The sequence below is a fragment of the Brienomyrus brachyistius genome, chromosome 1 (genome assembly GCF_023856365.1).
Source record: "Brienomyrus brachyistius isolate T26 chromosome 1, BBRACH_0.4, whole genome shotgun sequence".
NCBI lineage: Eukaryota > Metazoa > Chordata > Actinopteri > Osteoglossiformes > Mormyridae > Brienomyrus > Brienomyrus brachyistius.
The window spans coordinates 16877108-17021286 of record NC_064533.1 but is presented as its reverse complement, the minus strand read 5'-3'; the positions used below and the strand labels follow the sequence as shown (position 1 = coordinate 17021286).

At 47.1% G+C, this 144179-nt stretch overlaps 2 protein-coding genes across 3 annotated transcripts; both read right to left on the bottom strand.

Moving 5' to 3' along the window:
* Positions 1-87386: 87386 nt before the first annotated feature.
* Positions 87387-117776, bottom strand: plod2 (procollagen-lysine, 2-oxoglutarate 5-dioxygenase 2). Of its 2 annotated transcripts, XM_049025662.1 has the most exons (20): positions 117310-117776; positions 102328-102419; positions 102113-102249; positions 100613-100776; positions 98204-98316; positions 98037-98100; positions 97823-97920; positions 96002-96103; positions 94768-94893; positions 94570-94691; positions 93109-93213; positions 92190-92315; positions 91803-91944; positions 91139-91201; positions 89970-90083; positions 89813-89878; positions 89325-89429; positions 89009-89155; positions 88556-88681; positions 87387-88065 (listed from the first exon to the last, which is right to left on the bottom strand). In XM_049025662.1, the coding sequence occupies exons 1-20, from the start codon at positions 117404-117406 to the stop codon at positions 87910-87912; spliced, it is 2265 nt and encodes a 754-aa protein (XP_048881619.1). In that variant the 5' UTR covers positions 117407-117776; the 3' UTR covers positions 87387-87909. The 2 variants fall into 2 exon arrangements, with proteins under 2 accessions (XP_048881619.1, XP_048881626.1); XM_049025669.1 differs by lacking the exon at positions 91139-91201.
* Positions 117777-124769: 6993 nt separating this feature from the next.
* Positions 124770-130422, bottom strand: si:ch73-206p6.1 (phospholipid scramblase 2). The gene is made up of 7 exons (XM_049027684.1): positions 130310-130422; positions 128262-128332; positions 127941-127983; positions 127485-127705; positions 126968-127129; positions 125815-125976; positions 124770-125586 (listed from the first exon to the last, which is right to left on the bottom strand). The coding sequence occupies exons 2-7, from the start codon at positions 128328-128330 to the stop codon at positions 125557-125559; spliced, it is 687 nt and encodes a 228-aa protein (XP_048883641.1). The 5' UTR covers positions 128331-128332; positions 130310-130422; the 3' UTR covers positions 124770-125556.
* Positions 130423-144179: the final 13757 nt, after the last annotated feature.

Sequence of the window (144179 nt, the reverse complement as noted above, 5' to 3'; positions counted from 1 at the left end):
CTTAAGGTATGTTTTTTGAATTTTTGTCTATTTGAATGTCTTGTTAGGTTTTGTTTGGTAGTTATTCTGCAACTCTCACTCCAGTACTGCTTGCATTCATCAGGACTGCTTGACAGCCGTATGTTTGTAATGTGCTGTTCGCTTCACTTGTGTGTCGGTTTGATCTGCTAGATGAATGACGGTGGATTCTGACTTGGACATATGTGGTAACTGTGCACACACAGAGCTCAGGGCATCGAGGCCACCGGCCCATCACATGGTGGAGGTGCCTCCCAGCACCTGACTGCTCTGGTTGTAGAGAGAGGTAAGGAGCACACACTGTTACAGCACATCGCCATACCCACCTCCTCAGGGACGAGAACTCAAGTGCAGCCATGGAGCGAGCAATACCTCAGCACCACACTAGTCTGAATGAAATGGAACAAAGGAGGACCTGCTTGCATGGCTGAATGCAGATGAACATCATATCCAGGACAAAGTAATGCAGATTAAGGGTCTTGTTCAATGGCCCCATGGAGTAAAAACACTGCAAATATTCAGAGGATTTGAACCAGCAACCTTCTGATTGCCAGCCCACATCCCTCGGCTCAGAACCATCATTCCACCTACTAGTTGATTAACAATCTGGTTAATGAGTGTGTAAATGCTCCTGAATGTGCCACATGGGCAGGTTGCATGCATTACTGTGATCTGCACGGGCCTCTTGGGCAGGTTGCCTGCATTACGGTGATCTACATCTGGTGCAAAGGGAGGTTGCATGCATTACTGCAATCTTCACATGCTGCAGGACAGGCCATATGCATTACTGAGATCTGCACGTGCCGTATGGGCAGGTCACATGCATTACTGCAATCTGCATGGGTAGGTTGCATGCATTAATGTGATTTGCATGTGCTGCATGGGTTACATCATGTTTTCATTACTGTGTGTGCAGGGTGTGGAGGCAACCTGGGGGGGTGGCGGTCCTGTATTTCTTAACGGCAGACTGTAGGAGAGCTTAAACATGCCCATTTTCCATGGAAGACTAGTCCAGTGTCGACTAGGGCCTTTAAATGGGCCAATTTGCAGCCACAGCAATGTTTATGTGGCTCACAGAGAGAAGGTGGACCTCCTGAGGTGGGTTAGTGTGGGAGAAGGTTCCGGGATTGTGGATAATTAGAGATTGTTACTGTATCTGAACCTGCTGAGACAAAAACATCTAGAAAGATTCAGACAGGTACAGTACATTCTGGGAAATAGTTGTGCAGAATGATGATTCTTGACCATTGCTGGAGACTATATCCACTGATATAGTCTTCTCCAGGAAATTCCACCAGGACCACCAGTAATCTCCAGTATGATAAACTAATCCAAGACAGAAAGGCCAGGGGGAGGGGGCAGGATAGCAGGGGGGGGGGGTAATCTGCTTAATGACCCCCTTTTTGTGGAGCAGTGTCTGTAGGTTTTGGGTTGTGAACCATGCCTCATTCATACGGCATATGAACAGCAGTACAAACACTGGGATACTCTCCCAAAAGATGGCTAACACATCCATAAGGCCTGCTTACACATAGCATTATTCTCCTTGATTGATTCTGTTATCTGAACTAATTGGTTTCTTCTAAGATCTGACACAAGCTTGTGGCTCTAATCGCTTTAGATCCAGCTCCTTTGAGTGACATGCCTGAGTTTACATATTGTGTTGTGAAAAGGCATGTTCAACCGCTTCACTTCTATTTTTGCTTATTAATATTACAGTTCTTCATATGAACATGTCAGATGAGAACATAAAGAAACAGAAAACACTCTAGGAATAAGGTCTTTATTCATGAGAGCTGACCTTATCTTAGGTGAGCAAGGTCTGCAGGTCATTAGATGATAATCTGGGTTCTTTCACGACTTCCTGGAAGAGTTGTTGACGTGCTCTTGGAGGAGTTGTGGTCCTGGAAAGATCCACCTCTGTGTCCAGTTTTCTCCATTTGCAGACAATGGCTCTCATTGCGGTCCACCGTAGTCCAGAAGCTCTTCTGATCACTCCATAGAGGGCTGCTTTTCGTGACCTTTTGGCTGCCTTCGCATCGCTGAAAAGGTCCTATTTAAGTGATATTTAAACATGGTGGAAGAGTGGCTCTGAGGCTAGGGATCTATGCTAGTCATTGGAGAATCCTGTGAGTGCCAGGAATGATCCTACTGCATTGGTCCCCTTGAGCAAAGCCCTGAACCTATCCTGAGTTTGATGTTAATCTATATCATGCCCAGCAAACCAGTCCTCCAGCTTACATGGGAAGTCTGGGGGTTGGTGGCAGGACTGGCACTCCAGCCACCAGGAGAAAAAACACACTGTTCTATTTGGGCTGTTGTGGTGCTGAGGTATCACCTGCTGCACTCAGGTTTTCAGCCCTGAGGTGGTTTTCATGTGGTGGGTTCAGCAACATGCTGTAATCAGCATGTGATCCTTATCTATAGGTTCAGTGGGGATGGCAGTAGTCAACCAAATTGACAATTGATTGCTAGAGTGATCACTTTTTCCACACAGGACCATTTGGTGTTGGATCATTTTTTTTCCTTTGATAAATAAGATTTTGTGTTATTCATTTTGTGTTATTCAGGTTGTGTTTGTCTTTATACATTTTTGTTTGAAGATCTGAAACAATTAACTGTGACAAATATGCAAAAAATAGCAACAAATCAAATACTTTTCACAACATTGCATCTCCCTCCCAAGTATCCTTCAAACCTGCATAAGAATCAGGATCAATTATCAAACACTTCCATCAACACCTGCCCTAGATTTTGTTGTTACCATTTTGCTGCTTGATTGACAGTTTTAGCCAAAAGTGACATAATTGTCTACTTTTATATAGATTTTGCTTCTGCGTCTCGATTGAAGGCATCACTAGGATATGAGCAGACAAACGTGAGGTTAGGAGTGAGTGACGTTAACTGCCACGCCACCTGCTGTTCCATAGCTAGAGTCGACTCCCCCCTCAGGCACAAAAACTCACCTGCACCCCTCAGAGCTCCATGGTGAAAGTATAAATGCATAAAATGTGTGTCAACACAAACAGAACCATCACAATGCACATTTGATCCATCTGTCTTACTCTCCTGCTGTCTACAAGAAGCATCTCTGATCCTGGGGAAGTCAGAAAACCCAACGATACGCTTATGAATACAAAACGTCGGTCTGATTATCCTGATATCAAACAGTGCGACAGGTTTTCTCAGGATAATACGAGTCCTTTGATCTTCACAGACGGCTGTAAAAATCCTACCACCATTTAATACTTGGGCATTTTTAAACGTAGTGGTTTTTTTTTGCCTCAAATGAATATATTCGAGCTGTGACAATAGACTACTCACTCTCCCACGCCCTAATGCCCCCAAAAGAAACACTGTGTATAGATTACACAGGACACATGAGGTACACATCTAATTTTTGGCTCAAATTAGGATGATGTCAGAAATCAATTTTTTTTCGCAGCACCTGACCTTGCTGTCCTCATGTAGAGGCTTCATGATCGTCATCTTTCCATATCAATGTTCTGCTGGTGTGATTCCCACAGCTGGGTCACAGCTGCATACCAGTCAACCTTGGCAATGAGTCCCAGTCTAATTTTCCTCATCATTACTGTGTATTACGCTGCTAATTGTTTGTAACCTTGCTCATTTGGACCAAATTGAAATGAGTGTGTTGAGAGGATGTCCATTTGTAAGTGTCACGTACGTAATAAGGCGGAAACGGTTTGTATTCCTTATCACACACTGTCTCTTACCGCGGTGAAGGACCACCGGCTGAAATACTGCAAGGTCGGTCACAGGGAGTCTCGTTTTGGTTTGTTTATGCTGCCGAGATCCTTGGGGCCGTGTCGAGCATGTAGAGTGGGCTGTTCTCCGGCCGGGTTTCATTATGTGATGGTCCGCTTGTGCTGGAGGAGTAGCATCAATGATTAAAGACCCTTTGAATAATAAGAGGAAACTCACAGTGGTCTGTATGACAAGTCACTTATATCTACTGGGCTTAACTGGCCAAACTTATGTCCATAGAAGTGGTGGGTAGCTATGAACTGAACTCATCATAGAGGCAACTACAGAGTACAATGGCAAAATCCATGTTCGGATCCAGTACGTAAAGCTCACTGTTTACATAAAAATTAGTCATGAAGTAGGCTGTAAAGCGGTTAACTGCTGTAAGTGTTCAATTTCTCCCTTTTACTCATAGCTGCAGACATGCACAGCCATAAACAATGTTAAGGTTAATTAGAGGTGTTAGCTAAACTGATCACATAACCAAGTTGTCTTTTCTGAAAAAATGGGTCTGGTTCCGGCTTTGTCAACGAGTGGGGGAGAAAAATGGGGAATCTGATTTCAGATAAAACTTTCCTGATGTGAGTCAGAAAGCTCTAGTCTTGGGCTGAGTGTTGTTGTAACTTTCATTGCTGAAAATTAATTGCATTGACAAAGAGCTGCAGGGGACGGTGATCGGAGGCAGATTCATTTATGTCAGCAGATAAAAAAGAATCTGCAGGACAATTGCTTCTACTGATTTTTAGCACTTTTAAAAGCTGCTTATTCATCAACGATGAGGTTTGCGTCGATGCTGAAACGTGCTGTTTGTGAGATCAGAGCTGGGACCCGCCTTACCACACAGCACCAGAAGTGTCGAAGGCTTTCATTTTTAATTTGAATTTACATTTTATTAATTTGAGCAGATGCTTTGATCCAAAGCAACATTTTTTGTCTGAGAAAGCAGAGTCAGCCGGTCTCGGGAGCAGTTGGAGGCCTTGCTTACGGGCCTTGGTCAAGGGCCCCACGGTGAACTCTGCCAACCCTGGGATCTGAACTGGTGACCTTCCACTCACCGGCACTGACACGCTCAGCCACATTCTGACCCCTAGTGAGGCTCCCTTTGCTATGGATATGGCTGACCTGCCTGGGCAATATGCAGTGTCCTCCAATCAGCAGCTAAAGAAAGCTCTTTTTTCCCAGAATCCCCAGGGAGACCCTGGAGGGCTTCACCGTGTGTGTCACGCCCAGCTGTTTGCACTCTGGAGGTCAGTAATCGATGAAGCGTCTGTGATGTTGCTCCTCCGCGGGTTGTATCACTCAGGCTCAAATCAGCAAAGTGCAAATGGAGAGAGGAACACTTTCGATGTTTTACTTTGTTCTGTGAAATCTGTGACCCCCAAGGTGCATCTGGGTTCCCTGAGATGTCGATGGGCATCTTCTCATTGCCTGGAAATGCTTTTAACGCCATAAATTTGACTGAATTCTGGCATCGAACCTCAGCAGGGAGATTAGCATGAGGTCACCATTAGCACGGTGATAGCCCCGTCTCTTCACAACGAGGGCAGGAATCCAAATGTGGTACGAATGAAAGAACACGTTTCTTGCCATCGATGGCTGGGATTCTTCAGGCCTGAATTCTCCCCAGATCCTTTGCAGGTCCTGACACTGCAGGTGGGGTTAGCTGGCTAAGCGCCGGTGACTCATGGCTTCTCAGAAAAGCCACAGGAGAGAGCTAAAAGCACACACTACCCTGGGGCCTCTCTCCCTCTTGCTCACTCTCCCTCCCACTCCACCTCATTTCAGCAGCCTGGGAATGCACGGAGACCCAGAAACTCAGGAACATTCTCAGAATGGTCCTATAAGCCCAGAAAAGAGACTTCTAGCTGGATTTCAAATGTAAGAGGGCTGGTTTGGCCTGAAGGTAGAGCCCTACACAGCATGTGAAGAAATATTGACCTTTGGGGCTATTTATTATTTATTTGTAATTACTTAATTTAATTAGGATTTGTTTAGAGATTTGTTAATGTCCTTGGGCCCATGCGGCCCACATGAGGGAGCCACTGATTTATCGGCGCGTGAGATTAATGTGGTGTAACTTTCCAGGTCACATGACACAGTGGCTGCCTTTACTAGTCATGTTAACCAAAACAATAACAATCCATGCCCCGACCCTTCTGTCTTCCAGCTGGTTAGCGTGGCAGGGAATAAATATAATAAGCTAATCAATTCAATATAAATGTAACAGAACTTATATATTTTCGTCCTGATTAATCAATCCTTTAAGTAACAGTTTAATACATTATTAATTGAAAAATGTATTAATAATGTACACTGTATTATTCATAGAACATATTTTCTTTCACCATTATACTTATCTCTGGCAGTAATTTAGATTAACATCGCTGGCAAGTTAAAGCGAGTTAAAGCTTTTAATGAAAATGTCTCTGCGTTAAACGTGAGTGGATTCATTGCGTCTGAAGTGAGTCTTCAGGCTGAAAGCAGGATGTGCATGGGATCATGTGGCTGGGGTATGGGCAACTTTAAACTTTTAACCCAGAAGCCCTATTTAACCTTTTACACTCTGTGTGTATGTATATGGGTACTGTGACTACGCAGCCAAGAAGGTGAAGGGCTGGATTTCACCTCATCACAGCACCTTGATTAGGGTGCTGCGATCTGCGATCTGTGAAACGATCTGCAGAGATGTAACAATACAGAAGTCGGCAGCTTAACAAGCTGAGTGTCTCCAGCTCGGGGGTTTGGAGTCAGACTCGGTTGTGAGTCTCAGAGGCCGTCGGAGGGTCATGCCGCTGGAAAGGTGTCTCCAGCTTGGGGGTCTGGAGTCAGACTCGGTCGTGAGTCTCAGAGGCCGTCGGAGGGTCATGCCGCAGCAATGGTGTGATATTTTTCCCGGCGTGTTCTCTGGGCTGGCAGCTGTTCCTCGGGGAAGAGGTGCTGCTGCTCAACGGCATGTTTGGAGATCACGAGTGTGGGCTGCAGATTCTGCCACCACTGCTTCTACTGCCACCGCTGCTGTGAACTTATTTTCAGCTTTTCACTTAGACCTATATAAAGCAAATCCCCTTCAGATGGAGAGGGCTTTGAAACACCCGCGAGTCGGAAACGTAGCGGGCCAGGTTATGGCTTCCTGTTCACACTCCACGTACACGAGATATTTCACGTCGTTATGTAAGTGAATGGGGCTGATAGTGCACCCATCTTGGTAGCACTGCTCAGAAGCCGGGTGACACTGAGATTCTTCTGTCTGTGGCAGAGGTGATATTTGAATCAGTACCTGACACGCTACCTTTGATTAAGTCTGGAATGTTCTCCTGGTGTATTTTAGCTGTCTGGCAGGTACACACACACATCATGTATTCACAAGGACCATGTAGTGAGAAGGCAGAGGAAAAATGACTATTAATTCTTTTTTGGTAGCATCATGTGGGTTTTTTTTTAACACTTTTTGTGCCTGCAGGCTCTCCGTCCGTTGACACCCATCGACGTTACCATCTTTGTTTGTGATGGTTTCGTACGCACGCGCTTCCAAATCCCACTGCTTTTGCGGTACACTGTGGTTCCAGTGTCCAGCTCCACGGAGAAAAACGTGCACCAGAACAGAAAGGGGTTGCATCCCTGAATACGCACAAATAACCCCAGAAGTGGCTGTCACGCATTGAGCTAATCAAACGCTTTCAAGGGCTACAAACTTTACAGAATACTAAGGCATGCCCTCCTGCCCACCCCCCCCCCCCCCACACACACACACACATGGGACTTTACACAATTGCACAGCTGTAAACATAGTTACATACAGCTTTATTTTGGAGCTCTGGGGTGCTTAATTAAACAGCATTGGAAACAATGTTCTATGTTTCTCTAAACCCCCCCCCCCCCCCCACAGATGGCCCGTGGGGTTGTGTTCCCATTATTCCAAGTACACAATTATAATGGTCAAGTCACATTGTTTAATATGCAATTAAAAGATATTCTACCAACAGATTTTATGCTGAATAACAATAAGGAAGTAATTACAAAATGTTCACAGAGTCCTGGCCTCTGCTGCTCCAATCACTCAGTTAGATATTATTATGTGCAATAATTTTGTGAAGTGAATGGATTAGGTGGCTGTAATTAGGGTGGCATGCTGATGCCCTTTCATGACTGACTGCTGACTCGTGGAAATAAAAAATAAAGCATTGTGTGGCATCACAAAAGCCGAAGCGTTGGCCCTTTATCGTATGTATGTCTTCCCCATTCAAAAGGACAGCTGAAAGGATAAATATTGATAACAAAGCCTGTTTAATTAGCCTGTAGTCCTTTCCTTGATTCCCTTTCCAATATTCATGATGTGTTATGCTTGCAGTATTTATTTTGCTGCACCAAGGGTGCAGGTTTGGTTTCAACATCGATAGGGACCAAATCAACCCCAAGCCCCCCCCATGTGTGATCAGTAACACAAAAGAGTGGGTATTATGCCATATCAGGTGGTTGATTCAGTATTTATTTCTGTGTTTAGATGGATCTTTAGTGTGTAAAAAAGTTAAATGATACTTTAAAGCAGTGATCGTCAACCAGAAGATTTCAATTGACAGGGCGATCTTTAAAACATTGCCAGTCAATCGCGACATCCCCAACCCCTGAGATTACGCAGTCATCAAATCTTATGATGATTGCATCATTTCTGGGGGGGGGGGGGGGGGGGGGGGGGCTCTGCTCCCATGTAGCTGCGGTGACTTTGAGTACCGCCTGCAATTATGAAGTCATCACTGGGTAAGAAATAAGGGTTGACTGAAGACCACAGCCCTAAATGATAATCAGGACCTTCGTCTATGTGCTTCAGGCACGATTTCATTGCATCTCGTATTTAAAAGAATTTCACCCTGGGATCAATAAAGTACATTATATCTTAGCTTTTATCTTATCGAATCGCTGATTGCAGAACATCGCCCCGATTTGGTCAGTCAGCGATCGATAACCAAAATAAATGTGAATGATTATAAACTGTCTGCCTGCAGGTATATTATAATACCTATTCCGCATTCTTTTAATGCATTATCACAATTAATAAATAATACCCTTGATTAATACCATGATCCATATGGCAGTAATCAGTCCAAATGAAACTGGTATCTGAACTAGTTAAGCTGCAGGCAGCGATTTGGTGAAAAAAACTCATTACAAATTTTAAGTTCATAGTAATTATAGATGATCACATAACGGAAGAATGGAAATTGTATCTTATCCAGGGCGTCCCCAGCTTTGTGCCCCATGCTGTCTGGGATACGGGGTGAGCTCCAGTCCCCAACCCACCCCAAAGTCGGTGAAAGATGGATGGATGGAATTCGGATAGCATAGTGAAAAGCTCAACCACTTTAATCTGTGAAAAAAACTGTAGTTACTGCAACTTTCAACCGCTTTTGTCCTGTGTGATTTTAATTAACTATGGTTTAATGTTTCTTTAATGAAAAAGTAACAGCTTGACTGCTTCTCGAAGCCTTTCATGTATGTTAATTCAGTTTCCACTGAGTAGCGATTCATTATCCACAATCCTGCCTTTACAGTATTATGTATCAGTTCAGATTTCAATTTTTAAAGTATGCAAAATCTCACCTGTAAAATCTGATATCTCACAAATGTATCAAAGAAGTAGCCCATGTGATTGAATATGAGTATAAAGTGCACATGTTGAGTGTTGGCTGCTGAAAGGAGGTGACAGAGGTGCCGATATGTTTCTGTGGATGTTCGATAGGCTGTGCTGCTGTGGATTTGAGCGTGGTTCACATTACAGTGACCACCCCCCCCTCCCCCCCCGCAATTATCGCGGAAGTTACGTTCCAAACCCGTCAGCGATAGGTGAAAATCCGCGATATAGAAAGACCGTATAAATAAATATTTTTATAGTTTAAGCCTTAAATCGTAGGGCTTAAAACAAAATGAAAAGTTCACAAAAAGTTTACTCACAACAATCGGAGCACAAGCAAGGTACACGATAGGCGGAGAACTGTGCGAAAAATCCACCATACAGCGTGGGCGCGATAGCTGAACGCAATGTTTATGGCTGATTCCCCTGATATTCGGACAGACTCTTCGGCCTCTCTGGATCTCTTACTTGCCTTGCATTTCTGTAAAATCTCACATGTTGCATGCTAATTGTCACCCCTCTTCGACTGCTAACACACTTACTGGTAATTGGCATTCACCCTGATATGACTCAGCTCTCTGACTGTGCATGTAAGTGTGACCAAATCACTTCAAAGTCCTTTCTCCTGTGGTTCTGTTATTTTGGCCACCCCCTGCAGGAATTTACACATAATAAGGTATAGCAGTTATAGTTATTTTGGCTTGCGATGCTCTGTAAGTCCCTGCACGCAGACGTCTATGGACATAGACACTCCATCCATTCATTCATCTTCTTAATGCTTATCCTGCTTAGGGTCTCATACGTCCATCCATCCATGCACCCAGGGTGTCATAGACATTCCATTCATCCATCTATTCATCCACCCAGGGTCCCACAGATACTCCATCCATCCATTCTTCCATCCATACATACACACATCCATTCATCCAGGGTCACATAGACACTCTCCCTCCTCCACTAGACACTCTCCCTCCTCCACTAGACACTCTCCCACCTCCTCTTGCTTTGTTCCCACTGCACACCCTGATGTTGGATGATGGACCCTCCCTCAGAACATCACGCAGGGTGAGTTTCCCCCAAAATAATGTTATGTGTACATTTAGCAGGAATGCTGAGCAGCCCTCTGATTGCTCCTCTCTGAAGACGATGGGGGGGGGGGGGTTATATGGGTATTTGTATATTTCATTTCTCAGCACTGAGTTTTATGCAGGCTTTGTGACCTGGGTTGATCAGTCAGTCAGATGGAGATTTTATATGTCTGTCTCTCCAGCATCATGGAAATATCATCAGTCCATGGCAAGCCAGGACCCTGCTTCTCCATACAGAGTCACTTTATTCTTACCATTTTCTTCCACTATAGGCTGTTTACTGCACATGCCAACAGAATTCATGGCCGGGCTGGAGGAGCAGCTCTTGGCTTGTGTGTGTAAATAAACTGCATCTGCCCGCTAATGTACCATAAAACAGGCGTTCACAGCGACCGTCTCTTTCCAGGCACTAAATAATTAATGTACCCGGCTGTGCTGTCTGCGAAACGGGGATTCGAGAGGCGATTCACAAGGAATCTGATGCTAGCGTATGAAAATGAACTGAGTGGGGACAGGGCAGCCGGCAGACATTATGCGGCTGCTGATTACTGGGCCGCTCTTAAAAAGCAGCACGGATGTAGATATAAGCACAAGTCAGAGGAATTTAATAAACCACTCATTTTAAACCTGGGCAGGGCCATAGAGAAACAATATAAATGTATGTCCATGTATGTTGTCCCATATTCTGCAGAAGACTGTCACCTTCTGTTCCTGCTTGTTGTATTAATTATTGACTGTGACCGTGAACTTGACCGTGTCCTGGGTAAACAATTATGAAAAATGGATGGATAGATGGATGGATGGATGGATGGATGGATTAATAATGGGTCACACTGGTCTAATAAACAAACAATTACACAAAAGGCAAGCAAGCATAACATCTTGAGCGATTTTGTGATTTTGTCCAGCCCATTGACTGACATTACACTGGTGTGAGCTCTGGGCTCCTGCTGGATCTGTGGTGCTCAGGGTTGCTACAGAAGGCTGTGTGTGAGAGGCAAGTCCAAAAAGTGTCCCAGAGCAGGGATGATCCATGCCCCCCCCCCCCCCGTCTCAGGGGAATCTCTGTAGATTCGGGAGATTTAATGCTAAACATTGAGGCAGCACATAGCAACAGGAGCAGATGCAGGACCAAGGCGCAGTGGGTGCAGGGGTCATTAGAAATGTGACTCAGAATGTGCTGATTGCACCTGCTGCCGCATCCCATGTGACGGGAACCGCGATAAGCCGAAATGGCAGCCTGGCTGTCGCGAGGCTCTGCTCCCATTTAACTGCGGTTTCTTTCAGTGCCGCCCGCAACAATGGCAGACGATGTGTACCAGCGATGTGACAAGGACACGGCACTGATAACGTCCCTCGCTGAATACTTAGGAGCCCGCAGATGCCCGCTGTCTGAAGAGAGCGTCAGCCCCTCCCTATCAGAGCGACCCGTCCGAGCAGCTACGTTCATGAAAGACTGATTATGGTCGACAGACAGTGAACAGGAGTGTAAACAAGAGAGCTCATTGACTTCCAGCAGGCTTTCAGATTCACACACACACATAGCTATCTACATATGCCTCAGCCAAGGTCATGATGCCAGCATGCAAACACCAGCAAACAATGATCATAAATATATTTTCTCTTCAGTAATATGCCAGAGTATTATTAAGATAAGCACATTCACTAAACCCCACTTTATCTGGCACAGTGCTAATTCGCTAGCTGCTGGCGCTGCCGGTCACAAGCCGTGCTGATAGCAAGTTGGGGGCAGATTCAGGGGGTTTTTAGGTGATGGGGGGGGTGGGGGAGGTGGGGCTGTAGGGAGGGGGTTCAGGGTCCCACCTCTGCGGCTCTGGGGCCAGAGCAGCTGTTTAAACACAGGCTGAGAAAAGGCAAACAGCAGGAAGTGATGAAAGGGAGTGACAGCCGTCTCCAAAGCTAATTACAACTGCTAGTGTAGTGACCTCCGACAGAATAGGGCTGCTGAAAACTGTGCCGTCTGCCTGTCGACATTCCAGCTGCAAGCCGTGCGCCCGGGTCTGGCTGACCCCAGTACGGCTGAACTACAGGCAGGGAAAACACTTTATCAAGGAGACACTGGGATGGCCTAGTATTGTATATTCTCCTAGTTTACTTAATTTCAGTATAAGAAACTCCTCAACAGAGCTACAGACAATACATCATACTTCAGATATTTCATACTGTTCACTTATTTAATGCTGTGCAAATATCAAATTTTGTCCCAAGACTGAGCAGAGAACTTAAAACAGTATAAATCTGGATTTTTGCCAATTCCGAAATCATCTTCTTTCCAGAAGGAGAAATTTTGTGGATGAACCCTTTGTGCTGTTTACTTTCAGCTACTCTCTGGTTGTCAATAAATGTGTAGCCATTGAGAAAAATGTACAATGTTAACACAGATCCCATGTGCTCTAGCCAAGAATATCCATCCATCCATTTTCCAAATCGCTTATCCTACTGGGTCACGGGGGGTCTCGGAAGCAATGGGCACAAGGCAGGGAACAGCCCAGGACGGGGGGCCAGCCCATCGCAGGGCACACTCACACACCATTCACTCACACGGGCAGTAACTCCAATTAGCCTCAGCATGTTTTTGGACTGTGGGGGGGAAACCGGAGTACCCGGAGGAAACCCCACGACGACATGGGGAGAACATGCAAACTCCACACACATGTGACCCAGGCGGAGACGCAAACCCGGGTCCCAGAGGTGTGAGGCAACAGTGCTAACCACTGCACCACCATGCCGCCCTAGCCAAGAATATGACAATATGAATATGAAAGGTTCAAGAAGCTGGAATTAAAATTGCTAGCCTGAAGCTTAAAATTCTGTGTTCTCTGTCCTCAAACAGAGTACATTTGCTTGTATATATGAACCTTAATGAAAAACACATACAAAATGAATTTGGCTGCTTAAGCAAGACACACTGCCAGAGCGTAAGAACAAAAGAGTGTAAAGTTTACGTTAATGAAAAAGAAATGAGCAGCTGATCGCGTTCAGGAATCGGACTCTGATGGGTGTGGAGAGGAATCACTTTTTGCACAAAATGAGGGAGTCAGGAGTCCTGTGGAGACGAGATACTGGAAGACATGGATTTTACCAACATCTGAGAAGGTCAGGTTTGTGTGGCATGTGACAGTGCCGACAGATGGTGCTCATTTATGGTTTATCGTTATTGTTTCATTACCGTCTTTACTCCTTCGGGATCACTAATGTCTGTCTGTCCGTCCATCCATCTGTCCATTATCCATCCATCCATCCATAATGGCGGAAGGTGCTGGAGCAAATAGGCAAATGAGCTTTAACTGGAAAGGGGATGTTAAGCAAGAAGAATATCTGAACTTCAAGGTCAACAGAGTTACATTTGTTACGTTAGCATTATAAAGTTCTGCCTTATGTGCGCCTGCCTGCCTTGTAAAATCATCTTTGATGTGATGAAAATGCCTTGATATGATAAAGGATACGATTGTCCATGAAAACAGCATTTTGTTCCACTGTGAGGTGAGCCACCCTCTGATGCTCTTTAATACAGCCGCCTGAAATGTGGGACTTACCACGAGATGAGAACTCAAAAAAGCACTTAATACTAGGCTAGAGTGCAGCAGGAAATCATTCTGAAATACTGAAGGAAGATTACAATTTAAAACCTCAGTAGACAGGAACAAAAGATACTGGTCTAAGAGCGTTGTTCTTCTAATACTGCCAGCAAGACACATTTGATAAAAAGTGAGGAGAAAATGATAACTGAGCATTTACCTGAAGTAATCTGATGAGTAACCCTCTAGTAGGGCCCTCATGGGAGCAGGACGGAGGAAAGCCTTTTAGATATGTAGGCGTTTTCTGAGAATCTCTGACATGGTGTCATAGGGGAGCACATGCCTAGGTTTGGTGAAATAGTGTGGACACACAGTTATTAACTAGCACGCAGGGTGGAGGGGGGTGCAGCACCCTGTTGTCTCCTCGGGGGGCGCTGGGGAAGCTGTTTGGGAACCTTTGGCTGGGGAATCGCAGGTCATTCCAGCTTCCAGGCTGTTTTTGATCCTCTGATAGATGCCTTGGTGATCAGCTCACTCATAATAGTTAATGAATACACCAGACATAAATCAATGGATTTTTATAATAGATATGGTGCCCCGTGCAAGGGGGGGGGGGGGGGGGGGTTTACGTGCTCCTGGGCAACAGCACACATGATGTTATATCACCAAGAAACAAATTCCAAGCTTATTGTTGGCTCATGAAGTTCAGAAATGTATCTAACAGGGAAAATGTTGCTTTACAGTGAATACCATATTAAATGGACAATATACAGTCAGATTAATATATTAGGCCCTTATGGATAATTCGGGTGGATGTGTGTGTGTGTGTGTGGGGGGGGGGCACTGCTCGCTTACATCTCTAGGAGCCGTGTGATGGTAAGGAGATATGTTGAGGGGCAGGAGAATGAATGACTAACATTGTTAACGAATCAAATTAAATTTGGTCCTGTGTAATTAGCACATCAATGGCTGGTGTTTATACTTAATGTTTATTGTACTGGGTGTATCTGGCCCATCTCTGCACTGCTGGCACCCGCAAATCCCCCCCCCCCCCCCCCCCCCCCCCCCACCACCCTTTCACTAATGTGTGAGATAAAAAAAGCTGCATCGTCAATCTGCTAAGGAAACTATTCACCTGACTCATATAAACCGTATCTGCCTGTAATTAAAAAGGAGGATTCGCCAGTGCAGTTTATTCAAGTCTGAAATTCATTTAACATTTACACAGATAAAAAGGAATATGCATACTGTACTGTCAGCCCTGCACCATTTTCTGTCATGGCGTTTAAAAAAGTCAAAATCTCACATCAAGAAAAAAATGATGCCCCCTTTCGGGCCCAGAGACTTAAGCGCAGATAAAATGCGTTTGATCATGGCGGAGGAGTGCTGCAAAATCAAAGGAGCCAGAGGCGCTTCCATACGCGGCGCTGAATGTTTTATACACACATGCGATGGAGAGATTATTATTTCATATTTCATGTGCTGATTGACAATCTTCCACCTGGGACTCTCACTAAATATGCCTGTCGCTAGCTAACAAACATAACACCTTTCTGGAAGCTTATCAAGCAGGTGGCAAAAGAGAAAGAAAAAGGCTGGTCGTCTGAAGCCATTCCTCTTATTCTGCAAATGTGTCAGACACACACTTCGACTTTCCACCTGAAGACAAGCAAACAAATGGACGAATTTCATTTTGCTGTCTTAGAGTAGCCATCTTCTGCACAGAATCCTCTAGATCGGGGCTCTTCAACTCCGGCCCTCCATTCCAAATCCAGGCCTTGTTTTCAGTTCTCCCAGCTCGTTAGTTTAATAAGTACTGATTCTGATTGGCTGGAGGCTTCACACCTGGTTCACAGGTAAAGGCAGGCTGGGAATTCAGCAGTGCTTAGACCTTGAGGACCGTGATTTGAGTAGCCCTGGTCTGAATAATAAAAATGATAGAGCAATGGTACTCAGACTTCACATGACAGAGGCCCCTTAGGGCTGATATATTTGTCCTAACCCCTCTCCACCCCCTCACACACACATAGACACACAAAACGGTGTTCCAGATATGCAGTGTCATATTTTGTTTCTACTCATTTCACATGTTGCTTTGCCATCACATGTAACTCCACTAACAGCTACAAATTTCTCCATTGTTCCTTCAAACTTCATAAGCATTAACTGAGCACCTCTCCCATTGCATCATTGTGTCACTATTGACAACAGTTCAATGTATTCAACATGTGGTGCCTGTCTATTTTACACATTTTAATTATTTTAATTTCTGTCCCCAGTTCAAACCACACCTCCGGTTATGTTTTTTCCCTCTCCTGTGCTCCACCTGAAATTCCTTCGTGCCCCCTAGTTTGCAGACTTCTGGCATAGAGCATCGTAGATTCCCCTCGACATCACACCAGGATACACATTATCTCGACAGGAGCTTTCATGTTAAAGTGCCACATCGGGGAAGAGAGGTTTTATCAGAAGTCTTAATAAACTGGCTACATTTACCTGACTGTCTAAAAGGACGATTAATTCAAAATAATGATGTTCCTGAGGCAGCATGTGCAGGCGGGGGTTCGGGCAGCCTGCGACGCGGACCGCCGGCCCTGAGGATGAGCGCAGCTGCCGATGACATCGCCGGTAATCGCTCACATCGCCCGCAGACTGACAGACGCGGAGCTGCCGCCTTCACTGTCACGTCTGAGATGAGTGGAGATCCCTGTGCTGTCTGGGATGAGCGTTCCCGGGACCAGGAGGTAGGCGGGAGCGAGGAAATAAGAAAACGACAGAGAACCGAGTGCATTTCCGGTGACTGGTTAAAAATGCCTTCTTCATCCTGCGAAAGAAGTTGAGAACATATAGGGCCAGGAACCAGCTTCGCTACCAGTCAAGTTAAGATTATTGACATGGCTGCGAACACCTATGTGCAGAAGATAACTGGAGTACAGGAAGGTGTAGGGGAGATAGTGTAAGATGGATTATGATGAGGACTTGCCATCAGTGTAGGTGTCACCTGATCTGAGGCGCAGTGTAACACACAGTCCTGTCACAAATGACATTAGGCACGGACGATGTGACAGCCTGCTACCTGTCGCCTCTTTTCACTGGTATAAATGAGTACATCTGTCAAACATCTGTCACCCTCCTCCTAATCCTCAGACTCACCTGACAGCAGCTGTGGGCCCCCGCAGGTTTGAGGGTGACGTCTGGACAGGTGCCACCCCGCGAGGACCATCACCTGTCAGTATGACGTCTCTGCAAAGGAGTGTCACTCGGATGGCCTGATTGGCTGCCTCGATGTTGATCTTCTGTATGTTTCAGTCATGGTGACCTGACCTGAGTCCCCCACTTAGCCCTGCAGAACTGTGTGGCCCAAACAAACATTCTGACCTCCAAAGAGCACACAAGAACACTTCTAACACTAAATAATTCCACAGCCTGTTGATGTGTTCCAGCGCTCAAAGCCCCACAGGCTATTATCCCACACACAGACACGTGTAATTATTGTCGAGTCGGTGAGTATAATTCAGAGCAGAGCACCTGAAAATGGGAATAATAGTTTTATTTACATGGCGGCACGCTGGGTCAGGAAGAACATTTCTGATGCAGCGGCAGCTTTTAAAAATCCATTATGCTCTGGCTCGGGGGTGCTGGGCGATGATGCCTACCCATAATGCACCGCAGAGGCCACGGCGCCCTGTGGGCAGCTACACCGCATTGCACGTTTCTGTTTCACTTTTATTTCTTTGCTTTTGCGGCTCTGAAATCTGCCCCGAGTCATGGATTAACCTGAATCCTCACCACGTTGGAGCAAATGGTTGGATTTCCTCTTAATTCCTGGGACAGCCATTCATTTTGGGCGGTGTCTGCCTAATATGGGATGATGGGAATTTCCTGCATCCATTCAACAATTTCACTTTTACTTCTGGCCTTTAAATCACTACTTTTGACTATCAGATATACTATGAGACCATGAGATATAAATGAACACCACAGTGCATTTGGCTCTCTTTTTATGAATGAGTGATATTATCGTTAATATAAAACTCATTAGATGCAGACGGGTCCAGTAGACCCTATAAACACCTGCATTCAAACAAACCACAGGATCTGGGGCCTTTTCTAGGGCTGCCTGATGCTCTTTGCTAAAGAAAATAAGCTATAAACTCACTTCTTGCCACTAAATCATAGTAAATCACACTCTACACCCAGTGAGTTCAGCCTTGATGCTGGGCATCATGCCCAGACTGTTTTTAACCACTCTGCTGTTTTCTAACCCATTTTATAGTCTTACAGACATGTAAGTATGCATTTTGCTGAAGTCTACAAAGCATAACTCACAGAAATGTCTAGGGCTTATAAATGTTTTAACAAACAGTTACAATATACACAGTATATCTTACATTTTTTTTTGTATTTAATAAACTGGCTTAAAGGCACACTTTGGCTGCGGTTTTCTTCCCTGTCCTGACCGGGGTGCCCCCTGTCTTGTGTCCCTTGCTGTATTGAGGTTCTAGCCGATGCCCCAGGCTTTGAGCAGAAATCCAGTGGCGTCGCTCGCCCTTGTCCCCAGTCCCTGTCACCCTTTGTTTCGGAATGAGATGCCGAGGTTTGTTTCGGAACCTTCCTCATTACAGTTCTTAATCGCCATCTCCGTCTGCGTGAAGCCCGTTCGTTTCCGAGGGTCCTGCGGTCTGTTCTGAGTCGTGTGGGAGGTGTTTCATTAGCCTCTGCCTGTTACTTCGGCTGCATACGGCTGCAGAATGAGCGCGAGGCTCAGAGTCTTTCCTTGAAGCTGTTTCCGCAGTCGGGAGGGGCTGAGGCCCAAAGAAGCGTCTCCTTTCGGACTCCTGAAACAGTAGCAAGCAATAGAATGGGAAGGTGCGGTATTTATACCACAGGAGAGCACAGAAACACACCAAGCACATGACCGGCCGGGCCCTGCTCATCTTCTCACTCAAGATTCTGTTGCTTAGTTTTTTGCAAGGCTGAACTTTATCCTGAAATCTTTATATCACATTACTCTAAGAGCTGGCGTCAGGGCAGACAGCTTGTTATTGCAGATGGATAGTGAAAATGTGTTTGTGTTTTCTGTTCCACAGTGATATATACATATTTTATCTCTGTTCCCCAGCAGTATAAATACACCAGGTTATTAAGGATAAATACACGATTTATGGATGCAGTTTTTTCAAAGATAAGGCCTCTTTTCTTGCTTGTAAAATACATTATGTATTCTTGGGTTACATCCTAACAAGATGCCTAATGTAATCTGTGAGTGCACATGTGAGGAACTCATTTGCAAAGCGGGGAAATAGCCGGTACATTTAGAGGGTCAAACAGGTGATGGGTTATTCTCACAACACAATCGAAAGGCAATGAGAAAATGATTTATGCATAATCACATGACCCTCACGATGATCAGTAATACTGGTCATAATCTCGCAGCTTCCTTTTCTTTAAGAGCTTTGCACTGAAGGGCGATGGTGAAGAAAAATTAAGGGAGGTTTGGTTAAGTTTACAGAACCGATTTATGGAAATGTTCGTTTAAATGAATCGAAGGGGAGGACTACATACTGCTGCACTTTCTTGAATTAGTTTTATTGAAACTGCATGTTTCTGACAATTTTTATATTTTATATATTTTAATATTTATTTTTATCGTGGTCATTTCCGAGTCTTGTAAATATCTATCGATCAGTTGCGGTCTAATTAAAATGAAAAACAGTCACATAAGCAGGCTTTAGCGTTTTAGATACAAACGATCAGTAAGCCTCAAAAACTTGATAAAATCTCGAGTACATTTTGCAAACATATAATCAAAAATGCTTTCATTGAGGGATTAAAAACCAACACCAATGTCACAACATACAGAATACAACAAACGCTGTTCGCAGAGGTTATTTGGATTGGCACATTTACTAAGCAGTTCTCTAAAAAGGTTTCCTTTTTCATTTTTTTTTTTAGAATCTAAGACTAAGACTCTAAGAGTATCTGTGTCACGCGTGGATCTACAAAGTTCGATTCTTTCACATTTAAATACGGGTTCAACAAATTAACTGAAAAGAACGTTAAAAAGAATGATTCCTTCACGAATCGGATATCACTAGTGAAGAATCGCGGTTTGGACCACGGCACTGTGTGTAACATTTGAAAACTAAGAGCGATGCAAAAATACAGCAAACTAGACGCTTCCATAGAGTTAACAAGAAAGAAGCAGACGGGTTGTTCACACTTAAGGTGTAAAATTTGTTTGTAATTGTCTCAGACCACTACAGGTACATAAACTCGCTTTGCAGGTGCAACCGTAATTGTTCATGTTATTCAGCCCGAAGATGATGCGCTGCTGTATCGGAATCAGGGAGCAATTATGAAACACTTCCTTTCTGAAATACCTCTCAGAAGATCGCCCAGGCGTTTAATTTTTAATTTACTTTGTTTGCATAAACACTGCATCCCAAGGTTTATATGTGTTGATGAATTTCAAAGAGATCTGGGCATCACGTCGTGACTTGATGAAGTGACAGCGCCGAGTCCGGCGGCAGAATTGCTGGAATGACACGCGTGCTGTCTGTACGCGACTGTTTCCCATTCGGTACATGACAACAAAGGCGTAAGATACTCTTTCATCTGAAATCGAGATAACTGCAGTGACCTTCTTTCTCCATGTACAAGTTACACCAAGGTGTGCATTTACGGTTCTATGGTGATTGTATGTGTATCGGCCTAAGTGTATCAGTATCACAGCTGCCCTCAGGGGCGTAGTCCGGTCACTCAAGGATATAGCCCCGAGGATTTTAAGCCTATAGCTCCGAGGATTTTAGCCCCGATTCAAATTATCCTCCTTCAAAAAAAAGTCAAGCCACAGGTAAACTTGACTTAGCCCCTGATCTTTTCAATAGCTAGAAACTCCCTGGTTGCCCTGCTTTAAGTCTGTGATAAGTGTTATTCTGGCCATTTTCTGTAAAACGTCCAAGGTCGTATTACTGTTAAATTGCACTGTGTTATTTGGCTTGTGAGATTCAGATCCATCAGTCAGGATGTAAATCAGCAATTCTCAGCCCATTTGGGTCGGCAAGTTGTGACAGGGTTGCGAGGCAGAGCTGGAAATGTAAGCATTATAAAATCAGCAAGCTCCTACGCTGATCCAGGATCATGTTTCCCAGCCCCAGTCCTAGAATTAACCTATATGCTATAAACGGGTCTGCAAAGACTAGTGAACACGTACTCAACCAATCCAAAAAGCCAAACCATAGATGCTTAATTTAAAATTCACCGACACATCCAATCTGGTCTGTGAGATTGGAATTGATAGACGTAAATTGCAGAGTGTGAACCCCGTCCGATCGTCGAATATCTGTAGCTTCGTATAAGTCTCCCACCGTGCGTGTACTTCACAGTTAGTCGTCTGACCTCCATGTGTTCCGTGTGGGCGAGCAATTAAGAGTCCTAGTTCCTCACCGTTTTCGCGATACTTCTGTTCGTCCGGCACTGCTGATTGTTCAGCATGTCCGTCAGTTCGCCTTTGTTAGGTAAAATTTTCCGCGCATGGTAGTTCATTTTATAACCAACATCTTGCATGGACGGATTCAATTGCCGGAAAGGTCTTAGCAGTGATTATTTTAATTTCATACAGTATGTCTTCACTGTGCCTAAATATACTATAAATGTAGAAGTCACGAAGGAAAACTACCTGAAAATGAAATTATAGTGCTGTTGGAAGCGGCTCCTGCACACTGTAATAGTTTTATAAGCAATGCATCGTGCCCTTAAAAGCAATATAAAGCGCATATAAATGCTAATGTCACTGCTGCTGTCTGCTCACTGTTTATTATATCTTAATAAGCACTATATCGCTCCTTTATGAATGTGTGGGCTTGTAGCTTATAAATCACGCACTGCTTCAGTGGGTATAGCCTACCTACCACTCAATAGCACTTTAAAAACCTCGTTACTGCCTGCATGGTGTGTGCGGCTGTTTTGTACTTTTTTAAAATAGCGTTTTCCTTCATATATTATCTCAGCTATCTCACTGTGAAATCGGTAAATGTCTATTGAACTTGTTTTTTTTTTGTCTAAACGTAACAGTATGAATAATACGGATAATTCTTATTTGGACAGATTATTGCCGTAAATTGTAATTAAAATAAGATCTGTATATTACAGACAAACAGTTTCCTAGTTTGATAATTTGTGAATTCTAGAGTTTTAACAAAAAGTGTGTGTCGGGGGGCTGACTTTACAAAGTTAACTTAAAGATCTCAGCGGGAGGTGGAGGAGAAATTTCCTCACCGGAAAATCAATAAACTGTTAAATAGCTGCCTGCTTCTTCGAGCTGCACCTTGACTTTAGTGTCTCAGGTTTACATCACTGTCGCTCTTATCTGGGGGGAAATGAATGGCGCCACTATAATCTCCCTGCAAACTGCGAAGTAATAATATTCAGGAGCAGAGCAGTCGCAAAAGCCCCCAGTCCGCTATGAGAATGACAGGCGGTTGCTGGCATTAATATTCATTAACACAAAGGGCACGGTAATCGCGGCAATATGCAACAAACACATGCGCCGCTAATCTGGAAATATTATAAGAGAAAAGCCGCTAATGTCTTTTTTAATGCCCTGCATTGCAGGAGGCAGTGGCTATGCCGCCTGTCCACGCGGGACGATCAAAATGAGATTTTCATTGATTTATTGCACCAGGCAGCTCGGCTAAATCTCCATAGCCACACGCTTCGCTCTTCCGCGACCTTTTCATGTATATATTTTTAAAAGACCTACGGTAGGCTGTCAATCTGTGCCTGGTGTACACGCAGGGAAAGGGGAAATGAGCAGCTTGTTCCCCTAAGCACAGTGTTTGTATCCCTACATATGGTTTGGTTGTGGTGGGAAACATTCAGAACATCACTGGAATACACCCCCTTCTCATGTAGCATGTCTTGTATCATGATATGTGCAGCTGCCGTATGAGAAAATATGAGATATATCAAAGTATAGATGGTGGAATTGTGGCACAATTGTTAACACTGCTGTCTCCCATCTCTGAGACCAGGTTTGTCGAGGTTGCATGTTCTTCCCATGCTGTTGTGGGCTTTACTCTGAGTACTCCAGTTTCCCTCCACAGTCCAAAAAACATTAGTTAACTGGAGTTACCAAATGTGTCTGTAGGTGCGCATGTGTGAGTGAGTGTGTACTGTGATGGGCTGTACATCTCATCTTGGGCTATTTCCTGTTTTGCACATATAGGCCCAATTTTTGCACCCAAGGTGACCCTGAATAGACAAGGAGTTATAGGCAAGGGAAGGATTAAATTATAAATATTTAACTCACTCAAAAAGTCAGTTTGGCAGTGGTTAGCACTGTTGCCTCACACCTCTGGGACCCGGGTTTGAGTCTCCGCCTGGGTCACATGTGTGTGGAGTTTGCATGTTCTCCCCATGTCGTCGTGGGGTTTTTCCCACAATCCAAAAACATGCTGAGGCTAACTGGACTTGCTAAATTGCCCGTAGGAGTTCATGTGTGAGTGAATGGTGTGTGAATGTGCCCTGCGATGGGCTGGCCCCCCATCCAGGGTTGTTCCCTGCCTCGTGCCCATTGCTTCCGGGATAGGCTCCGGACCCCCCATGACCCAGTAGGATAAGCGGTTTGGAAAATGGATGGATGGAAGGAAAAAGTCAGTTTGGCCCCTCAGTGTAATTTGTGGCCAACAGACCCCAAAGCTTGGGGGATCCATTCAAATGCATGATTTTCGTGGCGGTGAATATTGTCTCTGGTTATTGCGATAAGCAGACTGTTGAAATTTGTCACTCAAAAGCAGACCAACAGAGACAGTTAAGAGATGTGTGATTCAGGGTTTCCAGCTTTGGTCAGCTGGCTGGTGTGAGATTTTCAATTTGAGACAAGTCTGCAGACACATTTACAGGTATGTGACAATTTTATTACCTTGCAAATAGTTTATTGGATTTGCAAACTACCATAACGCTTTTGATGCAGCTAATTTGACGTCTATAGTGGAACAACGCAGATTTGCCATAAGATTTCTTGCGTGAGCGTGACAGTCAGAAAGTGTGAGCATCACCCCGGATGCGTGAGAACTGGCAGCCCTGTACATTAGTCATGCTGATGTGACTCGTTCTCGGAGGAACAAGTCCTACTACGGAGTACAGTTTTGGAAAGTATTTTGCTGTTTTTTCATGACTCGCGGGAGATGCTGAGAGCGAGCTGCAGACGTCTGTATTTGCTGTTTTCCTCCGGGGTTTTCCTGCTGGAGCCGCTCTCATGGTCCTGAAGCTGGGCTGCTAATGGTCAGTCTTCCAGCAGCGGCCCGTCCTGTTTTCTCCCCTAATTCAGTCACTTAGGGACAGTTTTTGCTATAATACCCGGACTGAGGTCATCGTTCCTCCAGTAGCAACAGAATTTGGGCCACAATTACACCTGCCCTCTCGTAATCATTATTCCTGCACGTAATTAAGCGTGCCGTCTGCAAAAGAAGCCAAGCTCGTTAAGCCACTAAACTCTTTAGAATTTCTTTTAATTAATGGCAAGGTGGCGGGCGGTGCGCTCTGCATGCAGAGCATAATCCCAGGCGCCTGGTGAAAAACATCCCCATAAATCACATGCTGGGCACATTTTAGGCATATTTCTAGAACACAAAATCCTAACTTTTTGGCCCAAGATGCATGAAACACTGAACGATGCTTTTTCCGTTAATGTAGAATTATAGCCATTATGCTAGGGCATTTGGATAATGATTAGATTGCTGTTAACGACCTGGTTAACGGCCAGCCGCTATCATTAGCTAGTCTGTGAGCTGCCCAGGCCACCGCAACTGCCCCCTCCCCGCCAAGCGGGGGGTGCTTTCCCATTAATTGTCCCAGTGGAACCGCCCCTAATCCCAAGCTATCAATTGCGATTTCCATTAACAGGCCAATCGGAACCCCCCGGCCTATTTAACGGTTGAGAGTAATTGGGAGGAGTGGAAGGGGTTGATAAATGTCCAGGTCCCTCCTCCTCCCGTTCACTTCTCTCTGTAAATTGGTTTTCAGAACTTTCCAGAAAACTCCTACTGGTGATTCAGTTGATGAAGGGGGGCGGAGCTGGGCCCTCTTGAGTGGTCCTGCTTATTGGACGCCTCGACCCAATCGTCCTGCTACTTTGAAGGACGGTGAATGCCTGCAGGTAACGCCGCCCAATTAGCAGGACCTCCACCTTCGAGGTGCTCTAAGCTCCTCGGGTGTCTCCGTCTCCGGAGAGATTAACTGGGAGACAGTCAGCTGAAATCCAGGGTAACTTCAGGGATGAAGATGCTACTAAATTATGTTTCCCTGCTAAAATTTCACCCAGCAGAATTGTGCCCTGGGGTTCAAAAGCTGCTGCGTAGCTCCTCTGTCCTGCTTGGAGGACTGCAAATGAAGGTCTGCACGGATGCCTGCGGTGAGGACCTGCACACCATGACATGCAAAAACTTTTGATTACATCTCTGCTAACAAGAATTTTCTCTTATTTACGAAACCCAAGTCCTCGTATTGGTTTAAGAATAAAAAAATAGCCTTTCCCTGTGATACACTGGGACATCTTCCCTTTAACAGAGGAGATAAGAGCGGCTGAAATGGAAACTTCAGGGACCGTGAGATGGCCGAGGTCTCCCCCGTTGATTCCCATGTTGACGTTAATGGCTGTCTTAATGCAGCGGTTTAATATCCACAGCTTGGGAGCAGGAGTCTCCCACTGACAGAATCACTTTTCCGGATCCAGTAACTTTGCCCACCAGCGTCATTAAAAATTCATCTTAAACGCCCCTCTGTCCGGTCAGCATTCTGGCAAAATCTCATAATCTCATAATGGCTCATCCGTCTGTGGCGGATGTGGCGCCCCCCCACTCCCCCCTCGTTTTTCACAGTGGCATGTAAGGAACAGTATTAATGGCTATAATTGTGCCTTGCACCGTGAAGGCGTGAAGCGGAGTCCTACGCTCTTTAGCTGGTTCTTCTGGGGATGGGAGAGAGACTCTGCTTTTGGTCCTGTTTTTAAAAATTTAGTGGCCTGTTATTTATTGTTATGTTAGCTCCCGGGACTCTAGCTGAGACGGGTCAGGAACATACTGCATTATCGAAATGTGTGGGGGGGGTGCCATAAACAATTCAGATACATCTAAATGATGAATGAAATTACTGTAATCATTATTTTACACTTAATTCACAGAACATCGGAGTTATTTGTGCTCTTCATGCACTGAAATACAAATGTTCATCAAATGAGTGAAGTGTCATTTTGCCTGACCCTTCTCTGAACACGTGCGCTAAATAAATACTTTATGTCATACAAAATGTAGCTGCGTCATACACCATCTTGAGGGTTTCCTAGCCTGGAGTTTTTCACTGGTGTAGATGCTCAGATGAGCCCCCCCCCCCCCCCTTTCCTGTGATGTGAGGGGGGTACAGATTCAGCGGAGACAGCAGAGCAACCTATTGAGGGTCACCAGTTCACCAGGTAACGAGTGATGTTCCTCTCTTGTTGACTTTGCCCACTTCTTTGCATTTTCACAGCGAATGCAGAATGAAATTTAATATGTAAGCTGTGCTGTTTTGGTGGCACTAAACCCAGGGAGCTCAGAACGGATGAGGTCATGCTTCATCTTCTGGGCTGGATCATCTTTGAACGTGCCAAAGTCCCCCGTAAGGGCTGGACTGAAAAGCACATTGAAGCTATCAAGAGGGACCTCGCCGGGTAGCTATTGCTGCTTTGTCTGCCAGGAGCTGGTGCCAGTCATCACTGGGGTGGCTATTTTCTGGGTTTTAAGTTCTTTTTTGGACGTACTTGAACAAACTTTCACTCAGAGGTGCGACTCATCCGGTCGATTAATTGAAAAGTTGAAACCAGTAGCGGCAAAGGGAACAGGGTGACAGGGTATCAACACACCTCAGCTCAGGACACTGCTGTGGGGAGTCAGGGCCACTAAAGCTGCCCCCCTCACCTATTTCTTGAGCTACAGAAGCACCTTAATACAGATCATTATCTTGCTCTCTGTCCAATATTTACTTCTAGTGCGATCACAACGCACGTATACTCACCCAGCTACAGACCCTGACATCCATCTATCCATTTTCCAAACGGCTTATCCTACTGGGTCGCAGGGGGTCCGGAGCCTATCCCGGAAGCAATGGGCACGAGGCAGGGAACAACCCAGGATGGGGGGCCAGCCCATCGCAGGGCACACTCACACACCATTCACTCACACATGCACACCTACGGGCAATTTAGACTCTGTTTCTTAGAATTCTGGGATATGGTTTGCTGTGTAATGAATGTGAGCAGTGTGAGTGTAACCCTACCTGTCATGGGGGGGGGGGGTGAACAGCCTTTGATTTTCCATGGAAGGAGGGAAGAAGTTTAGACACAGTGCTGTAACGAATGAAGATGAAGTGCCTTCTTAATCCACTCTTAAAATTAATCAATTAGCAAATGAACAAGCACGTCAATGAACTGTCAAAAGGTCTGGGGTGAGCAGCCCCCCCCCAGAAAGTTACAGATGAAAGTGCCCCCGTCTGGCAGCAGAAGCAGCCTCTTTTAATTTCCATGATTCATTCACTTCGACAGAGGCGTGAGACACACGCTCGATTACGCCCCCTGCTGCCACGTTTGTGATGTCACTTAGGGTTTTAGGTTCTTCGTTTAACATTTTAAATGTATTTATCTGGCAGATTTTGGTGCCTTTCAGGTCAGAGTGGATGATAAACAGTAGAGAAGCGACGTTGAAAGACATTATCATGTTGTTTGTGGGCCGTCGCTGCTTGTCAGCAAAACTAAAATAATTATCTATCATTTGGGAGTGGAAAACACAGTACGGAATACAGCCCGCAAGTCAAAACACAGGAAATCGATTATTTTACATACATTTACTAAATAATAACGGAAGATATTGCGGTATATAATTTTTTTGGCATAATGCGTTTAGTTTATAATTCAGCTTAACCTCAGACGGTTATGAGCGAAATGCGGTCCGCTAGCCTGCAGCTACGGGGCGTGTGGTCAGAATGGTAATCTTGGCTCCTGCAGGAACTCTGACAAATGGGACGTTTGTCCACCGGGTTTAATTGCATGAGATAAATGGAAAGCGGTGTTTTGGCTCCAAAGGCTCGAAGGCGGAAAGAAAATTACAACATTTATTATCTGTCGGTAAAAAAAAGTCCGGAGAGGGATGCCCAGAAGGGAAGGCGCACAGCGCGCAAGCGAGGGTTCGGAAAGAGCGGCATTTTCAGGGTGAAAGATTAAACCTTTTATCCTGTCAGTGCGTCTTTTTGTGCATAAACATCAGCAGGACACATTTCTGAGCCGGTGAAAGGCGTTTTTCCGAGCGCCGCCCGTGTTATCTGATCTCATTACGTGCCGGATAACGAGCGTGGAATGGCGATGAGCGCGAAAGCGGCCCGCTGCGTCTCCACGCTCCGGCCGTCACCGGTCATCATTACAAACTCACACAGCCGGGTTTAATTCATGTTTACTCGGCTTGTTTGCATCAGAAAAACTATTTCTAGCAGTACGAAGTACTACGGTTTTGGGAAGCAGTGTATCATGGGAATCTATATTACCATCTTTTGCATACTTCCTATCTGCGCTATTATTTTATTGTTTTATTTGAACTCCTTCGTTACTGCTGCTGTGGGGCTGTGCACACAAGTTTTTCACTCACCTGCACTTACAAAATGTGAAGTGATGTGATAAATAACGTGGTTTGGTTTGACCCCGCACGGGGAACGTGGCACTAATGAAGGCTCACAGTCTGTCCCAGCCCTTCCTGTTTAAGCCTTCAGTTTAATCTGGCCCCTTGTCCCTTCGTCCTTTCTCTCCCGTCTCCGTCTGCGGTCTGCAGGCGTCCTGCACACAGTGTCTAACAGAGCAGCCTCCTTGGGCCGCCAGCTTTTCACTCTTCCTGCTCCTTCTCCCTGTCGTGTTTGTTCATTTACTTCTTTTCTTTCCTTCTCGGTACATTTTGCTCCAGGTCTTGTGCTTAATCACAGAATGACTATGTTACGCCTGTGAGCACACAGCGCATTCCCGACATGAAATCATTACCTATTTCTCCCGTGGCTGTTTAACTGACATGATTTGAAATTTATGCATAAGCCATGTGGAATATGAGCGCCATGCAGGAGATTCTCTTTTTACAGGGATATGAACCCTGACGCAATTAAAATGGATTATATGATTCAGACTCATTTTGGCCATCGAACCGACACGAGTAAATAACATTGAGTTGCTGATGCGCAGCTTCATCAAGGGGACATTATTTGCATAAAGAATTTACGTCTCACAATTAAAATAGCAAGGACTTATTATGCGAGGTTGTGGAGTAGAGTAAATCATTTACATTTTGAAGCGATTTGTTGCAACCCTTAATTAGAGTTAGCATGCCGTAATGGCAGGTCGACGTGCGACGATTTCAGGACTCATTGGATTTGAAAACGATTAAACGAACATGCAGAGCGGAAAGTACTCAGCATTGCTTCCGAGATGAAGTGCGATAGAGCGCCGCTCGCACGGTAGGGCTAGGCGATAAATCAATTTTTATCTTATATTTGATAGATACAAAATGGTTTGATAATGTTATATGAATTTTATTAATTTATTGTAAATGTAGACAATATGGAAAGCCATAAATTGGCAGGACGAGTAGATCGGGCAGTGCCAGAAAAACGCAGCGTACGCACGGGCAATGCGCGCATGCTCCAAAACGCTGTGTATGTGCGAATATGTAAGATACAAATCAGGCAGGTGGTATGGATCAGTTAGTGTCAGACACCCTCACAAAACCCCACCCATATGCAAAATTCAAAACGAGGCCTGGTAATGAAAAGCAAAGAAAAATACAGCGCAAAAGGAAAGAAATATTACAAAGACACGTCAAAAAAGAAAAGAAAACTGTCTGAAAAGCAAAACAAAAATATTTACATTCAGATTTTTTGGCAAAGAAAAAACTCTCAATACATCAATTTTGTTTGCAGTATATACGTACTTTTGTTGACGTCACACAGATCGATTTGCAGGGCTATGTGGCTGCAATTTAACTCCATATATTAATTCTTTGAATAACCTGTAGTTATTAAATAATCTACATTTACATTTCAAGCACTTCGATATTTTGCATTTTTTTTCTAAGAATTAAGTGCTTTGGGATATTGTTATGTTCTTGTAAAACAGAAATGCACTTTTTATGTTTTCCAGATGGTAAACATTGATGTAAAAATAAAACTACAATTCCTTCTGACTTTCTGTCCTGACTTAAAAAAAGTATTTTGTAAAAATTTTAAAATAATTGACACAGTGACCTAAAATATCATAATATTGTTTTTCAGCCATATTGACCAGCCCAATCGCCCATTATGTAACATGTCTGCATTCCTGTTTGCTCTTTACTCTTTTTGAGGCCAGTGCACAGGATCAGAACTGCTCAAGTCACCATCGGACCCTTGTGCAACCCCCCTAACCTCCAACTGCTCCGGGGGCCGTCAGCAACGTGCTTTTTCTCAATATGCCTACTTGACCATACTTGTGTTCATGTTTCACAGCATCTTCCATTGCTGAAGACCAGGTAAATACTCAAGAAGAAGTATAGAGGACAGTAAAAATCCCCAGATGTCATTCTTGCCCGTCCACAAATATCAAGGATGCATCAGTTGCATCCTCCTGAACAAGACCAATCCCATGATTCACTGCACCCCAAGTGTGTTCTTGGGAGGCAAATTAGGAAGATCGGTCTTGCCAAGACCACAAGGACGATCTTTGCGTTCTTGGTAATGAAAAGCTCTCCCTGCTCTCAAAAAAAGTATGTTCTTTTGGATAGAATCATCTGCTCTACAGTACTAGTAAAATGTAAGTATGACTGATGCCTGTGCAAGTTTTTCACTCACTTGCACGTACAAAGTGTCAAGTGATGTGACAAACAGTGTAGTTTGGTTTGGTTTGGTTTAGTTTGGTTTGGTTTGGTTTGACCCCGCATGGCTTTACTGTTTCGTGACTGCTGTGGGCCGGTCCGGTTCTTTATCAGTCACAAACGGCTGTGGATTACAGAAGCACCCTGCTTACTAGCACAGTTTTGGGAATTCAGTTTTTCCAAATGCCCTTTCAAGATCTGCGAGCAGCACTCAGGGCAAACAGGGAAGAGGATGAAGGAGACGACAGACGGAGTCAAATACACGTTCAGGATTGCAGATACCCTGGGCTTCCTGTCCTGCCTGCTTGGAGTTAATGACTTTGTAAACACTAGGCTGCACATCAAGGGGCATTTTGGCTGTAAGCTGAAGCATGGCTGGCAATTTACACTTTTCAAATGAAATTAAAAAAATGCATGCACACACAAAACTCTATATGTCTGTATACGGTATATATATCACACAGTGAATGTAGAACTTTATGGTACAGGACCTTCAGCCACACGGCATCAGTTTTCCTAAAAACAAAGCTTATTATACCATCTTACTTTGTGCTAAAGTTCTTGGTAGAACAGTTGTTCTCAGCCGAGTGTATTTCAGCCTGGTCGGGAAATGGTTTTGATGCGATTTGCACCCTTGTCAGAGCGCAGGTGATATCACTGAACAAGCAAAAGAGTAAACAGACTTACCTTACTGGTCCATTGCAGAACTCGGGCAATTTGCATAATTCAGTTAATTAGCTTGTCATTGCACTAGTTTCTACTCCTAAATTTTTATACCTGAATGTTGTATTCTTAAATATTATCCTTCTACATTTAGTCACGTGACCGTTAATTGCATTTTTTATTTATTTAGCTGAAGCTTTTGCCAAAGTGATGTAGAAGTGACGACCAGAGAACAAGGTCAGACAGTCCTTCATGTGTCATGCTCAGGGGCCCAATGGTGGCATCACTCTGCCAGTAATGAGATTTGAAGCAGCGACTTTCTGAGTCGTAAGCTGCAAAGCCACACATCGTCCTATTTATAGGCCGAAAAAAAACACACAAATGCGGCTCTAATGTATAGATTTCTGGCCCTGGCTGCTGCTCCACTCCACTTTGTCCGCTTGTTGAAAAACACCATCGATTCTCTCCGCTGCCTCGGCTGCAGACTTGCTGACAACGTGCAGAGCACTTTGCAGCGCTTAATTCCTCCCTGCGCCAAACTATCTTGATGCAACCGTATGAAATCATCCCTTCCCGGAAGATAACAAGCTAATATATTCAAAGAGCTCTGCGCGTAGACAGATTCCTGCAGGAGAGGATAACAAATGGCTTTGCGATCAGCCTTTGCTATTCACTAAGGCTGCCTCGGGATGGCGGTGACTCTTGGGGGAGCTTGTAAAAATAAACGTCTGAGAACTAACATAAGTGCCAGGGAGGCAAACAACAATTGTCCTGCAAAGTCTTTCCAAAACGAAAGAGACGCACTGGCTTCAACGTCACAGACAGGTCCATGTTGTTCCATGTTCATGTTGAATAGATAAAGTGTGCAATTCTGGTGAACTTATTAGTGCAGAGTGCAGGATGATTGGAACCTCCTTATAATACTTAATATACTTAAATGCAATATTTCAGCGCGGCACATGCAGTGAAGGTCTGTGCCTGTTATCAGACAAACATTTCTGTTTTTCCACGTTATTGATGGCGATACCTGTGATGCTTGGATGGCGGTGACCATGTCATAATGCTGCATCGATGCTCTGAGTTTCATGCTATCGCCAATTAAAGGGGAGGACACAGTCCATTCCAGGCAAGATCGTCTGGCTAAACGCACTTTTCTGTGAGGGACCTTGCGCTAGTTGGCGTAACGTGACGAGGTCCACAGCCATCTGAATGCAAAACGTGAAGCCGGTGTCAGATCGGTGGCTAAAGATTATCCAGGATCGCTCAGCTTGTGTTTTGTCTCTTTGCCTTAAAGATAAATGTGCTCCCTTATATATAGATTTATTAAAACTAAATCCTTAATAGAAAAATGAGCACTCGCTATAAATCTGCTAGCACTATTGCGAGTCTGACTTGGGGAGATTGGAGGTTGTCTGACTTTGCACGGCTTTCAGGGTCAAACATATTTATTTGTGTTGACTGATTCAGCTCCAGGTTAAAAAAGGAGTCATCACCTTTATTACTTTTTCCAGGAAAACGGCTCCCTCTCCCCTGACTGGTGTGCGGTGGCCCTGCAGGTTGTGGCCGTCGCAGATAAAACCCAACGTGCTCAGGCCTGACCTGTTAGTGCCGAAAGAGGAAAAGGCCCCTGCTTGCTGTTGCTTTGGCCGTGCACCACATCACCTGCTTCGTTATAAACGCGTCAGCAGTAAAAACAGCCCTGATCTCAGAATTCCGTCTGCGCGAATGAGACCTTCACGGGCACGTTAACTGCTGCATTAGACTGATATCGACTGGGATTTACAGTGAAAAGCAAACGGCAGCATTTCTCATAATTGATCATTATTAAATGGGCACAATTGTGTTCAAGCATAATACAAAAATATTCCCCGTGTTTTGCTGGGCCAGAGTTATAGCAAGTCTGATCTATAAGAAAACTTTCCGAGTCGATTAGGAATGTGGACACTCCTGCAGTAATTTCTCCTCAGCGACTACGGATGGCGGCTGGCCCCCCCATTCTGGGTTGATCCCCGTCCAGTGTCCATTGCTTCCGGGATAGGCTCCGGACCCCCTGCGACCAAGAAGGATAAGCGGTTTGGAAAATGGATGGATGGACTTTGGATGGCAATGGAGTGAAGTTTTACATCCTGTAAACGATGTGTTCTGAGATGTTTGAGAGCACATCTTGTGGTGTTGTACTTGTCTGTGTGAAATCGATGCAGGGGGTACGGGGTGTTATCAAAGGGAGGTGCGTAAAGTCAAAGTGCGTCAGTCTGCACCGCCACTCTGTTCCCCTCTCGCGGTGATTCCTTTTTTCTTAACTTTACATCCCCTGACATCCGCCAAACAGACTACTGACATTTCAGCCAAGATTTCAGTAATGTTTCCAACAGTCTGCATTTCCTGTCTTATAAACATCAGACAGGTACTGGAACAGCTAAATATTTCTGAACTCATCCATCCATCTTCCAGCAACTAATCTCAGTCAGTGTCAGAGGGACCCTGGACCCTTACACACTCACAAACACACTCATACCCTACAGTCATTCATAGCCCCAAGTAGTCCTGTGTTTATTATTTTTGTCCATTCTAAGACACCTCATACCTGTCATACTGCATGCATACAGTATCAGCCAGAAATATCTATCCCCTTCCTGAGAGAACACTGCCATGTGTGTTTGTGGCTCATATTTAGCCAGTTAGCAGTTTATACCTGGCAATGCAGTTGCCCACTTCCCATATATGCAATCACGTTGAACTCGCTCTGAAACATTTGGACAGCTTGTCCTTCCGCTGCAGTGTTCATTCTGGCTGCTCTATAGGTGAGGCATGGACCTGAACGGGCACAGGAAATGTAACACATAAAAAGGCATCATCTCTCTATCTCTCTTGGCCTCTCTCTCCATCTCGATCTCTTCCTCTCTCACTCCCCCCTCTCTCTTTCTCTCCCCCTTTCCCTCTGTCTCTTTCTCGCTCTTTCTCTTCCTCTTCTCCCTCTGTTTCACTTTTGCTCTCTCCCCCTCCATCTCCCACTCCCCCCTCTCTCTTTCTTTCTCTCTCTCTTTCCCACTCTCTCTCTCCCTTTTCTTTCTTTCCCTCTCTCTCACCCTCTCTCTCTCCCTCTCTCACCCTCTATCTTTCTTTTCTTTCTTACACGATCTGGCGCTTCAGCATCTCTGAATGACATTGTAAGCCCTGTCTGCCATCTGCTCATTGACTTCTCCTGCCTGTCTGTCCATCTCTTCCATCCCTCCTCCCACCCTCCATTTATCCCTCCTTTTATACATAGCCGGTTTGATCCAGTGCCTAAATTCAGGCGAGCCTTGACATCCGCTACTGGGGACATCAGCAAAGTTGATGAAAGAGTCAGCTCAGCTTTTACTGAATAATGTGATTTAATATTTTAGTGTCTTCTGAAGTGTGAAGGAACTGTGAATGGACCAGAAAAGTGTGGATGGGGTTCCTCACAGCAGATGGAGGCGACCTCGGACCACTCACAGCGTAGCGCCGTGTGTGGGTGGGTGGGGGGTTGGTGGTTTTGCTACTCTAGTTTCATTTAAAGTTTGTCCCACTCCTATTCACCACAGCTAAAAGCAGCATGTTGTTATAAACTGTTATGAAATCTCACAGCTTGTACTTTTGTATATAAATTGAATTATGATAGAGCCCTTTATGTGTTTTCTTGTTAATCAAAGTGGAAACTGTCTTTGTCTTTAATGTTCAATCTTTTGAAGCTTTTTGGTCATAATTTCCACTTAAATCTGATGCAGAAATGGCTAAGGATTTTGTAGGAAACAGAGTAAAGGTTAGGCCTCTTTAATTGCAGTTTTGACATTATTACCTAATACCTAATCATTCCATGCTATTAGGTCATTAGAAGTATTCGAATAACTTGGTAAGAATGCTTATGAATATCAGTTTTGTGTTTTATCACTATAAAACCTGCAGTGTATATAAAAAGCATAACATGTACTTCATTACATTTGTGTAACATCTATGAACTGTTATAAGCAGACAGCGTCTTGTCCGTGCGTCTTGTTTTCTGCAGGGGGCTTTCCCACTTTCACACTGGAAAGCAGTGTCACTTTAGTCCAGTGTTTCCCAGTCTGGCTACCTGCCAGACGGTCCATGATTTTGCTCCCTCCCAGCTCCCAGCTCTGTAGGCCCCCCGAGGACCGGATTAGGAAACACTCCACTAACCCTAACGGCAACCCTAAACCTATGCTGTGGAAGACATTTGTGACCACCTGCTGCCAGAAGGTGTGCTTGATGTTGAGTGTGGGAGATGCGGAGCTTCTGGTTGGAGCGATGGGTACGATGAGATGGATCATATGACGAGAAGAAAATGTCACAAGAGCCACAGAGGTTTCCCATAGGCAAAGTTTTTAGTCAGACATGACGTGCATTCAGGGACAGTCACCCCCATGGCACGGTACTTACAAACTCATCAAACATTGCTGTAACCCTTCCCAGGAAAGGTGAAGACTTTGTCACGCTTCCCCAACGAGCACAAAGTCCCAGAAAAGAGGATTGGAAACCCTTTACTTAAGGCAGACGTTGAGCTCGTCTGCTTAACACACTCCTCATGATATAACATTCCAGAAAAAGAATCGTCTTGGGAGCTTTTTTTAAACCTCAGAAAAACATTAGATGCACGCGACTCTGCAGCCACAATGACATGGAGCCTGAAGGTGGCGCCGCAGAGCATCTATATGACTTGGTAACTGCGGCCTGCAGAGCACAACGCAGGACTGAGCCCCTTACGATGGCTCCATGCTGCCGTGCTGCTTCTCGTCCCCTCCTGGGTGTCTCCACCCTCATCCGGCAATGAAGGGCAGCCTACTAGCAGAAGTCTGGGAATTTTCTCCAGGAGAATTCGCCACTCGGAGGTGCTGGTTTGTTTAACTTGTCGGAAGACAAAGGCTCAGTCTGACAGGCATTACGCAGGGGTCTCTGAGAGTGAAAAGGAATGCTTGGAGACTCAGCGTACCGTGGTGCACAGCAGCTGTGGTGAGCTACAAGCACAGTGCCCGACTGGTAGAGCCGGAGTACGGTATGGCGTGTCCTCCTTCAGCTCAGAGGAACAGCGTGAGCGTGGCTGGGCCTGGTTGTCTGTTACCCAGCAGTCACCGATATGAGAGACTCGCAGAGGGAACCAGGGAACGCAGACATATCACGTTAACCATCCACATCTTGGTGCCAGTAACCAGCAAATACACACAGCTACGGCAGGGGAGATTCAGGGTGTACATACACTAGGTGATCCACGCTGTACCCAAGCATTGATTTAACAACTGTACACTGGATCCTGGGACTAAAATGGACCATGCCCCCCCCCCCCCCTTTCCAAATTCACAACGAGGGCCCGCTACACCCACTGCAACAGATGATGAAATTTAAGTAGCCTCAAAATATCATACCCATCATGCACTGCAGTGGTTAGCAAATTCCACAAACATGCTTTTTCATGTATTCGCCTCGACAACATAGTTCGACTACAAAACATTGCAAACTATTACATTTCAAAATTGTTTTCAGTATTGTACCAAATATTTTAAGTTTTGACTACCACCATAATTAGGTTGTATACATAAAAATGAAAGATATAAAAGTAGCATGTCACAGTGTATATATATATATATATATATATATAATATGCATGACATCAATGCCTTTATTCTCAGGAATGTTTTGCATATATGTGACACTTCCAGTTGGATAATGGCCAGGCCCCTACCAAACAGTCCACCCCTGTGCATAAGCATGTTTGACCCCGAAAGTCCAGTTTGTTTGACTAGTGTGATCGCTCCGTCTCACGCAGGCCAGGGCACGGTTCTGTTTGGCATTGGGCATGTCACACATAGTGTGATCACCATCTGTGCTTGAGCACAGAACACAGGCATGACATCAGGGATGTGACTGGCACGCACATGTGCACGAAACGTGACCTGGAAGGGATCGCTTTGGTCTATAGCAGAAATGCAATGTTTGCTGGAAATTTGGCCTGACAAGAGTATCCAGGAACAATTGGGTGCGACAAAAAATCAGGTAAAATTCGGGACTAGATATCTTCATATACTTGCAGCACAATTCAATTAAAGTCACTGCATTGCATACTTGATAAATCTATAAGCGGGTTGTGTGTCATCACGCCCAAAACGACTACAAATAAGCCATAAACGAAGGACATTAATCATGAGCTCTGTTGTGTTGTGTATTAGCGCTTTTCTTCCTATGTTCGCTTTAATGCAAAAAGTCACACAGCAATTATGAAAGCAGGTTCTGGCCCAGAACCTGTGAGTGCAGACCTGCGGGTGAGTGGGGAGGGGGGCAATTGTGCTCAGTACAAGACAACTGGGCCAAGTGTGAGTAGCCTTCAGTGTGGCCCTGGACATTTTGGGAAGGCCTCGATGGCAAACACAATCACATAGCAGGCAATCTACAGATTCGTTTCAGGCTTCGCGTTCTTGAGGACAAGATGACATGGGAGGATAACATGAAGTGATGTCACTCCGCTGAAGAGGACGAAATACCCAGAAGGCCTGAAAAGAAAACACTATGCTAGTGCACAAATATCATTAAGAATGGGGGGACAGGTGGTACTACTCTTTATAGATAGTACAGGCTACCTGAGTCCCCCCCCCCCCCACGGATGTAAAAACACGGCGTAAAAGTTGCCGCATTTAAGCAAAATGCTTCATCTTGTACAGAAATCATTGGCAGCTCCTTTTGTAAATGATCACATTAATGGCTGACTGCATATGACATCATTATACTGGAGATGAATTGTTCTTATTGATAATTAAGCTGATTTAATGGCTGCATCTCATTAATCTGAGGCGGTGTTAAACACAGGGGTTTGATATTAAACACTGGCCCGGTTTCATCCAAATCAAGTAAATGAACAGAGACTGTCATGATTAGCGTTTTTTTTTTTTGGAGGGAAGTGTTTATACTTTTCTCCAAAAATCTGAATGGGGACAGACCTGAGGCTTGTGGTCTTACAGTCATTATGTCTATGGTGTTGGTCTGTGTCCCATCAGCCATCTGAATATAGCCATGCTAATGAGCTAACTGCTCTTAGCACTCATTACAGGGTATCTGAATATGCATGTGCTAACTGCGCTTAGCACTTATTATTGAATATCTGAATATTCACATGCTAACTGGTCTTAGCACTCATTATAGGGTATCTGAATATGCACGTGCTAACTGCTCTTAGCACTCATTATAGGGTATCTGAATATGCATGTGCTAACTGGTCTTAAGTAGGGTTACCATATTTGTTGAGACCGAAAAGAGGACCTATCCAGGGATCAGAATATTAATGAGTTTTCACATTCACCAATCAATCAAGTAGCGCTTATCTCATGCATATTAATTAGTTCTTCCTAACCACCTTGTGAAATGAAAATTCGCTTCCGGGGAAACCCAAATGTATGGTAACCTTAATTAACTCTTGTATCATAATCCACACACAGTTTACACAATATACATACTGTATATACTAGTCCTTTTTAAAAAAAAGTGATGAAACACTAAGCTTAAACCCTGTTAAACTTCAAGCAAAGGACACAATTCACTATTCACACAAAAACAAAAATATAGTATCAAAGTGCCAGTGGTTTCTGGAAGTTGCTGTCACTCGTGAGCAGTGTGACAGGTAAGGATCTGCATGTTTTTCATTTCTAAAGTAAACGTGTGCACTAGCCTCGCACACACTGTGTGATGATTCTGAATGGATGCCATATATTGAAAATTGGTGCCTTTTCCTTCATTTAGTACTCTGTTGTAATGTTCAACACTGGGTCATACAGGTTGCAGCGTTAAATGCAGAAAAAAACGCCAATTTTTGAAAATCCGCCCGGACAGGTGCCCAAAAAGAGGACGTGTCTGGGGATACCCGGACGTAAAGTAATGTAGTGTTAGAGATTGTTCTAGAATATCTGAATATCCATATGCTAATGTGCTAAATGCCATTAGCATTTGTTAGAGGGTATCTGAATATAGGCATGTTAATGTGTTAACTATGTTTTGTTACATGAAGGACAAGATAAATAAGCACCTTTTCTCAGTGTTAACGAGCTCTAATTTTCTCCTCTTCCAATGGTTACATTGACTATTCATAGAGTGATTTTATACACACATATCACTCAGTCTTAATGATATTTCCGCATTACAGGTGTCTCTCAATTAAGATAACAACAAGCGCTGAAAACATGCATGTGGGCTGGTTTTGTGAATGAAGCAGTAAGTGCGCAGAGATAAGGTCCCCCGAGGCAAGGAGGACTGGGGAATTCCCAGTGGCAGATGCAATACTGAGGGTAAATTCATTTTAAATTCATTTGTAAATTCTATGCGAAACAAAGCTGTGGTGGTCATCCTTACTCTCTCTTCATTTTCAAAGATAATGTTAAATTTAATGCCTGTTGTAAGCGGAGCCTATTCATTACCACAGTGTGAATAATGTGTCTTTGTATTCCAATCTATGCCTCTTAATTTATGGAAATACATTCTTTGAGGACAAATTAAGTGAGGGTAATTATTTCAGTGGATGTTCATTACAGCTCCTGCACATAAGTGTCAGCTGAGTACATGGAGATCATGTGACCTTTTCCCACTTGTGGTGTCAGCTGACTACATGGAGATCATGTGACCTTGTCCCTCCTGTTGTGTTGGCCGAGTACATGGAGATCATGTGACCTCATCTCGCTCATTGTCTCAGCTGACTACATGGAGATCATGTGACCATGTCTCGCTCTTGGTGTTGGCTAAATACATGGGGATCTTGTGACCTCATCGCGCTTAGGCCTGCTCAGCTACACGGCATGCTCACCAGAGGTAACGTCAACCCTCTGTCTGGTGGGAACCTGCCATCCCCAAGCAGGTGGGGGAACCCTGGCCACCCCCACTAAGCCTTTTCTACATATTTTACTGAAAGACAGAAGAGAGTCTCTAAATGAGTCACTGAAATGTTTGGAACTCCCTGGTGAGACGTGCCACAGTGGCATCATGCTGCAAGGGGCACCAGTTCCTGCGGTGAGTGATTCTGTTCCTTCACACTCTGACGATGCCGCACGCGCTGATGAGGTTTATACATTTTTCTCATTTTGCTTTGAAATCAGTGTGGAAATCCCATCGGTGCTCCTTAGCGACAGGAATACCAACAAGTGCGGCAGCAGCATGCTCCCAGTCAGCGGCCTTCTGTGGGAAAAACTTTTCCTAACATCATAAGGAAGCGCACAGACGTGGTCCGTATAGCAATTTCTCAGAGAAAAACATTCTAATCTAAGAGAAGTCCTTGATATGATAACGACGATTCCACTTCAGCAAAGATATTGAAAACGACCTCAAATGGGGTCAGAAACCCGGAGTCACTCATCAGGATATTTATCCCGCACCTCTGGGCTTCGATCAATATTTGAAGGTTTGAAGGTGCCTCCTTAATCTGCCGTACCCCGCCTGCCCCCAGAAAGGGGCGTGCCCAGCATCCGTATCACCACGTGGGAGATCTGTCTCGGAGATGTGGTAATAATCCGCAAAGTTTTATCATGACTCGCAAAAAACACCTGTGCATGGGGATGGAGCACACCATTAATAACCAGCGGGGGGTGGAGTCGAGGGATGCGGTGTTTGATTCAGTCGTTTCTGGGGCTGCTCCACGGATCTTTGAGAGATGAGACCCCACCCCACATTCCAGTGGCTCATGCCCCAGTGACATCAATAAAGCTGGAGCTTGCCTGGGGGGGGATCAGATTCACAGTGGGATTTACCCTCCCCCCACCCCCATCGTCTCATAATGGGCACCTCCACTTTAAACAGCTCACAGATGACGGCGCAGTCGGGGGTTGTTTATTCAGCCACCATTGTCATTGTTTCTCAAAAGGTTACTCACACTGACCAGACTCACAGGGACCACAAAGGTCACATGATCCTGCCAGCTGGCAAAATGGGAGCAGGATGACAGCGGCCCCTTCAGGTTTAACTGTAATGGTTCTGATAATCAGATCTTCCCCCATTGCTACATCCACTGATAATTATTTCATGAGCATGCAGTAGTTTGCTTAGAGTTCAGAAGGGCTTCAATCCCAGGCGTACTGCAGGATTTCTTACTGTTACCAAAGAATTACATATTTTGAGGAGAAATATTGGCCAGTACGAGTATTTCTGTGTGCTCAGTCCTAGTTAATTCATCTCTGGGCGTGTAATTCAGTCGTATATAGATGTATCGACACATATTTTAATTATTGGAGTCGTTAAACTCTCATTGTTAACCTTCTCTGAATCTGCATGGTCAGACCTGGTGATTAATGGCATTGGTAGGTGGGTTAGAGATCCACTGAGCTGCTGTTTACCATCACATACATGCGTGGCTCAGTCTCACTTCCTGTGAGAAACAGACACTTCAATACATTCACTTAGTTTTGGAACAGCTAACAGCCTAACAAATATTACATTTATTTATTTCTAATTATTTACTATGGAATACTTTATTTGGCATTCTATGCAGTGTCATTGTTTTTGTTAATGTGTAAATGCCATTTGCACTGTGTAAAGCAGTAATTTCCTTTACGATTAGTAAAGTATCTCTATCTATCTATCTATCTATCTATCTATCTATCTATCTATCTATCTATCTATCTATCTATCTATCTATCTATCTATCTGTCTGTATGTCTATCTGTCTATCTATCTATCCAACCAAATCCAATCCGTTATGACTGTATGAAGCACTTCTTCAGGTCTTAGCACTTCCAGCTTGGAGCTGCAGTCCCCCATCCAGGTTCACCACGCTGATGTGTTTATCTCTGAAGGTGCTGTGCGATACCGTTCTGAGAGGAAAGGTTGAGTCTGCCTGGATCAGATGTGTGACTGATGGGAACAGAGACTGCAAATGGCCATAATGCTACCTGACAAATGCTTAAAGCACATCAGATTGACAAGTGACAGAACCCCCCCCCCTTCCAGGGGCCACATGTGAGGGGGAAGCAGGCAGATGTATTACAGATAAGAGGATTATGGCTGAGTTTCTTTTAACTTGCCGGCTGAGATTTCAAAGCCACCCTCTCCATCCTCCTGGGATGGATTGGTACCAGGGTGCTAATCTGGGACATTAAAGGTAAATAAAGTTCCTTGAAGCATCCTTGATCTGTGGCGACATCATTACCAGTACACAGATGGTCATATTTAGCAAAGAGACCTCAAAAGCAAGGGAATAATAGAAAAGGATTAGGGTTAGTGAAGCATTGCTTTCACTGTGCGACACAGCGCTTCATTTCCACTCAGTTATCGCTCTGTGCTGCTGGATTTCTGTCAGTTTTATGCGAATTCTTTCAAAATAATGGTCTGTAATGTTGAGACAAGCCCAGATGCCACACCATGCAGGTGCCGAGACGTGCCGTAAAAAGTGCCCAAAAGGGAAACCTGCCAACAGCAGGAAGTCAAGTTGCAAACTCTGAAATCACCTTCAGTGCAGCTTCACCTAGCAAAAAAAAAATCACCATTGATCGATTCATCCATCCATCCATCCATCTTCCAGCCACTAATCCTTATTTTGCTGTCTTCGAATGATATTGAACATCTGAATGATATTGCAGATAGACAAAGGGTCCATGGAGTACTGCAGGGTGAGTGTCGCCCCACCTATTCTGCCACTGGCGCTTGTCACATGCTGCATGACATCCATTAAAGCATCTCCCAAGACCAGGCCCTCCTGTCCCCCCCCCACCCAAGGATCCGATTCATGGTGATAAACATCCCTGAAAAGTGCTCGGCAAGGCCTCTGCCAAGAATAAGGGCGTTTTTTCACAAAGCGATAAATTCAGCCCTAGCTTTTAATCAATCGCCTCTCTCTAATTAATATGCAGGTTTAGCCATAGCCCAGATGCAGCGTCTATGGTTTATGCTATAGGCTTTCAGACCTAAGACATTCCTCAGCCCCTGACTCTGAAATATAATGGTCTCTCTGTAGTGTCAGTGTAATCTACATATGGTAATGTACCTACATTTATAAATACAGATATAGCGAGGCCGGTATCTCTCGCTGTGCTGTCTTGTTGACCCTGTCGTTTCATGATCACATGTGAAAGATCTCTCAGGTATAAAGAAGGTCCCGCTAATCAGACAACACCCAGTCGCAACTTGCCACTCATTTACCAGGTGCATTTATGAGCCTGTCATCATTAAACTAATGAGCATGATCATTTCTCAGCTAACAAAGGCCTTCCACACAAGATCCTGCTCCGCACCTCTTCATTCTTCGTTTATTTGTAACTGACCACTTTCCCATACGGTGCCACCCGGTGGTGGTTTCTCCAGTTCCTGGCCACATTAAGCTATTCATTGCTTTTTGTGCGTAGAACCCGCGTCGTCTCCCGTCTTTGTGGTGCAGTCTGCGTCGGTGGGTTTCTGTGTCCTGCCAGGCTGGCATAACTCCGGGCATCTTGGCTTGTCGCCTTGGCGACTGGTGATGCTGAGAGCCTGTAAATGGAGGAACTTGGACATATCTGTGAAGGTAATTGATGGCTAAGAGGTCGGGCGGCTTTTAAGCTCGGTGCCCATTGAGGAGGCCCCTTTCTTTAAAAAAAAAGAAACGAAATAAGCAGGCTTTTATTTCTTGGGTGAAGATAAACACACGTCCAGATGGGGGACGGCCTCCTCGGCAAGGAGCAGATAGGGCTCCTCTGAACCCTAAGGAGATGCAGGCCGACTCTCGTCTTTCGTCAACACTGATGCTGTGTGACGTCTGCGGGATGAAAGGCTCGCCCCAGAGGAGCAGCAGATTGGGGCAGGGAGGGGGGGGGCAGCTGGAGGCCCACACCTCCCTTAACCATGTGACATGCCCATCACTCTGTCAGAAAGACCTCCTCTTACTGGCGCAGCAGATAATAATCTGTTTAAATAATGCCTTACACTGTGCAGTGGATCTGGGGGGGGGGGGGATGGTGTCCGCGTGTCCTCTGTCAGACTCCTTATTTTCCTGGTGTTGCTCTGCAGAGTTGGCACTTCCGTCACTGAGGTCACCCAGCCTGCCGATGACGTGAACTGGGGCCTTTGTGTGACAAACTGCACTGAAAAGCAAGAGCACTTGGCATTCAGCCTTTTTGTGAGAATTTAACAAAACCAGCCAGTGCTCATTGTTCTGTACCGACGGGGTATAAAGAGACGCATATAAAGGAAAACAAACGCAGGAAAGGCAGCGTGCCTGAACACCGGTGTGCAGGCTGTCACATGACCTTCATTACGCTTACGCCCCATTACCGTGACTGTGGCACCTCGCACCTGCTGTGTAATGGAGTTTGAACTTTTTTTTTGTACTTAGTCTTTAGTTACCTCACTGAACCAGGTTCTTTATGTCTGACCAGGAGGTAGGAAGAAGGAACAGACACCACTGAGGCACTCATCTAAACCAGTGTTTCCCATCCCGGTCTTCGGGGAACCCCAGACAGTCCAGGTTTTTGCTTCCTACTGGTAGCTGGGAAGGAGCAAAAACGTGGACTATCTGGGAGTCCCTAAGGCCCGGGTTGAGAAACAGTGTTCAAAACTGAGAATCAGTCAGCAGCCCAGTACACCACCCAAAGGTGGGGAGATGTGGCAGCTTTCACTGCCTAGAGCAGAGCAGAATTCCTGTCTCCGCGCCGTACTGCCAGTGCTACACCCATCGCTGCCGGTGCATCTGATCCCCACAGCACTAACGCTTCTCAAGGTGGAGGAGACCCACCAGTTATGGGGTTCTGACCGTAAATCTGTGATCTGCACCTGATCGCGTGCTGAACACCACTGGTCCGTGATCGCAGAGAAGACCCCACTCCCACTCCCCACTAAGATCACTCTCCATGAGAAAAAAAAGCCACTTGTTTTGGGAATGTCGGTTTAATGGTGGTTGTGAGAGATGCTAAACAAAAACACAGGAAAAAAAACTCAGCCCATAGTCCCTGACACAAATTCGGATAATGTCTTTCATTGATTTGTGCTGCTAATGGTGTCATTTGTCTAAGTTCTCCTGAGAAAAATCCCCCATTTATGGGAACGGCGAGACGATGACCTAATGGTGGCAGGATCGCCATGCGCTGTTTTGATTTAGCTCTGTGTTTCTCCGCCATTACATTGAAGACCCAAAGATCACTGTTCTGGTAGCTTCTGTTGTGATGCTAATGACTCATCTGCTTCATGGCCAGCCATCAAATGCTATAATGATTATATGGCCCTTAATTAATGCAACGTAAACATCCATTAAGGCATTTAAATCTTGCGGCGGCAGAGCAGTGTGGCAGGATATGAGGGCGGGTGGGTCTTTGGTCCTGCTGATGACAATCGCAGGTCTGGAGTAAGGGAGGATCAGGATTAAAACTCTTTCCGCAATATAAAAGATATATCTACAATATTAAAGATTTGCCCACAATATTAAAGGTATATTCATACTATAGATAAGTATATCCGTAATATCTATGGTAGTGGCATCTTAAAGGTGGGAAGTACATTTTTAACAGTAACAGTCTTCTTTCATTGTTGTATGTGCACTTCAGGCAGCAGGGACAGCAGTGTTGACCTCTGACAGTGTTGACCTCTGACCTCTGACAGCCCCACCCCCTCCTCACCACCCCAGCAACCCGTCTGACTCCTTTGGCTAAAGGCACTACTTGTTCCTACATTCGCTGGTTGTTAGTTTTTCATGTTCTCCTGGTGGGGGGTGGGGGGGGGGGTATGGGCAGAGCTAGCAGTAGGGTTTGGGTTATGAACTGCATGGGCAGAGATGGCTGAGTCCGCACGTGATGTGGGAAGGGTTTCATCTGCGAGCATGTGGGGCTATCTGACATTTTTAAAGGGGGCTGCGGCTCTCGGATTGCAGAGACTGAAATAGTTTGGGGCCGGAATCGCTGCCCCCTTGCGGTCCCAGAGGGCCCACGCACCGGGAGACAGATGCTGATTGGCAGGTGATTGGAATGTTAATTCGATCAGCCTTTGAGACCCCCCCCCCCAGTTTCTCCACCATGCCAGAGCCGTACTCTTACCACAGACTCCTGTTCCATCTTTTCCTCTCTTTATCGACCTCGTTTTACAGATGGTTGCCCCCTTAGGCTGACTCAGCATGCCTGTTTGACTCCCGTTTGCTCACCGCTAATAAAGCTGCTTCTCAGGTATGGGGCTGGGGGGCCACCTCTGAAGGCTGAGCCGCAGGAACTCTTAACTGCTTTCTCCTACTTTAAATCAATGACTCCTTTCTGGGCCTTGGTCACGTGACCCCTTGTCATGGGCCAATGGCCAATGGCATCGCTGGGAACCGGCCACTTAGAAACTCTTTTGTTAAGCCTTGTGTGTTGGATCAATTGTTCCATATGAGACTGGGGAAAAATTTTATCTAGCTTAAAGTGAAAAAGCGATAAAATTCATTTGCTGAAGTTACATTTTTCCTTTTGTTCAAAGCACACAGGATCAGGGACGAATTCTTGTTAATTTCCTGTCGTTAATAGCCTCTTTGTTCAGGATGACTGCTCCGTACCGAATGGTACCTCTTAACTCTGAGTGCCAGTAGGGGTTGCTGCAGTGTGCAGAGCTGCTCTGGAATCCTTCTGCCCCACTGGAGAGATGAACAGGTCACAAGGCATAAACCCTAACCAGCCCCCCTATGGCTCCCGCCGCCAGTATGAAACAGCCATAAATATGCATAAATGTGGAAACCGTGAAAGTTATTAGAGGCAGTTGAATAATAAATAAGGGTTCATCGTGGAAGAGGAGTCTAGCAGGTATCATAAGTTACCAACAGAGGCCGTTCGCAGTCACAGAACCAACCAGTTTGTCATGTAAGTGGGGACCATCCACTGAGGAACCCAGATGTTTTTCATGGTGTAAAAACTGCCCATTCTCAGGAATGCCTGTGTTTTGGAAGACAAGCCACATCAAAACGGAAGCTGGCTGTTCATTCTGGAACAAATGGATATGAATGTTTCAATTTCCTTCCCTGCAGCACAAGGGTGAATATAGCCCAGCAAGCAAAGAGAGACCAGTATGGTGACCACAGCTCCCACTAACAGCACCCAGGGTGGGCTTTGCTCTCCTTGCCTGTCTTTGTTATGCCCCAAACTGTGTCAGAAATCCGCAGCAGGGCAGGGTGGGAAGAGTGGGGGGCGGCGGAGGCGGAGATAGCGTCTGGGGGAGACGGGGGCTGAATGGAGAATGAGAGGCGTAATGAGGTCGGCAACAGACAGTCAGCTACATAGGCGGCATCACAGAAAAGCAGGACGATCCGGTAGCCCAGAGGAGCTGCGATGAGGCACTGGTCAGGACGGCGATTAGGGAGACAAACTTGCTCTGTGAGAATCCGTCTGTTCTGCATGAAATTGGTTCTGTCAGAAAAGGTCGGGAACATCTTTGGGTTCTGTGTGGGCGGAAACTTGAAAAAAGGTGTGGGTTTAGCACCAGCTGGAGAAGCGGCTGCCCTTTTATCCGAGCCAAGAACAGAGCCGCTAATTAGTACATTATTAAACATATTTAATGAATGCTGCCACGCTGACTGTACCCAGATATATATACCTGGACGAACAGATAATGAGTAATTGCAAGCAGTCCCTGGGTTAACTTACAGACAAATCATCCTTACGAATGGACTGCCATAAAGCCTATTATATTCAAAATTTGGGTTAAGTACAATGGTCCATAATAAAGAATGCGTGCACTGCTTTGTAACGCGCATGAACACATTTGCGGCTTCAGGGGTTTGTCAGCTCAAGATATAGTACAGTACAGTATGTAGTTACTTTAGTTATTTCTGTATAATTATTATTATTATGTACTGTATTATAATTTTTCCAACTTACCTAAAAAATTCCACTTAAAGACAGATTCAGGGGACACATAGTGACGTCACGCTTTAGACGCAGCATTGACAGCCTTTATTAATCTGCGTCTTCAGAAATGACTTAAACGAGATTCTCTTGTGCCAAAGTGTATTTTTCTCAATGTTTAATTTAGCACAGGATTCATTTCCCACACATGTATAGTGGGAGCCAACTTTTTGGCCCAGAGACGGACTATCGCGACTGAGAAGCCCCATTCGCTGAGTGAAAAAGGGTCTCGAACCCGGAGCTCCAGGCTACATCTTGCAGGGTGAAGGACAAACTGACAGAAGGTCCCATGATCCTGGTGTTGATGTGATGCAATCTGAATTCTCAGGTCACGGCTTTGAAGAAGTTAACCGCCCCCCCCCCAAAGGCTGGTGTTTGGTCTGATGACATCATGTCCCCACGATCCCTGCTGACCCCTCCTTTGCATACGGCTCTCTGTGTGACACCCTCGCCGTTTAAACAGCAATGCTGATGCTGCTTTTCCCTGGGCTAGTGGAGGGGGGGGGGTTTATTGATTTCTTAACACTCCATCAGTTGCCACACACTGAAGGGTGTCACAAACACTGAGCAGCCGACTACAGAAAGCGTGCGTGATGTAAACACAACGCCGTAACATCTGTACCAACGCAGAGTGAGAGAGTCAAATTGAATTTCACCAGGGTATTGAGTGAAGGTTAATCTTGCGAACTCAATTTCATGCTTGGCTACGCTCAAAGGACGTTTTATGTAATGCACTATATATATATATATATATATATATATATATATATATATATACAGTACACTGATTTTATACACACACACACACTTCACCTCAGTAAGCAGAAATAATTACTCCACTGCACAATTATTGCTGCCTTTGGAATCGTGCTCTTTTGTAACCAATGTTTTCATATACTGCCTGTATCATGCAGGGTTAACTGGTTATATATGTAACCTGCGTGCTTTAACTCATTGTGGGGACCCCACAGTGACAGTGTTTATTGGTTACCTTTTACCTGCAGCAGCAATTCAAATTTTCATTTTTAAAAAGTCATTTAAACACTTCAATTTCATGACGTGACCTGTAATTAAAAGCATTTCCACAAAAGGCAACCCAAGCACTCATAAGAATACGTGTTTGCGGAGTGAGGGATGCTGGGAATCCCATCTCTTCTCTGCTTACTCTGGTGATTTTCTGACCATTGTCCACGCGGAGGACCCCCCACCAAATCTGGACTCTTCACTAACAGCACAGAGTGTCCATGCATGACGTATTCTGGTGATCTTCTTTGTGGGGTTTGCTGCTTACCCATGAGGTGCTGTTTCATACATCACTAATTACTGATGTCTAACAAACCCTAAATTTAGCTATAATTGCTAAACCAGTTTACGGTACATGTATACACAGCTAAAATATTCTGTTGTGACTTTTCACAGTCCAAGGTTGTCTGGTAGGTATGAATGTTTAATTCGAAGATGTGAATGGAATTGTAAACATGTATATGGCTTCCTTATAGCCAAAGGATATTTCAGGTGAAGGCTAGCTGCTAGAAATTAGCCACTGAAGCTAGCCTATAGCTATTGGCCACTAGCCACTGAGTGTTTTAGATGAAGGCTAGCCATTAGCTGTTAGTCACTAGCTGCTTAGTGTTTCAGATGAAGATTAGCCGTAAGCTGCTAGCCAGTACCAGCTAGCTACTGAGTGCTTCAGATAAAGGATAGCCCTAGCCATTAGCTGCCTAGTGTTAGCCAGTAGCCATTGCATGGAGGGCAGGGGCGTTGCTAGACATGAAGGCCTACTGGGACATAGCCCCCCCCCACCCCCCATTATCCATATGTTTTTTGAAAGCCGAACAGGAGATTTTCCTAGGGTACAGCACATAAATACTAGGGCATATATATGGCCCAATAGAAGGGGTCTAGCGATGCCCATGGTTGAGAGGCTGGACAATGGCTCCGCCTTCATTTTCTGGGGACCCTGTCAAATGCTGTGCTTACTCTTCCTGTCTCTCTCCTGCTTTCCCGCCCTAATTAGGCTGATCATCGTCCAGATTTCATCTTGACAGTCTGGTTTTTCAGCCCTCTGTCCGGCTTGCTGTTAGGTGTCCTCCTTTCAGCCCCCTTGTCCACAACTAGCGCCACTCTCCCCCACCCCTGATTGCATGAAAAACTTGCACAGATATACTGTGGAAGCTGAGAAGGGTCATGCTTGCAATAAGACGTCCTCCTTTTTGAGCCCCCGGTCCTCCCTTTTCGACACAGGTGTCCTCCTTGTTAGTGTCATGCCAGCGGGCACCATAACTGTAATGCATATTTCTGAGTGCATCTGCAGACTGAAGAACGCTACCGTGTGTGAGTAATAAGATGAAGAATCAGAGCTGTGACGACCATCTGATGTCAGCTGTGCCGTAAATGGCGTTTCATCTTCCCCCCGTGCCGGTCTCTGAGGAAGAGGATGATCACAGAGTCGTGTCAGCTGTGTAAAACTAGGTCAAGGCTTTGGTAATAGGCCGGCGGGAACAGCCTGTGCTCTCAGATTCACCGGGGATACCACATCTGTCCAGAATCATCCATCACCAAGCAGACCGTCTCTGAGCCCAGGGTGGCGCCAGTCATGTGACGCTCCAGAGAATCTCGAAATGCTGCATTACGCCTCCCAGTCACCAGAGCCATCACTGGAAATGACAAACATTTTCCCCCGGAAGCCCGTGATTATCCACTTATTTTACGTTTTTCATGTTAATGTTCTTTTACTGCCGGTCCTCAGCTGACGAGCAGAGTATACATCTCTTCGGTGCTGTTGTACAGTATTTAAGCTGTTGGCCGGGTTTACAGAACACTTAGGAAGCCAGAAAATTTTTAAGGGGCCTTGCACTAAAGACAGCTCCGGAGACAGCCTTACAGCACGGTTAGCCGAGTGTGAAATGGCCTTTGCTATGGGAGGAAGGTAACTATTAATATTGAAAAAAAAGCCAGGGGCTCTCAAGGAATGATCTGTTCAGTGAAAAAGAGCGAGTCATGTCACCTTCATAGAGGTGAGAGGAATGCACTCATGAGGAATGCCAGTGGGAGGCGCTCACGGGCCGTAGCTGCTGCCAAAGGCCGTCCACACTGGGGCTTCAGTCTGCCTCCCGTCTTCCAGACTGCCTCTGCTCTCTTTGGGCTTTTCGGAAGAACAGGGAGACTTTCCAAAACAAGTTCTGACCGGCAGGAGCCGCGGGACCCGGGCGCCACAGTCGGCACCCCCTGTAGGATTTTATCTGCATTGTCACATCTCAGCCGGGTGGCGCGGGGAGCTGTCGCTGTCAGCCGGCGGAAAGACTCAATCGGTCATGAAGCAGCTGCTGCTGTCGCCGGGGCGATATCGGAGTGACGGTGTGGAGGGGCGCCCGGAGGTCCCTGTCTGTCATTCCCCACCCCCCCGCCAGTAGTGCTGACTTTATCGCTGTTAGATTCGTGTGCCACTACACCATCCCTATCGCTCGCAGCCTGACCTATCAATCGTACCCTCTCCCCCCCCCGCCCCACCTGATCTTACAATGCTTTAGCTACCCAAGTAAACATGCCATAATCATCACTTACTTTAAATAATGTTAAATTAATGTAACTAATTAATTAATTTAAATGCTTTTTTATTTACTATAGAGTATAGATATACCAATCTGGTCCCTCATTGTTGTACGAGATGGCGCCCTCTTGAGGTGATCTGGCATGTGTAACTCCACTTCAGCCTGTGGGGTACATAGTGCATTAAGTACTCATGGTAAATTACTCTGGTTTGCACGTTTGCAGCAGAGTAATACCACGCTCTTTTACGCTGCATATTTACATCCGCCTTTGGGTAACTGGCTTACCCGTCTTGGCTGATAAAATGATTTTGCTAATTTAAAACAAAAGGACACATTAGTTTTATAGAGGCCTTAAATCAGCTTTTAGATGTTCCCAGGGGCTTCGAAAATCTTTGGCAAGTTAGCAGTTTATCCGCCGAGCCCGTCTCACTTGCCAGAAACAGCAGCAGTGAAAAAAGCACACAAATAAATTTTGAACATTTGGCACGCGATTTGCTCGCACACGCTGTCAGGCGTGCCGCTGGACGCCCGCTGTCTGTTGCCATAGATACTCAGTGTAGCGGTCCTTGAAACATTGGTTTATTCTATTTATACTCGGCCATGTTCGTGTCCATGTGGATGATGAGAGTGGAATCTTTTCGGAGTTTGCGATTCTTAGCTTGGAGCAGTTACTTGCTTGACCTCAGGCAACCTGAAAAGCAGAAATGCTGACGGAAATGCAGGACAGCGCCTCCAGTGGTATGTGTGATGTAACACTATCGCAATACTGCCCAGTCCTCATCGACATTATCACTGTTTTTATCAGAGGGCCATAATCCATCACCTCTGTCCATGGAAGGGGGCGGAGCATCACAAGGTGTCATGTGACATAAGCTGTATCAGATAACAGGCCGAACGTCTCACTTGCCATCTTTTAAATGTTTGCAAACTGCAGTTTATTAGGGAAAGAAAATAAGAAATGGCAGCTTGTTGGTGGTGTGACCGGGCCGTGTTTTGGGGTCGCACGATGCAAGTGGGAGAATATTCTGCTGCGACAGTGCAGCAGCGCAGGCGGATCAGGGCCTTCAGTGGCTCCAGTGATGAGCAGAATCGATTTGTATGTAGTCTTTCTCCTCCTTGACAAAGGCTGCTTGTCTAATGGGCCATAGAAAAATCAGCTACGGGAAGAAGAATTAAAAAAGAACCACAGGGGCCAGAAGTAGCAGATGGCTTGTTTGTCTGTCTTTCTGTAGGTCCATCTGTTTGCCTGTCTGTCTGCTTGCATGTCTGTCTGTCTGCTTGTATGTCTGTCTGTCTGCCTGCCTGTGTGTATGGTTATATCTGACTGTCAGTCTGTTTATCTGCCTGTTTGTTTGTTCGTTTGTCTCTCTGTCTGTCCCTCTATCTGTCTATATCTTATGGTCAGTCTGCCTGCTTGTGGTTCCGCCAACCTGTCTCTCTATCTCTATCTGTTTGCCTGTCTGTCTGTCTGTCTGTCTGTCTGTCTGTCTGTCTGTGTGTCAGTAGACTCAGAGACAGTGTGACAGCGGTAGGGGTGCGTTTTTTTGACTCCCTAGAGGTCCATACAAACCTGACCCTTGTTGATGCACTGCCCAGCCGACTGATCGCATTCCTCTTTTGTCCTGCAGCTGCCGCCCCTCCCTCTCTCCATCTCTCTTCCACAGATGTCCTCCATCACCGCACAGCTGTCTCTCTGATCCCTCTGTCCCAGATGCTGACCCCGCCCCACACCAAACTCCTGGCATCTCCATCAGAATGACCTCATCTGGCAACAGAGGGAGAGAAAACAAAAGAGAGAGGTCGCTGCTGCTGCCTGCGGTACGGTCTGGAAGCGCCGCACTTCCGGTTAGCATCCAGGAGCCGCATTCGCGCATCCCTCACCCTGTCCTCCCAGTCTGGGTTGCTGACGACAGAGTCCCCGGGATCCCCAGCCTTCACCATCACGCTCCCAGGACATGCTTGATGTTCAGATAGAGGACCCTTCCCGGAAACGTCCTTCAGCTTCTGGATGGCAGTCAAACGATGAGGTTAGCTTATCTGGGGGTCCCAGGCTGACATCAGCATGGACACTCAGGTGTCGCTGGTTTTTCCATTTTCTCCTGTTTTGGCACAGGACCCTGATTGGATCCTGGGTTTTAGCTTAGAACAGTCTATGCATGAATCCACCACTGCCAGTGGCTTAGGGTCGGCACTGTGACATTCGGGTGACACTGTGGCTTTATCATGGTGACTGCAGGGTCAGTTTTAGTATTAGCATTGTGGTATTGTATAGATCCTGTGACCTTGTCATGGTGAAAGCAGGATTAGCGTTAGCATTGTTATGACACTACAGCCTTGTCATGGTGAGAGCAGCCTCAAGCCACACAAGTAATCTGCTGCACTGGTGCCTTTTTGATGTAACTTGCCATATTCCGCCTCTTTCTGCTTCATTTTGGCCAATGGGGAGCCAGGGAAGGTGAGTCTGTGACAGTAGGTCACCGTGGATAGTTGGGGGGGGGGTTCGCTGTAATCACCATCACATTCCCCCAAAATCACTGGAACCCGGGCTAGACCCAGCGGGTGGCAGGGCGGGGGCATCCATTACCGCTTAATAGAGCTCTATCTGCCCCCCTCCTACCCATAATGCCCCGGGCCGGTCCGCTGTTCTCCCTTTCTCTTCGTTAACTGTAATGGCGCTCCTGGTGCGCTTGCAGGAAGCCTCATTACCAGCACTTTCCTCACCGTTGGCCGAGGCACCGCCTCCATCTGCAGACACACGCATCACAGAACATCTGCTCCGGCTGAGTCACGCTTAAGGTGCAGAACCGAGCCTGAAAATCCCCTGAAAATGCAGCAAATTAGAACAACTGCCTTTGCCGGTGCGTCTGAGGGATTTCCATAGAAACGCTGTTATTTACTGACAAGCGGCAGCAGACGGGCCTTGGTGATGGGCGTCGACGTGCAGGGGAAGGAAACGTCACCTTCACTGGTGTAGAAAACAAGCGAAACTGGCAGCTTTGCAAAGATAAAACTTCAGATAAACAATAAACATTATAAAACAATAAAAAAAAACTTTACAAATTCCAGGGACAGCTGGACAGCTGAATTAACACCCCCAGTCCCTGTGGGATTTCAGAGTTTTTTTGTGATTGTTGCGACCAAAAATACTTGATTTTGCAGTGGCTTTTTTCAAAGCTTCTGATGCTAGTGTGGAAGTGAAATTGGACATTGGTAGCCTGGGAGGGGAGGCATGTTGGGTCCGTTATGTCATAGGCCTTAGGCAAGAAGAGATTGTTTTAAATACTGTGTGACCTCACTTTGCGATAGCTGCCTGCAGTAAGCTCCGCATACCCTGAAGAAAACTCGGACCTTGGAGAGGTGGACAGCAAAGGGGGGGGAGAAACCACCTGCTGGAAGAGATTCGAAGCTGCCCCAACTGGTGCACAACGAGTTATAGCTTTATAGAATAGTTGTGGCAAACAATATATGGTATGTTACGCGATAATGAAAATGTATAAGTAATTATGTTAATCATATTAATCATATGTTAACCATGTATTTGCAGTGATTCAATGACAATACGTCAATGTGTTAATCATTAATCAATGGAACATCCAAACATTAACAGTGATTCAATGTCATATGATAAATATCTATATGCATATCTCAAGTACAGTTTAGAAGCCGAGACAGATTCTGGTAAATTGAACAAAATGGGTGGACTTTACCTACCAAGGTGAACCAATAGTGTCATGCCCGGCTCGTCCGCTCCTCCTGTGTGCCATGCCCCCTGATTACCCACGTGTTTTCTCCCGATTGTACCCAGCTGTATCCAGTTCATTTGCTCAGTCCTGTGTATTTCAGTCCGTGTCTTACCCGAGTCCTTTGTCCGTCATTGATGTTTCCTGATGTCTGTTGCCGTCCAGTGTTCCCTGCCCCGGATATCTTGATTAAAACCCCGTTTTCCCCGTATCCCGCTTGCCTGCCTGCTCCTTACCCGCACGATCGCCGCGCTCGCTTACCACGATCGTGACAGAATGACGGACCACAAAAAGAAGCGGAGAGGGAGGAAGAGGCTCCCAGAAGAGCCGATCTATCTCGGCGCCTGCTCGCTCTCCAGGCTTTGGCTCCCGACAGAGGACGAGAGGGAAGTACCCGCCCTACCTCCAGCCCGGAGGCTGACCACACGCGACCCCGATCCCGTGTGGAAGTACTGGTTCTCCAGTGAGGACGAGGACGAGGAGCCCTTCCTCTACCCTTACCTGGAGCCGGAGGCCTTTCTTCCGCCGTCCGTTTTTACGGACATCGCGCCGCCTCCCGCCACCGCTAGGCGCCAGCGAAGGAGACGAAGGAAACCGGCGATAGCCGGTACGGAGGACCTCCCTCCGTTGCTGCCGGCGGACCCCGCTCCCGTGCGGCCGCCGCTGCCGGCGGACCCCGCTCCCGTGCGGCCGCCGCTGCCGGCGCAGCCGCCTTCACTGCCCCCTTCGCCTACTGCAGCTCCCGGGCAGGCGCCCCCACTGCAGCTACCTGCAGCTCCCGGGCAGGCGCCCCCACTGCAGCTACCTGCAGCTCCCGGGCAGGCGCCCCCACTGCAGCTCCCGGGCAGGCGCCCCCACTGCAGCTCCCGGGCAGGCGCCCCCTCCGCCTGCAGCAGCTCCCGGGCAGGCGCCCCCTCCGCCTGCAGCAGCTCCCGGGCAGGCGTCCCCTCCGCCTGCAGCAGCTCCAGAGGCGCCCCCTCCGCCTGCAGCAGCTCCTGTCCCTTTAACCCTAGTCCCCGAGGTGGTCCCGGATGACTCCATCTTGGCTCCTCCCTCTTCGGAGGTGGAGGAGCTGGAATGGGACCCCTCGGGGACAGAACTAGTGACTCCTTGTTCTTCGCCCCGGCCACGTCGACCCCGACCTAGGGTCGGCCTGTCTGTGTCCCGCAGGGGAAGGGGACACAGACGCAGGGCTAGGGTCCCGCCCGCCCTGCCCCCTGGCTCGCCCTGCCTCGCCTGCGCTGGGGCTCGGTTGGCGCCTGCGGTTCCTGGCCCTCCGGGTCGGCTGTCGCCTGCGGGTCCCTCTCCGGTGCCTCGTTGCCCTGCCTCGCTCCCCCCTCCGGTGCCTGGTCGGTCGTCTGGGGGTTTCCCGACGGCGGCTCCTCGGTCGCCTGCGGGGCCCCCACCTTCGGCTCGTCGGAGGACGTCGCCGCCTGCAGCGGCTCCCCCCCTCGCCTTACCTTCGCCCTGGCCCCTTCCAGCTCCCTCGTCCCCTTCCCTGGTGCTCCCTCCTGCTCCCTCCCTGGCCCCTCCGCGGGTCCCTCGCCCTGTCTCCTCTGCCCCTCCGTGGTCCCCTCCGGCTCCGGCCTCCCGGCCGCCTGCGGCCCCTCCGGCTGCCTCCCGTCGCCCGCTGGGGCTCCCACGGGCTCCCCTTTGTTCCCCCGCCTTCTCTCCTGCCCTGGTCCCTCCTTCGTTTGCTTCCCCTTTCTTGGTCCCGCCTGTCTCTGCTCCCCCTCGCTTTGTTCCTCCCGTCTCTGCTCCTCGTCCTCCTCTGTTCCCTTCGTTCACTCCTGGTCCTTTTGTTCCTCCTGTTCCCGCTGTGTCTCCCTTCCTGATCTGTCTCTCTGCCTTCCCGTCCCTTTGTCAGCTCCTGTCTCATGTCCTGTCGCTTGCCCTGTTTTGTGCTTCGGTCCTGTTCCCTGTCCTGCGTTGATTCTGTCCTTGTTTTTCAGGTCCTGTTTTGCCTCGTCCCGTCCGTCGCGCCCGGAGAAGCGCGCCTTTGGGGGGGGGGGTTCTGTCATGCCCGGCTCGTCCGCTCCTCCTGTGTGCCACGCCCCCTGATTACACACGTGTTTTCTCCCGATTGTACCCAGCTGTATCCAGTTCATTTGCTCAGTCCTGTGTATTTCAGTCCGTGTCTTACCCGAGTCCTTTGTCCGTCATTGTTTCCTGATGTCTGTTGCCGTCCAGTGTTCCCTGCCCCGGATATCTTGATTAAAACCCCGTTTTCCCCGTATCCCGCTTGCCTGCCTGCTCCTTACCCGCACGATCGCCGCGCTCGCTTACCACGATCGTGACAAATAGAGCAGGAGAATTGTGTTTGTTATACGTCTGAGCTTGATTTGTTGGTGTTTAGTGACCAATCAGGACTTAGAAGTCCTTATTGGGAATTGGGGGTTCTGGTTTATCAACTGGTTGCTCTGTGTGCTGGGGGTGACTTAGCACCGAGTGCCAGAGTGTGATGAGAGCGCTTTGCTGGAATTGCTGGAATAAAAGATTTTCTTTACTCACCGAACTGAGAGGTCCAGACTTTTATTCTAAGTGACTCTCTGTGTTATCAGAGTCGTTAATTTATAATTTTTCTACCACACTAGTTCTATGTGTTTTTTCCCTTCAGAAAATGTTCATGAATTGGTAAAATTGTGAGTTGGGTAATTTTTATTTTTTTTTTACATTTCACTACCAGTGAATAAAGAGACATACCCTATATGGGCAAAAGAATTGGGACACCTGGCCATTACACCCACAGGAACTTTTATGGCATCCCATTCTAAATGCACAGGCATCAATATGGAGCTGCTCCATCCCCTTCTGCAGCTATAACAGCTGCCACTCTTCTGAGAAGGCTTTCCACAGGATGTTTGAGTGTGTCTGTGGGAATTTTTGCCCATTCATCCAGAAGAGCATTTGTGAGGTCAGGCACTGATGTTGGATAGGGAGGCCCCCATCCTAAATCATCTCAAAAATGTTTTATGGGATTGAGGTCAGGGCTTTGTGCGGGCCAGTCAAGTTATTCCACACCAAACTCAGCCACCCGTGTCTTTATGGACCTTGATTTATCCTCTGCTGTACAGTCATGCTGGAACAGAAAAGGGCCTTCCCCAAACTGTTCCTACAAAGTTGAAAGCATAGAATTGTCCAGAATATCTGAAGCATTAAGATTTCCCTTCACTGGAACTAAGGGGCCTAACCCAACCCCTGAAAAACAGCCCCATACCATTATCCCTCTTCCACCAAACTGTACAGTTGGCATAATACAGCAAGACAGGTAACTTTCTCTTGGTATCCACCACCCCAGACTCATCCATCAGACTGCCATACGGAGAATCGATTTGTCACTCCACAGAACACGTTTCTACTGCTCCCGAGTCCAGTGGAGCCGTGCTTTACATCACTCCATCTGATGCATGGCATCGTGCTTGGTGATGTGAGGCTTGCATGCAGCTGCTCGGCCATGGAAGCCCATTCCGTGAAGCTCCCGGTGCAGTTTTTGTGCTGGAGTTAATGACAGAGGAAGTTTGGAACGCTGCAGTTATTGAGTCAACAGAGTGTTGGTGACTTTTATGCACTATGTGCTAGAGGTGGAAAGTTCTGCTATCCGCCTCAGCACTTGGTGACTTTGCTCTGTTACTTTACATGGTCTGCAGCTCCATGGCTGAGTGTCTGTTTTTCCAAAACGCTTCCACTTTGCAATAATACCACTTACAGCTGAACGTGGAATTTCTATCAGGGAAGAAATTTCACGAACTCACTTATTGCAAAGGTGTCATCCTATGACAGCAGCAGAATTCACTGAGCTCTTCAGAAGGACCCATTCTTTCACAGATGTTTGCAACTCAGACTGTAGTGATGGGACATGTAATATTGAGAGTTCAGAGCTCACCTCGTCAAAGTGAAGCCCAGCAACAGGAGTTTGCACCTGAATGGGTCTGAATGAAACACCCAAGTTCAGTGATTAAGTGGCGTGTCCCAAAACTTTTGTCCATATAGTGTATGTGTCTTTCTGCACTGATAGCGAAATGCAAAAAACAAAATTACTGAACTTGCAATTTTGGCAATTTATGTAGAAAACGCACACAGCAGTCTGTGAATAGCGTCACAAACTTTGAAAAAAGCCACTGCGAGATCAAGCAATTTTGGATGCAACAATAACAAAAAAAACTCTGAAATCCCGTAGGGGCTGGGGGTGTTAATGAGGATTCAGCTGTCCTGCTTTACCAGGAATTTATATATTTTTTTATTGTTTTATAATGTTTGTCATCTTATCTGAAGTGTGATCCTTGCAGAGCTGGCAGTTCAGATGCTTTTCCACACAAATGAAGGTTTCTTTTTCTTTCTTTCTTTTTCTTTCTTTCTTTCTTTTTTTCTTTCTTTCTTTCTTTCATTTTGTTTCATTTCTTTGCTTATTTTTATTTCTTCTCTGAATTCAAGAACCACGGGCTCAGTCATACATACGAAAATGCTGTCTTTGGACTCCAGTTATTAAGCCTTTGTAAAATAAACTCTCAAGTCAACACATGCCGCAAATTAAATCATCACCAGTGATTTATTAGGTTGTTTACGGTACAGGTTCACACATTATGTTGTGCGCATCTTGGCACATCTGCTATTCTGTCGGCTCTCGCCCAGTCACTGTATTTTCCCCTGAGCCCCGGCTCTGTGTCTGTACTATTAAAGGCTGGGTAACATCCACAGCCGTGGGCCCTGAGTCATTACAACCTCTGGCGCAGTCAAATATATTGATAGAAAAATGTCTAGTTTCATTTCCAAAGTGTCGGCTATTCTCACCTGGACTCTACAGCATATGCCTCAACCACGTACAATGTCTCAACATGGTGGGTAAATTAGACATATTCGCTGTGCTCGTCTTCCCCACAGCACAGCCAAGCAAAAGACACACATGAATGCACACACTGCCACTGGACATGTCATGGTCTAAATGCAAGCGGTTTGCTGATGTGGGCATTTCTTGCGGAAAAGTAAGTAAATATGAAACGATTGCAAATACCACAGAGTTCACTTGATTTCGCATTAATTCCTGAAATTAGAGGGATTGTGGGCCCCCTCAGTTAACAGACCTGGCCCCAGCTTTGAACCACTACATTCATAGGTGGCCTGTGCCCCCCAGTCCGGTCAGTCTCTCATCAGGCCACCCTGAGCACTTGCTCTGCCAAGGCAGCCCTTTGTAGGACACTGCCCATCCCAATCTGATGCTTCCTGCTAGATTTACCCCGGCACCCTCAGGACCATCTCAGCCTTCCCTGCCCTGAGCGCCGTTACCTAGGCGACGGTTTGGTTATGCTAGACCTGAGAATCTGGTTTCTTCTCCTTTAACGCTGGATCGTCTCCCTGCTCCTGCCGCCACATTGTGGTTCCTGAGGCTCCCGCAAATTTGTGCTCGACTTTCCCGTGGCTTCTCACAGCTGCCCAGCATGGGAGGAGACGCACGTGTGTGCAGGGAGGTGTTTCATTCATTCTGTCTTGCTGACGTTGGAGAGTTTCGGCGGGCACCATGGTATCCGACACATGTTGAGGCAGACTCTGACTAATTTTTACGATCTTCTGGGGGGGGTAGAGAAGGGGGCTGACATCTGCGGTGACTCGGAGTCCAGCTGATTAGCTGCTGAGGTGTCCTACAGACACAGAGAGTGAGGCTGGTCTGGACATCATCCCTAAACTTGGGGGTGCCTGTCTATAAATTGGACCAATCTGGGGATGCGGTGGGGGGGAGCGGGGGTGCCCAAATCCATCAGCCCACCGGGAAAATGCCCAATGTAGCAGAAGGGCAATGGAGCCTTTACACAAACTTCATTGTAGCTGTGATTTCTTGGCGTTTCCCGATGAGATGCCTCATGATGTAAATATCATAAATTATCATCAAACGTTTTATTGCTTTTTTATTATTTTAAAGCTTTCAGTAGCTTTATGTGAGTTTCATTTTATTCGAAAACCAGGCCTGAGTCTTGTGGTGAAAGACTAACACCCTGGAAAATTGCTGCTGTAATATGTTCTGATATTAAGGTGGGTTAATACCTCAGCATGATCCTGTCAGGCTGAGCTTCCCCTGCGTGCTGCCCCCCACCCACCGCCCCCCCAGACCTGCAGTACCCCACTCCAAGGTCTCCCTGACACGACCAGTTTATTGTTAAATAAATCCCTTAATGTCGCCTCCATTGAGAGTTCTGGGAGTTTCCGTACATTACATGCCTTACAGTTATTATGACAGAGTCTTGCTCTGTGAATCTGGTGAAAAGAAACAGGATTTCTGCTCAAAGAGGTCAGTGCATGTATGAACCGCACCACTCCTCCGGGATGTTTTTGAAAGTCTTTCCTTGACTGAGGAATGTCCAATGAAACTATTTTAATTGGACTTCACAGAGAATATTTAACATAATGGTTGATTCACTGTGTCTATATACAAGAACTTTTATGTGCAGTGCCCATGAACTGAGAGTGAATCAGGAACATTCTTCCAGAACATTCCTGTAACGTCCATTCAGGGGCTGGAGAATTGAAATGCTTTCACTGAAAAGCGTGGGCGTGCGAAGCGGGAGCTGTAGGCTGACTGGGTGAGGAGGTCATCTAGGTTATTGGTCATATTAGCCCGCTGGTATGTTGGCCTTGTGTGTTTATAGCTTTTAAACAGCAAACAGAGCCCGGTGTTAGCCTGCTTTTGGCGTGTGGTTTTATATGCCCTTAGAAATCAGGCAACTGACCCAGATGGGATATGTGGATTGAGAAGTTCATGTGGCCATTGACAGGAAGTCTGGTTCTGTTTAATTTTATACAGTGACACTACCCCACCACCTAAGATGTAAAAGTAAGGGGGGAGTGAAGTGGAAGACAGCAGATGGAGGAAACAGTGCCTATTAGTGGCAGTAGTGGGGCAGGTCCAGTTACAACATCACCTAGGAGTGATGCTCTGAGCGTGAAGCTGTCTACAGGTCAGCTGCTGATGTTCTACCTGATGTTCTACCTGAGGGTGATATCTCTATTTTGTGCTTTGAGGATCATAACAGTAATGACTACTGAAATGAAAATCATAATAAAAGCATTTTGCCAACCAGAATTAACGAAACTAAAAGCGTGAGACATGAAAAAAAAACTCTTAAATTAAAACAGTCAAAACTTTAAAGCTAAGTGAAAAAAAAAACTTAAAATGAGTGCGGAAATTTGTGATATCTATTTTTAACTGAAAACTGAAACTGAAAGCTTGCTATCAGCCGCCAGATGTCCTTCCTCTAAATACCTGAAAGTGAGCATAGCTATAGCCAATGATAAGTGTCTCGCACACCTATTCTCAGCTTCCATATTAAATCACTTTTCAGGTGAAGAGATTAGATTAGATATTAGTTGAAACCACTGCAAGTGTCAATAATTTAGAAGTTTATGTCAGTTAAAAAGATTTTGGTGTTGGTCTGACACATCGATATTGGTAGTGATGGCCAAATGAAGCGTCATGAACCACTTGCTGTATTTTTTGAGCCCACTAGATGGTGCTCTTGGCTTGTTTTGGGGCATGCTGTGAACCCTATTTTGAACAGAGAGCAACATCTAATTGGGTCAGAAAATACAGCAAGTGGTTCATGAAGCTTCATTTGGTCATCACTAAATATGGGTCGATATTCAAATTCAACAGCACCAAAGCTAAAGACACAGGCCAAACTATTACAACAATGATTGCATGGAATGATCAGCAATCTTCCATAGTGGAGGATGAGGGATCAAATCGGTCTCACTTAGAAGAGGTCACATAGTACCAGCGACATTTTTATAATTCATATTAAATCTGGCTGGCAGATCAATCGTTTGTTTTCCACAGAATAACATCATACTATAACGTACATGTAATGTCATACCACTAATCTGCACCAGTGAGATTGCTGAGTTTCATTGCCTGCAACCATAAGAATTAATATGAACCTATATGTAAAGGGCAAATCACAAAATATGTATCTGTAAGCCCCCTCCCCCTGCAAAGATCTTACCCCCACCACCCTCCTTGAAATAAAAAAACTAAATTATGAAATGCAAACTGAAATGAAGATGGTCAAACTAATACAACTAAGCCGAAACAAAACTGAAAAAAAAAACTAAAATTAGCTTCTGTGCTACACATGACCATATATATTTATCTGACACTGAGCACTCTCTCCTAACTTATCTTCAGCATCTTTGTGGCTTACTAAGAGCCTGAGATTCTCCAGCAAAATGAAGATAAATCCCACAAACACATCTTTATGGGGAACATAAATTAAAACTGACACTGTTCACAAGGGGGCGCCGTAATGCACTGATTCATAACATGATTCACACCGTTAGCTGAGGGGAGCCGTGGAAGATTCTAGATAAATTCATTTTGTCACCCGTGTCGTTATGGAGAGGATTGCGGTCTTTGGACATCCCCCTGAACCAGGCAGACGCTGCCGGGTTCATTACTCATGGTGTTATTTGCAACAGCAATAAAAGTTCACCATAAAGCACGGAACGCACTGCTGAAATCAGCCTGAAGGGCGGAGCAGTAAATAATCGTGTGTAACTTCAGCAGTAAAAATAAACCCTGGTGAAAATGCTGATCCCTCCTTGTCCTGCGTCTGCAGGGAGATACATCTGTGGGCTGTGGCCGCTGCCTTGTCGGCGGCTGTTGAATGATAAAATAATGAAGTCCTTTTCCGGGACGGAGAATAACCAGCGGGCCTGCGCGTTAGGAAAATTGGCACCGGGGCAGGAATTATGTTGCCGGGATGGACAGAGTGAAAGTGCAGCTACTTTCCAGGCACATTTCATCTCTTCATTTGCTGACTGCGCTCTGACTCCTCTCTCTGCGAGTAAATGGTAGGTGGTCAATTCATTATTATGAATTATTTTAAGCAATATTTCAGTCCAAAGCCACGTCCCCATTCTCTCATTCATCCAGTCAGATATTCTGCTGGAGCTCTTCTATTTAATTAGCTGGTGTGTGACAGACCCCCCCTTCCCTCCCCCCAGTATGTTACACGGTGTGTTAATCCTAGCTCTGGGCAGAGCCGTGAGTGATTTCAGCATTAACGCTCTTCTCCCGGAGTATCGACACACCTTTAATTTGGCCGATAGCGACTCCTGGACATCTCCAGCCTCGTGTAAAATGAAACGTGGCTGTTTTCACACGCTGAGCCTCTGCCAGCCTCTCCAGGGAGACCGCAAAGGGGGAGCAGGAGAAATGAACCCGTGTCCTGGAAAAAAAAAAACGGTCGGCTGACCGAAGAAGGAATGCGGTCAGGAACAGCAACCGTACGATGCCGCCTGTCGTGCCAGGCCGGGCCTCCTCCTCCCGGGGCGTCTCAGCATTCCTCAGCACGTTGCTGGGACTGGAAAAGCTGTAATGGACAAAATCTCCATTTACATATATTTAAAACACATTTAAAGTGAATTATAGGAGAGCAAAATGACATTGTGGGCACGTTCTGTTCAGAGGTTGCCCTTCTCCCATCTGAGCTGACCGCCATCTCCCTACGTTTTCTTGATGTGGCGGCTGCTGTTTTGGGCTGTTCTCTTTTAAATGGAGAGGCTCACGAGAGCACCTCACGCTGGTAGCTCCATGTAACTGCAGCTGGCTGAGTCACAGTTAATTGAAAAGGTGGATTACAGCAGCATCAGCATCTTCACATGGACCATCCGCCTCCCACAAACGGCGCCGTTTCTCTCCCTGACAGCGCAGGAGCGGCAGATACATCATACTCCATCATGCTGTCGCCCACTGCTTCTGCCTCTGTGTCTGTGGGTGTATGTGTGTGGGTTTGTCTTTACCACATGATGGCGATCACATTTCCCCACAAGGTAGTAAATCCTATAACTTTTTAGCTTGTGGGGACATTTTCATGTCCCCACAATATACACCTTAATTTTCTGTCAGCCAGAAAAGTAAAACAGTCAAAAGTCTTGTGTAGTTTGTTTACTTATGGTTCAGCTTAGGGGTGGGTAGGAATTAAGGTTGTCATAGTTAGAAATACGGTTACGCCCATAAAAATCAATGGAAAGTCACCACAATGATCAGAATACATGAACTGTGTATGTGTGTGTCTGTGTGTGTGCGTGTGTGTGTGTGTGTGTGCGTGTGTGTGTGTCTGTGTGTGCGTGTGTCTGTGTGTGTATGTCTGTGTGTGTGTGCGTGTGTATGTGTGTGTCTGTCTGTGTGTGTGTGTTTGTCTGTGTGTCTGTCTGTGTGTATGTGTGTGTCTGTCTGTGTGTGTGTGTTTGTCTGTGTGTCTGTCTGTGTGTATGTGTGTGTCTGTGTGTCTGTCTGTGTGTGTGTGTTTGTCTGTGTGTCTGTCTGTGTGTATGTGTGTGTCTGTGTGTGTATGCATGTCTGTCTGTGTGTATGTGTGTGTCTGTCTGTGTGTGTTTGTCTGTGTGTGTGTGCGTGTGTGTGTGTCTGTGTGTGCGTGTGTCTGTGTGTGTATGTCTGTGTGTGTGTGCGTGTGTGTCTGTCTGTGTGTGTGTGTTTGTCTGTGTGTCTGTCTGTGTGTATGTGTGTGTCTGTCTGTGTGTGTTTGTCTGTGTGTCTGTCTGTGTGTATGTGTGTGTCTGTCTGTGTGTGTGTGTTTGTCTGTGTGTCTGTCTGTGTGTATGTGTGTGTCTGTGTGTGTATGCATGTCTGTCTGTGTGTATGTGTGTGTCTGTCTGTGTGTGTTTGTCTGTGTTTCTGTCTGTGTGTATGTGTGTGTCTGTCTGTGTGTATGTGTGTGTCTGTGTGTGTGTATGCATGTCTGTCTGTGTCTGTCTGTGTCTGTCTGTGTGTGTCTTTGCTTGTGTGTGTATGTGTGTGTGTATGTATGCATGTCTGTGTGTGTGTGTGTATGCATGCCTGTCTGTGTGTGTCTGTCTGTGTGTGTGTGTGCATGTCTGTGTGTGTGTGTATGCATGTCTGTCTGTGTGTGTGTGTGTATATGCATGTCTGTGTGTGTGTGTGTGTGTGTGTGTGTGTGTGTGTGTGTGTGTGTGTGTATGCATGTCTGTCTGTGTCTGTCTGTGTGTGTGGGTGTGTGTGCACATGGTCTAGTTTTCATGTGTATATTTACTTTTCAAACAAATGGAATGAATGGTATTTCCGTCAAGCTCCTTTTGAACCCAGGGGCAGAGGACCGTGTGAATCTGATGCAAATTCTGTCCACACCCCCCCGCCCCAATAATTGTGTCCTGCTTGTCCCCCAGCCCCGTCAAGTATGTCCTGTTCATATCCCTGTTCCATCAGAGGTTTCAAACATGCCCCTCCACCCTAATACGTGTCTCCCATCCGCCCCCTCTCACCCGGTCTAATGTCTCCCATCTGCCCCCTCTCGCCCGGTCAGGTGTCCCCCCTTTGCCCCCTCTCGCCCGGTCAGGTGTCCCCCCTTCGCCCCCTCTCGCCCGGTCAGGTTTCCCCCCTTTGCCCCCTCTCGCCCGGTCAGGTTTCCCCCCTTCGCCCCCTCTCGCCCGGTCAGGTGTCCCCCCTTCGCCCCCTCTCGCCCGGTCAGGTGTCTCCCCTTCGCCCCCTCTCGCCCGGTCAGGTGTCTCCCCTTCGCCCCCTCTCGCCCGGTCAGGTGTCCCCCCTTTGCCCCCTCTCGCCCGGTCAAGTGTCTCCCCTTCGCCCCCTCTCGCCCGGTCAGGTGTCCCCCCTTTGCCCCCTCTCGCCCGGTCAGGTTTCCCCCCTTCGCCCCCTCTCGCCCGGTCAGGTGTCTCCCCTTCGCCCCCTCTCGCCCGGTCAGGTGTCCCCCCTTCGCCCCCTCTCGCCCGGTCAGGTGTCTCCCCTTCGCCCCCTCTCGCCCGGTCAGGTGTCTCCCCTTCGCCCCCTCTCGCCCGGTCAGGTGTCCCCCCTTTGCCCCCTCTCGCCCGGTCAGGTTTCCCCCCTTCGCCCCCTCTCGCCCGGTCAGGTGTCTCCCCTTCGCCCCCTCTCGCCCGGTCAGGTGTCCCCCCTTTGCCCCCTCTCGCCCGGTCAGGTGTCTCCCCTTCGCCCCCTCTCGCCCGGTCAGGTGTCCCCCCTTTGCCCCCTCTCGCCCGGTCAGGTGTCCCCCCTTCGCCCCCTCTCGCCCGGTCAGGTGTCTCCCCTTCGCCCCCTCTCGCCCGGTCAGGTGTCCCCCCTTTGCTCCCTCTCGCCCGGTCAGGTGTCTCCCCTTCGCCCCCTCTCGCCCGGTCAGGTGTCCACCCTTTGCTCCCTCTCGCCCGGTCAGGTGTCCCCCCTTCGCCCCCTCTCGCCCGGTCAGGTGTCTCCCCTTCGCCCCCTCTCGCCCGGTCAGGTGTCTCCCCTTCGCCCCCTCTCGCCCGGTCAGGTGTCTCCCCTTCGCCCCCTCTCGCCCGGTCAGGTGTCCCCCCTTTGCTCCCTCTCGCCCGGTCAGGTTTCCCCCCTTCGCCCCCTCTCGCCCGGTCAGGTGTCTCCCCTTCGCCCCCTCTCGCCCGGTCAGGTGTCCCCCCTTTGCCCCCTCTCGCCCGGTCAGGTTTCCCCCCTTCGCCCCCTCTCGCCCGGTCAGGTGTCTCCCCTTCGCCCCCTCTCGCCCGGTCAGGTGTCCCCCCTTCGCCCCCTCTCGCCCGGTCAGGTGTCTCCCCTTCGCCCCCTCTCGCCCGGTCAGGTGTCTCCCCTTCGCCCCCTCTCGCCCGGTCAGGTGTCTCCCCTTCGCCCCCTCTCGCCCGGTCAGGTGTCCCCCCTTTGCTCCCTCTCGCCCGGTCAGGTTTCCCCCCTTCGCCCCCTCTCGCCCGGTCAGGTGTCCCCCCTTCGCCCCCTCTCGCCCGGTCAGGTTTCCCCCCTTCGCCCCCTCTCGCCCGGTCAGGTGTCCCCCCTTCGCCCCCTCTCGCCCGGTCAGGTTTCCCCCCTTCGCCCCCTCTCGCCCGGTCAGGTGTCCCCCCTTCGCCCCCTCTCGCCCGGTCAGGTTTCCCCCCTTCGCCCCCCTCTCGCCCGGTCAGGTGTCCCCCCTTCGCCCCCTCTCGCCTGGTCAGGTGTCTCCCCTTCGCCCCCTCTCGCCCGGTCAGGTGTCCCCCCTTTGCTCCCTCTCGCCCGGTCAGGTTTCCCCCCTTCGCCCCCTCTCGCCCGGTCAGGTGTCCCCCCTTCGCCCCCTCTCGCCCGGTCAGGTGTCCCCCCTTTGCCCCCTCTCGCCCGGTCAGGTGTCCCCCCTTCGCCCCCTCTCGCCCGGTCAGGTGTCTCCCCTTCGCCCCCTCTCGCCCGGTCAGGTGTCTCCCCTTCGCCCCCTCTCGCCCGGTCAGGTGTCTCCCCTTCGCCCCCTCTCGCCCGGTCAGGTGTCCCCCCTTTGCTCCCTCTCGCCCGGTCAGGTTTCCCCCCTTCGCCCTTTCTCGCCCGGTCAGGTGTCCCCCCTTCGCCCCCTCTCGCCTGGTCAGGTGTCTCCCCTTCGCCCCCTCTCGCCCGGTCAGGTGTCTCCCCTTTGCCCCCTCCTCGCCCGGTCAGGTGTCCCCCCTTTGCTCCCTCTCGCCCGGTCAGGTTTCCCCCCTTCGCCCCCTCTCGCCCGGTCAGGTGTCTCCCCTTCGCCCCCTCTCGCCCGGTCAGGTGTCCCCCCTTCGCCCCCTCTCGCCCGGTCAGGTTTCCCCCCTTCGCCCCCTCTCGCCCGGTCAGGTGTCTCCCCTTCGCCCCCTCTCGCCCGGTCAGGTGTCCCCCCTTCGCCCCCTCTCGCCCGGTCAGGTTTCCCCCCTTCGCCCCCTCTCGCCCGGTCAGGTGTCTCCCCTTCGCCCCCTCTCGCCCGGTCAGGTTTCCCCCCTTCGCCCCCTCTCGCCCGGTCAGGTGTCCCCCCTTCGCCCCCTCTCGCCCGGTCAGGTGTCCCCCCTTCGCCCCCTCTCGCCCGGTCAGGTTTCCCCCCTTCGCCCCCTCTCGCCCGGTCAGGTGTCTCCCCTTCGCCCCCTCTCGCCCGGTCAGGTGTCCCCCCTTCGCCCCCTCTCGCCCGGTCAGGTGTCTCCCCTTCGCCCCCTCTCGCCCGGTCAGGTGTCCCCCCCTTCGCCCCCTCTCGCCCGGTCAGGTGTCTCCCCTTCGCCCCCCTCTCGCCCGGTCAGGTGTGTCCCATCCACCCCCTGCCCTGTTAGATGCCCGCTTATCAGTCCTGCCCTCTATAGGCCATCTTTCCACAAAAGCTGAGTGGGCCTGCCTACTCTCTGGCTGGGTCATAAAGGCAAAGACGCGGCTGGCTTTCTGCAGTTTGAACGGCGAGTTTGAAAAGCCTCAGGCTCCCTGAGACAGAAACCTAACCTTATTTTAGCCTCAGAATGCCTTAGTATTTCCAAAGCTCTTTGTGTAACATACATAAACGCCATTTAAATCACACCCAGAGCCACATTTCTGCTAGAAGAATCTGGATCGAGGTCAAGACCCGTGCTCTGCAGTCTGAGCGGAAGGTGAATGTCTTTCATACATGACGCGGGGCCACCAACTGCTAGAGGTGAGGTCTCCATATGCCGCTGTGGTACGACTCGCACAAAGAGCGACGATAAAGTGGAAGCAGGTCGATTTTCCAAGGCAAACTGGCCATTCATCCTTTTCTGTAGGGAGTTTATCCCCTACTGATGAGCAGAGTGAGTTTTTACCGGCCCTATTAAACGTGTGGCATGTGAATTGCTAGGCGACATAACAGAGACCTTAAAGGCGGCGGAAAGCAGCAGCTGGGACAAAAAGGCCGTTGCTTATTTTTGCCTGGAATCCTGTTTGTTTTATCACCCTGTGGTTAAATCTCAGCTTCAGCATTACAGGACTGACACTGAGGCTAAGCGTTAATTAAAACGTTTACGGTTTACGTAAATTGAGTTTTTTGTTGATTAGTAACATTTGGCTACTTCATGGCCTGTCTGTGGATGATGAATATAATAAGACCAGCACTTAACATCTTCTGTCAGCATATAAACCAGTGTTTCCCATCCCAGCCCACGGGGACTCCCACAAGGTCCACATTTATGCTCCCTCCCAGTTCCCAGCCAATGAAGGACACTGAATACCTGATTCAGGTGTTCCTGGAGCTGGGAAAGAACAAAATATTTAGATTAGATTAGATTAGATTAGATTAGGATTAGATTAGATCCTTTTATTATCATTGCAAATTTGTACATCACGAAATTTAGTTTGAAGTAAACTGGTGAACTTAGCAGTTTAAATGACATAAATAATTGAAAAATTGGCCACGTAAGGTAAAAACAGACCTAATAAAATGCGAATTGCATCTAATTTTTAAAGCGCATCTCGGTGATTAAGAGGTCCACACCAGTGACACAAGAGTGTGGACTGTCTGGGGATCCCCAAGGACACCATTATAAACTGACTCCTCTGCAGTGTCAGCGTCCAAAAATAATTACCCTAATGCTAAAGAAGAATGATTAAGACATTGCACAAACACAAGTGACTTATGTTTTGTTTTCTGTGCTGTGCAGCTGCTCAATAATTTTCACTGTTGCAGACCACCCCCTACCCCCTGGTTCAGAAATATTACTATCAACACCTTGACAGCATCCTGTCCCTCCAATGTTCCCCACCCATAACCTACCCCAGAGGAAATCTAGATCGTTTTCCAAATTCCAGAGGTTTTGGAGAGTAACCTCCCAGTGGAGGAAGGGGCTTGTATCCCCGTGGGCTGTCTGGATCGCTCAGGGCCACATCACTGGGCACACGGGCTGTCCATTACTGGTTTTAAAGAAGTATCGCCCCCTGCTGGCCTGACCACCCGCCGCAGGCAGGAAGGATGGCATTGTGTGCCTTTCACCCAAAGAGGAATAAAGAGGGACTGACCGGCACACATCCGCCCCCTCTCCAGTGAAGCCCCCTATTACTGCACCTTCATGCATATTTCATGCTGACGGCCCCGGAAGCCGTTCCCCCCCCACCCCCTCCCCCCAGGCAGCTCGTCATGCTCCTGGAGGACGACTGTTTGAAGCCGGCCGGGACTCTCCACCAATTGCGAGCGGCGGCCGTACTGACTGACTGATGGGCTGATGCAGGATGTCGCCACAGGCTCCGTGTGCGTGGATAAAGTTCCTGTGGGGCTCCTGTTTATCTGCGGGATCAGCATTTATAGAAGGAACCCAGAACCACGGCCCCGCCTTGCGTAGAGTACCGATTAATGTATTATCCTCAGACCCGGTGACATTAGGCAAATTAAACCATATTCTCACTGCGTTTTTGCGATAAGACAGATGTTGTATCTGACAAATCTAATTGGCAGTTGAAATTCTAAATCTCATTACACCTACTCCTTGTATTATAATCTCCACACGGGATCGTCTGACCCCAGTTATTCAGAAAGGCTAGGTAATTAATTCGGTATTATTCGTTCCGCGTGTTTTCCTTCGCACATCACATGATATTTTTTCACGCAGGCGGTTTTTAAAGTAGTAATGACCAGTGCTTCATTAAAACTGAAGGTGATTATCAAGTTCGGTTTCTTAGCTAGTGGCACCATCTACTGGGCGCTCGGTGAGGACCGTTTTGTGGTATACTACTTTACCATTAAGTCGCCTTACAGCAAATGTTACTCGTCTTTAGTTGAATACTTAAATGCCATTTAAGAACAAATAAAAGTCTGTCAGGGATAGGTTTCAAAGCCCGTTTCTGTATTATTTTATGTCTAATATGGGTGAAAGCTGGCCCAGGTGTCAGTGAAGTTTACAGCACCCTGGCTCCTCTGAGGGTCCGTTACGTGGAATGTTCCCTGTGCTGGGTTTTTACCACTGGTTTGTTTCTTTTGTAGCGAGTGGAGAAAGGACCAGGAAACGGTTTCTTTTGTAACAGTATGTTTCTTTATTATAACACACAGGAAAACCAGTTCCGATTGTCACCAAGACAAATGTGACCTGCTTAAGCTCTTGCATAAAAAAATAATTCTTCTAAATAAAAGCACACCCGCCCTGAGAATGCCGACAAGCTAAGAACCCAATATACCTTCATAAATACTTTATTAAAAGGTTTTAAAAGGATCTAAACGATGCTACGTTTATTCAGTACAATATCAAGTTGCGACCATGTTCGGCAGTCGGATCTGTTGGTAGAGGGCGCTACACACCACAACGGATAGAGTTGTATACAGAAGTTTGGGGATCAATGGCCAAAACTACACATTTAGTCAATTATGTACATGAAAAGTAGCCATCAATTGCTGCAGGAAAAAGTGTTGACAACATATTTGCAAATGTTAATGCACAGTTTCAATTCCATGAACGTTAAAACAAAAAATTAAAATCGACCTGCTATCACTTTATCACGGCTCTTTGTGCAATAGTAATTGAAGCAAGTGCAACATTTGGACACCTCGGTAAATCAGTATTTAGTGATGCCCCTTTGGCAGATATCACAGCTCATAAATTCAGTTCTTGTTGTGGGGATTTTGGCCCACTCTACCCTGCAGATCACTTCTAATTCTGAGATTCACAGCACTATCCAAACATTTTTTTTTTTTTGGAGGGGGGGGGGGGGGGGGCACAAGGGCAGTTCCAAAACCTTCAGCTTGCTTTCCTTTCAGTAGCTCAGGGTGGATGAAGTATGTTTATGATTTTACCTTGTTGCATAGTCATCCTCTTTTCAACCACGTTACCCTGCAATGCAGAATTTGCTGCCACTTTGGTGGAATCCATTTTACTCCATTCATAGAATAAGATGTAACGGAGGCCTACTTTAGCATTTGCAAACATGGTTTTTAAACACACACTCTTGCAACAGTTGTTTACCAACTTTCATTCATATAATTGACTAAATATGTAATTTGGCCAAATTTCCACACACGCCTCCATGCTAAAAGAATAGTCTACTCCAATTTATCCATCCATCCACCCATCTTCCAAACTCAGGATTACAGGCCACTGGAGCTTATCCCAGGCTACTCAGGGTTCAATGCCCCGGCTCACCACACAACCACACACAGCAGGAAAGTCAGAGGTGTCCATCAGGGTAATGACGACACGGTGATAAACTTACCGCCACAAATAAGACACTGCGGTAATACACATTGCACCGCAGCCTTGGGACTGTTCGCAATGCAGAACCTTACCCCACCCTAATTTCCTCCAGCCATAGCCTATATTAAAAGTTATGGTTTCAAAACCACTAAATACTATAAACATCATATGGAAAAAGCACGCCGCCGCATGTAACGCAACAATGAACGGATTAAATTAACGGACAGACCCCCAGTGGGGTACGTTTAACGTCGCCGGTAATTTGGCCTAAATCCGCCCGGATTTAGCCACTCAGACTCCCGTGAGTGAGAGTGCGGTAGCGCCACTGCGGGACTGTCACACCTAGACCACTTAAAATCATATGAACCCCCCTTCAAATATCTATCGATGGCGGTCCCAACCGAACGCGAATGGCATTTCCCGCAGACTGACCCCCAGCATCCCGCACATAGATCCGCGCTGCTCCTTCAAATCCGTCGGCGGAGGTGCGCCCGATAAGCGCATGGAATAGCACAGCCGCTCCAGCGCGACGTGTTTGATGTGTGTTTAATATAACCCTCTCGTCTGTGGTCCGTTTATTTCCATCCGTTTGGGAATCACTGCTGTTAAATACGAGGCGGACTAATTATATATTATCAATGAAAATGTCAATCAAATCTGCGGAAAGTTTCTCTTTTACGTTTTAGCCAGCTGGGGGCGTAGTGTTGCTATCGCTTAACTTGTATTTATTCGGATTAATGGAGCAATGCGGTCGTTATTTTTCTTTAATAGAAAAATTCCTGCCATTTTCATTCTTTCTGTAAATTGTTCATTGTGATGATGATTATGCTAATATGAACCCTTGCTCTAGGTTCTCTTTATATTTGTAAATCGTTTTTAGGGGATTGTATTGCAGATTTCAAGCGCGGTCCTGGAAAGCTGTTAACTTCTTTTACCAATTCATAGCCGAAATGCCCATGCAGAAGGCCAGCAATGTGTCTTTTCTCATGGGGCATTTCATGCCGGGGTATTTATAGATGTGTACACTGACCTCCGTGCAGATTTCTACAGGCGGTAATAAGTGGCTTCTCTCCACCAGCAGCATTTAAATTATTTCCCATCTTTAATCACAGAAAAATGCAATCATTTCCAGCTGCGTTTCATAATCATTTCCCTAGAAAATATATCTGCTTAATACACATTTGTGGTCACAATTCTTTTCATGCTGACATGCTTTTGAGACTCAAGCGTTTCCTAGAAATGTCTAAGGTTCCTTGTTACTATTAGGACGTTTCCATGGCTGGTTACAGAAACATTTAAGAGTTGTCTGGGTGGATGGATGAAATAGTTAGACACCCTTTACAAGGTGTATGTGAAAAGAGACAATATAACCTATTCCTGATGCCCAGGCATTGGTAATGATAATTATGTATAGCCTATATTTTAATACACACAAAATGGACAAAGATGCATAATTTTTAAGAAGTTGTGTATTAGATCTACTTTAAAAGCTGATTACGATGCCATAAAATTCCAGTTACAAGGCTGACCCACTGCAGACGGAAACTGTCTGATTTTACCAACCATGGTGTCCTTTGAACAGTACTTTCTGGACATAAAAGTTGGGATAATTAATTTTGAGAAGGATATTAAAGTTTCTAAATGCCAGGAGTTTCATACTGAGGAAGATTCAAAGCTAAAGGGAACGGATGAATCATGTGACCCACAAAATGGCAACGCAGCGACAGATGTGGGAGGAAACTGACCAGATCTGCAAAACCGAACCATGAGGATCACAGCAAAGGGTCTACAGAAAGCTTCAGCTGACTGTGGAATTCAGCAGCGGATTTATCAAGCAGCCATGATGGATTTAGCTGTGTGGAAGACAAGGATTTTATCTTGGGGTGTCCCCCTCCCACCCCAGCCCACCTATTGTGGCAGGACTGTACTACAGTTTGTGACAGGAGGAGGAGTAACAAAAACAAAATAATAAAGAGCAGCCGGAGCTTATAGTTTATGAATAGCATTTCTTGCAGTTAGAAATGAGCTGTTTGTTAAAAAAACAGGAGTGTGCCCTTCTGTTCTGCATAGATGATGTGGCAATCTCCTTGCAGTGGCTTATAGTGGGGCATGTCGAAAGCAGGCACAGTCCATGGAGAAAAGGGGTTTATTAATAAAATTAACAGAAAGGACTAATCAGAAAATAGAGGAACCACGAGGGGTCTGAACAAAACTGATAAAACAGTAATCAAGGTAGGGAGCCACACCAGGAACACAATACTGAAGGTAGGGAGCCACACCAGGAACACAATACTGAAGGTAGGGAGCCACACCAGGAACACAATACTGAAGGCAGGGAGCCACACCAGGAACACAATACTGAAGGCAGGGAGCCACACCAGGAGCACAATACTGAAGGCAGGGAGCCACACCAGGAACACAATACTGAAGGCAGGGTGCCACACCAGGAACACAATACTGAAGGCAGGGAGCCACACCAGGAACACAATACTGAAGGCAGGGAGCCACACCAGGAACACAATACTGAAGGCAGGGAGCCACACCAGGAACACAATACTGAAGGCAGGGAGCCACACCAGGAACACAATACTGAAGGCAGGGAGCCACACCAGGAACACAATACTGAAGGTAGGGAGCCACACCAGGAACACAATACTGAAGGCAGGGAGCCACACCAGGAACACAATACTGAAGGCAGGGAGCCACACCAGGAACACAATACTGAAGGTAGAGAGCCACACCAGGAACACAATACTGAAGGTAGGGAGCCACACCAGGAACACAATACTGAAGGTAGGGAGCCACACCAGGAACACAATACTGAAGGCAAGGAGGTACTCAAGAAAACATAACAGGGAGTCTGAATAACATATAGACAGAACAACAACAGAGGGTAACAGCCAAAGCAACAAAGGGAATCAGCAAAAATGAATCAATAAGGAACGCAAAAAAAGCAGGTGCTAATATACACAACCAACGAAACATGACATCGGACGGGGAACCATAACCCTTTAGAACGAAGCACACTAAAGTGCTTTCTGAGCAAAATGAAACGATCTGTGCTCTCCGACATGCTTGCCGATGTGCCGGGAGAGACTTGAGAAAGGGCAAGCTACACATTTTTAAACATTTTACGTGAACGCCTATCGGAGTACCAGGGAGCTGTTAAGGCTGCAAAAATTGAATACATGTCTTCTCTCATTTTTAATGATGTTCATAAGCCTCAGGTTCTATTTAACCATTTTAACTCCCTGGTAAACCCATTTAATAACTCTCCTGTGGTGCCATCATCCACCCTTTGCGATTCATTGTAATTTTTTTTTGACAAAATCTCTTCTAACCAAAAACTACCATCGCTGGTTCCATTGATTTTACCCATTCTACTCATTATCTGAGCTCTGCTATCTTCACACGGTTTGAGACAGTATCCTTCTCGTCACTTTCAGGCTTAGTAAAACAGCTGCGGCCTTCATACTGTCCTTCTGATAATATTCCTTCTTGCCTCCTTAAAGATGTTTTTGATACTGTTGGGCCGATTGTACTTGCTTTGATAAATGCCAGTCTCAGCTCGGGGCTTCTTCCATCTGCCTTTAAACACGCTATAGTTCAACCTCTTCTCAAGAAGAGAAATTTGGATCCTTCAGTTTTGTCAAACTATAGACCAATTTCTAAGCTGCCCTTCCTATCAAAGGTCTTAGAGAAAGTGGTTTTTAATCAGTTACAAACATTCCTGACTGTAAACGAAATATATGAAAAGTTTCAGTCTGGTTTTAAATCACATCACAGAACTGAAACTGCTCTCCTGTGAGTTACCAACGATCTCATTCAGATATTTGATTCAGGTAGCTCTGCTGTTTTGGTCCTTCTTGGCCTTACTGTTGTCTTTGACACTGTGGACCATAGTATTTTGCTGTCACGTCTAGAGCACTGTGTCGGCATGCCCCACTCATGGTTTCAGTCTAATCTAACTGGTCAAAGCTTTTCCGTTCATTTGGGTGAATTCTTTTCACCTACTCTTACTTCTGGAGTCCCCCAAGTTTCGGTCCTGGGCCCTATACTCTTTTTACTGTATAATTTCATCTTCCACTGTTTTGCAGATGATGTACAAATTTATCTGCCTCTAAGTCTAAGCAGGAATGATTGTATTTAGTCATTGTTTGATTGATTAAATGAGGTTAAATTTTGGATGAGCAGTTTTTTTAAACCTGAATGATAGTAAGACCGAGATTATTCTATTTGGCCATAATCGTACTCATTGCTTTTCTGGTCTTTTGGTCCCTCTTTCTCCTTATCTTCGCTCATCTGTTAAGAACCTAGGTGTGACCATTGACAACGCTTTTAAATTTGATAATCAGGTGAGCTCTGTCATAAAAACAAGTTTTTATCAATTGAGACTTATAGCTAAGGCTAAAAGTTATCTCCCCCTTAAAGATCTTGAGAAGGTTATCCGTGCTTTTATAACCTGCCGGTTGGATTATTGGATTAGTTATCCCCAATCATGTAGATATGCTGACCAGTGTGAGAAATAATCCTTGTGATAAATAAGAAAATACACAAAATTGTCAATAGGAAGTGTCTAATAACTCAGTGTAGTGGACCACAGTGTGTTTACAGTGAGAGCTTTTTTAAAAAGGATGTATACATTGCAGGTCCCCCTCTACATTTTGGCAAATCAAATGAGGCAATGCAGACCAATGACAATCAGAAGGTGAAACGCGGAGTGAGGACCACGGCGAGGTGTTATGACTGACAGTTCCCTGAAATGACTGCCACTCTGTGGGCATGAGAGCTTCTCACACAGACATCTTCTGTTATTGATCAATCACAGATTCATCGTCTGCAGTTAGTGCAAAATGCAGTAGCTTGTCTTCTCACTGGTAAGCATAAGTACGACCACATTTCTCCGATATTGGCCTCGCTTCACTGGACGTCGTGTCAACAGCTTCAGATAAAAGTTCCGAAGACCAGGCTGAAGACCAGAGGCGACCGAGCCTTTGGGACGTCCTGCCCCTAGGCTTTGGAATAACCTACCTTGGCATGTTAGATCTGCCTCGACTCTGGAACCTTTTTAATCTTCTGTTAAGACACATCTTTTCTCAATGGCATTTAATTTAGGATGAGTTGGCATAACATGCTCAGTTGTTCTTCATTTGGTTTCCTATTTGATGTGTTTTATTGTTTTTAATGGTGAGAATCTGTGCAGCACTTTGCTCAACCTTGGTTGTTTAAAAGCCCTTTATAAATAAACTTTGACTTGAACTCAACCAGTCACAAGGACTTGAGGCAACAAGGAACAGGTGAGGCATATTAAAATGAACAAGCAATGAAGACTAGGAAATTTAAGCAAACACTGAGGGTTAATTACATTAGGAGCACAACAGGATATGATTAAACGGGGCACAGGTAGGGTAGACCAAAGCAAAGACATTGATGACGATACCAAATGCTAGGAAAATTAAACCAATAAAAAGATGGGGCTGGATTCGAACTCATGACAAAAGACACCAGACTCCAAGACACATGCGGAGCACGAAGAGCCACATGGCAGCCTGAGGAACGAGTTAAAATACACAACCCTGACATGTAACGATCATATGGTTAGTGGCGCTCCGATGTGGAAAAGCTAACGTCTCAGCTGCTCGCTGGCGCATATTAGCGGGATGTTACATTGTTTTTTATTTGCCACAAAATGAAAGATTAAATCTGCTGGCCAGATTTAATAATGAACTATAAACATGTTGCATGCCAGTACTTTGACACCTCTGATGAGTGATGAATAAGTTGACAAAAATCCATTGTCCTCCGCTACTGAATATGACTGTTCAAATCATCTCCATTATTTCGGTACTTGTGTCTTTAGCTCTGATGCTGCTAACTTTGATTACTGATACATTTTAAACATTGGCCAGCAATATCGGTATGAAAAGATATATCGTGCATCTCTGCGTACTGTTTTTTTCACCTTTACAAAGGCAAGGCAGCTAAGGAGGTTCAGGGTTTCGCCAACCATTCTTAGAACCTTCTACTCATTACGCATTAGAGAGCATCCTCACCAGGGGAATCACAGACAGGTTTGGTGACTGCTACTGTATGCCCTGGACCACAAAGCTCTGCAGCAGGTGGTACGTTTGGCTAAAGGTATCTGTTTCGTTTGAACATAACCATGTTTCAGTATAACTTTCAGTATAACTGTCACTCTATGGCAGAGATGACCCCCTTGCATTTCATTGCAGGTTATGGTCTGACTTTATACCTTGCAAGCACCATGTGAAAGCCTTCAATTCAATATTCAATTTCTGCATAAAACCCTTGAATCCTTAAAGCAAAATAATATCCCTAATAAAGAGAGAAATATATTACTCAAGAATTCCCATCCCAGCCTGGGTGGAAAAAAAATTGAGATTAATATTTTACCAAGAATCATGCAGCCCTACCTTTTACGTTTCTGTTGAAGACATAATGAGCACACGCACACACACACACACACACACATAGCATTAGTCAGATAATAAGTCTAATGCCAAGGGTACGCACAGTGCCTACAAGCTAACAACTGCCGGCGCCCATGTGGCGGAGGACAGGAATAATAACTTTAACAAGCTTGAAGCTTTTTAGCTGACAGACTGTAGACAGACTTTGAAGAAGAAATACATGTAAAATAGACCCCGGTTAGGGTGGTGGATTTATGCTGCTTTGGTGTTAAGGGACACCTAGAAGCACAGGAAGTATTACTGGGTGATAAGAAACCATAAACAAGATTGTTACAAAGTCCATCAACAAAGCAGCAGTCTAAAAAATACCTCTAAATGGACTGTGACATATTTACAGGAGAGAAGGATCAGGGGTTCGAAGTGGCCGGCTGAGCTAGAGCTCTTGGGGAAGACCTCAGACATGCAGAGCATGGAAGCAGATGTTGGAAAACGTGTGGTGGTTTGGATCAGAGCAGACTGAGGTATCAAGGTCTTCCCAGACTTTCCTGAGATCCCTTTAATCTAGCAGTTGTGCTCCAAAGCCAAGATTCTTAACTGGATGCTTCCTCAGCAAAGCCACGGCGGGTTTCGGTGAACCGAAATCAGGGTCTGCTCTGAGAGCTCGAAACTAGCCTGGAAACCAGAGAGGAAGGGCCACTTCAGTGGGGGTTCCCTCTGAGGAGGACTCGCGGCCGAGAAGGGCTCTTAAAGCTCTCTCCATCGTCGCCATAACCACCTGGGCTCACGTGACATTTGGCTTGTCTGTTCCTCACACCATATGATGTTTCGCACTCTTGATGAGCTGCCTGGAGTCTTCTCCTTCCGTGTCTTACATTCAACCTTGTCTCACTGCAAACTTACCCCTACTCTTACTGCTCTGGGATCTGTAACTGCAAAAGTGCCTCCTGTACATGTGGCTTATTTGTAGAATGAGGCAACAGTCTTCAAATTCGCTGTCAGCCCCCCCCGTAGCATTACAGAATCAGTGATGTCACTGACTGATTAACGGAGGCAATGATTTTATTTCTGAAAATTAAGAGCATATTTCCATCCTCACAGTCCATGACAATAAATGTCTGTGTCGTCTGACCAATGACAGGAGAGATGATGGTTCCATCAAAGTCTGTCTTGCATGATTAAGTATTTAATGTCCATTTGTTTGCAAAGTTTAGTCCACAGATGGCTTTAATGACTTTAATGGCCTTGACCCCCACTTTAATTTTCCATACCCCCACTCCCGAACGCCTGGATCCATCAGCCATGCCACCTACGTCTGGGCCACCGTCAGCTTAATGGCTCCATGTCAGACCTGTTGATGAGGAAGCGAGTTCTTCCGTCTGGTTCCCTGCTCCAGCTGTATCCCGCCGAAAGCCATTTGTCTCCACCCAGTGGAGCATCCAAACCAGCTTCAGCTTCAAACCAGCCTTTTATATGAAGTTTTACTGAAACCCCTTCACACGTTTAATGCACAGACTTCATATTGCCAGCAAAGCTGTTAAAGTCTTATAGTTTAACAAACACTCCATCACTTTAGGAATTAAATATAGGCACCAAATTATGATTTTTGTTCCCCCAGTAATTTACGCAGTGACCTGTGTTTCTGAGCCTCCTGTAACCTGGGTGGGACAGTTATGATGCTTATGGTTATTACTCATGAATGGGTCCCCTGTCATCCTTTGTAGGGACGCAGTTGGAGTCACGCTGTATTTACAGAGGGCAGTTATACATCCGCCCGCACTGCTCCGCGACGCTCTTGGCTTTTCACAGTTTATGCTGAGAAACCAGCCTACTGTATAAAAAGCCCTGTTAAAGATACTTGTAAAACAGCGAATCTGCTGCTTTTCATCTTGACGATATTTTACGGCTCCCAGCTGTGTGGTGTTATTAGTAAATCCCCACAAAGCCTCCCACGGGTGTGGGGGGGAGAGGGTGAATTGGGGGGGGGGGGGGGTGACCTACTGCTCAAGCACAATATGATGCAGGATCATCCGAGTGAGATGGCCCATGTGTCAGCATTTTCCACATGACGTCACATATTGATCTCTGTTAGCCGCATGGCATTATGGGTAAAGGAGGCCTAGGAATGACTATATTTGTAGCTGCCTGTCAAAGAGAGGGCCAAAAACTGCCCACAGGGAAAGACTTCCCATATGCGTGCCTCCGTGTACGTGTCTTCATTTGCGTGCCTCCGTTTGCGTGTGTGAACTCACGCGCCTCCCCGACCCCGTGACCCACACGCCGGTTCCCAGGAGGTGTGCCACCCCATTCCGCTGGGTCCTGCTTTGTCCTGCCCTGTAGTTTAGCGGCCTGTCATTTCGTTTGTTTATGTGTCTTTCCATGTGAATGTGCATCCCAACTAGCCTGGTGACCACCGTGTGACAGACTGCTCACGCAGGACAAAATACCGCTGCCCAGCAGCTAATTTTAGCCAGGCGGCGCTTGGGCACGGCCGCTGCTCGGCACCGCACACAGGACCCGGGCCCACGGCACCTGCCAGGAATAACAGCTGGAGCGCCGCATCTCGAATGGTTTCTCACGGGGAGCCGGGAATCACTGTGCAGGGTAAACATTTCCAGCCTTTTCTGTCACTGCTTTCATTTACGGAGATTATGGTTCGACTTGTTAGGATGGGGGGGCCCTGTTTGGGCAGGAAATTCCACAGCCGTCCCATCATGCCTGTGCGGGATGTGGAAGTTTTCTGTGATAAACCCCAAACGGGAGGGTGCTGGCCAGAGACTCCCCCCGATGAAGCCGCTCGGCGTGTGGGTGGCGTGGTAGGGGATGCGTGGACCTGGCGGGTGGCTTACCCACCCCTCCCCCTCCCCACCCGCATCTGGACTGACAGTTCCTGTGATCTGCCTCAGCCCCATTCCTTATTTAGTCTGTGGACGGATGTTTGAAAGCAGCACAGTGCATGTGGAATGTGGCATTTGCGTAGGCCATGTTTGCCGATCCCATGGCCCCATAATTCCGCCGCGGTGTTTGCCCCCCCCCCGCCCAGGACAAGCAAACATGGCAAAGTCCTGCCGTCCATCTCAAAAGCGCCACCCTTGTGCATGAAGCGGCAGAATCTATTTGTACTTTGGCCATATCCGAATTCTGCCAGGAGAGGCCAGGTCCGTCTGCATTTCACACACACGATGGAGAATCCAGAAGGTGCCCCCTCTTTGAAGGGGGCGAGGGCATGATGCCACAGGGCCACGCCCGGCTTTGTCCTTAGTGCCGGGTGGCGAGCTGGACACTGCCGCCACAGGGGCCCCTCCTGGCTTGGCAGGGGCAGCAGGTTCACAGGACGGCCTTGCACATATAGACGGGAACAGAGGAAGTGCTAAGCACAAATCCTGCTAGAGGCGTGTAATTATTTCGTCTCCAGGGTACAACGGACAGAGGGAACGCCCCCGCTTCTCTGGTCGGGGTGACTCCGGGAGAACGGAATATTCCGGAGTGTGGCCCACGGTGTCCTCAAAGTTCCCGCTCCATTGTGTGTTTTTTTATCCCTCTTTCCGACAGCAGTCTGCTCGGTTTGTTTACGCAGGAAAGTGGTCCGTCTCGCCTCCGCCACCCTGATACGGGGGTCCGTGCGGTTTTCTACGGAAACAGACAGACCCTCAGTTTGACTGTAGTGTCTCACACGACTGTCGGTGAACCAGCTGGCTCTCACTGGGGTTCAGTGGCTAAATGCCAATCAAGCATTTGCTTATTTTTCACTTTTTGAGACTCAAATGCCACGATGTGGCGACCTGTGGCGTTCAGCTCGAATGAAAAGGTGGAGGAAACCAAAACATAATCACATCCAAAGGGGTCAGTACCGGGTGTGACGTATCCCGGATGTCCCGGGTCTGTTGACCACAACAGGTGCTTCACACAGTGAGCCGCACACGGACCCATCCCCTCCCCCTGCTTGCAGACTGCCGTCCCCCCACCCCCGCCACCGCAGCAAGGTCGTCTGTGTTATAAGCCGTACCCAATTAGCAGAGCCGTACCCAAAGGCAGGGCTCGGGGTGGCAGTAAAGCATGATGTAGACACAGCACTACATTCCCCAGAGCTGGCGGCTTGCCGTCGCCCCCCCCCACCCCCACACACCTTGTAAATCAGCAGATGTCTGTGCAGACACCAGCAAGCCCGGCCCCCTGATGGCTTTAGCAGAGTGGCGCTATGCCATCTCGCTACACGCTGCAATCGCAGGGCCTCTGGCTCTTTCCGCAAGATTGCAATTAAACGTGATTACTGTTTGGGCTCCAAGGCTTATTACCTCCCTGAAAATCACCCCATCAGGCCTGGGGGGGACGGGCGAGCGGGAGGCTGCTCTCACTTTCTTTGAAGATGTGATATCTCCAGTTCACTAATAGCTGACTGCTAATGGTCTTAGTCGATGATAGTCATTATGTTTACAGTAAATCTCCATGGGAACTCTTCCTTAAGAGTATATATATATACACACACAGTACGTACCGGTCAGCTGAGTCGTGTGTTAGAAGCTTTAGCCTTGGGGGGGTATTTTGGGTTGATTGTTTAGAGCCTATGAAGTCGAGCCTGCAGTGTGTTTACAGTATCCCCATGCAGTGTGAGTGTTACAGTGAAAGTCAGCTGCGCTTCACTGCGACGCCTGGATCGTACTCCGATGGAGTTTGCTAAAAGATCTATCTTCCCACTGTGCTGGAATCCAAATAATCCAAAGTCTATTTTTCACACATTCCCGTTTGTCTTTAAGCTGCATTTTTCTGTCTAATGTCCATATCACAAAGATCGGGGAAGAAAAGCTTCCCACTTCCATCTTTTTTTTTGCTGCATAAATTAAGAGCTAGCATGGTAAAAAGCCCCCCCCCCCCCATGTGATATCATCACAAAGCTCAGCAACAGCATGTGTGCTATGACAGCTATAAGAAAAAAATACAATTTACTCTACTAAAGACAAAAATGAATTGCTGGACTTCAGGAGTATATGTCCTGTATAAATCTCTTACACATTTATACTAATTATTATTGTTTCTTTGTAGTATGACAAATGAGACTAAATTTCATCTCAATGTCTGGATCATTCAGCTCAAGGTGACAATAAAGATCCTGTGACTGTTATTACTGTGTTACTGTGATGCATGTGTGTTACTGTGAAATGCATGTGTGTTACTGTGATCATGTGTGTTACTGTGATCATGTGTGTTACTGTGATCATGTGTGTTACTGTGATGCATGTGTGTTACTGTGAAATGCATGTGTGTTACTGTGATGCATGTGTGTTACTGTGAAATGCATGTGTGTTACTGTGATCATGTGTGTTACTGTGATCATGTGTGTTACTGTGAAATGCATGTGTGTTACTGTGATCATGTGTGTAACTGTGATGCATGTGTGTTACTGTGAAATGCATGTGTGTTACTGTGATCATGTGTGTTACTGTGAAATGCATGTGTGTTACTGTGATCATGTGTGTTACTGTGATGCATGTGTGCACATGTGTTCACACCTATGATCATGCACTGCCACTCTGGCTGCCCTAACGAAGCTGTGTTTATACTTTAGGTCTCCATGTTCACAGCCGTGCGAGGTGCCCAGGACCACCGCGAGATAAAGCGGCTTCCCGCAGTAAACAGGGCGGCACCACTAGGGCGGCGCCCACACCCTGCCCCCAGGGGCCCGCACCAGCCTGTAAACACACTCACTGGTGCAATAATTGTGTGGTTTAAACTCAAATACATGCCACACTGTGGGTAATCGCTACCTGCCAGACTGTAGCCTGTACTTAACGGGCGACATATATCATGGGTAACCATAGTGTACCAGCAACGATTTAAGCTTAAACAGAGGCACAGCCTAGAGTGGCAGCAGTGGACGATGGTGTTTGGGTATGAAGTAGCTGTGGAGTAAACAAGTGAATGTATGGGATTCACCGTGTATAAATTTTTTAAATTGTATTTTTTTGCTTTAATCCAGAGCGAGATACATACTGTTACTTGCTTGGCGGCCGACATCACTCTGCTGACCCTGGGATTGGAACCAGTGACCTTCCGGTCACAGGTCCAGGGGTCCTAACCTGCTGAATCACAGCACCCCGTTTGTTGCAGGGGAATCTTGAAAAACGGGTGGACAGTGGACTGTACGGAAAGAGGCGCCCTTAAAGAGTGAATTGGGGTTCAGAACCTGAAACCTCCGTCACTCTCTAAGCGAGGTGTGGATGGTCCAGCCCAGGCCCACAATCCAGCTCGTTCCAGAACCTAATTACTTAGGTGAGGGTGTTAGGCTGCTGTGTGTGCAGGGACTGCATCAATGTCACCTTTCAGCGCTCTGCGGGCTGGGGGGGACTCCCTCCACAAAGAGAGCTTTGATCGTTGTGAGGCCGGCTGACCTAGATTCCCCTCGCCGACATTCCATGGGCCTGAGTGGGTGGGGCTTTGAGATGTCATACCTCGGGGGGGGGGGGGGGAGCACTTCAATCACTTTTCCCAGTAAAAGGCCCGATTCCGGGCATCTTTCTTACTGCTTTTACAAAATGTGTCCAAATGTGTGCTATGTGATTGTGAATTCCTCACTCACCCCATGTAAAGCCCATGTCACCTGCTTAAACCCCCCCCTCCAACAAGCCCCACCCACTCAGGCTTGGCCAATGCAGTTGGTATATCCCATAGCGTCACCTCACACTTTTTATGAAATAACCCATTCATGCACAGAAATAGACTAAACGATCCCCAATGTTTCCTGTAACTCACATACTTCTCTGTACCCCTTCACCCTGGAAGTGGGGGGTTGGGTGATTTTTTTATCACCCCACAGCGTTTGGGACCCTTTACCATCAGACCAGATTAGAAAATAACACTTGTGAACATTACTTGGGGGTTTTGGGGCGCAGCTGCTTTTACCAGAACCTCAAACCCACGCAGCTCCGACAAGCAGTGGAGCATCCCAGTGGAGCATCCCAGTGGAGCATCCCAAAAACATGTCTGCGTGGGAAAGACGCTCACGCTCTCAAGAGCCCAGCTGCCCCGGACGGAATCCCGAGCACAGCAGACAAGGAGAGGAGAATTCCTGCACGGAGCGCGGCTAGCCGCAGAGGGGGTGATATCATGTCTCCGTCGTGACGGGCTGTACGCAGTGTGGTGCAGTGAGCTGACGCACCGCTCAGAGTGCGTATGGGAAACACTAAGCAGCCGGTCGCCTAGCTGACTGTTAGCAGATTAATCCGCCCATGCTTGGATCCGGCGGACGGCCCACAGTAGGAAGTGCGGCATTCCTGAAGCTTCCCGTCAGCCGCCTCTTATCTTCCTTGCGGTATTTTATCAGCGGTAACACCTTCCATTGGACACGAAGCCAAAAGCCAGTTTTAAAACATTTATTTAATTATCAACTTCACAAAATAAGTTAAAATGTTTTCCTTGGCTGAGGTCTGAAAGTCCATAAAAAAAAACACTAAGATATCGATTCATAAAATTCAGCTTGTAAAGTTTCTCTTTTCATGGAAAAAAAATTAATTTCAAGTAGAGACTTGGGCTTTGGCCTCTGAACTTCACCGTGAAAATTACCGTGATCATCTGTGTGAAATGATAACATACAAGCAAAGCGTGTCTGACAAGTGACCAGAAAATAGGCTGAACTGCTGACCAAAAGAGAAACATCGAAATGGAAAGGAAATCAGAGCACGGAGGTTTGGAACCAGGGGTTTGATGCTTAAAGGTGTTAAACTGCAGCAGCATCAGTGAAGCCTCTCAGTCGTCACATGGGAGGTGGTGGGGTTTTTCGGCAAACCCTCGTTTTGGACAATGGGGTTAAGAAACAGGGAAATGGGAAAAACAAGAGCAGCTGAGAGTCCAGGAGGGGCGTCAATGGGGGGGGTGGGGGGCTCAGGGGTCGATGAAGGAGACGGCGATGTAGCGTGTGCCCCCGGTAGTGGGCAGGCCTTCGTGGAGGTGCGTCAGCCGGCCCGGGTGCATAAAGCTCCACCCCTTCCGCGGCGACTCGATGGTGCAGTTGTAGCGGTGGAAGCGGCAGCCGCCACCCTGAGTGAAGGATGAGTAGGAGAAACTGATCTGAACGGCTCAGGCAGACAGACGACGCGGGTTCGAGGCTTTGCATGCAGCATAGGTTGGGGGGACCGGCCTCTGGGGTGAGACCCCACCCTTCATCACGATCGGCAACTCAAACGGTGCCAGACAACTTCGATCCCCTGGAGTGCCATCAGGTGACAGCATGTGCGTCACACAGCAGGACATTGTGGACATGTGACGGCAATGGAACCTGGACGGGAGGTTGTGGTTTATAAGCATTTCTAAACATTACAGATCAAGGTGTGATGCTCTTCTGTGATGTTTACGTATGACGGTCTGGTGTGATGTTTTGCTATTGACGTTGTGCCGTAATGTTTGGGTACGAAGCTCTGCTGTGATACTCCGGTGTGATGTTCTGGCTGTTGACTGTGCACGTCACTTTGATATGAATGCAAGCCGTCCGTCTAACGGGGCTAAAGTTGTTTGTGGATGGGTGACTCACCTGGAAATCGATGCCTTTGTTGTTGAGCGCGATGTTGATGGTGAACGTGGACGTGTCGTGGTGCGGTCTGAGCGAGGCTTGTCTTTCGGGGCTGTACTTCACCACGAAGTTCAGCAAGGCGAAGCCCTGTGGCGACGAGAGGGGAAAAGAAGCAGTGACAAGGCATTTCTAACATCCTGATCTTCAGCGAAGAACATCTTTCCGTTATGCCAGCGAGTATGAACATGGCAGAAGGAAAGGTAAGAGTTAAGTGGCAAAGAGTGAGGCCAGCTGCTTCTGAAGGAGGCCGGCATTCTGATGGATGGTGGATTCCAGGTACTAAATGAAGCAGGGATAACAAGAACCAACAGGAACGGCGAAAAGCAACCGTGACCTGAACACGACCCCCATCAGGAGAGGCCGCTGTGGAAAGTGGCAGAAGGCCGGCTGGCCGGGGGCCGCCCTGCACGGTACCTTGGTGTAGTAACCGGAGAAGACTTTCAAGGTGACGGGGGAGATGAACTCGCGGATGAAGTGCAGCCACTCCTTCTCGAAGCCGATCTGGGACATGTGGATGTCGTCCGTAGGGACGGTTTCGTAGCCCCCAGTAATGCGTTTGTCCTGGGGGGACAAGAATCACATTTGTATCGGCAAAAGCCAGGCAGCAAACCCAGGAAAGGCTGAATTTGGGGGGTTTACATGCCTTCAACCCAAAAGCCAAAGGTGAGGGACAGGCCAAGAAGAGAATGAATTCTGTCTTACTGTCAGTCTCTGCACCATTCCAACCAACCTGATGCTTTCCTCCTGACCAAAGGCCGTAATTCTCCATCTCTTCGACGAGCTCATCACAAGCTTTTTCAGAAAACACCGGAAACCAGAAGACGTCCGGACAGGGCTGCAAGAGACGAACACCGAGGTAGTGATGGAGGCAGTGATGAAGGTCATTATTCACGGATGGCTTGTGCTGTTTAAATCACACCCCCTTTAGCGCATGCCCCGCCCAATCATGACTTTCATCTACAGCCTCTCACAAACACACGAACCAAAACAGATTTGTTCATCTTAGTCTGATCTGTTTATACAGCAGTGTAATAGTCACAGCCATCATTTATCCAGGCATGGAGAAATCAGGCCGTACTAATACGCTCTACCATAAAGGTCACCCTAATTAAGCAAAACTCCTGGATGATCGTACCTGCTGTATGCAGTATTCTTAATGCCACAAACCGTAAATAAAGCCTGCTAATCTTTTACACACAGTTTCACACCCTAGCATACCTGCTCAGTGAGGCTTTCTGTGAAGATCCGTGTGTAGTTCGGGTGTATGTATTTTTCCTTCCAGTCCTGTAACGAACCAGCGAGGTGAAGCACACAGTTCTGGAACTAAAAAACGTGACATTCGAGAAGTATTTACAGCGACTGATAATTTACATACCAGGGGATTTTCAAAGATCTGCCACAGGTCGTTGTTGTAATGGGATGTGTTGTAATTAACTGTAGAAATCAGCCTTCCGAACTCGTGGCGGTTTGTAATGTACATGAATACTCCCTACAGTACGCAGAGAGAGTTTGTGTCAATTTCAGATTGGTAACCAAAGCAGACACACCGGAGAAAAGAGACTGGAGATCGATTACTGGTAAATTCATGCACTGATTATGAGACACACAGGAATCACAGAGCTGACATTTCATGGCTGAACTTCTAAGAGCAAACAATGGTGTCTGGGTGAAATAACAGGTTGTACAATTTAACACAAGGCTGAAATCATCCAACAAGGATCATCGGCACCGAAGAAAATGTTCCAGGAGTAAGATTGTATTTTAAGTGAGGCGCTTTTGAAAGAGTAATGTGAGAGTAAAAAATAGCTAAAAAAGGGGGTCATCTTGGGAGGGCGGGGGGTAAGGATGGGGATGAGGGCAGGAACTGAGGCTGCTGTTGTGGCAAACACGCTGTTTTCAGCCCAGGCTTCGGTCACGTTCAGCATGCCGTGTTTACACACTCGTCGGCAGACATTTTGGATTCCTTGACGTCTGGCCGAAGGAGGGGAAGTGTCTCCATTTAAATGAGGTGGGAGGGGCTTAGGCTGAAAACGGGCGTGCCGCACCGACAAGCGTGTTACATGGAGTCACTTAACGAGCCACGAGCGCTGGGCATCTTCCTCGTCAGGATGGTGGGGGATACCATACACACTGACGGCAGTGCAGCACCAGACAGGAAGACCACAGACACGGGCGCGTTCTGTCTGTCTAATCGGTCACCAGGCCACCAGCACCACATTCCCAATGGGTCTGACTAAACACACCAACTGTGTGTGTGTCCAGATATATGTTTTATGAGGTCACTCATCAGCGCTATGCCAATAGATCTAGATGATGTACGATTTAATCCAGGTGAAGAGGGTCACGAACAATCCAAGAATTACGGTAATTAAATTGGAGAGTGGTCTTCAAGGAGCCAAACACAGCAGGTGGAGGTCTTCCATCAGCTCCTGGCAGACCATTCAGCGGGCCCCTTGGAAATGGGTGCAGGAGACGCTATTTGCTCCCTGTATGCAGCACATCAGCAGTAAAGATACAGGTAGAATAATGTAAAATGGGATAAACCTTGGGGGGCCTGAGCATAGGGAACGATTCCGGGGAAGGAGAGTCTTTCTCTCTCTGTACGGTCTAAAAAAATGAAGGAGAGGCACCGTGTCAGTCACCACTTTCTGGAGAGACGGGGAGACACGTTCCAGAGAGAGCAAAGCCGTGGATGAAGGTTAATTCATTGAGAGAGAGATAGAGAGAGAGAAAGAGGATCCCTCCTGAAATGTCGCATGCTGGGGGGCGGGAGGTGGAGAGCAGCCTGCATGGAGCAGGACCCTCCCCACAATCTTTGGGAGGACAGCCGGACGGGACAGAGACAAAGGCCATCAAGGCAGCCAAGGGCAGCCAGGGGGTAAACTGGGGCTGGGTAACAGAGGCGGGGCATGATAAGGGCAGTAAACCTCAGAGGGACACACAGCAGGATAGGGGGCGCTATGCAGCACCGGGGCACCGGGGTATACTTGCCAGTCCGTTTCTGGGTTTAGCTGAGCTGTGGGCGTTTTTTTTTTTAACATTAAGAAAGCAGCAGCATCGCCAACAGCAGATTTATATACTGACATCATTACCAGGGTGTGTAGAGTGTGTATTGGAATGTGAGGGACATTGGGGGTGTGCGAGGGTGCTTGAGGGAGTGTGGGGGGGGGTGTGAGGTGTGAGGAGGCGTGTGGGTTCGGCGCGGTACCATATCCCGGGCATTCCGGCACGCTGCCATATCCGGGTCCAGCTTCTCCAGAACAAAGAAGTTCCTGTTCCTCAGCTCGGTCCGCAGCGTCTCTCCTTTGATGAGGTAGATGTAGGCCATGTAGGGGATGTTCCACATGCCGCTGCAGGGCCGGGGGCGGAGCTTAACTGGCACTTCATTTATAAACGCGTACGATCCACACGGCCAGCGCGAGGTGAGACCGCGGCCTGCTTCATTATGGAATACTGTGCGTGTCTACTGAGAATTATGGGAATTGCAGGACGCAAGCAGTGTAAATCTCAGATTCCGTGTCTCTAAACAAACACCCTGGCTCCTCAACCCCCCCCACCCCCCCACCCCACCCCATGTTAGCTCCTGGTAACTTACACGCGCTTCCCCTGCACGATGTCCACATAGTCCTCAGATCGGGCATAATAGCCGTCCAGGCTGAGCGCCCCCCAGAAGTTAGACCACAGCTTGCCATGACGACTCACCAGAGGGCCAATTATTTTCCTGGGGGGGGGGGGGGGGGGGTAAAGTACAGACAGCCTGTGAACGATCTCAGAAATCACTTACAATTTATTCAGTCGAATGTGCCAAGAAGGCCGACAGAGCAGGCTGAGAGAGCAGGAGTAAGCCCTGTTCCACTTATTATATGGGCCAGGATTACAGCCTGCAGCCGACAGTAATGAGAGCCTTCACTCTGTACCACTCAAACATCTGAGCATGTCAAATATGAGCCCATCCAGCGAAACGCTGCCTCGTTTGACGCTGTCGGGGTACTTAATTGCTGTAGGGATTCCAGCGAGTTTCTCTCAACGAGTCTCTGACGTTACACTGGAGGGAGCTGTGCAGAAAAGGAGGTTAAGACCCGTGGCGGCCAGCTGAGCCTGTCTAACAGCTGGCCAGAGCTGTTAACGCACTGCACTGCACGGCACTGCGGACTGTTTACGTCTCACTCCGATGCAGAGAATCCAGAGGAATTTCATGTGTGCATCCAATAATATTCAGATTTTCAGGAACCTCTCACATTCCCTTGCCGGCCAATCCACGGCGGGAATACGGACCACTGCGCCTCCTCGAAGGCGAGGGCGTGAGTCCAGCGAGACGGGATGTCACCGCCGCCGTCCGGCTGCTGTGCACATCTGGTTTATACCACAGCCCCAAACAGCAAGTGGGCATGTTTGTTTTCCCAGAGAGCACAGCAAGGTTTCTGGATTGTTCTGATCCGCGGTCACCCCAGGTCTTCAATGGGTTCTGCCAAGGGGGGCCGGCAGGGAGGGGGGGAGTGGAACTGAGGTGTTACCTGTTCTGCTCGATGAGGAGCTTCAGGGTCTGTCTGTTGGTCAGTATGACGCTGGAGTCGATGCTGAAGTAGAAGTCGCACCCAGCATCCTTACGACACTCATCCCTGGGAAGGACGCAGTGACGCAGTGACACAGTGCTGAATCAGTCACGCCACGGAGGCCTGTCATTCTCAACAAACATCGACACTGATGTTACAACACCATGAAGACGACATTAATGTGTTTACATGTTTACGGTGAGTGGCTCAGGGGGTTAAGTCTGCCAGCTGTTATCAGAAGGTTGTGGGTTTGAATCCAGAGTCAGCAGAGAGACTGACCCTGCTTTCTCACAAATCTGTGCTGTGTTGGATAAAAGCTTCTGCTAAATACAATTTCAAAAAGCAAAATGGTTTGCTCCAGAGCCAGCCAGTGTTCCCAAACATCCCAAAACCAGAGTATGTTATATAGGCTGTAATTCTCATTGCATTTTTGACCAAGCAGATTGTGTAAGCAAACCAAAGGATGCACTGATGCAGAAATGGTGGTTTCTCTGAAGGTCCATGGAGGCTTTACACATCATGGAGGCAAGCCCAGGAAAGGCGAGAGCAAGCAGGAGGAACCATGTGACACACACACACACACACACAAACACAAAATAAAGCAATAGGTGTGGCACCATGACAACTGGTCTCCAGTGAACACCATTTCAGGCCCAGCTTGGAAAAACTGAGTGAGATGGTCCTTAGGGAGTTGGCAGGGTGTAAATTATGGGGGATAATTATCATACTTGCTCATGACATCATAATGCAGACGATTACACCATTGTAATGCCCCTGACAGAAGTGACCTATATGCCCATGTTCCTGGCCTCGCTCTGGCTCAGATGACATCATAATACAGACGTTTACGCCACTGTAACGCCCCTGACAGAAGTGACCTACATGCCCATGTTCCTGGCCTCGCTCTGGCTCAGATGACATCATAATACAGACGTTTACGCCACTGTAACGCCCCTGACAGAAGTGACCTATATGCCCATGTTCCTGGCCTCGCTCTGGCTCAGATGACATCATAATGCAGACGTTTACATCATTGTAACACTCTCAACAGGAGTGACCTACATGCTCATGTTCCTGGCCTCTCTCTGGCTCAGATGACATCATAATACAGACGTTTACGCCACTGTAACACCCCTGACAGAAGTGACCTTCATGCCCATGGTCCTGGCCTCACTCTGGCTCAGATGACATCATAATGCAGACGTTTACATCATTGTAACACTCTCAACAGGAGTGACCTACATGCCCATGTTCCTGGCCTCACTCTGGCTCAGATGACATCATAATACAGACGTTTACGCCACTGTAACGCCCCTGACAGAAGTCACTTACATGCCCATGTTCCTGGCCTCGCTTTGGCTCAGATGACATCATAATACAGACGTTTACGCCACTGTAACACCCCTGACAGAAGTCACTTACATGCCCATGTTCCTGGCCTCGCTCTGGCTCAGATCCTCCTCAGGACCCACTAGCTTCAAGCTCCTATAGACAAGCCGGTTCGTGTCCCAGAACTTCTGGATGTGGCTCTCGTGGTAAACTTCCTGCAAGGGCAAACACAGTCATTACAGCGTTAATAGACGTGGAGGGTCCCTGGAGGCTTTACACAGCAGCACTTACGCTGTTATGGATGAAAAGGCTGAGTTTCTCCTTCGGGTAATCGAGCAGCAGAAGCCTCTCGAAGAACTCTGGCAGGAATGGAGTGGGCTGCTCGATAAACACGGCCACCATCACCGAGGGATATTCCTGTTTGAAAGGAATCAGGGAGGGCTCACTTCATTCATCAAACCCTGTACAGCAGAGACGTAGAAATGGTGGGATGACCCGCACACCTGCTGGCCCTCCCCAGTTCACTGTTCTGGCATATTCCATAAGGTGATGCAAGGAAGTCCCCCAACACAGCCAATCACAATGATGTGACCAGGGGGGTGGGGAGTGATTCCAGGATGGGGTACTCAATGTCAGTGTATAAATCTCCTATTGGGCAATCTACCCTCTTTAAAAACTCAGTGGGATGGGGGGCACTCTCCCCATCTGGCAAAACAGGAGCACTCAGTGACCATCACTCCTCCTGTGCCCCCCCCCCCCCTGACCCACCTGTAAGCTATACCATCCTGTACAGCACTGTATGACATCACTCACAGAGATGTGCATGTGAAAATTCCTCTCCCCTAGGTGAGAAAATGTAGCACCCCTGACATACATATTTAAGTTTTCAGCACACGTTGTAAAGGTTTTACGCGCCCTGCCCAGACTGCTATTTGCCACTCTGACACATGACCGCTGCGGTTTCAGTGGGGGGAGCAGAGTAGGGTGGAGCAGGAGCAGGGGTTAGTGTGGGAGAGAGGCCCCAAGCCTTGGCTGAACCGCCTCAGGCGACCGCTGAGACTGCCCGAACAAAAATGACCACCGAAAAGCGACAGCCCTTAAGTGAGATGCTGGGAAAGCCAAAGCCGTTGCTGAGCCCGCCGCCTCGCCCGGCCGGTTCCCAGGCCTTGTATGCCAGTTTAATGAAGGTCTCCGTCTGCCTCCGGATCTCGCTTGTTGTTCTTGGATGCGAGATGTGCTGGGCCAGAGGGTCGTGTCCCAAACCTCGACGAGATCAAGGCAGGGGCTGTGGATTTGGCTCAGTGGGTAAGCATACCGCGTCTGTGATTGGAAGGTTACTGGTTCAACTCCCAGGTCTGGCAGAGTGATGCCGCCATGAAGCCCCTGAACAAGCCCCTTAACTCTCAATTATTCCAGAGACTGACTGACCCTGCTTTCTCAAAAAAGCATAAAAACTGCTAAATAAACGTAAATACGCAAAAATAAACAGCGACCTCGGGGATCGTGGCCAGTGCCCCGAACTCACCTCGACTTTGGATAGGTCCACAGTGTCCCGATCACAGACGGCACAGCCATGCTCGTAGCTCCAGGCATTGGGGACATAGTTACCCAAGTAGTTCAGGTAAATCTGCAGAGCAGATGGGGGAAGTGGAGACAGCAGTGAGCTTTCATCACATTTTAAAAGTTCTATCCTGCAGAGCTTCCTGTGCGGGATCACAGGAAGCCGCCACTGCCGCACTACCACGGATACTCGCGACCGCAGGAAGCCTGGTGTGTTGGGTGTGCCGGCTCTCCGAGGGCCCAGCCAGCATGGGGACCCACATCGCGGACTAACGCGCAGCAAGGGATCCGGCATGGAAAGCCGGCTGGCTGCCGTGGTGACGGACACCTGCTTTTCATTAGAGGGAGCCGGAGACGTCAGAGGGAATCCCTCCATGCAAGCGGCGTGGAAACAGTTTCCAGATGTTGCACTGACAATGAGACCCCACTTCCCTGGCCGACACGCGTCCCAGGGTGACCTGCAGTAGCTACACCGCTAATGCTGTCCTGACCGTCATGAGTCCCAAGGCAGTTATGCCACTAACGAGGCTCCACCAGGCCTGGGAGAGATGATGTATGACATCAGAGATGAGGAAGTGGGTACCTGTTACAGCCTGATCTAACCTTGCTCCAGTACGTAAGCAGGATTCCCTTCAGACAGACACATCTGCTAATGGGACCTAATGGGAACGGAAATATTCCAGACTGTCACACACCTTCTAGAAACTGGCGGAAAAAACAAACCCCGCCCCCCCCCCCATTACCACCTGGCATTAATACTGAAAAATGAACAATTCAATACTCGCCGGCATGTCCATCACCCCCCATAGAGAACTCATTATCGCACACAGTGGGTCACAGGGCTGTGACGTGCCGTGCTGCTGTGTGACAGTGAAAGTGACCATGTTTAGAAATCTAGTTCCTAGTTCCTGGGCTGTCTGGACCGGGAACTTTTGTAGCTCCGGGCTACTTTCATACCACACAACAAGAACTGGGACCTTTATGCTAAATAAGCATGACAGATGCAATAAGCTTGTAGCATAATTTCATACAAAACTATACCTCCACCCCAAAAATGGAGGAACAAATCATTTTGTTAGTTAGTTATTTGTTAGTTATTGGGAGGATCAATCAGCCTTATATTTATACAACCAACAACATGTTTATAATAATTTTTTTAATCTGACCAGCAGAATGATCTTTCATTTTCCATAGAATAAAAAACAATTTAATGTTATCTTGCTAATAGGCGCTGGCAAGTTTCACAACCGGCACCGGTGATATTACTCAAAAGTATATTAGTTATGGATCAAATTTTCTGACACAGAAATATGGAGATGCAAGCAAAAAGGTATTCATGGATACATTAAATGCAACTGAGGTGCAAAATTCCATGCGCTTAATATTTGCTCTGCAAATATTTTTCTGCACTTCCATGTAACTTTCAAGTTAGCAGCAGTGCTTGTGGTCAACCAATCATCAAGCTGTAAGTGCCTCCCCAGGAGTTTGTGTATGGATGAAAAGTACCTAGTCTGGATTAGGGACTAAAAAAGGGTTCCAGAACTGCCTCCCAGGAACTACAATTGTACTAAATTCCTGCAGTGTAAACGCGACAAAAATTCCTGGTCCGGGAAAAAGGTTCTGATCCCTGTGGTGTGAAAGCATCCAGTAACTTGTCCCTGCTGAGTAGCCCTCCTCTGCTGACTGACCAGCAGAATTCAGTCACAGTCAGTCATTCTCAGTCCCTCTTTGATTCCCTTTGTTTTTATCTAACATCCAGTAACTTGTCCCCCCCCCAGCCTTTCACCTTGCTGTTGCCATTGCCATGGACGACCACGGGCAGCGTATCGTAGGCCGTGTTCCTCACTCGCACCCGTTCGGTGGCGAACTTCAGTAGAACCTCGTCTGAAAGGGGAGGAAGGTAGGGAGAAGGTGGGGGGTGTGATTCTGGCCAGCATGGTCTTTACGGGTCACTTGACCCCAGTACCATTTTGGGGAGGGAGGGGGCTCATTTTGCTCACCAATAGCACCATTCAGATTCTGGAAAATCTGGCACTTGTGATCCAGTGTGATATTCAGACGTTCCTAAACACATAAAAGCTTTAGTGTGAAACATCTCCAGGTCAGCTGGACCCTCCACCCTCGGCACGAGCGAAGGGGGGGGGGGGGTCATGGCTATCACACTCACCCTTTGCAGCGGGTCCAGGTATATTTTGGTATAAAACAGCTGATCATCGTCATTGTCATTTAGGTCCCATTGCTGCAGTATTTTGTGGACATTGGGGGCATAACCAATGATTCCTGTGAAGGCAACCAGATAAAAGCAGGCTTTAGAGGTGCAGGAACAGGACCAGCAGAGCCAGAAAGGTGCTTGTAGCCCAGATGAGCGCACTGCTAGTTTCATCTAGAATATTCACCCATTTGGGGTGATGCTCTGATATAACATTATTCTTACACCCAAGTAGTTCAATACCCATCCAAACTGGGAATTGTGGCGAGTAACTAAGATAAACAAGTAGAGTCCAAATGGGAAATACTCTCTAACCAAGAAACCACCGCTAAGAGGCATATGATAGAGGGTGGTGAGCTGTCACTCCAGGAAAGCCTAAATCTTTTGGGCTGGCTTGGGTCGCCATGGCGGCCACTGTTTTCCCCGTTCTCCCTCTTCAGGAAGCCAACCGCAGGAGAAGATTGTAGGATTGCACTCGCTGGCTGGTCTCGGCTACGTTTCGGGTAGCCTTATTAAGCAGACCTCAGACATCTTTATGCCAGAGGCTGAAGATGGATATTGCTTAAGTGAAATGGAATGTCGGAAGAAGGATTGAAAAAAATCCAAATTACCATGGACGATATTGCAGGTTTTAAAGGGTTATCATTAGACACAGACAAACTGAGGAAGGCAGCTCTTTGAAGCAGAGGTGGAGACCCCAAAAGCGAATGCTAAAGGAGGCCTCACAGATGCTAAAAAGGTTTAGGCTCACTAAAACGCTAGGTTAGCCTCTCATTAACATACCGGTCCCTGGGTAGCGTAACGACGCACACTTTGCCGTTAAATATGGTGAGAGGCAAAGGGGGTTCCCCCTGGCTGTTAGTCCTCCATCGTTTAATTTGTAAGTGGATGACTGGTTGTTTCATAAAAATGATGCTAAAAATGCTATTGGTGCAACGCAAAAGAGAAGTGAAAAGCCTGTCAAATTTGATGGGATATTTCAATTTAACAGGGCGTGAAAATACTTCAAAGCCAATGGGGAGAGCATATTGCGTAAGTGTTGTTTAAATGACACGTCTGGGCACAGTCTGCCCATCAGCCAGATGCTAAAAGGCAAGGGCAGCGCATAGCCATCATGCTAATTATCCTTTAGCATAAGCATGAAGAAATCTTCAAGCTGAATGTCATCCCTTTGCCAGCATTTGCCCTCCCAAAATACAAACGCTTCACCCCAGTAAGTCCTACAGGTGTACGGTTGAAAGGATTGCCCTGTTCTGTTCTGTATATGTGAATTAATACATGGATAATTTACTCATAAAAAGTATGAAATCAGAATTTTGATACAGCTCCAATTTTTTATAAGAACTACAAGCCCTCTCTGAAAGGATGAGAAGTGATTTTATTTTTAATAAACAGTTTTTCTGTGCCAAAATCAAGATATGAAGAATTCAGCCATATGGTTCTAATCTTGTGGTTGTTGTTGGTTTTAAATAAATCCAGCTGCCCCCCCAGGACAGTGCTGTTGTCTTAGCGTGTGCCAGTGTGTCCAAGTAACCCGCTATCCCCCAGCCAAATGAAACAGCTAACAGCTCTCACGGTGGCACTGATGGGATTCAGTCACACCCGGGCCTACAGGATGCTCTCCCGGCGCATTAGTGACGCCTGTGTCCCTGGCGCTGAGGGGATTCAGTCACACCCGGGCCTACAGGCCATTCTCACAGTGCATTATCTGTGCCAATGTTCCTGGGGCTGATGAGACATGAACCCGGTCATACTTGGGTCAGAGGGCTGCTCTCGTGGTCAAAGCAGTAATTCAGCAGTAAAAATGACAATCAGGACCATAAGTGCATGATTTGGGAGGCAGCGGTTGCGCTTGGAGGAACATGGGGGCTGGTCGGAAATAACCGCCCTGAGGGGATTTATTAAGACGGGGGGGGAGGGGAAGCTGGGCCCCAGAAAGACATCCGTGAATGCAGCATTCAGCTCTTCTCAGGGATGAATGGGCCTCTATCCAGCCTGGGCCGCAGGAAATGCTGCTGTTTGAACAGCCGGCTGCTTACGTATACACCGAGCTAGACACGCATGCAGGGAATCACGTCCTCCTTCTAGAAGGTTCTTGTAACCTTAGGCTCCTTTAATCACACTTAGGGGGAGCAGATTAATGGTAGGGCTGGGAATTCCACCACTGCAACCTCTAGCTGAACTGGGACCTCATCTGGGGTGGGGGTCTCAGGAAGCACCCTGTGGGGTGGGCAGATCATACACACAGAAAGGGCAGGGCATGCCTCTTGTACCCGAGAGATGGAGTCAGATGGTTGCATCAGAGTAAATGAGCTGTGTCTAGGTGGGATTGGGGGGGATGGGCCAGACAGGGACAGTGACACTCACCCCCTGAGTTGAGGAAGCGCTTGCCAGTGCGTACTGACGGGTACTTCTCCGCGAGCCTTCGATCCGGCCAAATGAGGCCATCAGCAGCAAACATCACCTTGTGGTTGCTTTGTCTGAACTTCCTCAGCAGCTCCTCTGGTCCACCAGCGAAGATCACGTCATAGCTGGGGGGGGGGGGCACACCCTGAGCTTAGATTCCACACCAAATCCTGGACCTGAGTTAGACACTGACCCCCCCCCCCCCTTCCCCACCATGGACAGCCACGGTCACAGGCCAAAGTCCATGAAAGCACATCAACATGTTTACAACGGACATGTAGCCTGCAGTTGTCAAACACACGCAGGGTTCGCCAATAACGTGCTACCCTATTTCCGGGACTCTCATGGGGTCAGAGAGCGCCCCCCCAGCCTGAGAGTTGGGGGCGAGTACACATCTGGCATGTTGTTACACACACATCTGTCCTCTATAACGACCAGAGAACAGCTAGTTAATCCTGACAGGAGCTGGGGGGGGTCAGTGAGCAAACACACAAGGTCAGGGGTCAAACAGGCGCAATTTGTTTAAGATTACAAAGATAAACGTACAAACGACCATGCAGTGTGAAAAGCATGGTATGCTGTAACACCTTCCTGACCTGGGAAGTCTACTCGGCCGATAAAAATAGACATCCTGCAATTTGCCCAGAATAACCACTTAAAAATTAAGAAAAAAACTCACATTTAGGTCTGATTACCTAAAGCAGCAGAAACAGTAATATCTGGAAACACCCAGACTGTCAGTGTTACACACACTGCTCAGCACTTGCACACTGCTGAGCACTTGCACACTGCTCAGCACTTGCACACTGCTCAGCACTTGCACCCTGCTCAGCACTTCATATTATTGTGTCTTTTAATCGGTTCTGTACTCAAAGCAGCTCATATCAGCATTTCATATCAACTCCCATTTCACAGCCACTAAGAGGAATCTTTTAACAAAGCTGAGGGATGTTCAAATGCACAGACTGCAATGCCACGGATTCAATTCATACCTAAGATTTCACTAACTGAAAATTAAACCCGATTTGAACAAAGGAGTCTCTTATTCAGGGGATCACCAGGCAGAGGCAGACGGACATGCAGACAGGCAGATCTTTCTAGCGACTTCTGAAGTCACGTATCACGGATATTAAGAAATGGGATGAGGCAGAAAGGAACATGTATTGATCATCCATGACTGAGCACAGAGAACAGCTCAGTGCTTTTATTGCAGCCATGCAAAGATAGAGATCGCGGTGTTCTCAGAAGCCAGACATGGGAAATTCTGTTTTGGCATTTCAGTGAAACAGTGCAATGTTTTAGTGACTTCTTTCAGACAGCCAGGAATGTGGTCTTAATGGACTCATAATGACTGCGTTTTACCCACTCATACCTCTGGATGCACACAGCAGCACCCATTCAGGATATAAGACAGGTGTAGCAGCACCCACCGCGGCCAGCCCGGACACACGCACGCCCTACCTGTCCACTGACAGAATCACCAGGTCCTCCTGATCCGCCAGTAACTCCATAGCCTCCTTCAGGAGCCGCACCTTCTGCCCCCCACCGAGACCGCTCCCCACGTCACCGCCTCGCCACTCCTCACCCATCCCCAGCACCTGCCAGGGAAAGAGGCCCGTCAGTCCAAGGGTCAGTGGAGCCCCCTGAATGGGCTCTCTGCCATCCCCCCCCCATACCTTCACAGTGTAGTTGAAGTAGCTGGCAGACTGCATGAAGCGCAGGAAGCCATCGGTCTCACGGGTGGCGACAGTGAGCAGCAGCAGCCTGCCTGAAAGAGAGGAGCGACTTTGTGATCAGGCAGGACAATGGCCACCTAAGACTGCATTCCAAGACTGCTAAGAAATAAATCAACGAAATGGAAAAAAATTAATGAGGCTTTAATATGAATTTTTTTCATACCCCATTTTGTTCTCCTTTATTTAGAGACTTATACACACATATATACAGACGAGAGTGAACCCTGGGGTCAGGCCAGTGTAACATTTTATGGGGGTTAGTCAACAGGCCCATCGGAGTTTTGCCATCATTGCCAAGCACATGATTCAAACTGGCAACCTTCTGATCACAAACACAGAGCCACACGTTGCCCCCCCCAAGAAGGTTAGGGCAGTAGAGGTCTCTTACCATCCACTAACTCAGAAGCTCATTTCTATACAAGCAGAGAGTGCACATCTTGACCTCTGAGATGGTCCACAGCGTACAGAAGATGCGCATCAGATTACATCACAAACAGAAGATTACAGAAGAATGAGAAAACAAGCCCAGAAGGTTGTGTCAGACTTAGGGGGAGTGGGGTGCCTGGCCTGGAAGCAGGCCAGGAGAAACCCTCAGCACACAGATGCACGTTGGAGGTTAGAAGGATCTGTACACGTTTCAGCAACTTCTCGGGTTTCTCACGCGGCTGTGACATTTCCGCAGCGGCCCAGAAGAGGCCGAGGCAGCCGGGAAGCGTGTGAAAACAAACCAGAGACGGGGGCTAAAGGTGGGAGGCAGGAGGCGCCGTTTACCGAACAGCCCCAGAGAAATGTTAAGCAAACGCAGCCACCCCCACCCCAAACCAAATAACAGCAACCCTAACCAATGTCTCCCCCAGTCAAATGCTGGGGCCCCAAACCAAATGCCCCCCGCCACACCTTCATTACTCTCAGTCGCATCCCAATTACACGTAGCCACACCTCCATCATGTAGCCATATCTCTGTTACGCAGCCATATCTCCATCACATGTGGCCACACCTGTCACATAGCCATGCCTCCATCACACGTGGCCACGCCTCCAACAAACATGGCCACACCTGTCACATAGCCACGCCTCCATCACACGCGGTCACGCCTCCCATCACACGCGGCCACACCTCCATCATGTAATTGTAGGGCAGTAGCTCTAATGTACCGTTAACTAAGAGGCGTCATGGTACTACTTACTTTGGCCATTATCCATCTATATGTTCGCTTCGGGACACCGTAATCCTTACGCGGGTTTCGAGTGGATGGCATTTTTTTTCTTTAGTTTGCTCTCGCTACCCCGAAAGGTAAGCAGTGCTAATGGCCGCTCTCCTTTTACATTAAAATATCAGAGCTAAGATTGCCCACCCATCCAATTTTTTAATATATTCTGTAAATGTGAGGTTCAGATGCAGACCGTGTGGTTTGGAGTATTAAGTTTGATGTTTTGGTACTGAATTATGCAGGCTATGTGCGGCTAACGAGTTATCATTTCAGTTAGTAAAATATCACGATATAAAGGCATGTAAGGGGTGATGTAATTAAAAATACTGTATTTATGTTTTTTATTTTTAATTTTGAAGTGGAAATTGTACGTTTTGTTTACTTGAGCTTGCTCTCGCCACCCCGAAAGATTGGAGCGGCAGGCGGTGAGAGAGACGGAGCAAATCTGTGTCCGAATTTAAATAATGCGCGTCAGTCTCAACCACAATCCCGAACCTGCGTGACTGGTGTTGTTCTGCTCCTGCCCAACTCCCCTCGATCCACCTCACATAATCTCATTGTACATGTGTATAGTGACAATAAAAGGCATTCATTCATTCACACACAAACACAACGCAGACCACTGAGGCGCGGACCGAAGGCAGGCGGAGAGACGCAACGCGGCGGGAGGGTTACATAACCATACCTGTTATGCAGCCACACCTCCATCGCACGCAGCCACACCTCCATCGCATATGGTTCGTATATTATATAAAAAGGTCTTGATAGGAAAACACAATGTAATTTGACGTGCAAAGTGTACTGTGCAGTTTGTTTAGAAATGAATAATAAATAGATTTTTGTTATTGTTCAGGCTAGCAGACTGTTATGGGTTGAGGTTGGGGATGGAGAACATTATTTGTGAACTTTGACATTTGCGGGGATCTTCTTTCCCCTAACCCTCATGGATGTGATGGAACATCTTATGATTACACAGCGCTGGATGCTGACTGACACCACACAAAGAGGAACGTAAGGCTCAGTCAGAGCCATTACAAAGTTCACACCGAATCGCACCGAGTCCCTGCCTCATCCCTGCTTCATCCCTGAAACACGTCTGAATGCAGCACGAGCCGAATTACTGTCCCAGGAGTGGATGCCTCTACTGTGGTGGGAAAAGCCCACATGCGGCTGGAGAGACACGGAACACGGAGCTTCCCGGAAACATCATAGAAACGTCAGCCAGTCAAAAAAGTCAGTCTGTAGGACACATGATACTGGGTACCATTAAAACTGAATGGGGAACCAAAATTTAGTAATTATTCCCCCATTTATTATACTGATAGTCCCTGCAGTAAATGCATGACCAGCAGAGTGGGGGGTGGACACACCTGCCCTATAGCCCAGATGACGTAAGGTTCCCGAAAACTGCTTCCCAAGGACACAGCATCCTGCCAGGTTCATGTTCCCCTTCTACCATGCTCTCATAAAGCCGCTCAGCTTGGAAAAATGCAGTTTCACCACAAGAATTTGCTGAGGAATGCAGCTGCACACTCCCTCCGTCCCCCAGCCAAGCCGAGGAGGGACGTGGGGGCCAGACTGTGCCCCGGCCAGCAGTCTCAGGTGAGAGCCACATCGCGGAGGACCATGTTTCTGCATCCATGGACATCTGGAGAAGCCATTCGCAGCTGATGACGGGAAACAGCTGCCTTGCCTGTAAGAGGAGCCGACTTACACATTTCCTTCATTTTCATTACAGCAGGATGCTGTGGGGGCAAAGATTACACATTGGTCATGTTGACACTACCTGTGGGCCTACAGGGCCAGAACAAAATCTGTGAAGAACAGAGGACTGTAGTTAATACTGCAGCACACTGTCAGAGACATCGCTCACAGTTCAGCATACAGCGCGCCATACTTTAAAAAAAATAACAGAACAAGCAGGGTTTATCATTTATTGAAAGGCCACTGGCAGCCTGAGATGATGTCACCCGCGGGGGTGATCACCCTCGGGACATTCCAGCAGCGTTTGGTGGAAGTCTGCCGTCCTTCAGAGTCTGTGGGGGGGGGGAATATGACAGCATCTTCCCTCATGAAGATAAGCCTCTACTACAAATCACCAGCAGTGGGACATAGAGAATTTTGGAGAAAATTCTCAGGAAAACTGCAGTTTCCAGGATTTTGGGGCTTCTGAGTAATCAGACTGCAATACAGAATAAACCACTTTGGAGGGGGGGGGAGGGGTTGTGAAAGTAACACATTCCTAACTGCACAGGGAGGAAGCTGCCCCACCACTCCAGACCAGAGGAGACTTTCCATGAACCCTGGAAATATGGCTAATTTGGGGGGGGGGCGCAGGGGGGAGGCAGTCATGTTTGCAGGATATGACATACTGAGAACCGGACCCGGGTGCGAGAGGGGAGTGGGGAGGAACCTGAGGTCGGAGTCTGACCGGCAGAAGATGCGTTATGTCAAACGTCCCCGCTGTTTCTTCACAGTAAGCCTGAAAAGGACGACCCCTCCCTGTGTGCTAGACAAGTATTAGATCACAGCTGTCTTTTTCCGTCACAGGGCATTAGAGACTGCGGCTTCCTGACTTAAAGCCATTACATAAACATGTTGGCTATTATTCGAAATAGAAAGTGTTTAAAAAGCCCCGAAAGCAGGGGGCAGCGTAGAGCTCCGTCCAGAGGAGCGTTTACACAGGACTGAAACTCCGGACGGCTCCCTATAAACAGTCTGCAGCTGGCCGTGATCCGGCACAGGCTGCTGCGCAACGTGTCCTAAGAAGGACTCGCGTGTCAGTGGGGATCCCTACCCCCCAGCCCACTGACAAAACCAGGCAGCACGGGAGAAGGTAAGTAAAGAGGTGATTCACACAGCAGCTCGATGTGTTGGTGCGGGGAGAGGACGTCCAGCGCCACAGAGCAGACACGTTTTATTTATTCATTTTATTTTATTTGTAGGTTAATAGGATAATTTCAGCAAAGTCTGCCCTCCTCACAATAAAAGCAGATTTCAGAGACCTGTGAGACTCGCATGTTCAGCAGAGCAGACCTACTTCAGTGGTAGCAAACTTCGCAGATTAGTCCATGCAGGCAGGCAGCCGGGGGACAGACGCCGACCCCCCCGCCCTCTCTACTCGTCCCGACAGTCTGGAAAATGTGAAGCTGCACTGCCCGCTGTGCCCCTGCCACACCCACATTTACAGGAAGCCCCGCCCCTATCCCAAAATCACACCACCAGCGGCCCAGTCCCACGTCCAAACTTGCCTCCTGCTGCCCACTAGCCAATGAAAATTGCAGAATTAAAATTCAAGTGCCTGAACGTGACCACGAGGTAGCCTGTCACCTGGGAAACGCAGAACCGAACCAGGGCCTGTCTGTACCTGCAAGCCTGCCATGTGGTTCTGTTTAGCCCCAGTAACCCAAATCCGGGGGGGGAAGTCTGCGAGAACATAGACATTATTTCAGCTACCCGCAGCTAAAATAGAAATTCTTTTCTTGTGGCAGTAAAAGCTTCCATGATGGGTAAAACACAGCGGCCCTGTCACACGGACTCGCCAGTGACATCAGCAGCATCTGTGTAGGCCATAAGGCCGGACAAGCGGCTTTCCAAGCCGGGCCGGCTAAGAATGGGTCCAAAGACGTGCCGCGGGCATGTCGGCTGACCTCCACAGCGGAAACGAACCGAAGAGATTCATGAGGTCAACGTCACCATCTTTAAATAACCGTCAGAGGGCCAGACTCCCCCGACATGCAGAGCCTCACTCAGGGGGGTTATAAAAGCCCTGTAACCCCCTCCCGTCCCAGCCAGTAGTGAGCTTAATCCCCTTTCCGGCTTGCATTTCAGCCTGCGTAGCTCCTTGCCTATTCAGTGTGAGTAACTCTATACAGCCCACTGGGGGGGGGGGGGGGGGAGCACCAGAGAAAGGTGTGTAACCAGGATGGACAGCAACCCCCCCCCACCAAATCCAATTTTTTTATTATTCTTTCTGTTCTTCAAGCACGAAGCGGCACATTGCTTAATTCCAGGCTGGCCCACAGTGTGCAATCACTGGCTGGCCGGCAGGGTGGCCGCAACATCGGAGTGAAGAAACGATCACGTGGCATTCTAATTACGGAGGCCAAACGGGCACAGAAACGGCCGTAGCTCATACATCCAATTACGCGACAGATGCGGGCATTAGCAAGGGACCGGGGTGGGAGCAAGACCATGCAAGATGGGGGCATCAAAATTCAACACAGGCTTCAGACAGGGACCTGTGCAGTGCAGAGGGGACCAGCCAGAATGAAAGCTCTACACCAGTGTCCCCAGAGAATGTTCTGGAAAGACATGCTCCTGCTGTTAACAGGTACTGAAAAATGGTCTTGAAACATAAAGAACACTACAGTGCTCACATATGTTCAAGGACAACCCATGAATTTTATGACATCCATCTAGCCATTAATCTCCCAGGCAGTGAAAACAGTCACTTTAGTTACCACTGACACTTCTAATAAAAGTCAGTCATGCAGTTGTGGTTTGCACAGATGTGATTTTAGCATAAAACTAATCTGCTACTTTATTAACGGTTGACAATAATAGCCGTAATTAAGTCATTAAGGTCCCAGGCCAAGGGCGGTGGACGCTGTGCAAATAAAGACCTTTAGAAACCCTCAGTTGATCATACATCAGCATCAGGCAGCTGCCAAGAACATGCAGGGCTAAATCCGTGGCCATAAATACCAGAGTTATAGACTAATGGAAGCTGACACCAACATTCAGCGCAAGAGGGGATCGATGCACTGCTCATATCGCTGCTTAATTGTTCCACTGAGCTTTTAAAATACAAACGTTGCCATATATGCAGATCTTGTGCATATCAGGTAGTCAGGTAGCCTATTTAAACCCACCACTAACACAAAAGTAGCTATAATCACATGCGTATCATGTATGGATTATAAGCAGCATCAGACCCAGTCGCACATTGTTACTGGGAGTCGTGGTTTTTCCATTGCAGCTCTAAGTTGCTCTGCATTGATGTAGCTATTTGGACGTCACACGGCCCTCCATTTAAAGTGCACCCTCCAAACAGAGATCAGGATATGTAAGAATGAACATTCCTAATATTGTAATGGCATAAGAGTACAGTAGTTTTGGTTTAATGTTGTAAAACAAATGATAGGCCTTTTACCTAAGAATGTCCACACACCCCCCCCCACAACAATACACTAAATAAACCTGTGATTCTGCCTCACATCATAAATCATACTTTAAAAACTCCCTGATTAGTACTTTGCTGGCTTAAGTGTTTTAACAATAAATATCTAGCACAAGCAAACAGGGGCACAATGGAAATGCGGCGTCTCATGTAACTCGCACACATGGCCGAGCTCTTTAATTCACACCAGCCGATAAAGGGATATCATCATCTTAATGAACCTTAGTGGGACGGCCGTCTGAAACCCTAACCCACGCTCTGCGTGAGGGATCTCGCAGACATGCCCCTAATCCCAAATCTGGTAATTTCATCTGGAAATATGTGAACGGAGGCATGACACGAGGCACCGTAGCCTGGCTGGTTCATCTCGGCAGTGGGACAAGCAGTCAGAACAAGTTTGCTGGTCATGAAATCTCACAGCAAAACAGAGACAGATCAGAGGACCTGGAAGTTATACATACATAACGTGTCATATAGAGCAACACCGATGCAACAGAAACAAACAAATAAACTGATCATTTATATAAAATAATCTAATAGCATCTTACGATCTGTTGCAAACGAGGGGCTAAATTAAGGTTTACATTGTAGAAAAGATTATATATTTATTCATTGACTGTGGAAGCAATCTGAACAGTGCAACATACACAGGGCCGACACACTGAACAGTGTAACATACACAGAACCACAAACACTGGCATCCCACAGGGTTGTGTCCTCAGCCCCATCCTCTACACCCTGTTCACCCACAACTGTCGCCTCCCACAAAGACAACATCATGCTGAAGTTCGCGGATGACACCGCAGTGATCGGTCACATCACTGGAGGGGACGAAGCGGCCTACAGGAGAGAGGTGGCCGGTCTGGTGTCATGGTGTGAGGACAAAAACCTCACCCACAAGGAGATGATAGTGGACATGAGGAAGAGGAGGAGGCCTCATCAGCCACTGTTCATTCGGGAGCTTGAAGTAGAGAGGGTGAGCAGCTTTAAGTACCTGGGCGTCCACATCAGTGAGGACCTCACCTGGGCACTGAACACCACACAGCTGGTCAAGAAGGCTCAACAGCGGCTGTACTTCCTGAGGAGGCCGAGGAAGTTCGGTATGTCAACCAAGATCCTCAGCAACTTCTACAGCTGCATTGTGGAGAACACATTCAACAACTGCATCACCGCCTGCAGAGTGGTGAAGACTGCGGAGATCATCCGGACTCCGCTGTCCTCTTTGCAGAGCAGCTACCACCGCAGAGTCCAGAGGAGAGCTGCCTCCCTCCTCAAAGACCCCACACACCCCCACCACGGACTGTTCACACTTCTGCCCTCAGGACAGAGGTACAGAAGTGTGAAATCTAGAACCTCCCGACTTAAGGAGTCTGATGGCAGTGGGGAAGTTAACAGCTGACAGGAGTATGAATAATGGACATCATCACCTACCTCATACTGTAATTTTTGCACATTAAGCTCTTTTGCACATTACACTTCAAAGTATTTATTTTCTATTTTTCCTATTATATTGTACCTCAGCATTTCGTGTGGACAGTAAAGAAAGAATTTCATTGCACAGAGAAATGCACTTTTCAACTGTACATATCACAATAAACGCTTTGAATCTTGAATGGTTAGTGTAACATACATGGGGCAGACAAACTACACAGGGTGGGACCATAACTTTTTTCAGGAACCAGAACCTTTTTCTGCATTCAGTGTTGGGGCTCCGGAGCCTATCTGGACCCCCCTGCCTTGGAGGGAGTTCCATTACCCTTGTTAAGTCCCTACTCCAGACTAAGTACTTTTAGAAGAGGAGTACCTCGTCCTGAATGACAAAGGACTTTACTGGCTGCGACAGCCCAAAGTAAAAGCAGATCCAGCAGCTCGGGCTTTAGCCAACCGGAGCATTTTAGAAGAAATGTCCCTACCCAGTGACACGCGCCAAGCGGAAGAAGGCTTATAGGAGTGGCAGCTGAAGCAATAATGCGGCAGGTGGACAGCGACAGCAGGCTACCCTATGGTCAGCGGTCCGGGCTTCCAAAAGGACCCCAGAGCTCACTGAAAGGTGGGGGAAGGAGAGAAAAGTAGAGACCCGCTGGGGATCTTCCTAGGGGCTACCCTGATCTCTGCTGCTTCCCCTGCCAGGTGTCGAGAGACACCCCTCCCAATTCTGGATAGCAGTGTTCAGCCCTGCCATCATCACCGCCGCTTCACACAAGCGGGTGCCCGACGCCTGCATTGCTGCATCACTTTCCAGCGCCGGCAGCTCGCCCCTTTTTAGGGACACGCCTAGGGGCGTGGTCGGTTGGGGATGCTATCCCGCGGGTCCCCAAGTTCTTTAAACGGGCGACACCAACTGCCAAGGCGCAAACCCCTGCTCCACCCTCCATGATTCCCGAACCCCCAGAGGTTCCTGCTCCACCCGTTCCTGAGATGCCTGCTTCACCTGTCCCTGCTCTGCCCATTCCGGAGGCTCCTGCTCCACCTGTCCTTAAGCCCACAGAGGTTCCTTCTCCCGAACCTCCACCTCCAGTCCCCCCACCCCCTGATCCTGACCCTCTGGCTCCAGTTCCCCTGGCTCCTGACCCTGCTCCCACAACACCAGCTCCCATGACCCCAATCCCTGTCCCCGAGGAGGTCCCGGACTGTCCAACCACCACTCCTTTCCCCTTGGGGGAGGAGGAGCTCGAATGGGACCCTTCTGGGATTTCCCTGGTGGCCCCATTGGACCCCTCTGGGGGAGTGACTCCTCCACCAACGCCACAGCACGGCAGATCCAGGCCGGGTCCCCACCTTTCGGTCTCCCAGAAAGGGAGAGGACACCTACGCTGGGGTTGTGTCCCGCCCGCCTGCCCTACCCCTGGTTTGCCTTCAGTCCCCCAGGCTCCTGATTGGCGATCACCTGCGGGTCCTCCGGCTTCGGCTCGGCGGTAGCCTGCGTTCCCCCTACCTACAGCTCAAGGATCACCTTCAGTCCCGCCTGCGGTGCCTCGTCGGCCGGCTACGGTCCACCCTCTGCTGCCTTGTTAATCACCTGCGGGTTTCCCCGCTCCGACTTGTCGCCTACGCCTTTGTTGGCTGTAGCAGTGCCTTCACCTGCGACGGCTTCTGCTCCCTCCTTCCCTCTGCCAGTCTCCCCTTCAGCTCCCTCCTCGCCTCCTTTGCCAGTCCCCCCACCTTCCTCCTTGCCACCTCCGATGTTCCTTCCTGCTCCCACTTCCCACTCGCCGAGGATCCCTCCGGCTCCAATCTCATGGTCGCCTGCTGCCCCTGCGGCTTCCACCTCTCGCCCGCTAGGGTTCCCTCGGGCTCCCCATTGTCCCCCATCCTTTACATTCCAGGCCTCCTATGTCTGCTTCTTGTCTTTCTGTTTCTCCTGGTAACGCCTAGTCCCTTCGTTCCTCCCATTGGTGTTACCCCTGTGGTGTCTCCTTTCTTAATGCCCCTGTGCCTGTTCATCTTCCCTCTGGTTTGTCAGTGGTTGTCCCGCTTGTTGTCCCTGTGCCTGTTCTCTGTGTTGGTCCTGTTCCCGGTACCCCGTTGAAGTTTTTGGTTGTTTCCCCAAGTCCTGTGCGGTTCCCGGTCTCGTCTCTGGCTCCCCTTGGGGCGTTCCCAGAGTGTTCGCCTTTGGGGGGGTTCTGTCATGCCCTGCTCATCCGATCCTCCTGTGTGCCACGCCCCCTCGTTAACCTCATGTGGAATCCCCACGTTTACCAGCTGTTTCATGTTATTTCCAATTAGTCCTGTGTATTTCAGTCCGTATTCGAGCATGTTTCCCTAGATCCATCATTGAAGTATCACTGTGTAGTGCTGCCTGTTTTGCCTGTTCCATGTCCCAGCTCCTATTTCCCGTTAAATCCCGTTTTCCCAGATATATCATGTTCTTCTCCTGCTTCCCCGTTTCATGCACCGTGCTTGGTCACAACATTAAGTATCGACGACAGATGGAATTATTTGTATATAACAAATGCATTCAATGCAGCAAATGAATACATTGTTTGCGTCTCCATATTTCTACATCAGGAAATTTGACTGATAGCCATCCATCCATCTCCTGTAACTGCTTATCCTATCCTAATATTATCGATCTATCACGGTAGCAATTATTTAAATCATGCTAGTTAAGGAAACATATTGTTACTAAGCTAAATATGGTAATAATCAATAAAACATGTATCCATGGAACTAAGTATAAGGCTGTAGTCAATAAAACATGTCGCTATTCAGCTGAATAAACGTGAATGGTGTAATAAAACGTCAGTAATACTATCAAGCTTTTTTATAATAAATAAATAAAAAGAGCACTAGTATGGTAAAATATAAAGTATTCTGACGTACAATAACTGTGAGGAGCAACACCATGTGTGGCGCTAAAGCTAGAAAGGTGTTGGCAGCAGATCGCCGACAGCAAAAATGCGAACCTCGGCAAGCCAAATTGCCTTATTAGCATTAGGCTTATTCATTAAAATTTAATTCTTACTAGTAAAAATAACACTCTTTGAATTCAAGATATGTACAGTGGAATTTTTACTAGCAAGAATTGTATTTTTATTAGTAAAAAATATTATAGAGCTCTATAATTCACGTTTTACTAGTCATATATTCCCATTGACTTCCATTGTATTTTGCTTCTCATATCCTAAATAAAATTTTTACTGGTAAAAAGTGTTATTGTGGAGATCTATAATTCAATTTTTACTAGTAAGAACTCCTATTGTCAAAATCTGTAATTATATTTTGACTAGTAAAAATTCCAGATTTTTACTAGTAAAAAAAAATCATTACATTGTAGAGATCTGAAATTACGCATATCCAATATGTCAATTCTATATCTCTAAAATTATACGTTGTAGAGGCGTCATGACAAACCCCAATTAGAATATTTAAAAAGTCTTAATATTACAGTCATGGTTATGGTGAACATTCCTGTCATCCACCAGGCATTTAGAAGCAATAGTGCAGCACTGAAGGCATCATACATCATAAATCAGTCTCCACATTAACAAGAATAAGACGCCCCATTTCATTGGAGAGGAGCTCATGAAACCCTATATTAATGACGTGTGTCTCTCCGTCTTGGGTGAGGAGGCAGCAGAAGAAGTTGAGTTTGTTCCACTTTCCAACTGCACTGTTGCAAAGAGGATCATGGCGATGGACATTCACAGTTGTGTAAGAGTGCAGATCTTACAGCACAAAAAAATTGCACTTCAAGCAGATGAACCTGTTGATATTGTGGAGATACCTCAGTTGATTGCCTATGTAAGATACATTAATGGTAATGATATCAAGGAAGAATTCCCCTTCTGTGAACAGCTGCATACCACGACAAAGAGAGAGGACATTTTCAGGGTGGTGGGCTGTCAATAACCTGCGCATCCAGTCCTCGTCTGTCACGTCCAGCCCGTCCCATCCTCGTGTTTGCCACGCCCCCTCGTCATCCACGTGTGCCTTCTCGATTGTGCCCAGCTGTTGGGGGTCCATCATTCTGTGACGATCGCCGTGAACGAGCAGGCAGGAGGCGGCGAAGGATGAGGCAGGCAGGCGGAATACCAGACAACGGGGTTTATTCGGGGAGACAGGGCAGACTACGACACGCATCAGTAAACATCAATGACGGACACCCAACAGAGGAAGACATGGACTGATATACATGAGACAGGTCGAAATAGCAGGGAACAGCTGGGCACAATCGGGAGGCACACGTGGATAATGAGGGGGCGTGGCACAAGCGAGGATTGAAGGGGCGGGGCGTGACACGGACACTAACTGAAAAAAGTTTAAACTGGAATGGGTAAATTGCATTGGTATTTATACTGATGGGGCAAGAAGTATGACTGAGAATAAGTCTGGTTTTGTAGCTCATGTTCATAGAATGGCTCCCAATGTGAAGCTCATCCACTGCATCATACACAGGGAGACACTGGCCAACAAAGCACTGTAGTATGACTTAGGAGAGGTTTTTTTAATGTATTGGTGAGGGTAGTAAATTTGATTAAGATTAGACCTCTTCAATCAAGACTCTTCAGAGAATTATGCAGGGAGATGGGGCTGAACATGAGCACCTGCTCTTTCACTGTGAGGTTAGGTGGTTGTCCAGGGTAGAGTTCTGGAAAGGCTTTGGGAGCTTAAGGAGGGGGTCTTCGTGTATCTCCACAATGAAGATCCTGAACTTGCCAAGAATTTCCAAGATGAAACGGCTTGAAAACATTTGCCTACCTCATGGACATTCAACAAGCTCAACTCACTGAACACAGTCCTTCAATGGAAAGAAAACAGCATCCTAGAGCTTGAGGAGGCACTGCAGGGCATCACAGCAGGCCTAGGCCTGTGGCAGTCCCAGGTACCTTTCAGAAGATAGGCGCTTGCCTCTGTGAAGCAGGTCATAGCTGAGCACTTGGCTAGGCTACAAGAACATTTTCAGCACTACTTCCCTGACTCACAGGAATCTAAAATCTTGCAGTGAGTAAGGTTTCCATTACAAGTTGTCCCATCATCAGACCTGAGTGAAAGTCAGACTGAGTTGGAGTCACTGGTTACACTGCAACCAATGGCAGGAAGATACTTTTTGAGACAACCACACTCTCACAGTTTTGGGTTGCTCATTTGCAGCAGGCGGAGTTTTCCTGTTTGGCTGGCAAAGCCATAGATGTACTGATTCAGTTTGGTACAACATACCTCTGTGAATCTAGATTTCCTGCCCTGGTATATTTGAAAAACAAATGCAGAAACAGGCTAAATGCTGAGCATGACCTCAGGATTGCACTTTCTAACATCCAGAATAGAGCTGCTTGTGGAAAGCTTTAACCAGCCACATACTTCCCATTAAATCTTCTTACAAAACTAGAAAAGTTCAAAAGCTGGTAGAGAAAAATATAACGAACTGTAGGTTTTATAGTAGAGGTATGGTGGAGAAAGGCAAGGGGTGTGTGCTGATTACAGCATGTGGCCACCCCCACCACAGGGATGAGAACAACCATGCAGCAGGTGATACCAGAGCACCACATTACTCTGGTGGCTCGAGCGCCAATCCTGCCACCTACCTCCAAATTTTCCCCGTAAGTTGGAAGACCTGCTTGCCAGGCTGGATGTAAATTAACATCATACTCAGGACAAAGCAATTTCAGGTTAAGGGCTTTGCTCAAGGGCCCAACCGAGTAGGATCACTCCTGACATTCATGGGATTTAAACCAGCAACCTTCAGATTTCTAGTAGAGATTCCTAGCCACAGAACCACCACTCCAACCACAAGGGAGGTGAGGAAACATACAGAAGGTTCAATGTTGTGTCTTGAATAAAAAATTAATCTACATTTTTGTGTCAGATGTTCCATTGTGTCCATTTTATTTTATGAGATGAGAGAATGGTTTGTAGAGGGCTGCACTGTCATGAACAGTAATACAAATTATAATATTAAAACTTTTTTTAAAAGAAAAACATTTATTAGAGAATAAATATTGTTTGTATACTTCAAATTTAGTTTTTTTTGTGTGTTTTCCATCTTTTCATATTGTTAATGTTTAATGGCATTTCATTATATATATTTTAGGTTTGGGTCCCAGGCAGATGATAAATATCTCAGTTTTGGGTTGCCAGGTAAAAAAGTTTGGGAACCCCAGGTTTAGAGACGTATTGTGCAATGTTATCTTTGGGGCAAAAAAGGGCAATACTATAAGAGAGTGTAATTGTTACATTGTACAACCATTCAATACAGTGGGCATTATGAATATTATGAAAGGGATCATATTTATATGTACATATTGCAGGAGTGCAACAGAATCTGTGCAATAAGGAAGAAAGTTCAGACATACACAGGGCCAACACACTACACAGTGAACTAATGAGGGGCTGACACTATATGATGCAACAAATGTGGGGCTGACAAACCACACAGTGTAACATACAAGGAGCCGACACACTACACCGTTTAACACACACGTGTTGTACAGTGTAACAAACGCTGGGCTGACTAACGCGAAGAACTGCAAAAATCACTCCTTACTTTTTAAGTTAATCAAGCACAGAGAGGATTAAAACTGCGGGTTTAATATTTTAAGAATATGCTACATACCCTTAAAACGTACCCGACATTTTGTTGTTCCGCAATTATTTATACGTCTATATGTTTGCTTATTTTTTACTTAGTACATTTTACATATTTCTTCAGCATCTGTTTTATATTTAATATATTTCTCGTTTTTGTTTATTTGTATTGCCGGGATGTTTAAACTGTACACATCATGCCACCACCTGCACTAAAATAATTTGTAGTTTACTTTTTTTTACCTGGCGAATAATATTACTCCTAAAATGCGTTGGTGTCCCGGGATAACGATATGTAACATTTTCAGAGAATTAGCCTATAGCCTAATATTACTCCTCAAATGCATTGGTGTCCGAAGATAACGATGTATAACATTAGCAGGGTATTATAATATTATTCATCAAATTCAATGGTCTTCAGAGATGCGCTACATAAAAGTTACAGTGCAGCAGATAATTCGGGGCATCTTGACCGACATTAAAGCCACGCGGCTCCCTCCTTACCTGGATCTCCGCTCCGGTCAGAGGACTGAGCGGCGCTTGTTAAAAAGCCCAGTGAGAAAAGCCAGAGACACAAGACCTGGGGGTACTCCATCGCCATGTTCACTGTCAGTAGGCTTTCAGGGGTCTCTCCACCTTTACTAACCCTAACCCTAATCCGAAGCAAGTCCACCTAGACAGCCCTGAAACCGGTACGTCCTGCACTTTCAAAATTATCCCGATTTCTAGCTTTAGAATAAAAAGCCCCTGTCCGGTTTCTTGCCCGGGGAGAAAGTCTTCCGAGCGACCTTGATGAGAGCGCCACGCAGCGGGCTGCCTCCGGGGACGCTATAAATACTGCGGTCCCGACCCGGCTGGGGCGCAGGGCGGGGCTGATTAATTACGGCGAAAAGCCGGAGCCGAATCGGACTGTCCGTGACCAATCGCTCCGAGCCGATCGGAGGTGTGATTGTCCGGCAGCAGCTGCGTGTGATCCCCGCCCCCGCCGTCCAGTCCGTTACCCCCAGCTAATTCCACCCCACCCCCCAGAGCCGGGACCCACCCCCAGAGATGGATTCTTATCCCGGACTCCCTGCTCCGCTGGGAGGTCGCCAATGTCCCCTTGTTTATTTTGCGTTTTAAATAATACGTTCAATTGAATTTCTTTGGCTATAGTGGTACGTTAGTAAGTAAATTTAACATGCTTGACAATAATGATCTTTCGGATTCGGATAGTTATAAAGGTTTATATAATGTATTCATGATGAAAAAAATGTCATTTTCGTAGTCTTTTTACAGTAGTTGCAGAGGTATCGTTGTCAGATTTTTAAATTTGATTTTCACTCCTTTCTGGCCGCTTTATGAGTTTTACCAAACAGGTGTAGCCTTGAAAACGAAGCCATGCCGCCTGTTCATCATGAGAATACTGTACTTCGTTTTTCTCCAGCAAAACTGAAAGCAGATGATTTACATCTCCTTCGGGATGTCGCTATTTCACATACACAGATGATAAAGAAAAGGAAAGCCTGCACTTTAGTTGACCGTAAGAGTTTTTTCCGTCCTAAGATAAACATTCTTTTCTGAGATTGAAACTTTAAGTTGTTCCCTGCCTTGCGCCCGTGGCTTTCAGTATAGGCTTCGGACAAGCATAAGACAAGGGTAGCCTATAAAAAATGGATGGCTGGAAATCAAGTGCCACGGAGAGACGCGTAAATTGTGGGGAACACCGAGTTCTGGGTCAAAATGAGCCTACGAGTACGTTTCCGGTTTCGGAAGAACAGAATCGATAAAATGGTTTATCCAGGAAAAATTAATGAAAAGATTTATGGGGAAGTTCAATTGTGCAAAAGTAGTGCGACCTGGAAATAATGGTTTAACTGAATTTCTGAAAACCTAAAAACAGCACAGTTCATTTTAATGGGGGAAAAAAACAAAATAAAAAACACAGAAAGTACTTACCCTGCTGGAAAAATACCACTTAAATTAACACGGTCGCTTTAGTAAGTGTTTTATGGACGGGCCAAACCATCATTTGGAACATGCTAATGAAAAAAACAAATATTAACCCATCAGCCATTATTTGTAAAGTATATTGCCTTTAAATTTCTAGCATATATAACTTGCCTCTTCCGTAATTAATAACTGGCTGGCTAATAAATGTAACATTATTTTTTGCTTTATTTAGATCTTTCAACATTTTGTGTAATCTTTTTTTGTGTTGTTTCCTTAAAAGTTACATGCATCCGTTTAAAGGCACTCGATGTGTGATACAGCTAGTAGAGGAATCTTCTATAACAGCATCTGCGTGAACTGTGGTGATGCCATGCGGGGGTGTTGTCTTATGGGATGGCTTTAATGATGCCACTTGGAAAACTAGAAAATTGATGAACGGATTCACCTCCCATCAATAGTTGTAGCAAAATGCAGATTCATTGGACCGCAGACAGAGCTTCTCCTGTCAGCAGAAAGAGGAGATGAAGTTCTCAGGAGAGACAGCACTGCACAGTGGAGGTCTGGGGGATGCTGTGCAAAACAGCCCCCGTTTAATCCACCAAAGGCGGCTGGTTTGTGCACCACACAAACGTGTTTCCTTAGAACTATTCCAGCAAATTTTGGCATTGGTTTGAAGTACTGGGATCAAACTCTGAGCTGGAACATCTTGCACTGGGACTCAAGCAATACTTACAATGATACTCATACGGACACATGCACTGGCATTTATACTTACAGAATACTCATACTAGCACACATACTCATACTGATATACTGACAATACTCATACTCACACTTGTAGTCACATGAATACTCAGTGATTTAACTGTCCAAACATGTCACTTTCATTACATGTACAGTAAAACCAAAACACACAGATGTACACTTTAAACTTTAATTTCCTCTTTATAGCCCCAGGAGGACATAAATATTAAAGCATCACCTTGTAATATGAAAAAGACACTGGGGACAATTTGGCGTGTAACTGTAACAGAGGCATGGCGACACAGAGCTGTTACACCCACACAGGGAGCAGCAGTACGGCTTGTGTTTCTTGGCCCCCGTTTTACTGTTTCAAGACTGGCATCTTCAAACTCTGCTCCTCACTGTCGCAGACAGAGAAAATCCATCACCTCGACGTCTTAATTCACGAGCCAAGAACATCTCCTTTGTGGAAGATCTTTGCAAGATGTGACCAGATGGCAACATATCCACTGCGGGGGAAGCTTGTGGGAATGACACACTCATACAATGATGTACTCTCACCTCATCGTGACACATGTGATTTACGTACAGCTGTGTGAAACTGTTCTGCGATCCGCCTCAGAAATGCAGCGGCAGCACAGCTGAGCAGCGGACAGGAATTAAGCTGCACTTTATGTTGCAGATCTGCACTTTATGACATCGTTACGTCTCTGTGTAATAGTACATGTTGCCGGCGGCTTCTATACAACCTCAGAGCTGGCAGTGTCTCTGGCTGCCCTCGGAGAAGCCCGAGTGGCTGATGTGAGACCGTACCCTCAATCCACTCCCCAGGTGAGACGGCAGAGAGACACAGGGGGTGAGTGTAAGAGTGGGGCCGTTAACCAGCTAGCTTTGGGTATGAGCTGAACCTGGACAATCGGAAACGTTTTCCAATGTTGGGTGGATTTTTCTGAAGCCCTTTTGCATGTTGCATAAATATTGCCACTTGGAGAGCAGAACTGATCTTAAGAGTCACCTACCTTATAAATGTATGAGCTTGGTCTTTTTCTGTTATGCAGGCCAGAACGTGGCTTCGGGCAAATCTCTGTGACACAATGAGGTGCTGACCTGGAGGTCCAGGCTGCCATGGCTGTCAACGTGGTGCCTCCAGACAAACCAGTGTTCAGTTCTCCAGTTGCAATGGTGAGTCACGCTTCCAGGATGCCAGGCCTGCCTAACCCCAATTGAGACTCCACCATAATTGCCATAATTGCCTCCCCAAAATAGTTTTTTTAAGCATCCTTTAATCATCAAGCTAAAGTTTAATTACTGGCCTGAACTGATGCAGAACATTCTTCTTCCATTCTTTCCTTGATAATCCATCATTTTTTTAAGCCACACCCACGTTTAACTCCACCCCCAATTTCAACGGGTCACTTCTCAACGTCCAATGCGGTGCAGTTGATAATTTCCAGTGTAGAGGCAAAGTACTTCCAGGAATTTCATTCACTTTTTGCTCTGCGTCAGTGCCTTGGGATACCGGCTTCACACAGCCTCAATGAAATTCTACTTTAATGTCTGATTCATGCTGACAGATCCTGGATGTCGACAGCCCAGAGCTTAAGGCAAAACTTAACCAGACTTTAGAGAGCTCACTGAGACTCCCCTGCTAACAGAAGATAAAATATATAAAACAAAATCACAAACGATCTTCCGCCAGCGATCAGGAGGGCCAAGTCTGAAATCACAGGCTGGAAAAGCACCCTTTTATACCCTCGCCATCGTAACAGCTAGATCTGCCCCCCCTGCAAGGAATGTGCTTTGCAAACAAGACAATGGCAGTCACTTACATGCTCCGTAACAGTAGGGCTTGCGGCCTAGATGTAAACAGGGACAGAGAATACGATCCCCCACTCGGCAGGCTTGGTGAAGGACTCTGAAAGGCAGCGAGGAGCGAGTCCATTCTCAGGCTCCTAGCTCTGCCTGGATCCCCATTTCCAGTGTGTTTTCTTACTTTCGTTTACACAGATGTTTGCAGGGCCCTTGATTTGCATAGTGAGTATTTAACATCAGCACAGGAAATTCCAGATGGCTGCAGCCCTGTACATCACCTCATATATTACCGGTCATCGCAAACAGCTCAGGGTGGTGACAGGCGACACCATCCATGTGCTGATGCCGTTTCTAACTGCACATTTACATTTTATATACTTAGATGATGCTTTTATCCAAAGCAACATACTTTTGTTTTTTGAGGAAAGTGGGGACAGCCCGTCCCTGGAGCAATTAGGGTTGAGTCTTGGTCAAGGGCCCAATGGTGAAATCACTCTGCCTATCCTGGGACTTGAACCAACGACCTTCCGACCACAATAACCCACTGAGCCACACACCATGCCCCTGTATGTACCTTAAAATCTAGCAAACACTTTTACATCATAGCACTCTCCGAAACTTCACTCTTCACCCATACACAACGGGACACGCCACAGAAGAATCCCAGCTTAAGCAGCTGTTTCATACCTGGGTGACAAACCCACACTCTCTTAGCAAAAGCTCCCCGCTGCACGAAATCGGGGTCTGACTGGGACGCTGTTTACTGGCACCATTGCTGGGCTCCTGCTCAAGACAGTCACCTAGGAGATGGGCAGGAGAGCGTGGATAAATCCCCAGTCTGCTGTGATGTTAGTGCTTGCAGTCATGCTCTGTTTACACAGTGAGGACAGTCCAGTGTGAAATGCTGGGATAATATAAATAAAGGATTCACAGGACCCCAAGCCCCTGCACCACTGTGCTGGCGGGGAGGGGGGAGGAATTTGAACACATCCAGTCTTTGTAGAACCAGGGTTGTCAGACGCTCGGTTTCCGTAGCCAAACCCGCATGGACTGGCTTGAGAGACTGACCCCCCCCCCACACACACATTTCATCCCCCATTCATCTTCTGATTGGATCCCCAGCAGACACCCAGTTCATTAATGACCTTTGGGGGAGGCAGTAAAGGCTGATTTGTACTTCTGCATCTAATCACTATAAGTGTGTCGTAGCCATGTATCCCACGCTTAGCCCGACATGCACCCCTAAGGAAACGTAACTACATACAATGCAGAGCACAGGAACTCTGATTGGCCCGCTGGGTAGCATTCTTTTTTTTTTTTTATGGGAGCGAAGAAAGCGTAAATCCCTCGTGTGCTTATATCGCTGACTGAAACTGAAGCTTTTTATATTTAGCATTAAATAACCCACCTTAGGCATCGTAGCAAAAAGTCTACAAAACACTCAGGATGACAATGGCAATTTCACTCACCCCCATTAAGTTTATTGGTACAAGACTAAAGTAAAAAGTATAGACACTAATTTTAGAAGGGAAAAAAAAACATACACAAAGTAACTTTGTAGCGACTCAACATTTTTCCAAATTTGTCTACGGGAAGTTTGGAGCAGCACAAATGTAACCAGGACTCGATAAATGGATACCTTGTTAAATGTTTGTTTTTTTTCTTCCTGTTTCAATTGCACGATTCAACAACTGAATACGTCGCATTTTGGCAGAGTAATTGCTGCAAGTATAAATACTGGCGACGGCACAGGTCACTCGCACAGGCCACTTGCAGCAGCCATGGCATGGGCGTGATGCAGAGATCAGCCTTAAGCTGCAGCACTCGAGGGGCTGGAGGAGCATTCACACTCCCAAGCATCTGTAATTTCCCAACACAGGGAATTCTAAGCAAACAGAATGCAGCACTGTTTGAACTAAACCCCCACACTGTCCTGGTGGGGGGGGCACTGCTCAGAGGTCACAGAAAAATAAATAAATAAATAAATAAATTTTCAGGAAATGGCGCAACCCTAAAGCTGTGTTGATAATTCACATTTCCAGGGGTGGATTGATGTATAGACTGTAGCCCAGTGCTCTGGCAAGCATCAGGCCCCCACCCTGCCTTGAGAAAAGTACAGAGATTATTTGGGGATTGCTGAATTTCTCTCTCAGTCTTCTTTTGGCCCAAACAGCTTGTGTGGCCCGCTTGGGGGAACAAGCCAGGGCCGCCCAGGTTAACGTGTGAGACCCAATACAATGCATAGGACAGGAGAAAGGACAGGAACAGCTTTTATGGCTTTTTATGGCGCTTTCGAAGCAAATAACCGAGTCACCCATTCAAAGCAGGTTAGTGAAGTTGTCACCACGACCTGTGCACATTAACCAGGCAAGAGTAAACACATGGACTCTAACAGATGCTACCGAGGTCAGAGGTCAAAGTTGACATCACACTAGTGTGACTCAAAGACAGACTTCTTCAAATGAAACTCCCTCTAATGTTATACCCATCTGTAACACCAACCAAACCCAAAGTGAAGAAAGCTTCACAATTACAACCATCCGGTGCAGATGAGCAGAACAGAAAGGGTTTGCGGCTAATGGTTCAGTTAATATCTTATGCACAAAACACAGGTCGTGGTTTTGGCGCCCATTTCTAAGCAGAATGTGGGGGTCAGAGCCCAGAGTTGGTCATTTATCCAGTGCCCATTTTTGGAGGGGGGGGCTGTTAAGGGCCTTGCTCATGGACAACTACGAGGATGACAAGCTACCAAGCACACAGCACCCCCCAAAGGTAGGAGGCCCCACTGCGATTATAATATATTTATTAATCAAAGGTCGCAGCGGGGGTGCGAATGCCTCTTACTGAAAGATGAGACAGACCATTTACTTGGGACCTGGCTCAGGAACAAAACAAATGAAGGGACATAATCACGGTTTTTCGGAGAAGTTTAAAAATCCCAGATGTTTTGGGCCCCCGCCTTGTGGAAGGATATGTACTGATGAGAAGGGAGGGGGCCTCACGTGTAAAAGGGTGAATCCGAGGCCAGCAGATTGTTCGCGTAACAGCATCGATTTGTCAGCGTCGAAGTACTGGCAGACGATCACGTTTTAAATAAAGAGGCAGGCATGGGCGCCTTCCATTCCAACTCCTCGGAATGCATTCCAGAACGACCCGCGCAAAACCTCCCCCTGTTCACAACTTGCTTTTTTAAATAGCCGCATGCACATCTCAGAAACCGAACAGAACCAGCGGCACTAACAGATGCAGTACTAGTCGGGGATTAAATTCAGCAACTGCCGGACCATCACTGAAGCCACTTCATATACAATAGTTAGTCATTACTAATAAACGGGACATTTCGGTTTCGAGTCCAGAATACTGGGACAGTAGCAGGTATAATGCAATAAAGAGCTTCCAACCATCATGCAGCACTAATAATTACATATTAATTAGTGTTATATCTCACAGCTGACTTAATCACATTCAGAACTTAATTTACATTCACCGGCTTTATTGGTGACCTTCCCACATTAAATCATTGGTATCTGTTCAGAACAGAGAACTACTGGCCCCTGGTGGAACATTGCTGACATTTCAAAAGGATATTTACAAAAGCCTTAAAAAGTTAATAAATTAAAAAAAACAATAAAATTAATAGTTTAAATACATTTTTGATACGCAAAGTTAACTCATCTGTTTCCAGGAAGGAGGACAATCAAACCCAAAGAGAAAACACAAAGGAGGACTTATCGTGATACGGTTTCATGCTGCTTGTGAATTGTCTTGTCTGAGGTTGCCTTGTCCAGATGTTACAAACAGTGCAAAGCCTTGCTAGCTGTGTGTGTGTGTGTGTGTGTTTGTGTTGGGGGGCAGGGGGCGTCCTGCTTTCCACACCATCATGATGCTGACTGTCCGGCAGACGGCCACTCTGCTGCGTGCGTGAATTTTGCCCGGCCTCATGCTGATGAGCTCTGAGGTCTGAGCAAAAAGGCTAAAAGCCTTCAAGCCCACCCCCCTGTACCTGACAGTGACTGCAAGGGGCAAACCCAGGAAACACCTGCCCCAAATTCCAAATCTAACAGCACACCCCAAGGAGGAGGCCCTGGGGTGTCACCCCTGAGAGTTGGCCATAAGCCACATACCGCAAGAATCCCTTGTTTTGTGGAAAGTGAAGTCCTTCGTTCCAAACTGAGATGATTATAAGAGGAACACAGATGGATGCATCTTAGCAGAGGATCCCAATCCATGCCACGACAGGTCTTACTCCAGGATGTCCAGCTTCTACTGGTTGTTCTCAAAGAACATGAAGTCCTGAAGAAAATCACCACATGTCATCATGATGCTGGTCAGTGAACTCCATGAAATACATAGCTAAATGATGCTACACTTCTTTACTGTCCTTAACACTAATTTTTACAATGGCAGTATTAAGTACTCCAGACTGAGATACCCAAGGGCCCCGGTCAGGTACACCGAGGTACCTGAAGAATCCTGTCTGGCATGCTGATTGGAAAAAGGAAGATGGAGAAGCAGACTCACGATGAGGAAGCATGCGCCAATCATCACCGCCTTCATCCTGACGTCCAGGTCCATGGGGAACTGGATACCGAAGTTGTCTGTGTCGGTGAACACCTCCCGCAGGAGGCCCGTCCACTGCTTGCTGATCTTGCCGATCTTATTGATCTCATCCATGGTAAGAATCTCAAGGGAAACACACATCAGGACCAGTCAATGTGGAAACCCGATGTTACAGACATTTGGCAAAGTGTGGGCAGAAAGGAAGTGACGATCCACAGGTGGCTCCAAGACAAAGGTGTTTATCCATGGGACAAATACACTGGGGGGAAACCCAAACCAAATAACCACATGGGATCAGAAAGAAACAGGGAAAAAAATGTCAAGAACTAATTACACAAACCATAAAGTAACAGAACAACACATGGAGCTGGACTGGGTAACTGAACAGCACAACACACTCCTTTACATATTAAAGTACATTCACCTAATACAATGACTCACTGGAGAACAGAGCTGGGGCAAACAAGGAACAGGTGTAGCACAATCAATTAACCAATTAACACAGGGCACAGGAAAACAAGCAAAAGAATAGAACAATCAACAGGCACTGGCACAAGAGAACCGGCAACAGGCGGAATTAATAGGAATTTGCAAGCACAGAAACTAAAACCTTATACAAAAACTAGGAAACATTAACTGCATAATTAAACACTAGGAATAGAAATAAAGGATAATTAAACAGAACCAGAATGGAACAGAACAGAACACAAGCAAGGAAAACCTAGGACAAGAAAACTAATATAGAAAATAGACGCTTGGAAACAAAAACCCAATAAATACCACCAAGGCCAGCCTCAAACCAATCACCCGCGGGACTCTGAGCCACACGTTTAGCCTATTGAGCCATGTGGCAATTAGGGAAGCAGGAGAAACACATAAAGGTTTGACAAGGAGTGACAAGACGGGCTGGCCAGCGACATCTGCTGGCCAGACAGGGAAGAAATACTAAGGACAGGACCAAATGGGCGCTGACCCTGACTCCCGGCTTCTGTAATGAGTGTCCCAGCAGCCCAATATCACCCCAAAGCAGGATCCAAACCACAGCAGTACCCAGATTCATTAAAGCCAGCACCATGCTGGTGTAGGGTGAGAACCCGGACGGCGAGTGCCATACCTCGAAGTCGACGTCTGGCAGGCAGCTCCAGCCGCAGAAGGGCCCGTGGAGTTTCAGCACCTGCTCCCGCCGCTCGTTCTCGATGATGAACTTGGGGAAGATGGGGTGCCACTGCTGCAGCACATAGCCCACCGTGTTCCCCGGCGGCGACTGCACCTCCATCTGCAGGGGGGGGGCGTCATCACGCATTTACTGTCAATACCCACAGTAATTAAAAAATAATTAACACAAGAATTCCAACGTGACTGGAATGTTGGTTTTATGCACAAATGGCAAATAAAAATCTCATATCTCGTATCTCATATTAATTTGACTTCTTTTCATTCGTAATTGTTCGCTGAACTTTCCAATGCTTTACAACAATAAAAAACATCTGCAGTTTATGAAATAAACGGAAACGTGGTAAAAACCTGTGGTGTGCAAAAACTTTTGACTGATAGTATATATTCCAATTCCAGTTATATATACTATACTATAGACTTGGTATATATAACATCTGGTCCTGAGATTAGCTCACCTCCTGCAGGCAGCAGGGGAAGAGGCAGGACGTGCACTTGAGGGGCCGTGAGATGGTGATGACCTCGTGGCCGAAATTGTCGAGCACGCGGATGGTGAAGGAGCGCAGCGGGCCGCAGCACTGCCGGCTCAGGCAGTCGTTCTCCTCCACCGCGAAGAACACGCTCTGACCCAGGGAGTTGCGGATCTCGTACTTATTGTTGCTCTCGAAGCCGGCAAGGGCTGTGAAGGGGGTGGGGGGTCAGGCCAGGGGAGCAAGTAAAAACCCCGGAAGGAGGGAGATACAGACAGGCAATGGAGTCCGATACGCAGGGGTGGAGCTGACCTCAAAGAACTGCTACTGCTATTCAACCCCATAGAGTATAGATACACTGCTGTATGAAAAACATCCCAGACAAACATAAAACATCAAATCACCATTAATGTCCATCACACTGACATTGCTGTACAAACATACCTTCAATAAGTTCAACCCTTTGTTTTATAAGCAGCTGGTCAACCTGCGTGGGCAAACGAAGAACGCAAACATTTTTATTTACACATAACATTTGAACAACGTCAGTATCGACACTGCTAACCATCACTGAGCTCAAAAATGTAACCCTACAGATTCTGTGATCTGTGTTTACCTTCTCATAATGCATAACTGTGATTATATTTAAAGTATTTATCTGCATTACCCTTGTTTGTGCAATCCAGCATCTAAACAAACGACAGGTAATATAATTTCCTGGTGAGATGAGGTGAGACCTCAAACATGTAGAAGTGTCACACCTACCTGTGTTAAGTACTCCAGACCTGGGGGGACACCAGGCATGGGGGGGTTGGGCATCATGTACATGTCCATGGCTGGTAATGTCAGAGTGGGGGGAGACAGAGAGGAGCATCTTATTAAAAGATTCTACGCACATAAGATTAAAAACCGTGCAGTTGTGCAGTGAAATAAATTAAAATACAGCAGAGATTGAAAAGGCTATTGTTGACATTTGGTAGTTGGTACCATAAGCAAATCCATAGTTAATTATAGCGTTACAGAGATATATGCAATTTCTAGGTGCGTCTTGTTTTCGGATTCAAACACGTCGTTTTGGTGCCATCTACCGGCAGTTCCCACGAATCCTGCAATATTTAAAATGGGTGCGCGCGTGTGTTTTTATTTTACCATTTTTCAGAAAGCAAGAGAAACAATAAACATTTAACGGAAAAGCAGTACTGATTCACCCAAAACTATGGCACCATCACTTTGAAAAATCACTTGCGGGATTTATTAGTAACTGTATATACAAATCAATGTGTCACGTTGTGCGACTAAAATCAAAGCGCTGAGTTACAGTATTTCTGAATTATAAAACACTAAACCTGCTTCTTGGAACAAATCCGTCAATTGCCAAAACTAATTTACTGAGTCAGTCACACATTTTGTGAAGCTTTAAACGGTATTCACCTAGTTAAGGACAATTTGCAGGTCCGAGTCACCCTTTTCTTAAAACTCTAAACACATTCTCGTTCATCAAAACACATTTTGCACCGTGGTGAACTTTGATGCTAAACAAAAAACACAGCAAGCACACAGTAGTCATCATTTGAAGACAATGACTCAAAACCGTTCACGCATGTTTCTAGACATGAGAAGAAGCCAAAGAGGAACTAGAACATGGAAAACATAGGTGACTTGAGTTTCGACGTCAAGGTACGAAATCTTGAGGACACATGGCGGCTTCTCCCCGTATCGCTCAGCAAGGGAGAGCATTTCATGTGATACAGCTGAAGTTCTCGGTTCAGACCCAGCCTTGAGACATGGTGACGAGGCAGAATGAATGTTCTTCTTTGATTCTGGCTTGCAGTTGCATAACATTTTACTGTAATATGCATTTTGATGTTTTACTTTGTCCTTTACGGTAACGTTTTTGGAGAACTGAATACTGTAAACATTTCACATTGCTTTAAGTATAACTGTATACACATATTCTTGCTAAACATTTTTTTACTATAGACCTTTGGTTTCTGATTTTTCAAGACGCAATAAAAATTATTTACAGCAAATATGTTTCTCTTTATGCCAGTAACATTTTTGACTGGTATTTAAAATTTTTGCTGTAGTATGTAATGACTTTTCAGTAGTGTTTATGTACTGACTGTCTTGAAGCATGATCTGAAAGCAGTGTTTGGTTTAAGTAGATTGTTCGATTTTGCAAGACGAGTCCAAGGTTTTGTGAATGTAGTTTGAAAGTTGGGCTTTTGTGTTTACTGTTTTGGGAAAAGAATGTAATGTTTCAGGAAATGTGCTTTAGTAATTCGGAAAAAAACTGTAATACAAGAAACATATTTACATTGTTGACAGGTTATTTGTAAATAGCCTAACCAGTCTGGACAAATGCACAACCCATATTGCTCTGTACTATTAAAACCGCTCATAATATGAAAAGTTATCAGTGTCGTCCAGCGCCATAAATATGAAACAAGACACCGACCATTACGCAGCTACACTGCTTGGAAATATTATGTTTTAAACACCTGCGGGAAATGTAGTCTCACAAAGCCCCCATTTAGTGGCTTACACATAAGGCAAAAACAACACGAATCTGAACAAAATCAATAATGAGAAGGTTAGATTAACATTTTATGTAGGGGATTATTTAAACCACTATGTGCTTATATCACTAACGGAAACACGCCCATGATGGGGTTGCTACCGCTGCTTGTAAGGCAATACAAACAAATGACAAAATTTATTTAAAAGAGATAATGAAAATAGAAAATAATAAAAGACGACGCTGCCGGAAACTTTACGTTGCACGACTAAGGCTGCAGCCGGTTCACACTCACCTGAGCCCTGGGTAAGTAAGCGGACTAGCAACCTCCCTCCCGGACCTTCCTCCCACTATAACGGGACTCCCACGACGGGCCGGAACCGTGGTGTTTACTGTGGTCCCATTGGCCGGTTCTCACGGTGAGAGGGCGGGGTCGTCCTGTTTTCTGTAATCATATTGGTCAAATTTCATGATGCGAGGGCGGGGCCCTAAAGTGCCCGGATGTTGCGTGTTCGTTTCCATTCCGGTCCCTATGATGTCAGGGCAGTTCGGGATAAAGGGAGCGATTCCGAGAAAAGGAGACAGAGAGAAAAGGACCTAGGAAAAGTACAAATAGAAAGGTTCTTGGTGGGAAAACAATGCAATATTCCCAAAGAGAGATGTCTCTCCATACTCTTCCAGTCGAGTTTGCAAATTTGACGTCATTTGGGTCGACTCGTCTTTACTAAGGAGGCTGAATTCCCGCCGAGAACTGTCATCCCGACATCGTTCGTTTTCCTGATTGTTGAGTCATATTCAGCTTTGCATAGTACTGCTGTTAGTATACTTTTTTAAAAACAATTTTACAATAAGCCTAATATAAATTAATGTCAATTAAAATTATTTGAATAAATAGTTATGCATGTAAAACCGAATAGGGGGTAGGTACTGTTTAAAATTATTGCAAAATTTTGTCCGATAGCGTCCTCTAGCGATACTATAGCAAATTGAGATATTCCCGCACTTGCTTTTTATAGCATCGTATTAAATACAAAGCAGTTACAGTTCCTCATTTTCACACCTACTGGTGTCTCTGGTGAGATATGGAAACAACGCCGCGACATCTTAGGCAATTTTCGGAAACATTTGATTATGGGCGTCGCCGCCATTAAATCCACATTCATATCATAATTATTCGTTTGGGACACCCCCCCCCCCGCACACACACACACATTTAACATAAAATATTACTTTTATGCCAGTGTGTCTCCCCCCCCCCCCCCCCCCCACACACACACACACACATTCAAAATGCTTCTGACGCCCCTGCGTTTGATACAATTAAAAAAGCAGCCATTAAACCCCAGATTTCCCAGATCTTGACTTGGGAAACTGCTGATGGACATATAGCTCTGACTGGCAGCCTAATTATACCCAACAATTAATTATGTAAAAGTACAAATTGATATATTTCACTGTCCAGCACTGTAAGAATGGGGTCGTGGGGGAGGGTAGTTCCCCCTCTCCAGTCGCCTCAGTCGAAACTGCAATTAATTGGTAAAACCAGCATTGCGCTATGTTCTATGCTGATATTTGCTCCTGTGCAGAAGTTGTTTGTTGGCACCCTATGAGTAGAAAAAATAATAGTTTTTTGTGCTTCGAATACTTATGTTAACAAATAAGGTAAGCAGAATGCGGGTTTTTTTTTTGCGTCCCCCTCCCCAAAGTGTAAACATCAAACGCCGCCTATGACTGTAGGTGGCAGTATGTGACTTAAGGTTGGTTTTTAACTTGCTGGTCAACCTGTTAAAACACTGAGGGAAGACTTGTGACTAGAAGGTAGACTATCCTTCTGCATGGACAAACCCAGCAATAGATTTTTTTTATTATTAATTTAACGTCAAGAGAATCTCGCCCAGTCTGCGATTAGATTTTCTTATTGGCATTATTGGTGGTTCGACGAAGTTTATTTGTATAATCACATGTTTGATGCTTGGTCAAAATATAGTAGAAACTCGTCATATCAGATACACATGAAGGAAACATACTGGTATATAGTGTATATATGTGGCGTCTAGAAGTGAACTGAACACCGTATTCTAAACCGGTGAGATAAACTCGTGCGGTTTTGGACCCATTTATAATAGCACGGGACTGACATTACCCGTTTTATACATACACCCCTTCGTATGTAGGCTACTTCACACGTCCCTCGTCTGGCAAAGCAAATCAGCCACTAAGAAGAACACCCACACGTAGCCCCGGCTTCTGGACAATGATAAAATCGCACTAAAATAAAACAAACATCATGGCAGTAAAATGCTCTGGAATCGGAGGTGGTGAACAGTGTCCAATAGAGAACAGAAATCCTCCCATCTGGCTCAGAGACGGAGGACAAAAATAGCGTCTGAACATGCAAAAATGAATCAAATTTCTATCCAGCTGAAATGACAGCAGAAGGCTTATTAGGACTCATTTAAATAATAAATGATTCCCCAGAACACAATTATTGATTTTTCTGGAATACTCTAACGAGAATAAATGAAAATTGCAGGGCAGATTGGACGGCATAACAGCAGAGGCATGTTTAATTAATAAATGACTATTAGCATTTCTTGCATCTAGTTTAACACTAATTTGCCAATTTTATGGTTTCACCTTCCCCCCCCAAAAAAAAAAATAATTCTCTAAACGTCTAATTGAAAATATGAAACTCACTAGGTTTGCCTGTGAGTAACTTGCTGTCTGAATGTGCTTTATTTTTCCATGAACGTACTGCATTTTGTTTGTCTCTAACCATATGGTGAATGTGATAGATGCCCACTGTAAAACAGGCATTTTTACTGATCTGACACGAATTGCTTAAGTGCAGAAGTCTTTCACTGGAAACTGCCACATTTGTTAAAGTAATTACATCAAGTAAAAAGGCCGAAGCCTTTTGATTAGGCCTATCATTTATTAAATTTTCTGCCCAGTTATATATTATAAGCCCTATATAAAATTTATGAGGGTTTGATCAAATCTCTAGCGAAACATTTTGACGTCTTTGTAATGTAGCCATAATTTAATACAAACAATGGCGTTGACATTATGAACTTGCAATTCAAAGCCTCTTTGAAATCCCTGCAGCTGTTCCCTATATATATATTTACATCCGCTCACATTATCTGTGCCAAACAGCTGCCCAGAGACGGGGCCGTGCCGACCAGCCAACGCTTCGGTCAGTACCACTGGCCAGGAGGTCTGTTTTTATCTTGACAGAATCAAAATAAAAGCGTCTACCTACTTAGGAACGATTTCTGTTAAACAAACACCAACTGTTCAAACACATGGAATGATAAGTGACCTTTGAAAACAGTGGGACTCTGGTTTCTCCAGACATTTCTGCACCTTTTCAGAAATATTAAATAAATGTTTGAAAGAGCTCTTTATATACTTTATTTTGTGCACATTCTAAGAAATCCAACAACATAGCATGTTTGTTTTGTGTGTGTTTATCTTCTCTGTCATCCTCTTTGCTGGCCTACCCATGGATCATGGATGTTCAGATGTTTCCTGAGGCTCATGGGTCTATCAGATGGCTGGCTGTATATTTTGTAAACCAGACAGTAAAAACATCAAATACATTTATAAAAGACCTCTATTGCCACATGTCCAGGTTCTGGTGTACTGGTGCCCTAATGTGTCTGTGTTGGCTGAATGAGGGATTCTTCATACACACCTCAGTATAACACATCATAGCTCTGTTACATAAATCTGCTCTATTTATTTATAATAAACACAGACACCTCCACCCAGCCTGAGTGTGTAATGCATTCCTCCTGCTATCTTCCTCCCTTTCTTTTCACTTCCTTCTTCATTCCTCCTGTCTTCCTGCTCCCTTCCTCCTACCTTCTTACTGTTTCCTCCTCCTGTTTCTTCTTCTACCTTCATCTGATTTCCTTCTGTTCCCTTCCTTCTGCTTTCCCCCTTCCTTCCTCCTCCATTTCTCTTCCTCTCCTCCTTCCTCCTGCCTTTATGTTACCATTGTCCTTCCTTCATCCTGCCTTCCTCCATCCTTCCTCTTGTTTTCCTCTTCCTTTCTCTTACTTTCCTCCTCCCTTCTTACAGTGTGTCTCCCATCCTCCTGCCTTCCCTTTACCTTCCTCCTGCTTTCCTCCTCCCTATCTCCTGCTTTCCTCTTGTCTTCCTCCTCCATTCCTGCTACCCCCATCTTCCTCGTGTCTTCCTCTTGCTGTCGTCCCATCTTCCTCCTGCTATCACCCCTTTCTCCTGCTTTCCTGTTGTCTTCCTCCCCGTCTTCCTGTCCCCCTCATGTCTTCCTCTGTTTTCCTCCTGCTTTCCTCTCATCTTCCTCCTCCCTTTCTCCTGTCTTCATTCTTACTTTGTCTTGTCTTCTTCCTGCCTTCATCCTTTCTTTCTTCTGTCTTCCTCCTACCTTCCTGCTATCTGTCTGTGCCAGGAGCATGGATGGACGGCACGCCTCACTAAGGCTCCTGGAACCAGTTGCCAAGGCAACTTCATAATTGTTTTGGATTTAATCCAGACACAACTGGATACCAGTTCCAAGGCGTCACGGATATCAGAGGAAGCATGGGCCGAGAAGCAGCAGATGATGGTGAGTTATCGTGGCAGAGGACACAATGCCAGGCACTTCCTCGGGTTTTCATGCCCATTTTGCAGTGGCTGTAGGTGCCCAAATCGCAGTCGTGATGTGTCACCATCTGCATACGAGCCTGATTACAAAGGGATGCCTCGCAAACAGACACAAAGCGAGGTGTGTGTCTATTTTTGACACGATTAACACTCCCACTTGGAGCTCCCAGCCTGTTCCAGATTGGCTTTACCCAGATGGAGGATGTAATCAGCTTTGGAGAATCCTGGGAATCATCCATCTTCACATTCACCAAGCAGGTCAGTCATTCCTAGTATTTCAGAACCCAGGAGAAACAAACATATTTGGTTTTTATAAACATATTTCAATTTTTAACTACCTGATGCACTAAATATACAGCCACCCATTTCATAGGCACCATTCTTCCTGCTGTCCTCCAGTTTTACTCCTCCCTTTCTCCTGCTTTCCTTTTGTCTTCCTCTTTCCTGTTTCCTACCCTCTTTTTTTCCCAACCTGTTCCAGACTGCTCTTACCTAGATGAGAGATGTAATCAGAGACATTTGCAAGGCTTTGGAAATTCCTGGGGATCATTTATCTTAACAGTCACGAAACAGGTCAATCATTCCTGATATTTCAAAGCCCAGGAGAAACATCACTGTCTTGGGGAATCCAGCATCCTGCCAACAAAACATAGACAGACATTAAAATGTCATCAAAATATTATTCTGTTAAAGCCATTTTCATAGTAAAATAAAAAACCATAGTTCTATTTACCCATCTACAAGTAAAACTGCCCAATCAAGACATGCTATATGAAATTAGCACTAACTTACTAACTTTTAAACACACTAAGATCAGTTACAGTCGTTCATTTGTAAAGCATTTCATTCGGTTGTGATGTGGCTTGAATTTGTACATACTGAACATGTGCAGTAAGGCACCAACATTCCGCCCTCTGAACAAAAATGAAATTCAACCCAATATAAAATTGCCACGGCATTAAGACACAGAGAATTTATTTCTCATGTTAAACAAAGAATCTGTAGCTTCCAGCCATATCATGGCATAACATGGCCTCCATGCTGAAGGTCTTGGGCGCCATACAGAAAATGGGGGGGTTAATACGGCAGTTTATGGGAGAAATGCAGCTTCCAGAAGCTTCCCTGTCCCTCCTCTCCTTTCATCCCTCCCCTGCCCCCCCCCCCCCCCCCCCACACACACACACACACACAGAACATTGGTGATGAAGAGCTGCGTTGGGGTGGGAGGTCACGTGTTATTAGCGTCAGACACGAATCTTCCCCCAAAAAAGGGAGTTTGCGTGTCTTTCACAAAAGGAGGCAAAGCTGCGTAACCTGAGCACGGCGATGGGGTTACGTATCGTGTTCAGTGTGATTGCAGTGGGTAACAGAGCCGTAGCATTCATTTAGAGGTGGATCCTCCCCTGGATGCAGGTCCTCCACACTGCAGCACCGCCACTGGTGGAACTGCGGTCGTGATGGATGCCACTCTAACCCTCCTCTGAGCTGCATTTCAGTGTCCACGTGAGCAGCAAATCGTTTGACGAAGACGAGCAAAGAGCTGTACAGGGTTTGACGTTCCTCAAAAGTGTCATAAATCCAGCCAGGTGGAGTTAGGAAATATCTCAGCTAAAGAGCAGGAAGCCATGGGTGGTGCTGATGGAGTCACTCGCCTTTAGCCCTTAAGTGAGGCTGTTTAACCACGTCAGTGAGACTCGAACCTACTGACCATTTTCTGTCCCAGACGGCTAAGTAGCATTGTGGTGTCTCTGTGTGCTTGTTCTGGGCGGACGTGGGGGGGGGCTCGCTCTGACCACAATGGGCCGGCTTGTTCCCGAGTGAGGCCCAGAGCCAGAACATCGGAAGCCCCCCCGGGAAGTTCAAAGGCCTGCCTCTCTCCATCTGCGTCTGGCGAAGCGGGCCCTGGGCCCCGGGCCCTGGGCCATCTGCGGACCATACCCCCCCCCCCCAACAACACTTGAAATAACAAAGGTGTCATTTTTCAAAGCCCCCTCTGTCTCCCCCCGGAGTGGATCTGCAGCCATGGTTCAGTGGAGGTGGGACACCGCTGGGCCTGGACTCGCGGCCCCAATGTCCCATCCACAGGTCAACCTGCCTCAGGGTTTCGGGACCTGGCCCTTTTAACACAAGGCACTGTCGGCGGGGGGTAGCAGGGGTAGGGGGTGCTTGTGGCCCACAGTAACTTTGAAGAAGTTTCGCACTTTCTGTTTAAAGTCTCATGGAACAAGGCAGCCTGGTTCACTGGCCTCTAGTCTAAGGTGCAGTGCACACATTGTCAAACAGAGGGCGCTGCAAGCCCAGATTTCTGAGTAAGACACAAAAAGGAAGGGGGGTAGACATCTCCATTTTGGGATATTGGTACTGGATGTGAGGACTTGGCATCCCCGGCATTACAAAATGAGCGCTTTGTGTGTTTCACTAGTGAGGAGCAAGGACGAATTTCACAGTGCTGACGAGGCCTTTATAAGCACAGGCAGTCTTAAAGGGACACCGCCTGGGGGGGCCCTGGGGTCTTTGTGTGTGGCAAATTATAATAGTAATCACTCATGGCTTTCTGAAAAGAACAATATGATAGAGAAAATATCTGCGTATCGATGGCAGGGTCCTGCTTCCGAAGATCAACGAGTAAAAGAAAAAAAAAAATCGGATAGAACATAACCCATTTAGTGCATAACGAAATAGTGTGACCATTGTAGGCAGTTAAAGCATCTAATTCAGTTGCTTAACTCTATGAGACTGTCTGTCAGATTCACATCAACTTTTAAAATTTTATTCAGATGATGCCTGGTGTTATCCAGACTTTAGAGAGAAAGAATTTTATAATTTAAGATAAGTTAAGAGAAGATGTAACAGAAAATTCAGTCTCCTGTACCTGTGTAAAGCATGGCAGACATGTCAACAGAATGGTAATGTGGGGTCTTGTATTTACATTCATGTTTATTAATTTATTTGACGCTTTTATCCAAAGTGACTAATCGTACAAAAAAGGCCTACAGTGTTTTATGAGCTCAGATATTTAACTGAATTTGGATATATATTTAATATTCCCTTTAACAGGTCATATATGTTGCACAAAATATCGCATTATTTGCATCTTAATGAAAATGATATTTGAATTAGATTGGTTTATATTTTATTGTTCTTGTGAAATATATTTTAAAAATTGGTCTGTTAACACCAGTGATATATTGTTCTGCACAACTAAATAAAATCTGAACATGATAAGAAGTACGAAAATAGATAGATAGATAGATAGATAGATAGATAGATAGATAGATAGATAGATAGATAGATAGATAGATAGATAGATAGATAGATAGATCTTTATTGTTACTATTACAAGAACAGTGAAACTGGCTTTGTATTTCACTATGTGTATACAAATACTCATTCCTGCTTCACTGGATCTGTTAGTATGTTTGTGATATGTATTTATTTCATGCATTAGAATAAACAGTCTTTTGAATCTAAAAATATCTACGCTGAAATACATGCATGAAATACACCAACAACTAATTTTTGCATATTATAAAAAAACACATTAAAGAAATTGTTATTTGCGTCATAATTCTTGTTTTGCTGAATTTAGTCAAACTTTAACATTTGACATGTATTCATCTAAGATGAATCAATATCTTGAGACCCATTTATAAAGCACTAAACCATTCTAAAGCAACCGGGTGGGGGGCACGATCTGCTCCTTTACGCTGTTCTCCTGATGCACCCCCCATCCCCAGCTCCCCACGGGTTTTTGTGTTAATGCTCATTTATTAACCACTTTAGCCGTTCCGACCTCGGCAGCTTGCTGTGTGTTACCGTGTTTTACATGCAAATTGTATGCATGCTGCATGCACGTTGTTGTTCTCTTGTGTTTATTGTGCTTCCCGTTGTATGCTGTGAAGGCTGCGCACGGGCGAGTACTTTACTGTACTTCACTGTACTTCACTGTACGACAAGGAAGCAAATGAAACGCCCTGGCGGAGTGATTATGAAGTTAGACGGGGATATGAAGGGGCCTGTAATAAACCGCTGCCCCCCCACCCATCAGCAAAGTTATAGACAACACAGCATAACCATAATCCCCAAGACAGCGATAACACACCAGCCGAGGTGGCAGCCAGCATAATACCGCATGGCCCTGACGGGCGGTGTTTTTTAAGGTGATTAATTTTACAGACAGACTTCCGATACGCCGGTGACGGACAGATGGGTGTGCGGATATGGATTTGGCCCCCGATAATGGAGGGGACATCACGCCTCTGCATTGGGGCCTGAAATTTGACCCCAAGTGCTCAGGAACGAGCGAGGGCACTGAAAAGCCAGCAGGGGTGATCTATCCATCACACAGCCAATGCTAAGGCAGGCTTCCCCTTTGTTATTCAGTAATCCGGCTGATCCGGCCAGACGGCCAAGTGGTCGCGCCCACTGGCTGGGATTCCCGCACCTGATGGATGCCAGGGCATCAGGGCGTCCAAGGTCAGGACGCAGCGAACGCGGACGTGCCGGGATGCCGTCTGGATGTCAGCCATGCTTTTTTTAAACGTTAACACCGATACGGCGTAATGACGTCCGCATCGGCGCCGCTCAGTGCACGAGTTCAGTGCTCTGGTCCCCTGCACGGATGTCATCCCCGGGGGCGTGCCGGGGCGAAGCTGACCACCTCCACAGATCCCCCGAAAACCAGCATCTCCTTCGAAGCTCACAAAGACACGATGAGCTCCGATTAATAAGCACAACATTAATCACTGATTCTCAGAAGGAGAGTCACGCTGAGACAGCCCTCGCAGGAAATGCGGCTAATTGCTCCGGCTGCGAGGATGAATATTTCCTGCTGCATGATTGCTGACAACCTTGTATTAGAGGGCACCACCGGTGCCTTTCAGCAGGCTGCGTCATTCCTATTACGGACAGACTGGCAGATAAACATGTCAGATAGACGTCAGATGACCCCCCCCTGACCACCGAAACTGGAGTCACTGCAGAGGGGGGTGAGGGAAAGGCCACTCATGCTCCTGTGTGACATCACTGTGGTCTATTACATATTTAATGATGATATTCTGCTCTGTCATTTTATCTCCCTGACAGGCGCAGATGAGGGTGCTGTGAACGACCCAGAAGTTCTGTACATCACCCCCCAGTGGCCAGGTGTTGAACAGCCCTGGGCTCCTCCTACAGCCGTCTGGGCGGCTTTACTTCTCCCCCACTTGGCTTGCCTTCTTGCCCTCCCCCACCTTTCTCTGTAAAACACTCTCTACCAGGTCACTGAGACCCAAACTAACCAGTATGGCCAGGCCTGCAGGTTTGTGGTGGGGGCAAGACCCCATGGAGGGTGGGAATTGCGCTTGCAGTTTAATTGGGCCTCATTTGCTCAGACACAGAGCTGGAGTGGACCCATCTGCATTATTTCCTCAGTAACCCCCCGCCCCCCCCCCCCCCCCCCAGGGAGCCTCCATTCCATACCTGAGGTCATTAGCCACCCAGAACCTACCAACAGGGAGAAAGCAAGCGAGTCACCTCCTCATCCCAGAGGTTGGCAGTTGGTCCTTACAGTACCTTACGGAAGTCTGGGCGCCTCCTGACTGTGCGAGAGGGGGCTGTGGGAGGTGGGTCGTTGTCTAATCACAGTCCATGAGGTGATGGTTTTTTTGGGGGGAGGGAGGGGGCATTTCAAGCGAGATGCCTGGCATTACGTGGATTAATACAGCCTCACAGTGCAAGTCCCCAAACCTGAGCCACTCCACCCTCTGTGAGACCCCCCCACACCCCTGTCCTCCCCACCTGGAATCAGCCCATTATCCTGAATTTCACGGCACCTCTCAGGATGCCTAAATGGCGGCGCACCCGCCTGGCAGGACCCCGTATCGGCGGGGGCCGCCGTGGTTGCTTTTAGTGAACCGGCTGCATTAGCGCATCCGCTCCGCAATTCCTGGAAAGCCGTGCAGGGGAGAAACGCCTCCGTCTGTCTTTTCAGCGCCCGCAGGTGGTCGCGTCCCGCTGGTAGGCTGGGGGGACGGCCCCTGTGCGGGATTTTACTCAGCACGGGGGCACAGGGGTGGGGGTTGGTGTGCCACAGGGTAAACATTAAGCAGCGCCTATCAGACGAGCCGTGACTCTGTGGGCACGTGGCTCAGGCACCCAGAGGGCCAAACAGAGGCCATGTAATGGTGACTAAGCATTACCCACAAACCAGTTCCCATCTCTGGGACTTAGAGGCAGCCACGAGTGGCTCTGCACAGGAACAGGGAATGCCGGACAGGACATTACCCCGCAATTCCCCACCTCTGCCCAAACGTTGGTGGTCGCTGTCATTACTGGGGTCCGTGTCTAATGGAGGGCTGCTTGGGATCTGTCACAGCAGGATGTTCACTGTGTCTGTCCTCCAATGCTGAAACCAAAGCCCTAAAGTAGTATTTCCCAATCCGGTCCTCGGGACTTGTAGACAGTCCATGTTTTTGGGTGCTGGGAGGGAGCAAAAATGTGGACCAACTCTGGGTCCCAGAGGACCGGATTGGAAAACCCTGCTGTAAACCGATTAATTATAAATTAGCTTGTACATTAATGCCACATATACAGCCTCAACAACTGTGTCGTTAGTGTTTAGTTTTGTTCAAATCATTCACTCCTTTATAATTAGGGAAACCCTTTAAAACTAGCTTCCTAAAGCTAAAATTCTAGCTTTAGAATATCGATTTGTGCCGTAAGTGTATATTTCCAGCAATGGTTTCTGTAGCACATAAATAAATAAGTGAGCTACTGATTGAGTTACAAACTCATCATGATGGGGAGTAGGTGAGGGATTGTGGTTCAGCAGGGGAGATGCGAAAGGGTCTGGGGTGCAAGCACTCGCCCGCACCCAGTACAGAAGAGGAGTGAAACAAGTGTTGCTGGGGTCCACTGTGGAGGGCAGCCGGGGAAAATCCTGGGGTGGGGGTCAACTTGGCTTGATTTGTGGAAAAGGACGGTGGATTTGGTGACACGGTGACACTTCTGTCACCTGTGGGAGAGCCGACTTCACCGTCATACTGCCACTGCTGGTCTTGCACTGCATCTTGGGGTCCACCAACGCCGGGGGCTCCCCCGCTGCCATTGCAGGGGCACCACTGGATTTCATTAGTGGCCGTGTGAAGCAGGACGGGGCGGTGCAGGGATGGAGCGGCAGGGTGTGGATGGTTATAAGTGGTGGAGGGGTGCAGCCTTGAAAAGGAACAGCGGTGCCCTGCAGGGGGCGCCGAACAGAACGAGCCTCAGCTGAAGGGTGCACTTATTTCGCCCCCACCACCTAGGGGACGTTGTTATTCCTGGGACCCCAGTCAAAAAGTTACTACACTGCCCCTATTGTAGTGACTGTTTGTAGCCAACAGATGGCAGCATACAAATTGAGTGATGGCGAACACTGTGCATAGCTCCCCTCACCACAGTGCCACAGGTGTGGGGTGGGGGGGGTGCTGCCTGATCTCCAGTGACCTGCCCCCCTACACCCCTTACACCACTGCATCTGCTATGTTCTCCTCCTCCTGAATGACCTTTGACCTCTGTCTACTGGTTTTCCCCGTTCGGCAGCCACAGGTCGCTCTTATCATTCCAGTAGTAAGTGCTGCATATTTTTCTATGTCGTATTTTGTTCCCCTGCTGTTCTGAGCTCACTTTGCTCCCCAAAAAACAGCCTAGGCCCCCCAGCTCGGGTGAGAGGCCCCCCCAGTGGGGGGGAGCGTGAGTTATCACCCGCCGTTGCTGTTGGACAACGCGATTAAAGTCGTCAATTAAAGCAGTCGCTTCAGCCGTCACACGGCGCATTAAAATTTAATCCTAAATAAATGTACCGTTGTAATTTGATTTGAGAGAATTTTATAAATGCGTGTAAAACTATCTAATGCATTATGCATGGGCTGAAGTTTGTTGCATAAATAAACAGGCAATTAAGAGCAGGAATGAGCAGCGTTTTAAGGCTGTTAATTATTCAAATGAGGAAGCACGCTGCCCTCTACCTGCATGCAGGTCCGCATCGGCGTGGTGATTAATACTGGCGTATTACCATGGCAATTCCATCACTATTGTGAGGACGGCCAGGATCCATTTATTTTCGCAATTAAAGTGCGTGATTAGAAATGCAAACATAATTGGGATGTGAAGACCCGCACGTCTCTGATTAGCACTGCGATGCATCTCAGTGACGTGTCACAAGGACACACCAGTCGGGCGAGTAAAGCCTCTCTAAAAACAATCACATTCTGGTTCTGGTCTGTCATTCTCAATTCTTGTTACCCATCACACTGGCCCGACGTTGCATGAGGGGCCAGCAGACCCAGGGCACAGCGGGAAGGGGGGGGGACAGTTTAATACGCAATGCATGTTACGAACCAAGAAACGGGAAATAATAATCAGGCAGGACTGGAAGGGTCCCTGGGTCCTTCTGCCCACAGAATAGGCGTTTACTGACGACCCCTAACAGTGTGACGGAGATGAGGTCTGGTGAGCTGCCAGCGGCCGACAGGCACCCCTCCGTCCGTCTCCAGCTCTGCCTTTCCCCAAACTTCTGCTGGAGATCCCGCCCTTGCAGGCTTTTCCTGCAGTCACACTGTCAGAGGCAGTCAGGCCTGAAATCAATCACTCACTCCCATCGAAGGCCGCCAGGCCAGCCGCTGTTGTGGCGCGACCATCTGGGCCCTCGCACGCTCCTCGCACGTACATGTGAGCGTGCGCACGTCTGTGCTCCGCAGCGCACTTAAACCCACACGAGAAGCCGTGAAAACAGAGGGATCACATCATCACTAATTAAACTGTCGAACCATCGATGATGAACAGCAAATCCGTAAAATCCGGTGAACCTCCAAGCGGAATCAAGGCCAGGGGAAGCACTGATGGGTCACGATCACCCACCATGTCATCACCATCCCAGAGTCTGCCATTAGAGGGCAGTAGAGGACAATGCATCAATCATGGCCGATTTTTGCCTCTAAGTAACAGCAACCTTTGGCGGGGGGTCTAGCTGTAGCCCGCTGGCATACTCACCACACACACAGAGACAATGCAAAGTGGATACAGCCCCCCGACCCTGATTTTTTAAGGGGGAGTGGGGGCGGCACCATTCACCATGTGAGCAGTGCGTTGGCCCAGCATGACAGTACGGTGACTCACCTGGAGCCCTTATCCTGACGCAGTGAAGCTAGGAGGTGTGCATGACCCCAGACGGGAGCTGGAGGGTGTAAATACACACGTGGGAGGCGTAAACTTACATCTGCACATTTACACAGTCATTTATGGAATTCCGGATGGTTCCCTGAACATTCTGCATGACATGCACCTATAAATGATCCTGCCATGACATATTTCCTGATTATCACTAGAAAAATTACTTGACTAATCGATTGCATGATTTACATCGTAAAAAGTAACACTGGCAGTGTACTTAAACCTCACTTTGTATTAAAACCATCCAACAGGGTCAGAGGCATGAGCTGGGGGTGATTCTGATGACAACAGGGACCCATGTCAGATGATCAGGAAAATAATTCTGACAATATGTATAATCA

Excerpts from the sequence above, each read along its gene's own strand:
- plod2 (XM_049025662.1), bottom strand. The coding sequence starts at position 117,406 with ATGGCGATGGAGTACCCCCAGGTCTTGTGTCTCTGGCTTTTCTCACTG. Across the intron at positions 91,202-91,802 it reads GCCGGAATGCCCGGGATATG|ACCGTACAGAGAGAGAAAGA; the intron begins GTACCGCGCCGA and ends TCATTTTTTTAG. Across the intron at positions 89,430-89,812 it reads CAGAAAGCCTCACTGAGCAG|CCCTGTCCGGACGTCTTCTG; the intron begins GTATGCTAGGGT and ends CGTCTCTTGCAG.
- si:ch73-206p6.1 (XM_049027684.1), bottom strand. The coding sequence starts at position 128,330 with ATGGACATGTACATGATGCCCAACCCCCCCATGCCTGGTGTCCCCCCA. Across the intron at positions 127,706-127,940 it reads AAGGGTTGAACTTATTGAAG|CCCTTGCCGGCTTCGAGAGC; the intron begins GTATGTTTGTAC and ends CCCCCTTCACAG. Across the intron at positions 127,130-127,484 it reads TCCCCTGCTGCCTGCAGGAG|ATGGAGGTGCAGTCGCCGCC; the intron begins GTGAGCTAATCT and ends CCCCCCCTGCAG.